General features: G+C 41.2%; 2 protein-coding genes across 3 annotated transcripts; one reads left to right on the forward strand and one right to left on the reverse strand.

The window, feature by feature from the left end:
- Positions 1 to 22,759: 22,759 nt before the first annotated feature.
- On the forward strand, positions 22,760 to 26,065 carry GPR12 (G protein-coupled receptor 12). The gene has a single exon (XM_032208115.1). It carries the CDS (start codon positions 22,760 to 22,762, stop codon positions 23,762 to 23,764), a length of 1,005 nt encoding a protein of 334 aa, XP_032064006.1. The 3' UTR covers positions 23,765 to 26,065.
- A 29,175-nt stretch (positions 26,066 to 55,240) lies between these two features.
- Positions 55,241 to 118,961, reverse strand: WASF3 (WASP family member 3). 2 transcript variants are annotated; one of them, XM_032195839.1, is made up of 10 exons: positions 118,898 to 118,961; positions 99,022 to 99,114; positions 78,340 to 78,480; positions 72,994 to 73,128; positions 70,341 to 70,494; positions 68,464 to 68,581; positions 60,541 to 60,707; positions 59,429 to 59,692; positions 57,411 to 57,781; positions 55,241 to 56,675 (listed from the first exon to the last, which is right to left on the reverse strand). In XM_032195839.1, the coding sequence occupies exons 3-10, from the start codon at positions 78,470 to 78,472 to the stop codon at positions 56,518 to 56,520; spliced, it is 1,500 nt and encodes a 499-aa protein (XP_032051730.1). In that variant the 5' UTR covers positions 78,473 to 78,480; positions 99,022 to 99,114; positions 118,898 to 118,961; the 3' UTR covers positions 55,241 to 56,517. The 2 variants fall into 2 exon arrangements, with proteins under 2 accessions (XP_032051730.1, XP_032051722.1); XM_032195831.1 differs by lacking the exon at positions 60,541 to 60,707 and adding an exon at positions 62,547 to 62,722.
- Positions 118,962 to 121,896: the final 2,935 nt, after the last annotated feature.

A 121,896-nucleotide genomic window follows, 5' to 3' on the forward strand; every position in this document is an offset into this window, starting at 1 on the left:
GCTGGGCTAGGAGGGGAGCTGCACAGCAGGGATTTCCCCGGAGCCTGCAGCGCTGTATCTATCGCTCCCTCATTCCTGCTCCCTCCCCGAGGTCGGGCATGCCCACACTCCCTGCACAGCCGTGATCAGCATAGCTGCTGCTGCAGCACAGCACGCCCCGAAATGGCTTTATATCCCTGCTCGCCTACCTGCTCCCTGGTTTCCTGCACCAGGATGGATTCCCCCTGCATATGCTCCTCTTGCAACGCATTAATGGGTGGAGAAAACAGGGAATTTATGCCGTTCTCCGAGAGACTGCATTTTCAGGACATGTTTTCAGATTCAAACATCACTCTTCTTCCCTGCCCGTTGGCAAACTTGCATGTAGCTTAGCAACACGGCCAAAAAATGAGAAGCCCCAGGCACACAGACAGGTTACTGCGTGGTGACAAGGCATTGTGTGTTGGCCACCCTGCCATGGCTGTGTGCACCCATGTCGTTAAACACGTGCAGCGAAGGACACACGATTCTGTGATTTGCTTTTGCTGTTAAGAAGATGTGCACTGTTGCTGTACTCAGCTGAGAGGAGGTCATGTCCACTTTCACCCTGCCTGGGCTTTTTTTTGTTGGTTGATTTGACAGGCACTGTGTAGACACAGCCTGTGGATGACTGGAAGCGTGTTTCTATAATTTTTCCACTTCCCTCACATCTGAAGGACAGCCTGGCAGTGTTTATGTAGACGTGGAGCTGGCGAATGCTGGCTGGCAGAGAGCCTAGGGAAGCACCCATGGAGTGGGAAGGAAATGTTGGCTGTGATTTAGGGGCTGGGGAGGGGCAGAAGAGGGGGGAGACAGAAGAATGGAGAGAAAAATTACACAGGTGCTTCTCAGTTCAGTGGGGACTGTGAGGATTCACAGAGGCTAGAAGACAATGGCTGATGGTGTGGTTGCATTTCTGAGGGCACTGACTCAATACAAGAGGAAAAGCTGTCAGACAGGACCCTTGGCTCACTCCCAATAAACGCATAAAGATGTTTATGGGGACAACATGACAAACCCTGCTTGTCCTCTTTTTTTTTTTTTTTTGGTTATTGTTTATTTTTCTTTGAAGGCTGGTACAGCAAAATAGGAAATCTAGGAATACACTAAAAGGAAATTTAGGTGATCTTTAAGATCCCTTCCAACCTGAGCCATTCAAGTTTCAGTGACGTATATTTGAGAACAAACTGAATTAACTTTAAGATTAAATATGTTTAATTTTATGTTACTGCTATCTTTCTACACCAAAGGCTTTCTACAACTACTCAGTTCAAATCAGTTTATTTCAAAGCTTACAGTATTATCTAGTTAAATCTTCCATATATTCAGAGCTTGTGCACCATATATATCTATGTAATGCTTTCAGTAATATGAAAATAAATTGTTTGAGCATGAAAATAACTATTGCAGATATTTGCATGCATTATAAAAATGCTTGGGTCAGGGGAGAGCTCTCCCGTTAGCAAAAATAGACAGATCCAAACAAAAACAAACAGAAATATGCATTACATCTGTATTTATCCTGGTAACCAGCACAAGAGAGTTCAGCAACTCTGCACTGAGTGACATCCAGCTCAGGGTTCAGCATTTTGCATTTATTACTTAGCTGTTTGGATGAAAGCGTTGGATTATTATTTTTTTTTCCTTCTGTAATGTTTTAAGTGATTCAGACATGCCTTTCACAGCATAAACAGTCCTGCTTTCTTAAAACTGCTGTTCCTGGACCTTGCGGGCTGGCAGGTCACATGGATTTCAGCAGAAGGTCAAGCTGACTTACGTACAATAGCAGAAACCAAACCAAGCAAAGCCCCATGAGGACGAGGGATGGGGAAACACACACCAGAATTTGGTAGATTATTTATAAAATGTGATCACTGTAAATAGGTTGTTTCTATAGCAGCTCACAAATCTTTTGTATTTCTGAGATTTAGTCTGGTGGGAGCTGGTTGGTTTTGTTGGTGTTTTGTTTTGTTTTGTTTTGTTTTTTTCCTGTCTCCTGGGTTTCTCTCAATGTAAGTTGGAGTTTTCTGTTTGTTTGCCTTCCCCTAACACCAACAAAATCTCTGGAATTGGCAATGGCACTCTGGATGCCTGAAGAAGCAATTTTTCAAATTGAGCCATACACAATTTAATTTCTCTTGGGGTCTTAATAATCACAATATCTTTCAAGCATAAGGTACAAAGCTGCTTCTCAAAAGGAACGCTTCAATTCTTACAAGTCTGCCTTACTCCCCTGCTAAAGAGAAGATCCCCAATTCTCAAAGCAACAAAGGCAGAGACAGCTACTTAGTTATCTGAATTTGTATATCATCTTTGTTTACTATTTATATACCAGAGGCATTGTGTATACAGTACAACGTGCAATATAGATGAAATCAGTCCTCTTTGCAACATAGAGCTTATAGTCATACCTATAGCCTGCAATGAAAAAAAAGGGAGGATGCTCTTGATCTCTCCACCTCAGTTTATCACCTTTAAAACAGTGATTTGGGGGCTCAGAATACTTGGACATGTATTTACCATAGAAAATAGTGAGAGCTACAGACTTAAATAGCTTCTGATTTTAAAAGACTTCTCCAGAGACACAGCTTCAATGCTGTACACAGAAGCCCTAACAAGTAACTTATAAACACGAGCTGTGTGTTGCTGTGAATCCTAAGGGCTCAAAGACACACAAGGTGAATAAAAAAATAAGAAACAACAAAACAATTACAACAACAAACAATTTATTACAAAACAAAACAAACATACAAAGTAAACAAACAAAAACTTGTAGCATGCAGGCCATTCTCATTAGTTTATATGCGTGAGTCATGGTTTTGAACATTTGGAGCCGCAGACTTTGCCCTTGTATTTTGTTACTGCTGCCTTTGAGTGGGGCAGCAGTCCCATTGCTGACAGCCTTCTTTATCTTATTTTGCAGTGTGTAAAGAACTGCAATCCTTAAAATCTGTACATTTAAAAGTATGAATCTGCAAAATTCTTACATGGATTTTTTTTTTTTTTCTGTTAGAGAATGGCTGAACAATCTACCAATTTAACCTGAAATAATAGGTGACGAACTCTAGACGAACATTGAACTAGTTGGTTTCTTGTTTACAGGTTCTTGCACTGGGCTCCCACCAGCTGGAGGCTCAGATGTGCCAAGCATAATTAAAAATTTTATTTGCAAATGTAATTCATTTAGGGTGGGAATTACTAGCTTCTTACCTCTCAGGAATTTTTGCTTACTTGGCTGAACAGAGGAGGATTTTTCTTCACTTTAGGATTTGAATACAGGAAAAGAATTCTAATGTATTTTCTTCACAATCCCCTTGTTCTCCTCACTTTTCTCTTTTTATTTTTGGTACATAACACTGCATCTCATCAACTGCTGCTTTGATAACAGAATATAGGTGCACTTTGCTCCAGAACACAGCGGTGCCAGAAGAAGCCACATCGGCACCAGCTGTGTGGAAAAAGGAATTCCAACTTCAGAGTCAAGTTGTGTAGTGAACCTCCATCTGAAATGCCTGCAGAATTAATTAAACACTGAAACAAAAGACTGAAAGCTGCCACTCACGTCCTCAGGTAACAAAAGATCCAAAAGCCCTCCAGCAAGTAAGAGTGACCTTCCTGATCACCTAAACCTGAGGCTCCTTCACTGCCTCCTCGCTGTTCTTACACACCTCAAGGACCAGCACTATCTCTGGTTTTGCCCTTCACATGTGGCAAAAGTTCTCCTTCACCAAGCCACTACAGCCTTAAACTCCTTGAGTTTGAGCTCGGTTGTGAGATCTGGCTGAGCACATCTCATATAGCGCGATGTGTGCCCAGCTAACCAGCAGGCATAGAAAAATATGCTACCATGTCATCTCATCCCTCCTCACACTCACTGCCTGTTTGCTGGCTCATCTGTGTGTTGTGTTTTGTTTTGTTTTTTTTGTTTGTTTTTTCCCTTCCATCTGTTGTGCCTTCCACTGCCTTCACTGGTACAATGTACTACATGTTTGTATAGTAATTAGCACAAAACGACACGTGCCAGTGCTGAGGCATTAACAAAGTTAGCAGTAGAGTGATGATAACAAGACCCTGGAACAGTAACATTTTCATCTGAATCGGGTAAATTCACTCACCGAAAGGAAACAAACTTGATACCACAGCTTTTTATTTATTCAGGATTTTTATTCCTGGCTCATTTATCCATTTCTACCATTACTGAGAGTGCTAAACCTTTCCGTTTGCACAGCAACACATCTCTGCTGCACTGCTCAGTACAGCACTGACCTCTTGGTAGGTAACAACAGACGGGCCTGCTTTTGCTCTGTGGTGGTAATCAGCACACTGTGACAACCAGCAATGAGACCAGCCAGAAGACAATCTGAAAAACATGACAGTGATGTTGAACTGAACGAAACATTTAACCCTGTAATCAATCTATGGAGAACGTAGTACTGAACACACTTCCAGTTGCTTGCTGCAAGCACTATATGTCAGGAAGGGAACAGTTTGTGAAGTCTGGAGGTTTTGGTTCCTTCTCTAGAGACCAAAGGTGTGTCTCTTGTACACCCCACATCTACACAGATGTAGTTATATATGTCCACACAGGTAGATATCTCAGTATAAAGCAACTGGGGAACCACCTGCAATTCTTCCATCTGTCCCAGCCACATCATAAGGCCAAGGTGAATAAGCAAGCTGAATATTTGTAACCCTCTCCTTTTAGAAAAAGGAGCTTAAGCCATAGGAATTGTTTTGTTATTTTATACTTCTATGTAACATTGAAATAAGGAATTTCTCCTCCTGTGTGTGGAAGTCTTTGATTCCCAGAAGAAATAACTAATTCTCTTAACTTTTACATCAATTCTAAAGTAACCCAACTGTTTGGACAAAGACTGAAGACTGTTGAGAAGAGCACAGCAGCTTCCTAGAACCTGTGTCCAGCCCAGTGTTTCACTCAGCATTGGCTGCTGGCACAGCCAAAAAAATCCCAGTTACTTACTCCCTTACCAGCTCAGCAATGTATCCTACAAAAGCTGCATAATTGGGAACATAATCATGACTGTTATGCTTAACTTCCCCATCCTCTACAAGCCCATCCAAGGCACAGAATACCAACAAATAAAAAATAATGCTCAAATTTTGCATGTCAGTAGTTTCTTTCTCACTTATTACATCTTGTTTGTATCACAAGTTTCCATGACTTTTCATGTGAACCATGGCTCTAACTTATTTTTTTTCTGAACTTCTTTTGTTCTAACTGTGAAGACAAAAGAGCAGATTGCTCCTTAACAAAATGCACACGAAATAAAATGTGTTTTCCCTGCGTCACACAGCTTGTTCCATAGAAAAAGAAACTAAATGCTTCTGACATTGTCAATAGGTAATACAAAAGTAAGGAAGCCAACGAGAAGTAACCTGGGTTACAAACTGCTGGCACAGACACAAGTACTACTCCGTGCAAGTGTCCAAAATCCAACAGTAGGGTCAAATCCATATTTGTCTGTGGCTTTGCTGAAGTTGCTACAGGAGTGCTTTTGTCTCCTCTGCTTTCTTTAATTAGTGTCACAGCCATTACTGAGCTGCAGCAGTACTGACGTTCCAGGAAACAATGTCTGGCTCTCGCTAATGGGAAAAACAGCTGTAAATCTTGCACGGAGTGAGGTTGGTTTTAATTTGTGCCTATGGGATTCTGATATTGAAACACTGGTCTTAAATATCTGCTCCACAGGGAGATACTGCTGCACATTAACTCTAAAGTTATCAGTTGGTGAGCTGCAGTAAGACAAAGAGAGCAAGAAATTATATAATACAAAGCGACACAGCACTGTGAATGCCGTACCATATGCAGGAGTACCTGTTAAGCACTCTGCACCAATATTAAACCCCTGTTTATAAACATTTTCAAAGCCTGTACCATTCACTTTGAGGAAGAACCAGCTTCAGACAGCCCAGATTTATCACAGATCCGCTCCCCCACACACAGAGAGAAAGTTATATGGAACAGCAACACAGCCCACTGGACGGACTTGTGAGGTTACCATCAGTTTTGCCGCTACATGAATTATTTTCCTTGGCTGCAGTGATTCATACTGAGACATTTGATTGACTCATCTTCCATGAGTCAATACTCTTAAATTCTCTTATTAAAAAAAAAAAAAAAAAAAGAGAGAGAGATCAAATAAACTTAGGAAAAAGTTTTCTGTGATACTTAGCTACTTTTCTTCAGCTTAACATACTGTCTGATTACGCACCATCCCATCTTTGTTGCAAGTTGACATGAGGTCTTCAAGCTGCCTGCATTTTAGTACATTCACCGACTGCTGCTGGAAATGGCAAAGCAGAACACAAATGCCCATGGAAATCTGCAGTCTAGATCAAAACCTCCATAGTGTCATTTAGCAAGTCTCAAAATCCTCCTTGCAGTGGCTCCTTGGACTGGCAGTGGCTCCTTGTACTCCTTGTACTTTTCACAGAGATGGCAGTTGGGTTGCTATTTCTTTTTTTAAGGTGCAGTAAGAAAGTTTAAGGGCCTGAGCTTTTTTTAAAAGGTTTGGTAAAGTAGATGCCATAAAATTTGTTGGTTTTTTGTTTGTTTGTTTGTTTTTGTTTTTTTGTTTTTTAATAAGTCTCTAAAAATCTTTCCTATATCAATATGTAAAAATGAGTATTTTTCATATTCTATGTGTAAAAATCTTTCTTACATTAAATTGTAGCAAACATATCTTTAATAAAATGCAAAACAACATACAAGAAAAGCAAGGAAATCTCAAATGGACTCTCAAATGGAGAATCCATTCTCCATTTGGAGAAATTGAGAGTTCTGTCTCTCCTAAGGAGAGAGAGAAATTCTTCTTTTTCCATGAGCTAAATCCTTATCTTCATATAACTTCTACTGTACTTTATTTACAATTACTAACATTCTCGTGGTGGCTTCCTGAGGCATGGTGATGCTGCTATGTTCATTTTACAAGGAGGAGCCAAAAGACTGTGGTTCATCTCACTAGACTTTAAGCATTGAGAAGTTAGACACTTTGTCTTAAACAGTAACCTAAGCTCTCTCCATCATGAACAGAAAGAGAAGTAAGCACTTTCAAAGGGTGACTGGTCCTTCCTAAGATAAATAATTTAAAATTACCCTTGCTGATCATCTATGCCTAAGCTGGCTACAGAAGGAAACTTATTTGCTACAGAAGATGACACATTAATTTGTTTAGATAATTCCCACACATGTAGATTTACTGGGATTGAAAAGGAATCGTAAAAAAAAAAAAACAAAAAACAAAAAACAAAAAACAAACAAACAAAAAAAAAAAAAAAACCACGATTTTGCACTCATCTCAAGAGCTGAGCCCAAATCTTAACTGCTGAGGCACAAAAAACTCTGTCCAAACGCTCAAAACTGGACAAGATAGTAAAATACACGTTTGCTAAAAATCTCCTTGGATGGACTTGATGCAATATATATGGAAATTATGAAATAGGTTTAATCTATCATTAAATCTACAACACATCTATTAGAGATGCAGACTGAAGTAGCTTGTCTGAAATGGATAGGTATAGCAATGCATGAAAAGATTATTATACATAAAAATGGTAAAAACAGTGACAAGAATACAAAAAAAATGTTCCAAAAATTAATTCAGTAAGTCATGAAACCCACCAATGGTTCATGCAACTGTTTTTTCTTTTGCATCCACTGGGACAGCAAATGAAAATTTAAGGTCAAAAAACAGCCTGGATTTTTGGACTAAAATGTACCCATCAAGTCGTTTCACATATTTAAGAACATATTGGGTTTGTTAGTTAAACATAGCTTTACTCGCTTTTCCATTTATATTCCTTCTATTTCCTTAAAATAATCCTCTATCACAGATCTTTCCTAGAGCTACTGCATGAAATGTGGCAGCTTTAAAGTAACACAAGGGCAGGAGAAAATGAGCTAGCATCTGAAGAGATGGGAGGGAATGAATCCACAAGAGCATGGTTGGGTTTTTCAGTGTTACAGGCATCTTGTAAAATTCCCATCAGTTTGGCTAGTTGCACTGTGGTTTTTCCATAACCATTCTTTTCCAGAAGCAATGAAGTGTGATACTATGGATTGTGTTCAAAATCAGCTGGTATTGCTGATTTCAGTGGAGTTGTTTGGAGCAAAAAGTTAGTGCAGAATTTTGTCCATCTCATACAGTTAAATGAAAGCAGGTGTTTAGAACAGACAGAAGAGGGGTGGCCAAACTGTAAGTCTATTTAAGCTAGTATTAAAATGTATTCCACATTTTGGAAATCAAGTTGCAGCCAAAGTGCTTTGGGTTTAACACAGTGATCTTATTTATTTCATTTTTGTAATGGTTTGACAACATACAAGGCAATCAATCATGAAATTCAGATAAAGATCTGGTTTCTGCTGGGCTTGTCTTTGTATGCTGTGAAAGCATGCAGCTGAGAAATCTAGGAAGAGGAATCTTTTATTTTCTTTTACAAAACTGGATTTTTTTTCAATATTTCTATCCATTCTCAAATCCTTCTAGTTAGCCAGCTCATATATCTACTAATTTAAAGAGGAACTGAAATGCTTTAAAATAAATTTATGCCAAACACTGTTTAACTCTGGCAATCACAGTTTACACACTGCACAGGCAATGAAATGTCAAAGCACTGAAGAAACAGACCAAAGAAATCAGTCTGAGGAATCGATACACAACAACACGACAGCAGCTACAGAGGCAAAAAAAAAAAAAAAAAAAAAAAAACAGAATAGCAGAGAATAGCAGAGTGCTCCTACTGTCTAGATGAGTAGTTCCGGGCAACTTGTCAATACACCGGCCATACAATCTCTTGTGCTTGTTTTTACAAGATGGGAAGTCATACAAGAATATTTAGGTCAAATAAATAATATATATCTCATAAATAGTACAAGTCAGTCAGTGGGCTAGTCCTTGGAGGTTTCTCTTTAGTGGGCAAAATTTGTTTCCTGAAAAGGGATGCAAGTGTGTTTTAACCACTTATATCAAGAGTCTATTATGTTGCTCCTTTTTCTTACAAATACCAAGAAAAATATACTTAGAGAAAAAATAAATATCAAGGAAACACATTCCAGGCATAAATGAAAATATATGGGGTCATCTACTGATTATTAAAGCTCTTTCTCCTGTAAGTAAGGGCTCTTACCAAGTTCTACCTAGCTACTGAGTAGTCCAAAATTTTCCTCTTTCACCAGTCACAGATCTGAACTCATCTGGAAACAAAGACTGAATTTACATTGAGACAAAACATGGCAAGTTAGGAAGCAAAATGAACACAAAGAGGTTGAACTGTCCAGCAGCTTGAGTCCAATGACTGCTGTGCATCCCAGCTGTAATTGTATACGCATTTATTTTTTCTTATTGTACCATACATTTTCGTATTCATCATCAGCCACCTACAATCAGTAGCAAGGCTTATGCTCTCTACCTCATTGCTTTGCTTAATAACACATTTCCTATATTTCTTGTCTCACTACACCTGTCATATTTCCAAGTGCCCAATTTAAGTAGCAAATAACAGTCATAATTGGGGTGCATTTCAGACCAACACATGACTACTGTTTGGTAGATCCAGAACTCCCTGTCCTATGTGTACCCTGCAAACAGAAAAAGCCACACCCAAGCCATTTTTCAAACCCATTTAAATTAAATTTCTATCACTGTGCCACTGAGAACTAGCCTGGCCTATGTCAAAAGAAGCTAATATTCCTCAGCATATTTTGACTCAAATTCCCCCAAGAGGATACTAGAAGACTTCAGACAACCCTCAAAATGTCTTCTCCTGCAACTTGTCTATCTGAATTTGACTAGCGCTACAACAAGCAGTGGCAGTAACAACATCAAGGTCCTTCCACTGGATTCACCACTCAGATATTTCCTGGATATGGATCTAAGCCATGCCTGTCGCTCAGAGCTGTCCCAGCTTCTATACTCACTTCTGTACTGCTTAGCACACAAGGTAATAAAAGCAAAACAGGCTGGTCTCAAGCTGACAACAAATATCCACAGAATTACTCAAAAACATCTTAGAGGAAGAAATACTTGTGCGAGAATGTCTGCAGTTCATGGCTTGGAGCATTTCTACTACAGGAACATTTCAGTTGCAAAGACATAAACAAAGGTACATTTACTTTTTTCATACAACAGCCACCATGCTGGAATTCAGAAACTTCTCATGTTGCAGTTAGTCAGCACTGTACTTCTTCATCTGGCCACTTAGCTATCTTCTGTCCTGTTTCATTTGCCACAAACCATCACTGTGCCACACAGGTTTCGAAAGAAAAAGATGGAAAGAAGAAATGTATCGGTCATTGCATCCATAAATGAGGACAGAGAATTATTATAGCTTCTTTTCAGGCCACTGCTAGGGTGGTTATTGGCATGTATAGCAGTTCTCCTGGGATCAGCTGAAACCTAATGGGTTATAGCAGCCTTTGTAGCAAGATTGTTAAAAAGAGAGCTCAGGACCTGCCAGGAAAGATACACACCAACCCCACATCAAAGGAAGAGACAAAGATAGAAAAAAATGAGGCGAGATTCTTCAGCTCCGTGAATGAGTTTGTTACAGAGTGTTAAGCTATCAGTATGGACTAATTTTACACAAAGGCACTGGAACAGCATTGCTGTAGATTCAGAAGTGGTGCTCTCCCCAAGGAAGGCTCCCAGGAGAAGCACTTCCAATTGCTTTTGTCCCGCTCATCCCCCCTCCTCTTCAGCCCTGGAAAGAAGTGCTATATTTCAGCTCTTGCCAGAGAGAGACAAATGAGAGAAAAATCCTTCTACCAGGCTTGAAATCCCCAAATGCTTTTAGTGGTTGTGATTTCCCCAGTGAGCAATTTTTAACAGAATGAGCAGATAAAATTACACTGCAAACCATCAGGCTGAAGGATAGAGCCTTCATCATAATCAAGCATCGCTCTCACAACTGTTTCATCTCAGGAATTTCTTGAATATTCATTCCCCTTAACGGCAAGGGACAGAGAGCACTGAAGTATTCTAAATACACACTGTAAGGAAGAGCTGTCTGTGCTTTATTGGAATAGAAACACTGGCTGTATTTACTGGGCATGTATTTACTGTCCAATTAGGGCAAGCCAGTGCAGCCCCATGTTCTCAGGCAGATGATATACAGTCGTACATGTGTACAGCAGCTGTACAGTTGCACTATTTATACTGTGGCTGTATCAGCCCCAGGTTCCCTACCAGAACTGCTGGATGATTAAATATCAGGCACTGATCTCAGATATGTAAAAGTGACACCAAGAAGCTACAGATTTATAGTCATGTAAATGAGATCATGATGAACTACTAGCTCTGCTCATCACCCTTTTCCTGCTGATCCTAAAATCTTCTTTTATATCCTCTTTATTCATATGACTGCTGTGAATAATGATTGCTCGTATAAATCTTCACAGGTTCAGATACTTAATCACACACCTACTGCATCTATGACCAGGGTAGCATTCCTGTAGACCTGACTTATTAAGGCCAGCTTTCAATTATCAGCTTTGTGGTCGTACGTTTTGCCATTCCTCTTTCCTTCACAATTTCGAAATGTCAGCTGTATAAAGCGCTTGACATTTAGGGAAACACCAGCATTATAACAACTCCCCAAAGTTATGACCATGCACTAATTTTCAGACAACAGCTGCTAATAAGCATGTAATTTTCAAGCCTTAATTTCAACCCTAATATACATAATTTAAAATCACCAATTTAAAGCATTTTAAAATTTAAATGAGAACTGTTGCTAGTATAAAAAAATGACATATCAGCATGATCACTGAACCAAAAATATGCATAAATGCACAATTAGCATGTGTGCATATAAATTCCACAGTATGAACTGACACTGGTTACAAATAATTGATTTTTGAGAAGATGTATTCTCTGTGAAGTTCAGAAATCTGTTACTTAAAATCATTCTCATTACAGAGACTGGTTATCTTAGCTGAAAATATTCCTATGGATGAATGAGCCATGAAAATTAATCACTTTTATGACTACAGAAAGAGGTTGTTCTGGGTCACTGTCCAGATAGTAAAATATTAGAAGCCTATGATCTAGTTTATAATTCATCATAGGTTATAGTTAGCCCTCTAGATATTAAAAATCATTTTCTTGCACATCCTGAAACTGAAATTGCTCAAGAGACTTCTGCAGCTTAAAGTTTAAATGTCAAGCCCAATCATTTGATTAATATTTGCCTGTAAGTTAGAAAATACTCGAATAAATTGTTGATTAGTTGAGATGCACATCCCAAAAGAAAATGCATCAATGAAGCTAGCTCTTAAAATTTCAGTATTTCTGCAAACACATGGAAACTCGGCATGAGATAATCATTATCAGTATGACTAACAATACAATTACAGTGAAATACTTGAGCCCAGCAGTGTATTCCATGGGTATACAGTTCTTCAGGAAACATCAATGGATGTTTTGATAGCGCAGGAAGGCCAAAAATTAATGTCTAGATGAGGCAGAAATTAGCATGTAAACCAAAAACAAATCACAGGACTTACATGCTTGCTGCCCATAACTGCTTTGCTCCCAAGGACATAAAAAGAAAAATGAATGGCAATATATCCAATCATTTCCTCATAAAAATTAAAATTTCAGTCATGTTGAACATATAAAAATACCTAACTAGGCAAATAAAATTTTATTGTCTTTACGTCTTATGTACATGACATAGACTAAACAAACATCACTATGAATATATCCATAGTCATTGCATTGAGAGTCCTGTGCTAAGGGTATTACTATGAAGACTTTTCCATGATTCTAAATGAAAAACAAATTATTTCTTTCTCAAGCCCAAAAAGATATTAGCAATATCTTAGATTTCTTTTTTTTTTTTTGAACTGCTAGGAAAAAATAAAAAGCATATTTGCAAAAAATAAAAGAAAACTAGCAACATTTATTACTTTATTATGCTAAAAAGCAATGCAATATTGCCCATTATCAAGTCTTACAGATTTCTATTACATTTTTTCAATATTTAGTGAAACTCCAGCTCATATGTTTGTTGCCCAGAGGGCCAGGGGAATCTCCATCTCTGGAGATATTTAAACTGGACATAGCCTTGGGTGACTGGTTGTATAACCAGACCTGCTTTGAGCAGAGGTTTGGTCTAGAGACCTACATGGGGCCCTTCTTGCAAATCTGATTCCAGAATTTCTAACCTATTGATTTTCTGACAAGTTGCTGCCATTACAAGCAAGAGGAGATAGGAGTCTTGGCTCGGTCCCAGAGCTACAACATCACATTGGCATAAGTGAAACTTGGTGGGAAGAGTTCTTGGACTGGTGTGGAGGGGCTGGACTGTACAGAGCTTGTAGTTGGTGATGACACAGTTGAGAGCCTCTTTGTAAGGCTTAAGGGACAAGCAAATAAAGGGGATGTCACTATGGGAGTCTCCTATAGACCACCCAGACAGGATGATGACACTGACAAATTGTTCTTTAAGGATCTAAGAGATACCTCTACATCAGCTGCCCTTGTCCTTATGGGGGATTCCAGCTTGCCAGACGTTGACTGAGAATATCACACAGCTGATACAAACAGATCCAGGAGATTCTTAAAACACCTTGATAACTTCTCGGTGCAGGTACTAAGGGAGCTGACTGGAAAAAGGTACCCTCCTAGACATGTTGTTTGTGAACAGAGAAGGCTCAAGGGTGAAGTGGCAATTGATGGCTGTCTTGGCCACAGTGATGGTGAAGAAGTTGAGTTTAAAATCTTTGCTAATAGAAGGAAAACTGCCACCAAAACTTCAACCCTTTATGTGGGGAGAGCAGACTTCAAGCTGCTCAGGGAAACTGTTTTGAAGATATAGGGGTCCATTAGTGCCAGTCACTTTTTAAGTACCACCTCCTTAAAGCACAGGAACAGGCAATTCCAAAATGTAAGAATTCAAATTAGGTGGGGAAGAAAGTCAGCTTGGCTGAGCAGAGATCGTCTTCAGTTTTAGTGGACAAAGAAAGGGTATGGTTGCTGGAAGTGTGGTAAGGCAACATGAGAGAATTACAGGGTTGCTGTTGGTCTTTGCAAGGAAAAACTTTCATGCATCCAAAGCTCAAATAGAGTTGAAGTTGGCCAGTACTGTGGGGTACAATAAAAAGTTTTGGTGGTGGTGGCTTTTTTTGTGTGTGTGTTTTTTTGTTTGTTTGGTTGGTTGGTTGGTTTTGTTTTGTTTTTTTTTTTTAATGTCTTAACAGCAAAAGGAAGACCAGAGAAAACATTGATCCATTGCTTGATGAGGATGCATGAGGATGAATGAGGAAATTCTGAAAAATACCTGAAGGACAATGCTGGAGAGCAGCCCTTCAGAAAGGGATCTTGGGGTTTTGGTCAACAGCAAGTTTAATTTTAGACAAAAGTGTGCCCTGGCAGCCAAAACTGGCCAACCATACCCTGGGGCGCATCAGGCACAGCACTGCCAGCTGGGCGAAGGGAGGGATTGTTCTCTGCACTGTGTGGCTTCTGGGTGCAGTTTTGGGTGCCACAATATAAGAAGGACATAAAATTATTAGAGAGCACCCAAAGGAGGGCAACAAAGATGGTGAAGGATCTAGAGGGGAAGATGTATGAGGAACGGCTGAGGTCCCTTGGTTTGCTCAGCCCCGAGCAGAGCAGGCTGAGGGGAGGCCTCATGGCGGCCTGCAGCTCCCTCACGAGGGGAGCGGAGGGGCAGGCGCTGAGCTCTGCTCTCTGGGGACAGCGACAGGACCCGAGGGAACGGCATGGAGCTGGGACAGGGGAGGGTCAGGCTGGGGGTTAGGGAAAGGGTCTGCACCCAGAGCAGTGATCAGGGCACTGAAATTTCTGGAGTTCAATACGTATTTGGACAATGCTCTCAGACAAATGGTTGGGTTCGGTCTGGACCTGTGTGGTGCCAGGAGTTGGACTCAATGATCCTTACAGAATCCTTATGAGTCCTTATGGGACTCATGATATTCTATGATTCTATGATCTTTGTGGGTCCCTTCCAACTTGGGATATTCTACGATTCTATGATTAACAAGTCACCAAATATCTCTGGAGTTGCCTGTGCCATCAGTCTTGGACCATGAAAAATGAAAGATGATTCCATTTAATTATTCTTGGTCATAAACTACATTAAGTCATATAACTACTTAGTTGGGTCTAAGAACAAGGAAATGGGCAGTTAGTACATACAGGAACTTGATAAACTACTGTCTCTTGATCATGTTCCTCGGCTCTCATAGACCATTCAGAACAAGGACTACAGCACAGAAGTAACACTGGTTATGAAGAGGCAAACAAGACAAAAGAATAATTAATGTAGAGGAAGAGCATTATTTTTCAGATTAACAAAACGTTTGTCCCCAGCTGAATCCTAAAGAGGTATTTCAGGAAAGGGAAAGGTGTGAAAAATGGAATAAGGCCAGAATCATGGCCATTAGTGGAATTAGAGCTTTGTAGGCTAGGAGGAGTTAATTGCATTTTAAAAGGAAGAATAACAGCATTTAGTCCAGGATTCAAACAGGATGGAGCTATGGTCAGAGCATCAATGAAAAGTATATTAATAGCTTTATTAATTTTTGTTTAACTGCAGAGTGGAAATGAATATAAGATCAGCTAATAGGAAATACAGATTTTCCTTGTCACTGCACCTTTATCTTTGAAAGGGAATTCTTGAAGTAATTAAAAAGTTAAAAGCCCATGTGTTTGATTATTTGTCACTGGGATCAAGCTCTTCTGTCTAATGTACAGCGCCATCAATAACAGTTTTGTTTGTGTATCAGTTTGGTCTGTATTAGACAAATGTAGTAAAGTAAAGGCAGACAGAAGAGCAGGAAGGATTCTGAAGAAGCTGGTTTATTAGATGTCATATTAACTATGTGAAGAGTACAGAAAAGGCTCACTAACTACCTCAATTTTATAGAAAATAAGAACACTTCTGGAAACACGATATACAAAAGTAAAGCATAACAAACATTTCCAGCCACTTACATGACAGATATTGAAAAAAGTAGCACTCAGCACAAACAAATAAAACTCAGAAATCTTGGAGATTCATGGTATTTTAAGACAAAGATGTATCTTTGGATCAACAAGTCCGATTAATATAAGACTTCTTCTAATACTCTTTAGATTTTAATAAATCAATTAACATACTTAACAAGTCACTGGAAAAGGAATGCAGAGATAGTGGCAGAGATGTTTATAGAAGGCTGCTGCTGAGTGCCAAAGGGAGCACAAGAAAAAGTGCAAAGTGAGTTGCTCAACTATACCTAATAAATAGACAGTGGAGGCTGGCTCCCGAAGCCAATCAAAAATGATGAACACTTCTCAATATCAAATGAAATACTCCCTGAGGAGCTTTGGAAGAGACAATAAGCACCTTATGTTTGAAGCTTGAGAGGCAGCAATTCAGAAGGGTGCTTCCATTCAGAGTGTATCTCAGAGTATAGCTGCAACCTTTTTCTTTCGAGTGGATTCCTCCCAGACTAAATTCTAACTTCATTTGATTACATGGATTAAATTTGAGCATCCCTTTCATAAAGGTATTATTTCTGTGAAAGACATGTTGGATCTGTCAATAATTTCTGAGATAGTTTCCTCTGATACAAAAGAGGAAGTCCAACTTTTCCATTTACTTTATTTGGCTACCTACCAAGCTCACAGTTAAAGCTCTTTCACCGAACATCACATGTCATAAAAAGCAGTCAGCAGGCAAGAACACTAATGTTTCTGCATAAAGAGTGCATCTTGTTGGACAATGCCTCCATCCAACATCCTAACAGCTAACTTTTGCTGTTATGCACTGCAATACATTTCACTTGGACATTTTTTTAATTACATTTGTGGGTTTACTAACAGTTTCAGTTGTACCATGTTCAGACTATGAACATGCTTAGCTGCCATTTATTTCTTTTGCATCATATAGGTTATACAGCTTGTTAAGACACTGTGACTACATTGCCTCCAACAATTGCCAGTTCCAACATTCAGATGTGATAAGATAATCTTTAAGCATTGTCACCACAATTTCTACCAATGTACAAGCTTGAACATTTAAATCATCATCTACATTTTGCAGGAATATAGGCACTAGCCCTTCTGTCGGAGAAGTTGGTCGTCTCATCTATTATAACTGAACATACTTTTCAGAAATGTTCTCAGAAATATTGCCCATGCTTTTAAGAGTCAGGATGCCCATTATCTCATTTTAAATAACTAAAATTATCAATGTGCCTTGAATCATTTTCAGCTGTGGGACATTACTTTGCCAGCAAACAGAGGAACCAAATATAGCTGCAAGCCAACCTTTCCACTTAAGCATGTTCAAGCCAATGGTTTGTAGTACAAACTTCTGCCATAATAGCATACACCTTTTAGTATTTTTATTACGCTTGCCTTGTTTTCTGTTTTAGAAACCCTGAGAAGTTAGCATGCCAGCAATGTTCTCTGTGGTGCTTTGAAGAACTCCAGGTACTTTATGGTGGCCTGAAGAAGCTCAGTGCATCTCATGCTCATCTCAAGATTTATTCCCAATTAGCAAATGGAGACTGGCATGAAAGCACTTTTTGCAGATGTAACCAAAAATAGCTGAAAGCTGCACAAAAGCAGAAACAAAGTACACTGTCCCCAGTTCCAGAATAATCCAGCCACAATAAATCATCAAAAAAAGAGGAGAAATAAGTTATTTAATGTATACCATATGCAGAAGAAGTAAAAGAAAATCAGTGAGTTTTGTTAAAGGAAGTAGAAAAGAGCTAGGAAAAAAACAGGCAATGTATATGCAGGGAAACATGTCCCCAAGTCAGACAATTTGTGAAGACTGAATACTGAGCTATTTACCAGACAGGAAAGAGCAGTGCCCTCTGGCAGAGGACTCCTCAGACTAGCCATAGCTATAGAGAGCAGTTGGCACCCAAGGAAAAGGGGTTTCAAACATCTAAATCCATCAGAGTATCATGTTTGTTTACCTGAAGAGAACAAACTGTGAGTTAGAGGAATTTTTTCCTTGCTAAAGTTAGCTGTAAAAAATAAAATAAAATAAATTACTATTACTTTCAGGTAACTTTTTTATTCTGTCTTGTGCCTATGTAGAACTTGTATTTGATGAAGGCATCCTCTTAAAAAAAAAAGTAAAGAGGAAATGGATCCATTATTGTGCTGGATGCGTTGTTCCAGTGCATAATTATCATGCTATTAAATGTGCTTAATTTTGAATCTGAACTTCTCTGACTTTGGGTTCCAGGAATTTTCTGGAAGATATGCTATCCTGTTAGATTCTAGAGCCATCCGAAGTGTGGTGAAGGTATGCTGTAACCCAGTCATTTCTCAATCTTCTTTCAGAGAAACTGAAAACGGTAAATTCTGTAAGTCCTTAATCTGAGACAATTTCTCAGGTCTTCAATGTCATACCTGTGACTCTTTCCTGAATTCTCATTTGTTTCTCAGTACCTTTTAAAAATACGTTAGTCTGGACTGTATCCAGCTTTCCAATACTGATCTCATCAATGCCCTGTCCAGAGTTAATATCACCTCCCTGTAGAAACAGGGTCATGGTTCTCCCTAGGTCACAGCAGCCGTCTTTGTTACAGCCCTGCATGGGGAACTCTCATATACAGCAAACTAGTGTTTTAAGAGATTTTATTGAACTAGGTATTTCCCATCTATTTTAATTAAAATTGGCATTTTTATTATGGTGCCATACAGGAAGACAAATGCCTTTCAAAATCTGTTGCACCTATGGAGGAATAAAATATATCTTCCCCTTGTAATAACATCAGGTCTGTTTGACAAGATTTATTTTCCATTAAATTGACATATGTTGGCAAGTATTCTTTTATCCTCCATTTTCTTTCTTTCCTTCAAAAATTGCCAAAGGACTGATTTGGGCTAAAGGAGTGTACCCAAAGCATCCTCTGTATAATCCTTACTTTAGTTATGCTCCTACTGCTTTCAGCTTGTCTAAGTAGTTGAGATAAAATGAGTGAAGACTTCACCACTTGGTCCACCAAAAGGAGAAATAAAATGTAGCAAAACAAAAGCTCAAAGATTTTGAAAGGTCAGTGATAACTGGACAGTTTTGTTGCAGGGGCAGTGTTTGGCTCTTTAGGTTGTCGGAGCATCTAAATGACACTCATGTGACACTGAAGATTAAATCAACGTAAAGCCAGCTCCCTGTCAAAATACAAAGTGAATTGGCAATGAGCAAGGAATTAAAAAGAAGTGACAAACTCATTTGTGGAACCTCAAGTCACTTCTCACTCTGCAGGAGGGAATCTCTAAAGTAATTAAGAGACAGGCCAAAGCTAGGTGGAGAAGATGGATACACGGTTAAAAATAAAACTTATCCTTCTTTTTATTGCTATCTAAAATTGTTAATGTTCCATACTAGAGAAGTTATAGAGGTAAGTTCAGGGATAAGGTAGCAGTATGTACTTTAACACTATGTATAGCTCAGTGTGACACGATGTTTTTTATAACTCTTTGTACAGTAGTATATAGAATTCTAAGTTATTTCTCTGCTTTACCAAATATTTGTGTTTCAATGAATTTTACACTCAATAAGTTCACTGTGGATACTTAAGAAGATTCTAAACATTTTTAAAGAAAATTTTAACAAAAGACATTTCTAAAATACACACGGGCTATTGTCCTATACTTGGGTTCTTCACGCTTCCTTTATTCAACTACCCATTACTATCTGCATGATTTTTCACTAGAATATGAACTTTTAAAATATTTTGGTTTAGGTTACTATGAAACTACGCATAGGGAAAAATCTGAAGTAAAGAGTTCCAGACTGTCGATTGACCTGGTGGTTTTGGCTATGCAGGTGAGAGTCTAGGAACCTATAATGGAACCTATAAAAAGGTATTAAAAAGACAGAGTGCTTAGGAAAAAGCAAGACAAAGGCATGGGACCCTGCTGGATTTTCTGAAGGAAGGTCTGCAAAGCGGTAAGGCTTCAGGTGAGGAATATCTTATGTTAGTTAAGGATCACTTTTTCCTCTTTGAAAGGGGTTGTTTGGCTGCTATGGTCAGCTTTGTACTTACACACTGGGTAAATCAGGATGCATCCCAAAGCCTGATGCTCCCTCTACTCAGACCATGAGGTCACAGGACTGGGTGGCCAAAATCACACAGATGTCCTGGAGACAGCAGGCCAGAGACTGCCTGAAGAGTAAATAACTTCTAAACCATGCCCTGAGATAGATAAAAGCACTAGACTTCCCATGCCTCTGGGTACACCCATATTATGAAAGCCATTTTGTGTTACCTGAGACAGGCCAGAGCATCTTTGTACATCACCATGGCAGTCAGAGCGTCAGACAGGGATCCTACCTCATAGCCACAGCCAGCACAGCCCGACCTTGGTCTCCTGATCCAGGACCAGGCTGTTCTGTGCTAGCACGAGGGTCAGCAAACGTCATCTGTAGGAGCATGCTCATGAGAGAGAGACCGAAATCAGGATTAAGACAGTGGTACAAGAGCTCTTTAGCTATGACCCATCGCTAATTTTTGCATCTGTTAATCTTTAGGATACAAAAAAAGAGAGATCCTCCTCTAAATTAGAACTGCTCTGTTGTGCTGCAGATTGAAATCTGTGCCAATGCCATCTGCCCTAATGACTAAGACAGTCCACTGTCTCTCTAAAAAGTGACAACCTGGCAATACAGGATACAAACATTAGCTTGTTTATAATGTGTCCTAATTGGAATGGAAATCATTCTCAAATTAACTAAGTGAATAAACACAGCTCTCTAAAGTCCTAAATTAAAATATTTAATTGAAATGCTGGTTTTCCCCATTTGTGAAACAAATGTTGAAGCTGGATGAAGAAAAGCTTTTGCCGTTTTTTAATGCGACTGCTCTAAATGAAAGAGTGACGGATGCTGAAACACAACAGACATACTCAGTCTAGATGAAGGGAAAACATTTGTTACACTGTCACATAAGAAATCAACAGATAAATCACAAAGACCGCAATCAGCAGCAAGGTGAAATCCATCTTTAATCCTCGTTACAAAGCAGGAGGGTCACCAGAAGTAAGGTTAAATCATCGTGAATCACCCAGCAGAGCCTCACAAGCCTTAGCACCGTGGCGGGGGTAGGTCTGAGCCCATTACTCAACAAGGGAGGAGGAAATTCTTCTCTGCCGACTCCAGGTCCAGGCTTTCCAACGTGCTGCAGGTACATGCCAGTGCAAATGAGGACAAAGCACGCTTTCTTAAAATTGCTCAAGCCTCTTCTAGAGATTTCAGCCTCCCAGCTGACCCCACTATTTTGGCATGCCCCGGAGGAGATGCCTCTGTCCATTGGTAATATAGGGGACGGTGGGAAGCCAGCCTCTGGAGGCAAACATCTGTGCGTGGCGTGGTGTCGACAAATGGGTGGTGTGGTTCCTCATCCCTGTGGCCTCAGGGGAATTGCAATTTCCAGCTCAACAAAAACCCCGAACAGTGCTGACCTGCACTATTAAATATGTGACGTCCCTAATGTCCTAGGAGGGTGGCAGCTGGCTTCCCTGACCTCCCTGTATGCTCTCTGAGGGGTGCTACCTGCTCCTGCCCAGATGCTTTGTGCAGTCCCTGTGTATTTTACACAATATTTTCATTTTCATACTGTTGCAAGACCACAGAACTTCAGGGCGGTGGTGGAGTCACCGTCCCTGGGGGTGCTCAAGGAGAGGTTGGACGTGGTGCTTGGGGACACGCGGGTGACATTGGTGATCGGGGGGTGATTGGAACTGATCATTTTTGAGGTCTTGTCCAATCTTAATATTAAACAACCGGGCGGGGGCCGCTGTGGCACCGCCACCACCGCCCCTCCAGCAGCGCCCGCCCCCCCCCTCCCCTCCCTTCCCTTCCATCCCCTCACAGGCGCGCGCGCACGCGGCGGGGCGCACCTGCGCAGGCGCGCGCGCACGAGGCCAGCTCCCCCCTCCCCTCCGAAAACCGTTGCGCGCTCGCGCAAGGCTTCAGTTGGGGGGGGGGGGGGGGGGGGGGGGGGGGCGCGCGCGCACCTGCGCCCTCCCTCGGCCCCCTGCGCCTGAGCCGGGCGAGCGCGGCCGGGCGCCGCTGGCGACCCTCGGCTTCTCCTCCTCCTCCTCCTCCTCCTCCTCCTCCGGGATAACGCAGGTGACCGCCGCCGGGCTGTGTGGGGAGGGGGGGCCGTGGTGGTGTCAGAGCCGTGCCCCTTCGGTACCTGCGCGGAGTTTTTTTGGGGAGTTTTCTGAGGAAAAATACCTCCCCCCCCCCCCCCCCCCCCCATCCCTATCCCCGTCCCCGGGCGGGGTTCTCCTCACAGGGGGTCGGTGAAGGAGCCCCCCCCCCCCTCTCCCCTTTGGGCTGCGGAATAACGGGTTTACACCCTCAAATTGGGGTGTGATTGTATGTTTTTTTTTTTCCTTAAATCTGTGTGTTTGTTGTTTTTTTTTTAACCCCTTTTATGGGCTCTCAGCTTGCTGTCCTGTGCCTGTTCCCCTCTGCAGGTGAAGGGAATTGCCCTGAGGATCCCTCAGCGGATAATCTCGGGCGGTTTTCAGGGTTTTCTCCCTCTTTTTTTTTTTTTTTTTCCCTCGTTTATTTTTTAATTGCCACATTTACGTAACAAGTGCCTGCCCCGCACGTTAGGTTGGTGTCGCCCCGTCTCTGGGGCGTTGCATGCTCTCGGGGTGCTGTCTCCAGTGCTGTGTGTCTGAACGTTAAAAAAAAAAAAAAAAATGTCTTTCTGTTGAAGAAGACAGGGGTTAAAATGAATGAAGATCTGAAGGTTAATTTGAGCTGGCTGCCTCAGGACCATGTAGAAGCCAGCTCCCCCGAGAATGCCTCAGCTGCAGGCTCCTCCCTGGTTCCTGTCGTAGACCCAGAGCCAGAGCTCTTGGTAAACCCCTGGGACATTGTCTTGTGCACTTCAGGGACCCTCATCTCCTGCGAAAATGCCGTTGTGGTCCTTATCATTTTCCATAACCCCAGTCTCCGCGCCCCCATGTTCCTCCTGATAGGCAGCCTGGCGCTGGCAGATCTCTTAGCGGGAATTGGACTGATCATCAATTTCGTTTTCGCGTACCTGCTGCAATCAGAAGCTACGAAACTGGTTACGATTGGACTGATTGTTGCCTCTTTCTCAGCATCTGTCGGCAGCTTGCTGGCCATTACTGTCGATCGTTACCTCTCCCTGTATTACGCTTTGACTTACAATTCGGAGAGGACTGTCACTTTTACCTATGTCATGCTTATATTGCTCTGGGGAGCATCTATCTGTATTGGACTGCTGCCTGTAATGGGCTGGAACTGCCTCAGAGATGAATCCACCTGCAGTGTTATCAGACCGCTCACTAAAAATAACGCGGCTGTCCTTTCGGTCTCTTTCTTGCTTATGTTTGCCCTCATGCTGCAGCTCTACATTCAGATCTGTAAAATCGTGATGCGCCATGCCCATCAGATTGCCTTGCAACACCATTTCCTGGCCACTTCCCACTATGTGACCACCCGAAAAGGAGTGTCTACTTTGGCCATTATTTTGGGGACTTTTGCTGCTTGCTGGATGCCTTTTACACTCTATTCTCTAATAGCAGATTACACCTATCCTTCTATATACACCTATGCCACCCTCCTGCCAGCTACCTACAATTCCATCATCAATCCTGTAATATATGCTTTTAGAAACCAGGAGATCCAGAAAGCGCTTTGGCTCATCTGTTGTGGCTGTATTCCTTCCAACCTGTCCCAGAGAGCAAGATCGCCCAGTGATGTCTGACTGGCAGCCAGGAGCACGCTGCTTAACACGTTACTTCCCAGACATTCTTGCGACACTGTCTTTGGTTTAGATGCATTCATTAACTGGTGTGTGATGGGCTCGTACAAAAACCACAGAATGTGCTGACCTCTGTGTAAACAGCAAACCCCAGAGACCAAAATGAATCAAGCGGTTTAAGAGAGATCTCCAAAATCAAAATAATCAGTGTTCTTACAGATTTATAATGTTGCTCAGGGTCTTTTGTTATGAATATATAACCCAGACTTTGCCACGTTTGCCATAATTTTACGTTAAGTTTGCTAATTAAATATAGATTGAAACAGCATACCTCATCTGAAATTGTTTATGTGATTGAGTTCAGCCATACTGCACGTTACAGTCTGTTGTCAGGGTATTTTTTCCCTCATTTTTTCTTACTAAAGCAGGAGACAAAAAAAAAAAGAAAACACATGTCCTGTTAACACAAACCCAAACGTATATCATCAGAATACTCTTCAAAATAATGGCCAATTGTACTGGTTTATATGGTATGTGTTGTAATAATCTCAGTGCAGCAAATTTGCTCTAAGTGAGGAAGTACTTGTATGGCTTTCACTCTATGTCTCAGCATGAATTAGCTCTATCGTTATTTTTAAAGAGTTACCTGCCCTCTACTGAGTTCTGGCTGGATGTTGAAACAGAAGATATGCTTTGTCTCCCTGTTCAAAAGCCAGGCTTCTGTTTTCACTTAGATGTGGGGCATCAGAGCTCATTATATTATTAATTTTAAAAGAATTCAGTGGGGAGTTTCAAAATTGATGAAACAATATGGCCTCTTTCGGCTGTGCATTTGTAATAGAGGCAACACTTCCAAGTTTCTCGGACAAGTTTGCCTTTTAATAAGGAAATATCAAATAAAATAACTTACAAATTACTTGCAACATGTATTTAGTTCATTTCTGCATGAAATGGTTCCCCTGAAGTTTATCAAAACTATTCGCACTTACTACACTTGTTTTTTGCTCTTCTGCTATAATTTGAAATACAGAAGTTGATAAATTCTCAGAGCATATCTGGTCCGTAATTGTATGCAACCAGAACTGCAACATGAAACGACGTTTTCTCCTTCTCTGGCAGTTTCATCCATTACAGATTGTGATTCTGTGCACTGTATGCATGGCAGTTCACTTCGTTATAGGATGATAGTTCTGGTCTCAAAGCTTCCTCTCATGGTTAAATTTAAAACTGCTTCTAACCTTTTACTGAAGCCACATTAGAATGCAACAGGAATAAAACGTTTTTTTCTAATCCGAAGACCTGATTGTCAGAGAGAAAACCTTCCTGGGTGATTTCTTCATGAAATTTAAGGCGTACGCTACCGGCAGTGCATGGGAGCCCATGGCACCGCTTCCACTGGCGTTCATGGGAGCTCGCTGTGGCCATGCCCTGGCATCAGCAGGAGGTTACACTCCCTTGAATGTCAAAGTCAGTGTACTGTGGTGTTGCTTCAGTATCTTCCATTACGGTTTAAAAAAAAAAAATCTCAAGTGTAAAAATAGCAATATTTACAGTTCAATGAAAAAAAAAAAATGCCTGTATAGTATAGATTGTAGAGACAACTGTGTTGCTGGTCTGGATTTTTCCAAATGGAATCTGTCCTTTTCACATGGATGTTTGGGTGACTGTAGCTTTTTGTGGCAGAGTTTCTGTGATGTTAGGAATCATATGCTATACACAAAGCTGAATCTCAAATGTGAATGAATTGTCTGTAAACGAGGCTCTGTAGAGGTCTTATGAGCAATAACTAATTTAAGTTGCAATGCTGGGTTCAAATTCCATTATCTACTTGATTCAACCTTCCTGATATTTGGCTCTTACTTTGTAATCTGATTAGTTCAATAATTGCATGGCATGGTCTAGTAGAGCTGTGAGCGTGCAGCTCCCTTGGCTTCGCTGCAATTTACAGATGCTCAGCACAGTTAGACTGTGGCCCCTACTCTGCGTAGGATATTGGTGTTCTTTATCTACTTCCGAATGCTAATGAAACTCTAGTCATTGCCAAGTCCCTATTTTGCTACGGATTTTTGTATAAGAAATAATCACTTCATAAATATCCATGCTCTGTATGCGTGCAGTTTTGCAAGTATGCAAAGTACTGGGAATAAATGGCAGCAAAAGTCATGAACTGAATAATGTAGAGAGGCAGAATAATGTAGAGTGGCACTTTTTAAAATAACAAATGAGGTGTACTGAAGTCGTACAAGGTCTAGCCCCCTCTTTTTTCTTTTTTTTTTTTTCCCTCTTTCTTTTTGTAATTATTCACCTTTATCAAATTGCCAAGCAGTGTTATGAGGATGAGCAGCTACAACTGTGACCATAATTCAGTCCCGAGGGCAACTGTTCAGCTGCTTATGAAGACCTGTTCTCATCTTGGATCACCTCGCAGGCACTAGTGTTCTTCTCTCTTCTACCTGGGTGGTAGGCAAACCAGAAAAAGCATGGAGGGAATAATGTTGTCCCCTCTTTCATGCTGGTTCACCTAATGTCCTTGTCATCAGGCTGCCCAACTCCACGGAGGCTCTCCAGAGTGCCGGGGCAGCCGACCTTATCCGTGTGCTAGAGCAGAGAGGTTTGTAATTGGAAGCTCCTCTCCTGAGGAGCAGTCAGAGTCAAACAGAGGAGAGCAGGATTAATTATAGAAGTCACACACGACTGGCTCATAGGGATGGGATTTGCCCTCATTTGATGAGTAGCGCGCGTTTTGCCTTTCATTGCAAACAGGTGAGAATCACGGTTTTGCCTCCTGAGCTACTGCTGTGACCACTGAGGATGTTGGCTCTTCAGAGTTAAACATCTCAGTGCTCTTACCTCAGAGCGCGTAGGCCTCACCTCTTTATGGTGAGGCGCCAGTGTCCACCCACAATCCTTCTGAAGCTGGCAGAAATCTGGGCAGCGTGCAGGAATCTGTCATTTTATGGCCCCACTGAACAGCACCTGTGCGTAAGGCCATTGTAGAACTCGCAATGCTATGTGCAGTGAAGTATCTTAATCATAGTGACAAAAGATTTTTTTAATGAATGAGTAACTCGGTTTAAAGATTTAAAGTTCATTTTAATTTATTGGCATACTTGACCTTAAGTTAAATAACAGGTTTGTATCTTGATGGGCAAAATTTACTGCAGTCATTTTTTGTCGCCCGTTCAACCTCAAAGCTTAGGGAAAGGTTTATTTTAATTGTCTTTTTTTAATCATTTCTCCTAACAGTAAGAATTTCAGCAATAAGGGAAGAATGTTTTTAATATAACAGCAATAAAATCCTCCATGTTGCAGGTAGTATAAACTGCTGAGTAAACTCAGAGCAATAGAAAGGAAGCAATACATTCTTTAGGCAAAAAAAAATAGTAATTTTAATAAGGACTTTAAGCAGAAGTCTTCCTTTGTTAAGCAGTTGCTATAGGACTGATGTGGGACATTATTTCTGGTTGGCTTGTGCCACAGAGTTACTGGATAGGATTACTCAGCAATAACTGTTTACCTTAGGTTTTGGATGCTGAATTCATGCTGTTTGCTAGGGAAAGCAATGTACTGCAGTGGGGATTTGTACTCTTTCAGCATCGGCCATTTGGTTCTACAGCAGTCTCTCAATAAATTAATTATGTTCAGGATTTCTGGTTGGTACTAATACTGAGAATACCCAAATCCAAGATGCCCATCGAGATGGATGTTATAACTGGTGCTAGCCCGTTCTGAAGCCAGCTTGGTTTTTAAAAGAACAAGGTTATGGTACCATTGCAGAAACCCCCTACCAATACCTGGGATGTTTGGAAGTGAGCTGAAAGGCCTGCTGTAGCCGCTGGGTCTTCCTAGCATGGGTGCTCCACGATACAAGCAATTGTATCCATCCTTTGCATTCCTTGGCCAGCCTCGAAATATCCTGGAGTCTCTGAAGCCCCTCCATCGTCATCAGTGAGCCTTGGCTTAGGCCAGCTGCTGGTTCATCCCCAAAGAGTTTCTGTTCTGTTGCCTCATTTTCTTAGGGGTCACATAGCTTTTAAAAAGAAGATAGCTGTGGATTCATTTCCCAAAAGCTCTGAGCAACCTGCAGTGTGAGTGAGGGTTGGGATAAAACAGCGTCACTAAAAATGAGGCCCCTGACACATAACTGCACACTCGGTATTTTTAAATTCAGTGTTCTGCAACGCTCAGAGCCTTATTTTCAAAACGCTGGCCCTGACTTTGATGCAGAGAAAATATGGTCTGCTTCTCTATGTACAATAAAGAAAGAAATCTAGAGCTGGGCAGAGTGGTCACTATTTAAGAAACACCAGCTCTTCAGCCACCTCTGGGGTACTGAATGGTTCTCTGTCCTTCAAACAGAAACTAACTCGGGCAAATGTCTTGAAAATCCCGAGTGCCCACGAGGCAGCGTACAAGCTTTTGCAGCAAAAGTCGAGGGACTGCCGTGGTTCCAGTACAAAGCAGTTTGACACAACAGCTCTGCTGTGAGAGGGCACAGGGACAGGGTATCTGCACACCAGCTGAGACAGATCGAGCCCTAGGTGTATAGGGACAGCACCAGAAAGAGGTGAACAGCATTTCCTTGAAGAAGACTGTATTGGGTGCATTCCCACTGAATACAGATCCTGTAGGGCAGGAATTAAAGAACATTTAAAAAGAGTGCTGCTGGCCAGCTGTCATGGAGGTGGTGTCAGTGGTGTACTTCTGGGGGCAGGATGGGGAGTTCAGCCAGACTTGTAAAAGGATTAATTAGGGTTAATGTTAAATATCTACATGCAGTTTTATCACATCTGTTTGGGAGAAGGTCTGAGCATTATCTTGATGTTTTAGCTGGCTGCCTTTTGGAGCGGCCCATTCTAGAACACGTGGCTGCTCCGATGCGTACATTAAATGCAGGAAGGAATCTGGCCTTTATGCATTTACCTAAAGCAGCAAACAGCTACTTGCAGTCAGGACTGTTTGCAACTACAAAGCATCTGTTTCATGATACACAGGAAGCCACCTTAAGAAAAGAGCTTGATAACTTCAGTGATAAGCTTTGAAAAACAGAATTTTGAGATAACTTATTGCACGCTGTAAATTAAGTCCTAATAGAGTGGGTCCTTGCATGCTAGGGAGAAGCCCTGTAACTTGACTGATGTTAGGCAGCAGGGTTTCCCAAAATCACGTGAAATTTGGTGCTTAGAACTAAGAGCCTGCTGCAGATAAATGTGTTACTGTAATTGGGAGGCACAGTTTTAAATAATATTTGAATGTTCTGATTTTTTTACATTTTTTGAATGCTATTACATAAAACAGTGGTTTATCCTCTCTTTCAGTGCCACATTTAGTTTGGCTTAGTGGAAGTCCAGAGATGTGCAATGCAGTGACAGTAAGACCTCTCAATCTCTGCTTATGAAGAGGAAACCAAAAGGAAGGGTCGTGCTTTGTACGTACCAAGTTAAAAATAGTGTGGGGAAGATAACTGAGGCATGCTCATGTCCCCCTGTCGCTCGGTAAAAGAGTGATGGGATGCCCAGCAAACTTGAAAGGCTGCTTGCGACCAGGAATTTGCAGATCCTTTTAGTGGGCATGGATCTGGGTGTACCTCAAGGATATCTGCTTTCACGTTAAGTAGATAATGACAGACGAGGGGAAGCAAGCCTTTATGGCTAGGGGACTCGGCCAAGAGCTTGGTGCTTGAGCTTGGATAGGAAGGATGCTTGAATGAAGGCATCCCCTGTGAGAGGGTTGTTTGGAGCTGTGCATTTTGTCATGGCACACACGGAGCACCTGGACGATGCCCTGGAGCTGCCGCTGTTGCGGGGCACAGGGCAGCAGTCCCCGTGTCCTTGAGGCCGGTGCTGGTGCTGTTGTTGTTGGATGGCGTCCAGAGAACAGAAAGAAGGAAATGCAATCACAAGTGAGCTGCTCCTCCCTTGAAAACAACAACCTCCTGTGTTTTATGTGGATTATTATAGTCTGTCATGGCCCTGCTCGAAATCAGAGGATTTTTGTGGATAAATATTGAAAATATTAAAGAAGAGCTGAGAGCTGATTATCTTGCAGTAAGTCATTGTCTATTCCTTTTCTTCCGAGGACCAGCTGGGCCCATAACTTCACAGTCCCTGTTTCTTTGCAAACAATGTGCCTTTGCACTAAAAATGCCTGCGCTGAGGTTTAGTCACGAAGTTATTGTGGGTCTTGCAAGCCAGACAAAAAGCAGAAACAGTTGTGTATTTCACTGCTATACAGACCTCTTCTGGAAGAGTTCTGAATGTAGGTTAGACGAAACCGTGTTACGGTTAGCTAGTGCCTCGCTGCTGTGATGCTGAGTAATTCCGTGCCATCGGAAGGATACGGGGAGAGTTTCCAGGGGAGGTTTTGCAAATGGGTAGAGAGTAAATTTCGTATTTTGAAATCAGAGGTCGGTTAAACCTGCCATCCCAAATGCCTTGAGTTGCCTTTTGAGGGAATTTTCCTCACCTCCTCAGACCTTTTATTTTGCATTCTGCATATATGAAGGCATTTACAAACCCTTGCTGAAGAGCTGAGTATTTAACTGGATGAGACAGTATTAGGGGTTTCACCCCAGGTTGGGAGGAGACTTTTCTGTGCCTGGAGTACTTAGGGACATTTACTGCACATTTAAGGGCTTCCTCAAATTGGTAGTGTAGAGTAATCCAACTGATGGCCACAGGGTTACTCTTTTTTTTCTTTTTTTTTTTTTTTTCCCCCAGCAGTAAGATGTCTGGCACAGTCCTTTTTGTTTCAAGAACCTGCCTCTTATTTTCTCCCATAAACATGGTGCTGCATTCTTAGGTAAAGTCTTATATGGGAAAGTTCTAATAGATTTCTATTCAGAAGACCCTTTAAAAAACAAACAAACAAAGCTTTAAAATAAATTCTTAGCTCTGTGCAAGCTTCACAAATAGATTTCTTAACTAAGAACACTTAGAGAATGTTTGTTAACCCCATAATTTTACAGTTTGCTGTAACTCTCTCAAATATATCATCAGGACTTTATCTCACTGAATACCTTTGAGCGTTTGCTTTACCCTGGAAATATACCTGATTCACTTTCAGGGGAAAAAAGTGACTAAACTGTTACTGTTTTCTTTATAATGGTGATTTTTTTTTTCCCTCAAACCATTTGATCCCAAACATACGATGTCCTGTGATGTCTGAGCCCAGACCTGGTCCTGGTTTCTCAAGACAAAAACAAGTCAGTACTAACTACGCATGCTGAAGGCTCTGTGCTACAAAGATTTACCTTAGAAAATGGAGGGGCCTTCCACTTTTAAGGAACAGACTCCAACAAACTAGGCTTTTGGTGGTTGTGGTGTTTGTTTGTTGAATAACACCAGGCAGCACTGCTGTGCTGGGCGGGTGACGGAGCCCTGGCACAGGCTGCCCAGAGAGGCTGTGGGGTCTCCTCCTTGGGGAGCTCCAAAAGCCGCCTGGACGTGGGCCTGGGCAGCCTGCTCTGGGTGTCCCTGCTTGGGCAGGGGGGCACCAGGGGCCTCCAGGGGCCCTGCCAGCCTCAGCCCTTTTGTATGTTTGTGTGTGAATTCCTGTGTCTTTAATTTGGATGTGTCCTACTGCAATTGTGATTGCAGGTATGTTCTGTGTGGCCACATCTGGGACAGAGTACAAGAGGGATATTTATCACTAAAACAAGCCTGTAGAGCACTTAGATGTTCCTACTTACCCCTGTTTCCTGTTTTCTTTCCCTCTGTCTTTCACAGATGCTTTGGAAACAGGACTGCACAGATCACGAGTCTAATGTGCCACACAGTGACATGGCACAGGTGTGCATTTTGCACAGACTGATGCTAACCTGCAGGATATTGCAGTAACTAAAACTTCTTACACCTTTATTTTTAAAGGATACAGCAAACGAACATTTTTCATAGGGGCATTCCAGGAAAGGCACTACAGAGCCACAGAAGGGCTGAGGCTGGCAGGGCCCCTGGAGGCCCCTGGTGCCCCCCTGCCCAAGCAGGGACCCCCAGAGCAGGCTGCCCAGGCCCACGTCCAGGCGGCTTTTGGAGCTCCCCAAGGAGGAGACCCCACAGCCTCTCTGGGCAGCCTGTGCCAGGGCTCCGTCACCCGCCCAGCACAGCAGTGCTGCCTGGTGCTCAGAGGGAGCCTCCTGGGTGCCCGGCTGTGCCCATGGCCTCCTGTCCTGGCACTGGGCACCACTGAGCAGAGCCTGGCTCCGGCCTCTCTGCACCCTGCCTTCAGGGGTTTAGGGACATGGAGGAGATCCCCCTGAGCCTCCCCTTCTCCAGACTGGGCAGCCCCAGCTCTCCCAGCCTCTGCTCATAGCATCCATAAGAGTTGGATCCAAGGTGTGGAGCTCTTAATGCATTGGTTACTTTTGGTCCTCAAAGAAGTTTCCTCTTACTGCAGCATTTGCTAAGATGAAACCCAGCAAAATAACAGGGAATTCAGCCTCCTCTGCTTTCAGGGAAGAGGTATTTCATAGTATACAAGTGAAAGCAGCGTGAGTTGGCCCTCTGAAAACAAGAGATACCCGTGTCCCTTTGTGTCCTGTGGAGCTCAGGGAGTTGTGCTCCATCCGTGGGCTTTTGCTTTGCTGCTCCTTGGTTTCTCTCTGACAGCATCCTCCCTCCATACACGAGCAGCGCTCAGTCCACCTCGTGGTGCCTCTGCCCCAGGGAGCCCACAAGAAAAGAGCATGGGGTGAGGATTTCTAGCAGTGCTAATCACAGGCTGGTGTTGGAAGTAAGCTCCGTTCTCAGCAGAGACCTTTCTGAGGATGAGATATAAAATAGCCTTCTTCAATGACATTTCAACCAAATTTCATCTCTTTTGCATTGGAAGCAGAGGCTGCCCTTACTCAGGAGGAGGGGAGGAGCTCGCTGTTGGGAATTAGCATGCTCCAGCAGCTGTCCCAGGGCAGAGGGGCTGACCGTGTGTTAGTCTGCTCCTGAACTCAGGCTGCTCCCACCAGTATAGGAGTGTACAGGAGCAAGATGTGGTTTTCCAGGATTTGGAAACAGCTTCAAAAATGCGGAATGGGTATTGCAGCTGAAGAAGCAGGTAAATGGGTTACATACACAGCAAAGTATTCCTGCAGTCCCTAGGGCTACTTGCCTGTGCTGAAATGTGTTTTCCATCGGAGCTGATAGGAGCTCCATGCATGTATAGAGGAGGAGAATATGGGCTCTTCTAGGAGATGGGCACCCTTCTTTTGTCATTATTTCTAGAAGTAGCCACATCAGCCATCTATCCAATTTCCATGCCTACATCTTTTTACTCTGAGGCTAAAATCTACAGTCACGTTGTACTTTGGTCTCAGCTTCGTTGTCACAGCCAAAACCTACAAAAGTTGATTGTAAATGTGTTTACAAATAAAAAGAAATCTCGTAGAGTAAAATGTTATAACTGTGCCTCTGGTAAAAAAAAAAAAAAAAAAAAAAAAAAAAGCTTTAAAACTCAGTATTTAACTCCAGGCCATGAAATTTAGAATACCCTGGCTGGTGGAAGCACTCATAATTTCCTAGACATACTAACTAGACCCCTACTTTCTTTCTGTTGCCAAATGCAATTAAAAATAACCTCTGGTTTACCATGCTCATCTATGAATTTTTCAGAGAGAGCTGTTCCTAGGAAACATTGTGCAATGCACGTGAACTCCTGATACTACTGACTGCAGTGTGGTTCCATCTGGAATTCCGCAAGCTTTAGCAAAAGCAGCTGCACGGTGCTAGTTTGCACTCCCCACGTCCCATTAGGAGCCAGGCGGCTTTAAACCAGTGAGTTGAATTCTGCATGTTGTGCTTTTCATATGAGAACCAATTACTGGTTTAGTAAATAGGGGCCTGTGGTTATTTCTTATACTGTTTAGGTTTTTCCATTTAACTGTGGTTGAAGTTTGAACCATAGCTTGCCAGTGTATCAAGTGATTTTAAAGGGAAGCAAAACATCTTCGCCTCAGTTTCCCTTAGGATTAAAGCTTTGGATTGCAACTACAGAGCTTCTTGTTGTATACAAGATAGTCATTTAATGCACTTTATTTAAAAAAGGCACAAATTATTTTGTTTATAAAATGTTACAATTGCACTATGCTGTAAGAATCGGTTAATAAACTGTACAGTTTTGTAGTCAACATTGTAAGTGTTTAGTCATAAATGATTGAAACGATTACATGTTTCAATTAAATGTTAATTTTATATGTGGTATATGTAACTATAAATAAATTTTCCTTTATAAAAAAAAAAAAAAAGAATGGTTGTCCATTTCATTGAATTTCACATTCTATTTCAAATAAAAAAACAGTATTCTCGCTAAAAATATAAAAATTACATATGTTCTAGAGCAAAAGATGGCAGTAGCTACTAACTAAACTTGGGGGATTAAATTCAGATGTGCAAATATCAGCTGAACTTTTGTAATTCCACTAACACCGCAGAAGGAAATACCAGGCGCTATGGCTTTCTACAAAAAGTCTGAAAGAATAGCTAACAGGAATTCTTGAATGTAGACTTGTAAATGAAAGCCAGAGTGTCTAAGTCTACCTTTATTTATCCAAATTAATTTACTTCTACTGCACTTCTTTTCTGACCCACTGCCATCTATTTTCATTGCATATGCTCAATTTTGTGGAAAAAAATCAGCTGCCATGTGCAAGAGGATCTGCAGTGGATCTTGCTAAAGATTCCTTCTTTTTTTTTTTTTAGTTAAATTTAGTCCTGATCTTCCTGTTAAGTAACTGCAAATCAGATACGTGATCGGAGTTCTGTGTTTCCAGTCTGACTCTTACAGGCAGGCCAAAAGAAAAGGGTGAAGTGTCTCATTTTTCAAACTAAATTTATATGTACAAGTGATCTTGTGTACAAGTGATTTTCTTGAATACCTAACTTGTTTTCCAGGCACATAAATTGATGGAAGGAGCTACATCTCTAACTTTAAAGCTGACTAGTCCTTATTGTAGTCACTGAAAATGTGGCTTCTGAACCTGCATAGAGGTTGGCAGATAACCAGGTAAGTGATGGAGCAAGGCTGCTTCCCGTGTACGAGGCAGGGCTGCAGTGATGCAGCTCAGCGCTCTCCTCTGCCTCCACATCTGGAGAAGACCTTGGTGATGTTCACTTCCACCAGACACAGCTGGCCTCTCCACCTCACATCACACACAGGCACGAACAGCTTTCTCTAGAGAGGAAGAAATCAGTATGATGGAGCGGAGCAGGGGACAAACAGGGGCATGCCCAAGTTGTCTTTCTGCAGCTAAGCTACAGCCAAAAGTACTGCAGCACGATGGCAATCAGGAGGTATTTAACAAATGTTTTTAAGTTAACACGAACCACAACTACACAATGTAGACCCTTAGGATCTACCAGCCATTCGATCTGCTAACCTGGAAAATGAATAAAAATCAATGGGAAAAAAAACAAGAGGGAGGAGAAAGAAATGTTTCACCTAACAGAAAAGCCACAACATGTCATAAAACATGTTACAATAGACACAAAAATCAATAGACAGTGGAGTGGAGGTACCACACCCACTGTTGTCAAATGTATTCTGTAAAGGTAAAGGCTCAGTTCATGAAAATTTTGTTCTGCTTTGCACATTTTTTCTCTCGTTGCTGACAGAAACAACAGGAAGAAGAAAAAGGCAGAGATTTCAACATGCAAGTATCAAACAAATGCTCTGCAATAATGACTGTTTATTCAAACCCAGCACCCTTGGAAGAGAAGAGAAGCCATAATATTTCAATGAGTTTTAGCATCAGGTGAGGTAGTGCTGTAAAGATGAATTCTACTTCCAATTAAAGGAGCAGCTAAAATGTTGAATTGGTGGCAGGCAGCTCAGAGGTTCTTCCTAGATCCCCAATAAGGTACACAAAATAAATGTATTCTTCCTCTCAAAAAGAGACTCTCAAAAAGAGTGTGAGATTAGACAAGAGGTTATGAAGGCTGTTAGAAACAAAATATGCAAAGTGAAGACCTCTGACTAGTTAAATGGATAGCCATAATAAGGCAAATCCTGAAAGACTTCGAAGAGCAGCCTGCCAAAGCATAAAGAAACCTCTGATAAAAACTGTCACAAGCAGGAAGCTTGCCCAGACAATCTGTGGATATGGTAAAGGCTTTACAAAAAATAGGCGGTCACAAAAAAAAGCTGTGGAGGAAAGTAAAATGAATTATTTGCATTGGTGTTGTGTTTTTTTTTTTTTGAAAAGGGATTTAGGAATCCACATGCTGGATACTTCCTTTGCAGAGGGAAGAGGCTGAGGAGTTGTCTGCTGGGGTGGAGAATGAGGTGGGACAAACAAGTGGTGGAAAAGATGGCGAAGCAGGAAAATGGACAAAAAACATTCACATCACATCACCAGGGCCATCTGAGGGTCTTTATCAGTATCTTAAAGCAGGACAACAAACCCAACCTGTCCTGACCACACCACGTGTGTTTAACTTCTTTCTTGTCAGGAGGGGCAGGAACGAGCGGGGTGTTTGCCCTGGCTGGCAGGGGAGCGGCAGGGATGGATGGATCGAGTGCCTTGGCATCAGTGCGTCGGTGCCTCTTCCAAACCTGACAGCACTGGCATCGTCCTAGCGGCTTCCTAGCAGGCTCAAATGGAAATACCATTAGGAGGGCAAAGTGGCTGACCAAATCAATAAATCAAACCAAATACAGCTGCCAAATCTTAATGGTACTCAGCCAGACCTGTAAAGGGATCCCTATTAAATTGGTGGAAGTATTCATGGTGTTACAGAACTGGTGGATATCCTGGCTGTGTTTTTACAGATAACGTCCTCCTCCTCACAGAGTGATCCAGCAGCATCACAGGCTAAGGAAACAGAGCGTTATTAAGAGGGGTTTGGATTAACTGGGAATTGAAAACGTTGGCAATGCGTAGACCACCCAGTAGCCACGACTCTGTGCCCCCTTTCCAAACAGATAGCATTTTGTGCACTCCGGTCGGATAGCAGATAACTTTGTCAGCTGTGTCTGCAATTAAGCAGAGGGAAACAGATGAACTTTTAATAATGGATATGCAACAGAAAACTTTTGTGGCCAGTAGTAAACAGCACATTTACAGGGATAAAATAATTGAGAGCTATCTGTCAGGCACATGAAGTAATTGCCCTGCTGTAGTGAGCAAAATAAAGTTTCATTGGGTTCAGTAGGGGAGATGAAAGCCCAGCGTTAGAGTTTGGTTCAAGGGGACTCAGCTGCAGCAGTGCAGGTGCCTGTGCCTGTGCTTGCATTCTTCTCTGAAGTGCCTGTAGGTCACATCGGAGACAAGCCACTGGGTTAGGTGAACATTTGGGCTAAGTAGAGCCTATCTCCCCTTCTTACCAAACTCAATTATCTTACTAAATCATCTCACTAAATTGTAATGAATGGCAGGAGACCAGAGAGCATCTACAACCTCACCTGCATCACATAGCCAGAATCCTTGGTGTCTATCCAAAGTGCAAGGCCCATGTAGTTCATGGGTATTTTACCCTCATCACTGAAAATTGCATAGAAGCAGCACTGATCTGGTATAAATGACAAAAACAATTCCATTTGCAGATACTCAGGCTTTCAAAAAAACCCCAAATCATTTATACCTTTTAAAGTTATTTTGAAAGGATCCAGGATTATATAATATGGATCGAAATAAATTTCTTTCTAGAATTGCTTGTAAAAACAAGCCAATTCCCTTCCCCCTGCCCCCTTTTTTTTTTTAATTGAAAATACGGTCATTATAAATGCTTCCTGATTTGTTACTTTTTGCATTCCTCTGACCTGGGATGCAAGTGGAGCAAACCCAGTGCTGTAGGGCACGTAACAGCCAACACTTGGTTGTTAGACACAGGTCACCTCTGACCTGAGCATCTTCAGCTTGCTGACTTTACCGGGCTTTTATTTCATGCCTGCTAAAGTGTTTCATTCCTTTATTTTGTGCTAATTGTAAAGATTGCCTTCCAACTCAGGGGATCCTTTACCTGGCAACAAAAGCGATTTTACTGTACCAGGACACTGACTTCCACATCAGAGTCATGGTGGAACTGGTTTCATCCGTATTTTTTTATCATGATGTATGAGGTCTAAATGATGCTTGTCAGAGCCCAAATAAGTACGTTTTTAAGACACAGTAAGTTTACCATCATCATTTTGAGCTGTCAAGCTCAAAAACATCCTCTTACGATTTCCAGGACAAGGCTCATCACACTCCTAATCATTCAGCTCACAGCGGGGGGATGCAGAAAGATGCAGAGGGTGGCGAGTTAGGGTAGGAGAGCCCTGCCTGCTCTCCCTGGGCTCTTTGCTCTGGAGAGGAGGAGCAAGGGCGGGTTCCCACCTCGCTCCCACCGACCAAGAGGCAGGGAAGGCTGCTGGAGAGGAGGAGCAGGTCCTGCACACCCTTCTGGCCCACTGCTGCCTCTGTTTCTCTGCAGGTGTGGTTCAGTTTGCTGCTTGGCACGGCAGCATGTGCTGCACCGCGCCAGGGCCACGCAGCAGCAGCTCATCTCTCCCTTGATGCCTTGGCTGCTTCCGCAGCCTGGTTTCTTGCTGAAATGGACTCCAGGATTTATTGTCGGTGCTGGCTTCCCAACCCCTTCAGCCTGCTTTCAGTGAGAAGTAATAAAGCAGATGGTTTTTTGTTGTGGCGGTTGAGGATTGTTTCTTAGTTTTAATTAAGCAGCGTATTTTCAGTCCCCGGGGTGCTGAGGCTGGTTTTGTGGTTTGTTTTTTTGTGTGTTTTTTTCTTTCCTTTTAGGAAGAAGTCACAGAAAAATGTCGTGACTCCTTAGTGCTCAGTCCCTTTCATTCATCAGGCTCTTTCCAGCCACTGTAAGTCCAGCCACAGCTTTACCAAAATGCAGCCACCCTTGCCAACAGCTGCTCCTGGCTAAGGCCACCACCATTTTCACAGGATAGCTCGGGCTGCCCCAGCACCCCTCTGTGCATTCGCTAAATTGGGTCTTTTCTGTGAGATGAGGAGCCTGGAGAGTGGTCCCAGGGTGCTGATTGCTGCTGGCACAGGTCCTGGGCAGAGGGGCTGATCTTTGCCGTGTGATAGCAGCTGGTGAGCAGCTGCAGGAATAGCCACCGGCCTGTCCAGGATATATTCACTGCTCGAGCTCCTCTGGTGCATCTCCTGGAGGGAAAAGCCACCCGGGTAGCTGGGCACATGCCCTAAACCTGGCTTGTCCCATGGACACAGCAGAGCCACAGCAGCTGTTTGATCTCCAGCTCGTGTCAGCCCAGTGTTTTCTTTGCATTTTGCTCCTAATTTCTCTTACCAGGGAATGTTGTACTCCTCTCCAGAGATGAGACAAAGCATTCATCAGACAGTAGTTTCCCCTCTTCTGTTTAGCATTTTTCTGCTTCTGCTTGATTCTGTTATTCTGTTTTAATGAGCATCATTACAGTACACATCTGTCTCCAGAGATCTGAGCGGCGGGATCTCCATCTTTTCCGCTGCTGTGCAAAGCGCTGCGACACTTCATTCTGGTCGAGTTAAAAACAGAACAAAATGCCGCTCCCTTTCCCTTTCAATCATCTCACCTTCAGCAGTGATTTGCAAAATGACTGTTGCTTTTTCCTCCTCTTAGAAGTTATTTTTTACACCATTTAAATGACAGCTTAATCGTGTGATAAAGGACTTCCCCAAGCGCAGGTCTTTTCCGTGTGTCAAAATATCTGTGGATTTCATATTTAACAGCAGACAGAGCTGTGCTGCGGCAGTAGGTGAAGCTTCCCTGATATCATATCACTGCGGAGAGCACTTCCTTCTGGAAAGCTGTTCCGAGATAAAAGTCAGCAGGGCGCTGATGCCCACGGTGGGAACCAGCAGGAAAAACCCTGAACAGCAGCAAAGTGCCTCGAAGGATGTCAGCACACACGGAAAGGTAAGGCCATACGCGGAATAATTCGGGCCATTTATGATAAAGTGTTGTTTTCAGAGATAAAAAAAGCTTTGGCAAACACACGTAAAGCACTTCACAGCAGATGGCAACATGAACAGAAAGAGGTCGTGTCAAGCACGTAGGAAATACAAACACCTGCTGCTCTTCCTGCTCCTGCCCCAGTGCTTGCTGTGAGAAGGTGGCAGGTAAGACTAGCTCTGTTTGTGGGATAAATGCCTAAGAGAAATTAGCACAGTGAGTCTAAAATCTTTTTAAAAGTGTTGAGCAATTTCCACTCCTGCAAAAGAGAGTTGTGTGGAAACTTGACAACTTAAAGTTACCACGTTGAGCTTGCAGGCTGGTGTCAGCCTTCTGGGGAGGCAGAAGCAAATGTCGGTGTGAAAAAGAGCCAGGAGCACAGAGGGCTTCCAGTGACAGCCCGTGGGGAAGATGCTTTGTGGGTTCTGTGGGGGTCTGGGGTCTGGGCACCACCTTCTGTCCGGTGCTGTGGATGTGCCTGCAGACACAACCAGTGAAAATCCACCAGGAGATGCAGCAACTGTTAGCTGGTGCATCAGGTTACAGCCTGTGAGAAGCATGTGGCTTACCTGACCCCTTAACTTACAGAAAGCTACAGAAAGGCTCATCTCCACTAGGGTTTTGCCAGGTGCTTGCTAACACAGAAGAAGGACGGCTTCATTTTGCTCCCAGTGAAGACAGCCCAAGAGGCATTTTGCAACCAGCATCGATTGGTTCAACTGCAGCAGAGCTGATGTTTCCAGCAGAAAGGCCACAGGCCATTTACAGTTTTCTGAGTGAAAACCAAACCTCAAAACTCCACCTGAAAACCACCTAGCAGCTGTGCAGAGCCCTGCGACTGCCCCTGGGTTGCAGCAGCCAACTGTGTGAATCCAAACTAGGAACAAAATCCTGCCCAGGAGAGCGTACGGGTTTGCTGCTGATGGTAAAACCAGAAGCCTGATCTCAGGCTGGTTGTGGCTCTGAGCGATTTTGCTGCTGTTCACAGAGCAAGTAAGTAGGAGAGCAGGACTGTACCCAGGCATGCACATCATCATGGCCAGGCTTTTAGGATGTGGTGTTTCAGAAATAAAGGGAGTAATGAGCCACGTATAATCTGAGAGCCTGTCCTCTCTTTGGTGAACGCTGTAAAAGGCTTCAGGAAACAACCTCCAGCTCTGCTTTCCCTCTGGTTCTCCATCGGGAGCAGCCCCAGACAACATCTTCCCAGTGTACAACATCAAATTTAGCAGCAGAGAGGAGCTGAGGGGAAGCTTTTGCATTTCCATGAAAGGTATAGATCTCTGTGCTTTGTCCTACAAAGTTTTTTTGACACCTGAATTCTGATCAGGCTGATTAAATCAACACATTGTGCTGCCTCTTTATGTTAAGCGTTCATTTTACAAACAGGGGAGGTTTAGATTGAGCATCAGAAAGAATTTCTTCATGTAGAGGCCAGTCAAGCATTAGAATGGGCTGCCAGGGATGTGGTGGAGTCCCCACCCCTGGAGGTATTTAAGAGGTGTGTGCATATGGCACCAAGGGACGTGGTTTAGTGGTGGGACTTAGTAAATCACATTGATGGTTCGGCTTGATGATCTTGAAGGTCTTTTCCAACTGATTTTAAAAGAAAGAAATAAAATCCCTGTGAACAGCAGCCCTGCCCTCCAGTGTACCCCCTCCTCCTCCCAACTTGGTGTCATCTGCGAGCTTACGTGGATCCTGTCCCACCATTCAGGTCTGATGAAAAGTCCTGGAATGAGAGGTGCCACGAGTGAGAGCTGGGAGGTGGCTCCATTGGTCTGTTCTCCCAGGTGCCTGGTGACAGGACGAGGGGGAATGGGCTAAAGTTGCACCGGGGGAGGTTTAGGTTGGATGTTAGGAAGAACTTCTATACCAAAAGGGTTGTGAGGCATTGGAACAGGCTGCCCAGGGAAGTGGTGGAGTCACCATCCCTGGAGGTCTTTAAAAGACATTTGGATGTAGAGCTCAGTGACATGGTTTAGTGGAGGACTGGTTAGTGTTAGGTCAGAGGTTGGACTTGGTGATCTCAGAGGTCTCTTCCAACCTAGACAGTTCTGTGATTTTGCCTTTTTTTTCCCCCTTCAGCTGAGGTGACAATGAGCACTGAACATCATCACCCAGTCTGTTCTCGTGCTTGTGAAAGTAAGTTTTTACATCAGGAGTCTGAAGAAGAATGCTTATGGACACTGGGAAGATTAAGAACGCAAATTATTTTTCTTATTCAAGGAAAGCTAAAAAGTGATACGAGTATAGCATATCAGAAATACCATTTGGAGAAAATTGGAGGTGTGAGAAGCCCGTGAGTCAATCAGAAAATGATGTAAGGTGAGCTCATGGATGGAAGCAGAAGCATGGTAGGTCCACTGCAACACACAGGTAGGTGAGCATGGGGTGACAGTCCCCAGGCAGTGGGGGTTCCCGTAGCTGCTGATGGGATGGCTTGAGCCATGGGACTCAGTAGAGCAATAAATGGGCATAAAATAAAACGAGCCTATAAAATGGTCTCCGCAGGTGATCAAAAAAAAAAAAAAAAAAAAAAAAAAAAAGTTAACACTGGAGTGTCTCCCCAGCAGATGGACCAGAACAGGTAGAAAGATACCATTAGAAGTGTATCCTTTGAGAAACCAAATGGCTCGCAGCCGTTCAGCTCCAGCCCCACCTGCAGGCATACTTGCAGTCCTCAGGGCCAGATCATCTAAATCAGTCAAGGCAAGGTGCTGTGTCTGCAGGATGCTTGGCACAACGTACCCTGGTCCTCACCTTAGAATTGTAGATAACCTGTACTTAATGCAAATTTTAAAATTATCCATTAACCATGATTTACTAGTCCACTTGAAATCATTCAGGGGTCTCAGTCTATTTGTTTGGGACTGACCCATAACAGATTTAACATCTGGCTCTTTTATGCACAGTGCCAGACTGGAAAATGTCACAGTATATCTAATTTAGTTAAAGCTGTCCTGTCCTTCTGCAACAGGCACAGGGAGAAGCGTGTACAATTTCTGGATGAAGTGTGGCTTTCCAGCTCCAGCACTACCAAAATGGCATCCTCAGAAACACTGAGGGCACAGGGGAATAAAAGACAAAAACAAAATCACCACCAACTCAAATCCTGCTACTTCTAGTACTGATGAACAAGTACTGATGTTTATGAAACAAAATTTTTCTGTGGCAGACTGTGTTTTGCTAAAGTATTATATGTTCCCTAATACTATTTTCCATGTGATGTCTAGCACCTCTGGCATTTTATCTTTAAATATAATGCTGAAATAATAAAATAAAATACCATGAGCCCACAGTTTTATAGAAATTCCCCCCTGCTCCAGTCTGACAGTACACAAAACGCCCAAGTAAGTGAGGGAGCAGCCTGCTTTTCAGAGTCCCAGGTGACTGCATAAAACCCTTGCTGGGAGGCTTGTTCACAAACTACTTTTGCATCTGATTTTAGGGTTTTGTCCTGTTGAAAAGCATCTTTGAAAGCTTTGGGCCTGCAACAATTGTTTCTGAGTTACGTTTTACATGAGTTCTTTTACATTTACACACTCAAAAACACCCGATGGAGATCTCCACATAAGCCACCAGGGCTGCTCGCTGCAGGCCCACCACCATCCCACTCAGCCAAGACCTGCTCATGCAAACCTCCTGCCTCCTCATCACGCATACTTTCTTGCCTCCCTGTCATTATACCTAATCAGAAGGCTCCCTTCTTTGCTTGGCTTTCACTCTCCTTCCTGGTAATTTGAGTTTCAGAGGCCTTGAGTCTCAGGCCTTGGCGCACCTCGTCTACCAGAAGTGTCCAACACAGAGAACCAAGCCGACTGATGGCAGCAGCAGCTGTGGCACAGCCAGAGCCAACAACTGAAGGAACACCCAGGAAGTCTACAAGATGGTTAAAAATTAACAAAAAAAGGAAAAATACCAAACACGTCACCTGTAAAGATGCAGGCCTGGGCTGCCAAAGGCCAACAGACCAGCACTGTAACCAGGTGGCACGCAGAGGCTCACCCTCTTGATGAGATACGGCACAGCTGGGGACGTGCAGTGGTTTCTGCCTCCTGCCACCACTCACCAGCAGCAATATTTGCTCTTGCAACACTCAAGCTACGACTTCAGCTTATTAGCTTCTCTGTGTGAGGCTGAGGCCTGGATCTGATGCACTCTGGCTCTCTGGCACGGGCAGATGCTCAGTGCTCAGCTGGCCTCTCCTCTGCTTCACCACCGTGCTCGCTGCTCTGGGCCCAGCCCACGCACCTTGAGCAAACCAAATTGCTGAACCCCTCCCAGACTAAAGCCATAAGAAGTTGATAGCAGTTGTGCCAGCTGCCTCTTTTGCTCACGGTGTGTGAAACAACACTTGCCAGAGGATGCAGCTCTTAAATAATCATCTCCTCTTCACTCAGTGCAACAGTTCCGTTTCCACACTCTTTTCTTATCAGATTTTGCCAGTAGAAAAAAGAAGTTAAGAAAAAAAATTTTTATTAAAAAATCAAATGTTACTACATGTGTGTAAGGATCCATCCTACAAACTCCAGCCATTAAGGCAGAAAAACTCCTTTGACCATAACAATCCTTTAGGGCAACGTCAACTGCAGTCTTATTCACAAACCTTGCAACATCAAATAGCCTGTCGCCTTTTTTATAAGCTTTGTTGAGTATTTGCATAAGCAATATCATAACAAATCATCTGCATTTAGAGACTGCTCTGCAATGCCATGCCCCTTACCTCCACGTTATTAATGCAGCAACTGCTGGTTTCTCAAGTGAAGATGATTACCAGCACTTCCATCATATATGGAGCAAACCAGATTTTTCAGAAATATTTCACTTTTTGGTTGATGGTAAGAGCATTTCAGGTCTTTACCGTCATAGTACAGACTACATTGTACCGTTTCAGGTTACTGCTGAATTCACTTCTGTTCATTTCTGTTCTTACGCCATGTTTTCATGACCCAAACTTCATGTTTCTGTGGTTATAAATGAAGAAACAGTTGTAGGAAAAGGGGACACTACTGAAAACCAATATGCATGGGAAAAAAAAAAAAATTCACTAGAAGCTAATGAAAATGCAGCAAAGCGAGTGCACTCCTGACAGCGTCAGATCCTAAGAAAGATTTCTTTGCTGGGAAGATAATGGGAAGAGAATGATGAAAAGAAGGCTGTTTGCTGCATTTTTGCCACCTGTTCACAGGAGGGGTTTTTTGTGTGTTTTTTTTTTTTTTTCTTTTTTGGTTTAGTTCACTTCAAAAAACTGCAGTCATCTGGCAGAGCTGAAATGCAAACACAAATTAAAATGTCAGCCCCAGAATTTGTTTTGGCTGGATATCTGCAGAGATGGGCTGATACGATAATTGTACAATTCAGACTCCGGGCACTTCAATAGAATTATCTGCGGGCAAAATGAAATAAATCGCCTTGAAAGAAATCATTCATTGCAGTAACTAATTAAATGGGCTGCATCTTCAAAAAAAAGAAAGAAAGAAAAGAAAAATAAAGGTATCCGAATCCCTCTCCCGTTCTTTAAAACATCAATCTGTTTAGTGGAATTTGCTGTATCAGAAGCTTTCTTTCCTATTTTATTTGCCTAGATAGGGCACAACCGAAGGAATCAAAGGGCTTCCCCACAGCAGCATGAGAAATGGGGAAGGAAGGAATGCCAGGGAGATATGGCCTTTAAATGCTGCAGTGGAGAACAGAAGCAGTAGCCTGCCTGTGCAGGTGTCTGCTGGACGTGCAGAAGCTGTGTTATGGATGGTTATGAACCATGCCTGTCCTTTGGGTCTCTGCATGCTCCAGGTATCTTCCCTTTGGTACCAGCAGGCCTCGTGTCAGCCCTCCAAGCTCCCCAGAGCCATTCCCAGCTGCAGGCCCCTGCCCAACCATCCCCATCCCCTCCCTGCAGCCAGCCCGACCTCTCCCATCACACCATGCACCTTTCCTCCTCCCTCCACCTCCTTCTGCCCTCTGCCCCCTGCTGCTTCTTCTTGCATCTCCCTAAGTCCCTCAGACTTAAGACAGACCCGAGTAGTGCAAAGCTGATTAAAACCAGAGGAAAAAATGATGTCTAGAGCCCAAATAAAGTTCCTCGTGGCACTAATGACTGCATTTATTATACAGAAGCACAGAGAGGGGAGAAAAGAGGTGAAATAGCAAGGCTGAGACTTGCAGCCCAGGGTGCGGGGACCCAGCCAAGGTGCTGGCGTGCCGCGCTCACCGCGCGCTGCTCCCGTGACTCACCACAAGCTGCTCAGCACGCAGCTTTATGTACCTCCCGTGGGTGTGCAGTCAATGCTAATCGTGCTTCGTGTTGTGACAAGCTCCTGGAAAGAGACATTGTTCTGATGGAAATGTTTTCTTTCGTTGTCACCTTTCCCTTCTATTCAAGATCAAAGCAGATCGCGGAGGAACAGAGCCGGGGGAAGCAGGTTGTTACGGGGCTCCCGCCAGCCCCAAGGAATGAACACCACAACCAAGACAGAGCGATTCCCTTCCCAGACACGGCGCAGACTGGTGCTGAGGTTACTCCCGGGACAGATCCAGAGCAGGAGGAGGCTGCACGGGGCACCACGCCGCACGCATGCACTGACAGCACGGAGCGTGCCGAGATGACTTGTTGCAGTCCAAACCCACTCCCTGCCTTGTGTCCTTGCAGCACAAAAATTAACATAGCAAATCTCTCTGCTCATGGGTGGGCTTTTAAATAAGAAATTGCCCGAACTGCTGTTCAGGTAACAAAGCTGCCTGCCAATTATCCCTCAAATTCAGGCTAGACTGCAGCGTTCATCTTTTTTTTTTTTTTTTCTGTGGTTATACGGCTCTTGGCATCGCAAGCTTCTGGCCATAACCTCAAATGCTAATAAAATGGAAATGTCTGCAACCCATTTATTGTTCTGAAAGAACAAAAACCCCATCTGGAAACTGCAGATCTATCAAGTTTATTAAGAAAGGCAAAACTGATCCTTTTTATGTTATTAGCACTATTGGCTTGTAATCTCCTGATGCAGTTTAGACATTACAGAGTTTCAGATTTAATATTCTGCCCAGAGGATGATATAAAAGCCACTATTGATTTTCATTCCCCATAAACAGGCTTCATCTCTATGTAAATTAAAGATTCTATAACATATTTCACGTTATAGATTAGTTGTCACTCAAGCACTGATCTATTCTTACAGCAGCAGGCTGACAGCTTCCAGACAATAACACGCCTCATGAAAGCTGGTTCCACCTTCGAGTATTAACACCTGTGGGTTTGGATACATCGTCAGGTTTCCTGAGGAAAATCGTGGGTGGACTTTATTTTATTTTATTATGAAAGAATGAGTGGTGTACTTAGCGGTGCTGCAAAATGCATCAGTCGCCTTCCTTTTTTAAAGGAAATGATCCCCCTTTTTCACTGGAGGGGGACAGCAGAAGGTGCCAACATCTTCCAGCTACCAACTTCTCACATCCTCCCAGCATTTGGAGAAGTTCCAGAGTAGCAAGAGCAAGAGAAGCAGCACTATAAATGCGCTAGGATCCTTCACACGAAGCAAATCCCAAATCCCAGCTGGCTTCTCCCCTACCAGCGTGCGGTCAGGAACACGGGTGAGGGTGCTTCCTACAGGCTCTTCCCATGGAAACCAGGAACCCTTTGCTTTGTCCTCCTCATAATGGTGGTGGAGACGGTGACAGGACCCACAGCTGGCATTAGGAGCTCTGTGAGCATGGCAAAATCCTCAGCGCTTCTCCCAAACCAGGCTGGGGAGGGACCACCAAGGCCGTCTGTGTTGGGCATTTTAGGCTCTGGAATGGACATCAGAAGTCTGATGGTGAAATCTGCTGCACAAATGCAGTCTGCACAACTAATTTGTGGAAAAAAAAAAAAAAAAAAAAGTAAAACTGAAACCTTACCAAGTTACACGGGAACATTTACTCTGTGACTGTGCAGTAGAATTAAATACCAGCTTTAAGAGTTTGGGGAGCAGTGAGCTGCGTGAATCTCCATTCCTCCATCTCTTGGCTGGGTTCTCATGCAGCTAAATCTTAATTAGAAGCGACTCCTCGGCTTGCCCCTTTTGTCCACTGGAGGTCAGCATCTTTCTACAGAAATACCGCTCCTCTGCTCTGGTGTCAAGGTTTGCAGGGGACAGAAACATCACAGCAGCACCCAGTTCTGACACCAGATTTTAAGGCTCCTGGTACAATGCGATGAAGGCAGAAGCCTGGTGCGGGTCCATCACCCTCAAGGGAAGATCTCACCTCGCACTTCCCTGCTCCATCAAGCTAAGGATTGAATATCCTCAGGCAAAGAAGTGAATGAAGCCCACATTCACCATTTTCCCAGGTGCTGGGCAGGCTCCAGCAGGGCAGGGGCTGCCAGGGCCCTCTCCCAGCTGCAGTGGGAGCCAAACCCTCCTCCCCTCCCAGCTCTGACAGTGCCTCACCGAGCGGGGAGCTCCTAGCTGGTGACACCGTGCTCAGATATTTCCAGGCTTACTTCATTATCTGGCCTCGTATTTGTATCAAACTCAAAAACGTAATGGCCATACGATAAGTTTTCACTATCTCGTTAATCCTACTTGGCTCGTTTTCTGGCATTAGCACCAGGGAAGCCGCCTGCTCAGGCAGCCACGCTGTGCCCCGGAGAGCTCTGCTGCACCACATCGCCCTCAGAAGCACGACAGCAACGCTGCTTCACCTTACGAGGCACCGGGGGCGAAGATGCAGGTTTCTGCCTCTCCCAGACTTAGAGATATAAGGTGTCGAGGACTGACAGCGTTAGTGAACAAGAGTGAACGTGTACTGCAAGTGTGGACAGCTGCAAAACTGTTTGGCAGTCAGGCACTTATCACAGCCACTCTTGGGCACTGTCCATACCAATATTTTGGACCACCAGTGCTTCTGAAGCAAATCTGCTTGTTCCCACTCGCCACCCCTTAATTCACGTGGTGGAGCAGTGCATGAGTTCAGCTCCTTCCAGGTGAGGCTAAGCCTAAGACATTGCCCTCTCCGGGTTTTTTTCACCGAACCAGACTAAAACCAGGATGAAGCAGAACTCCTGAAATGTCCGTAGTGCCGAGCAGTGCTCACTGCTCGGATTTACAGACACGCTCTGTGAGGTTCACTGAACACAGACACGGTCTGACCTGCTCGTTAATGTTATCAAGGACTCTTTTTACCCATCCGTCTAAATTAGGCGCCAACAAGAAAACGCGAGGCATTAAGCATGGTTAGGTGTGACCGTCCCCAGTGCCACATATCCGAAGAGATGGAACCCCCAAAATCCACATCCCTGTCTTTAACTTCTGTTCTAAGAAACGAACGGTGCCCTGACACCTTCGGTTCTGTCCCACCAAGAAGTCAGGTGTCCTACGGGGTCAGCTTTGCTCTTACCTTCCAATACTTCTCCATTTCCATTGCATTTACTCTTCTCGAGCCTACAGTTTTTTGCACTCCCTATCTCCTGAGCAGCATTGGAGGATCCCTGGATTTAGCAAACAGATAGGTTGCAGCCCAACAAAACAAGCGATACCCACAGCAGGCTGGTAATTACAGCAATTGTGCAAAGCTCACACCTGGAAGCCTTAAAATTGAGCTGTGCTTTGGAAGTACATTTTACCCACACATTCCTTAAACATCCACCCTGATTTTCCGTGCTTTACTTTGTGAGCAGAAAACACTCCTGGTTGACTGCACTCCTTTTAATAATTCCTGCATTCATGAATTTTAGAAAAGATCTATTTACTATTTAAATGCCATCTTAATCTATTCGCCCTAATCGGGTAGCAAGGCCAGCAGCGTGTCAGTGCTGTTTGTACTCCCACGCCTCGTATGATCAATGAAAGAAATGAAAGCTGAAGCACACAGATGGCTGGATTGAAAGGAAAGGTCATTACATACGGGAACTGATGAGGTGAAGAGAATAAAATATGTAAGGTGACCTTCGGGGAGAAGGTTAAAACTTCGCCTCGCCATCCAGAGGGCATTTTGGTGTGGAGATGAAACAAAACAACGTGGCATCAATTATTCATTGAGATATCTTCACCTCTTCTTTAGCACAGGAAAGCTCTTGGCCTTTCTCTTCTTCCCCATCTCGGTCCTAAAATCTCTATTTTCCCATCTGCCATTTAAGAGAGGAAAGAACACCCTGAATTTACGGTGTTATTGTCCCCATTTAACTGAGGCATCCTGCACTTCAATGTAGTTTCTTAGATGCTACAGGAAGAGAAAAGCCAGACAAGCCTCCGTGTCTCATCGCAAACAACCGTAGCTGTTAGCAGCTGCCTCCCAATTTGGTGTATTTTAACAAGATTTAGAAATCCCCAAAGTGAGGATTTATTATCTCTTTCAGCAAAGAATGAAGTAAATCTATCACGCCGTATAAATAATTCATACAAACTCTAGAAACGTATCGAGGAATATAGGTCAGGAGGGGCAGCAGAGGAGAGGGGTGGAATGCCCTTCACTTGGAGCATGTGGTAGACCTAAATTCAGTTTTCTAGACAGATTATGTCAACTTAAAGAATGGAGATGGCTCTTAAATCATTTTAAAAGCAAAGGGTGACTTGACAGCCGCTAGGGGTTTTGAAGAGAATATGGAGGATGAGATAAAATACAATGATATTTTTCAGATAAGAATTTGTCTTATGTAAGTTAGGTGGGTACAAAGAAGGTGATCTTGAGTATCTTTGTAAAAAAAGGTTTGTGATATGTCACAGTGGTGATTTTCAACAGTGGAAGGAAGCCAGCGATCCATCACTGAGAGAAGCGATGAGGCAACCAGCAGGAGCCATAGATTTTGAGTAAACTCCAAATGCTCCCAGGAACCACTGACATTTGTAAATAATGGAAAGCTGAGTATATGTCAGTATTTCAAATTAGAAACCGAAGCATAGCACTTCACACGCGTATTGGGTTTATGTGGCGAGGTTGTGGTAGTGGGGGCTGCAGGGGTGGCCTCTGTGAGAAGAGTCCAGAAACTGCCCCACGTCGGAGCCGAGCCATGAGCAATGTTTGTACCTCTGGGAGATCAGATTGAGAAAGGGGGGAAAAATCTGCTGAGATACAGCAGCTGGGAGAGAGGGGTGAGAGCTGAGAGAGCAGCAGCCCTGCAGACCCCAGGGTCAGTGCAGCAGGAGGGCAGGAGGTGCTCCAGGCAGGCAGCAGCAGTTCCCCTGCGGCCCCTGGAGAGGCCCCTGGTGGAGCAGGCTGTCCCCCTGCAGCCCATGGGTCCCACGTGGAGCAGATCTCCACGCTGCAGCTCCTTTATGCTGAGTGTTTTGCCCATGACAGTAATTGGTGAGCAATCTCCTTGTCCTTATCTCAGCCCTTGAGCCCTTTTCAAATATATTTTCTCTTCCTCTTCTTTTGAGGGCGAAGGAGAGAGGGGCTGTGGTGGGGTTCTGCTGCCCATTGGTGTGCAACCACCTCCCTGTGGCAGCCATTTGAAGAACATGAAACACACAAAAGAAATATCTTCTTGCCCAAATGCAGAAGTAAGATCCACGCCATAATGGAAATCAGAAGCAGTTTAGGCTGCTGCTTGACACCAACCTAAGAAAAAGTCTTAGGAAGTACACTAAATTGGGGAGGAAAACCAAACACCAGAAGGAAGAAAATAGAAGGGAGCAGAGGGACAGGCTGCTGGCAAAAATCAGCAGTGGGCAAATAACTTCAGAAAAGCAAAGGAAATTCTGCAAGGGTTGGTGACTGCATCCAAGTTAAGGGTGAAAAGCAAGAGGTGCAGGCAACTCAAGTCAGAGAAAGGTAACTGGTAAGGGACTAGGAAGTTTTTACTAGAAGATTTACTAGAGAAACAAAACATTAGCAGCAGAATTACTCTGAAAAATGAATGAAGAATGAATCAGCTGTCTGGCATTGCAAGGCATCACAGCTTCTATGAAAACTGGAGGAAAGCTAGCGAGGTGAGCTCTGCCACATCCCTCAGCACACGCTGTGGGACTCCTGCTGCTCTCACAGACAATCGGGACAGACAGCCCAGGATTATTGCTTTAGGGTAGGTTCGCCAGATTCCCAACCCTCATTTCCCTCCCTTAACCTGCAAAACGTTGGTGTGAGCAAGCGCTGAGCGGGACGGCAGCTGTGTGTCCCTCCGAGGCACTCAGCAGCACACTCACACCACACAGAGGACACCAAGCTGCAAAACCTCTGAGGAGCAGCTGCCCTCAGCCCTAATCCCCAGAGTACTTTGCATGTGGCCTCCTCCCCAGGGGCACAGCGCACAAGTCCCTCCTGCTCCAGCTAATCAGATAAGAACTTCTTTATTTATCCACGACATTAAGGATTAATCTCCACAGAGACTACTATATTTAGCTAAGAGTCTTAAAGGCTACTTGTTTTCTTACGGCACCGAAAAAAAAAGCCCAGCCCGGCACAAACATCTGAGGCTGCTTCCCCCACGTACGAGCACGCACCTGCGTCACCCGGACAAGAACTCACGGCTCCAGAGAGATGTGAAGATACTGGACAGCACATGAGCAATCACTGCCCCCAGCTAGAGCAGGCAAATACAAAATTCCTTCTCCCTGTTCTGCACTTAACATTTTTCTTTCCAGTGTTCCCCTTCTTTCTATTCCCCTCTTGAAAGAAAGATGATGTTTGATTGGAAACCTACAGCAAGTCCTTCCAAGTCCCCACACTTCCTTTAAAGTCCTCATTGAGCAACCTGCCCAAAGCTCTCCTCGTTCTTTTGTGGCTGATGCCAGGGCCTGAGGGCTTCCAGCAGGGATCATCATTTCTTTCCATCCCCGTACATCGCCAAGCACATTGATAACGCTTCAGTACCTGAACACAAAGCTGCATCAAGATGCTGCTGAAGCTCCTTGTACACGTGTGTGTGTGTGCACATCCCTAAGTACTGGTAGCAGAAACCCCTCAAACTTGCTCAGAATTAACCAGGCAGCCTGGCTGCCCTCCAGAGGGCAATAAACTTTCCCCAGAGTTGACCCCACCAGGTTGGAGCTGTTTGTGTAGTTTTCATAGGAATCTTTGCATGGCTCTCAGCCACAAGACTGGCACTGAATTTCCATTATCATCAGGTTTATACCCCCTTCAGCATGCATCAATGTGTTAAAGTAACACATTCGCTGCACTCTTTAGGTGTGTTGTGTCAAGTGGAAGGGAACACCTCTTTCATCTTAAAAACAATGCCCAGCACATGATGAGGCAGCACCTGAAAAATACATCCCAAAAACAGATTTTCCAACAAGGACTCTCTTCCTTCCCTTCTGAATCAATTTGCACACCGCAAACTTGGATCAGATTTGAGCTTGTTCTGAAACTGCATGCACCTCTCTTACAATAAAGATCTTCTCCATTCAGTTCGTCTTGGTTCTGAGAAATCTGAAATACCAACAATCCAACTGTCTGTCAGGTTAGCTGCAGAGAAATACTCTTTAACATTCAAAATATTATTTAATAGTTAATATCCAAAAAGAGCCATAAAAGCTGTAGAGAACAGTGTGCTGAGTGATGCCAATCATCAGTCCAACTGATGAACGAGTATTTACCATGTTTAAATAATGGTATCAGCTGGCTTTACTAAAACAGCCTTTGAACCAGAACTGCAAGTCCGTATATTCAGTTTGTATTTAGAATTGGTGTCTCTGCTCTCAATTACCTGAATTAAGTTCAAATCAGAGAAAAAATGTGCGCTAGAAGGACGGAATTTTCAGTTCTGAGTAAAAATTAATTCATTTTTCCAGGGAACAACTAAGTTTAAAATGCACAAATAAATCTGTTTAACATGCAGTTAGGCTACTAGGTTACTCAATAGTTCTATGCGAGTTCTTCCCATCATGATGGAAAAGCTTATCCTGTTACCATGTGAGGTTTTAACTCGATTAAAAAATTTAATTACAAATGCTCTGTAGGAGGCAAACATGGCCTTGCATTTTACAGTAGTGTGCTTGGTATCATTAATCTACAAAGACTCTTCCTTATAAAAATGGTGGGGGGAAAGGGGCTTATTAATACCATTGATACGTTCTGCCCTGTTCTCTCTCAGAGCCAAGGTGCTGCTTAATGTTTCCCTAAAAAAATTAACCTATCTGTAGGGAAATTAATACCTGTATACACCAGCCGAGCACTGTAACTCAGAGTTTGAATCCAGGTTGAAAAAAAAGAAAAGAAAAAGAAAAAAAAAGTGAATTAGGAAAAAACATTAGTTAGGCACAGCAGTGCTTTAATGAAGTCTGTGTTTGCAGACTCTGGCCTATGTCCCAATAAAACTGTGGCTCCTGGGATCACAGACAGCATTTAGAAGTGTTCTATTTTCATTTTCTGTTATTCAAGAAAAGGGATAATGATTAATAATAAAATCTTAGTAATCTAAGGAAAGAAAGACAGGCTCAAAAGTGAGATTTTATTCATATCTGTTACTTATTCACAACCCAAAGTATGATAAAACTGATAAAAACAGCCTAGAATGTTAGTTTACATCACTAAATTCACATTTTTATTAATTAATACTGAAAGGAAAATGACAACATAGCAGGTTCAGAAAAACAGGTTGGCTACTAAGACTGAAAAATCTACACCACCTTACCCGGTCACAACTGGTTGCTTGTTTAATGTTTATTATTTAAAAACAACAAATTACAAAATTTCAGATACACCCAGCCTCTGTGCTCATAAAATAAATCTTCTGTCATATCAAATTTCAGGAGAATGGAAAGAATTTTCTGCTGATACATTTCAACGCGTAGTAAAAGAATACTGAGTGCTCTCCCCACCTGTGCAGCAGCGTAACACTGCAGTCTGAGCCGCGCCTCGATCCGACTCATCTGGAGAACCATTTTGCAAGCCACCATGCAAGTGCGTCATTATGATCAGGACGAACCATCCCTCGTGCATTAATGAAACCATCATCAAGCTACGGCCTCTGTGGACAGGCAGACCTCAGACTCCAGTGCACAAAATAAAGCAAAAAGTCAGCTTTGTATTTAAGGCAAAGACGAGAACGGATCTAGCAAACTGAGATGAGTACCTTCAGCTGCCACTGATTAACAGGAACTGTAGTTGCAGATTGCATTATGCAGAGATTGGTTGTACTTTATAAGATAAATCTTTAACACCGACATTGAGGCAGCACGTTGCCACCCTACCAGATAAACGACCACCACAAATTGAAAAAAATATATGCAGGTTAAACAGCAATGAAATAGCCAGCAGCTCGCATGCAAACATCATGTTAGGCTGTTACATTCTCAGGACTAAAAACTGTTAATTGTGTAAACAGAGGTTAGATAATCTAAAAACTGTTAATTGTGTAAACAGAGGTTAGATAATCATCTTCCATTTCATTTTGTTTTCATTTCATATACTTCTTTTCTTTGTAATTTTTAAGAACAGACAGGGCCTTGCAGAACAAAGGTGTTTTACCAAATGTTTAGACCTGGAATTACGCTGACTTCTGTAACAAAGATTAAAATTAATCTGTTAATGAAAGAACTTTCTCCTCTTATTAATACATTTTAAAAGCCTCATTAGGCAAAGCAGCAGCCCTACTCCCAGTCCAAATGAAAAAATAACATTTTAATACTGCATTGTACTGAGAAAAAAACAACAAAAAAAAAAAAATTACTTTTAAAGAAAACAGCTGAAGCAGACTATGTCAGCAACTGTTCCAAGGGAAAGAGAAAAAGAATGCACACAGACAGCACAGTACCTAAACAGCCATTAAAACTGCTTTATCTGCCAATAACTGTTACATAAATGCGATGTACTAGGAAAGAAATACATTCAAATTAATGGTAGTTTTGAGTAAATGTGCTACAGGAAACCAAAAACAATCTGTCATGACTATACATACACAAATCAACCAACAAAACTTATTTACAAATATTTGTACCTACAAGCATAAGGACCGAGTTTAATACTTGTGAAATGTATCTGATTGCTAGATGTAGACTGGCAGAGCTCCATTCTTCAGCAATAACAGCACAACATTTCTACACTGCAACCACCACGTGGCTTCACTCAGGTCTATCCTGAAATTTTTGTGTCCAGTTGATCTGTATCATAGAACTGAAAAGCTGTCCAGGTGTTTTAACCCTCTTTTGTAATACCAACACACATTCACTACCCACCGGAGGCTTCCCAGCATTCTACCCAACAAGCAGACAGCAACCTAGGGCTATTACTGTTACAAATTTGTCCAGTTTGCTCATAATGTGTTAATTTTGGATCACGTGGAGTCATTTTTCAAAGCACACGTTTCATCATCTGCTACATTTTTAATATTAAAAAAGGTTGAGTTATATAAAATTAAATCCGTATGCAAAATACTAAGCCCAGATGTGCTTAAAAATAGACTAAGTAGGTATTTAGTTACTGTCTGCTGCATTTTAACATGGGCATAATTAGCATCTAATAAAGAGCTAAAAGTTGTGTGTTTATGGAACTCAGCACTTCACCCAGTCATACGGTTAACTGGCCTCAAAGACTAACAAGCAGACCAATTCACAAGTACCCAAGTTGTTTACATAATTAAAAGAGTAAGATGCAAAGTCAAAAAAATATATTTTATCCCTTAAGATCAGGAAAGTAAAATAAAATGCTGGTTCTGTAACAGTGCAACAACTGCAGCGTATTTTGCACGCAGCACATGATTTGCTACATTTAGTGGCACTTAAGTATTATGCGGTAAATACTGAAAGTAAGACAAGTTTCTGATCTGCATAAGCATAATCACATTATTACCAGAGTTGCTAAGCTACAGCATTCTGAATAATACCAACTCAATTTTAGCACTTCAATCACTAGCCTTAATACATGTCAACATCCTGCTTTACGTCGTGCTAAGAAAGCAACCACTGAAGCCAAGTATTTCACAAACTTGCCAGTGTGCTTAGAGCAGGTTCAATCTGACCAATCGTTCTCATCAAATTCTGAATCGTCGTCAGAATCGCTGTATTCCACGGCGATGCGTCTTGAAAGGATGGTTGCCACATCATTGCCCACGGGCTCTCGCTTTGCTTCTTGCTCACGTTGTTCTTGCACCTTTTTCAGCTGAATTCCTGTGGAGACAAATATGACGAATTTAAGCTTTCAGACTTTTCATTTCACATCATTATTGATGAGTTTTGTATGCTAGCAGTATGTTCAGGAAGAAAAACAAAAGAACTGCTGAATTAGAGGGTTTTCCCAAGCAAAGAAGAGACAAAAGACCAAAAACAAGGCAGACTGGGATCCATTCTCAGAGCCTAAGTGCTTCTAGACTTCAAAAATTGCGAACAGTATGTTAAAATTAAATATTCAAGACTGAATGTCCTTTATATCCAGTACATATCCTTTTGATCTGAAGAGGACACTTTTCACAAGTGTTTGGAAATACCATTAAGAAGTACAGCTCTGTAGCATAACCCACCAACTGGGGAACAGCCATTAGTCATGGATTAAAAATCATGAGGCTGAAAGCTGGTGTTGGATAACTCAGTTCTGAACAGATCCATGTGCTTCTAACAGAAGTTCTACCTGATAAACATAAATACCATTTTTGTTTTATTACATCCACACAAATATGAGAAGGTTTTTAACCAAGCTGAAGATCTTGGAAAATTAGGTTTTAGAAACGGATCAAAGTTGACAAATGTCAGAATGTGTGTGGGGTACCTGTTGTGGTTAACTCACTCTCTTGACGAAATTCAGCCTAACTAAGAACAGAAACCTTGAATTCAGATCACTGGAAAATAGTGAAAATTTTTGAAAAAAAAAAAAAAAAAAAAGAAAAAAAAGAAATAGCTAAGACTCACCCATCCGGATGGCAGCAAGAAGATCACTTCGCGCATCACTTATTGGTGGCTGTGCAGCGTCATGGCGCTTCGCCTCAGCAGCGGGAGGAGCATGCATGGGGGAGGAAGAGAGGGATGAAGCTGCAGCAGGAGGGCCTGGAGGGGGGGGAGGTGGGCCAGGAGGAGGAGGAGCAGTGACAACAAGCCCACTAGGAGGAGGAGGATGAGTAGCTGCGTATGTAGAGCCCGTCACCAGTCCGGAATGGGAAGGTGGCCCAGGAAGCTGAAGGGGACTCACAAACGCGGTTTGTGCTGAAGGGATCATTGGGGGGGGAGGAGGAGGGGGAGGCCCCGTAGGATTGTAATAATCCACGACCTGAGCTGGAACCATCCTGTATCAAACAAAATAAAAATCTTGAATGCATCAGAAGTTAGGATTTACAGAATCATCACCCCTTAAACTGCTCGCACCTAGCCTTACCTCAAACCAAAAATTTGAAAGGAATTTCAACTGGTGCGTTAAATATGTAAATGACCACAGGCACGTAAATTATCAAATCTTGACAATATCAAAATTTAAAGCAGAAGTAGTAGTAAAGGGCAGCCTCCTTTCAGAAGTCCACAAAAAAATTAGAATTATCTTATTACTGCTGCCTAGCTATCTATACAGCTATGTTTGTTACTCAACGTCTGCTCCATAAAAATATTACGTACAGTGTCTATGATTAACAAGGGACCAAGAAAACTGCATACTGTGCATACCACTTCCATAAAACACAACCTTGGAACAAATATTAAGAGAAAATAAGAGATGGGCATGGAGGGAAATGGAAAGTAGGAATGGCAACATTTACCCGAGAGTCTATCATGCATCTCATGTGCTTCTTTAGTCAAGTTTATCAATATAAGTATCATTCAATTAAATTGGTAAATTTAATTGATAATTTAAAGAAGCAGGGAAGAGAACAGGGAAGAGCTAAGTTATTTGTTAAAATGTCATTAACAAAGTTAAACAGAAAAAATGGGGAATTAGTATAAGTGTTATAAAGTAGGTAAAGAACTAGATACGGGAGATGAAGTAAAGTCAATGACATTCAGCAACAGATGTCAATGTCTGACAGCAGTGACACACCACCAGTGGTCATGTACCTGGGGACTAACCACAAGTATTTTTGCTAAAACTGGAAATAACAGAGAGAAAATGCAGGTTGGAGCAGTCACTCATAGCATAACTGAGTCATCTACAGCATGATATTGTCATTAATCAGGCAAATGCTATTCCGGGATGCATCAAGTGAGGTTGAAAAAGCTTGGCTGGCTTAGCTCAAACTGACACAGACGAGAACAAATACAACTTTACTGGGGTTGTGACCTGAAACTGTAAGTTACTTGAGCAAAAGGACAAAAGAAAAAATAGGTACAGACTTGTTAGAAAATAGATGGTTTCTTGCCATCAGAGAACCAGTAGCCTGGAGCAAGCCTTTCTTCAAAATGTTTTCAGGCTAAATATTTACGAAGGAGTTTGATAAATGCATAAACAGAATTACAAAGACGTCTGTGGCAGTAGGGAACTTGATTCTGTGTCTGAAGGGATCCCTGCCAGTTCTAGCATAAGCTCCTTTAAAAATCATTTCAGTGATGCAGCATAAAAATGGTCACATTAATCACATTCAGCAGTACCTTTTCCTATACTTTTCCTGGAGTTTAAAATATCCTAATTATGTTGTAACTACTTTTTACTACAAAGGAAAATTATGCCCTTTTTAAATTATACTAGGGACCTCTAACGTGTTACAAATATATTGATTTCACCACATTCAATATACAGCTAATTATTTCTGCTTTCACCCTTTCCTGACTCAATTTCAACTCATATATAAAAATTGTATCAAACTGGTTCTGTTCTCCTCAACGAAAGGTGCTCGATATTGAAGTACTTTTTTTTTTTTTTGTGCATGCCATTTGGTGTTGATGGTTATGAAAAACATGCATCCCTCTAGCTTTGTCAAGAATTCACTGGAGTAAATCAGGAGTTTTACCCATATTCTGCTGGTACCACAGGTACTGAGCTATGCTGGCCATCTGAAGGCTGGGGTGGAGGTGGAGGTGGTTGCTGAGGTCTGTTTAAAGTAGCATGTCGGGCTGTGGTAGAAGGTGGTCTGTATTCATGCTCATGGCTTTGGGATACTCCCATGTACTGTGGACCATCTCCTGTTCCATATGAAGGCATTGCTATCTGCTGATGGAGGGAATGATTCGGAGTGGCAGGATAAGAATAATCTGTAACATCAGATGCATGGGACCTAAAATTAAAGTAAATGGATGTAGAAGAACAGATTATGTAAGTGTAATGGCATTATCTGAACAGCTCACAAGAAAACCTAAAAATATAATCAGAATTATTTTTTCTTGCAGCAGGACTCCCTGATTGTCAAGCACCATTCCCATCTAAGTCCGTTGGAAAGCACAAGAACAAATGCAACGAAAAATCATGGTTCAGCTTAACAGGACTTGAAAATAAATTTAGTCTGACAAGTCAGCATAAAAGGACTAAATCTCTAAATATTTCAGCACACTAACCGCATGCACAATGCTCCCTTATAGGGGAAGACTTTAAAAATGCAAGAAAAGAAGTTATCCAGGTATTACAATTGTTTAGTAGCCACGATGAAGCACGTTGTTTTGGTCGATGACTTTGACAGTCCATTGTTTGAAGTAATGATGCTTATCAGGTTGGCTTCACATTAACAGCAGCAGCAGAAAAAGGAAAGCAATATTGCAAGCACTCACAATTATGCAGAAGAATATACTTTACCAAAGCAGAGACACCTGATTTCAAAAGTTAGAAAATGCTTTTGGTTTGCACAAATGATTTTGTTGCAAAGGCTTAGAGAAACTGGGAAACGTAAATATTAGTTGAGCAGAGAGTTCATAAAGATACAAAGTCTAGGATGCTCTGTCAAATAAGCCCAAGAGAGGGAGCAAAAGGATCTCTTCGTCCCATTACTGCACAGAGCTGTATTGTATTAGTAACAAGCAATCGTGCAGCCTGGCTTTTAGTGAACACAGTAAACTGATGCACTTATCTGTAAGACTGGAAGCAAGGTAAGCAACAAAAAGCCAGGGCTTTGAGTAAAACAAAATGACAAACCCTTTGGGCATTTTGTCCTCTTTCATGCTTCCTGCCTGCTCCATTTTCTTTGCGTCACTCATGAACTCAATGCCCATTTTCCTTCTCTCCCACTCTTCTTTTCTTGTTCTTACTTTTCTCACATTAATTTGCTGGTTTCTGTTTGGATTCAGCTTGTGTTTCTCTCTCTAAAGTACAATAAGTATAACAAATACGTTGTAAATTGCCACAGTCTGGACACTTGGACATCAACCTTTAACATGCACGTTTTACAGTCAGCAAACTAGGAGAAATAAGCCTTTTTTAACATTAAAAAACAACACAGGTAAATACAAATAAGGTTCTAAAGAAGTGTTACACACTGCTCACGCAGTAGCTGTCAGCATGAACACCTCTCTGAAATCAGTATTTCTGTATGCATCATGCCTTCCAGAGCTTAGTTCCCACAACTGAGACTATCCCAACATACAACAGGAAACCTTCTCTCCACGTTGGTACTAGTCACAAAACCTTTCATGCCCATGAAATAGATTTCAGGATTTAACCACTGATACTTGATTCACTGAAACTTAAAGTTCTTCACTTTATAAGCCCTTGAAGTTTTATAATATGCACCAATATCCAACCACACCATGAAATTTATACCCAACATGATCTTTAGAACTGTTGCTGTTAAAATCCTACAGATGGCAACTATTAGGGGTATCTGCAAATAGTCAAATACACTTTGACATTGCTGGGAGATTAGAAAAACAAATAACTCCAATGCACCTATTTAAACTCGGGAACCCCGGAAGCAAAGTGTTAAGCCCAAAAAGAGCCTTGAAACGAGTGAAAGGCAGAGCTCAGAGATAATAAAAATCCACATCTTGCATTTCACAGGGGAACATCAATGTCATCTTATCAGATCAACCTATGGAAAACACAGTCTTAATGAAATACCACAGACCAACAACCAGGAGACAACATTTTGCATTAGAAACTTCAAAAAAAAAAAAAAAAGATGGTTACATGATTTTAGAGAGAGTGGAATCTGAACACATTGAAACAGCAGAAGAAATTGTCTTTTCAATGTTTGTTTTGGTTGGAATATTATTTGTCTTCACAAAGATGGAAACATGAGGTTTACAGAGATCTAAGAAGGTTTGTTTTTGTTTGGGTTTTTATATTCTTTAGCTCAGCTGGACAGCAGATTTAAGGTATTAGTGCATAGTTTTGCAGTTGCAGCTGTTTCCTCATCCTAGCATTCAACAATTTAAACATAAATTGCCCAAGTTTTCCACTAGGTTCGGTTCATTCCTAACACTGCTGCTAGCAATTAACCTTGACAAACAGAGAAATAAAATGAGAGAATCCTTTAGTGAGAGCAGCTCAGTGAACAAACTCAGACTTCTGTACACGCCAGAAGGTAACTCCCACCGAGCTCAAAGGGAAACTCGCACAATGCAGATGAATTCTGCTGCTTCTCTCTAAGCAGAGATTTTTCTTCAGAGAAATATCACAAGCAGCAATGTTGCATCTGATTTTGCAGTTTGTCTTATAGACACACAGAACATGGATAAAGCTGAGCAGCCTATTCCCCTGTTAAAGCTTATTATTAAAGGTAAGAGTGTGCCTGATTGGGCTGATCACAGAAAAATATTCATTAAGCTATCAGCAGCGTAACCTGTGACAAGTAGCCATGAAGAAAGAGGCATTAACGTTATCTGGTTGAAGCCAATTTAAATGCTTTTGCAACTACAGCTAGTCAAGATCGAATATAAAACGTAAAGCAAACACTTATTTCATTCCAGTGCACAGCAAATTATGACAACAAAATGCTCATCTGATGCTGAGGAAGAAAAAAAATCATTAGTTACAGAGTTTATGTTAGTTATGCTTTAAAATAATTCTTGAGAAGAGCTTTAAGAAGCAGAATGTACATTTTGTCTCTTCTAACTACTCCCAGCCTGTAAAAACACCTAAATCTACTCAGTGCTTCTGAACATACAACTGTGGCATAACAAGCAGCTTTGTTGTAAACAGACCTAGTATCTGGGGACAGGGATCCCTCGGAAGATGCTCCATGGTACACACTTTGAGACAACCTGTTGTCAGGTCTAAGCTCTTTGTCATACGCCATCATATTCCACTCCTGGCGTCTGTTTCTGGCTTTTCTAACCTTTTTCACCTCACGGGTGGTGCCATCTATACGCTTTTGCTCCTGATGTTCAAACAAAAGAAATAAAGCATGCAAAGAGAGAAAAAAAGGAAAGGAAAAAAGCAGGTTAAAATGCAGTTAGAGCGCATGAAAATAAGACCAGATTTACAGATGAAGCCAAGTCTTCATAAAATGACTGAAAACGAGATTATCTCCTTAAACTATGAACCTCGTTACTAGTAAGACTGCTCTGCTTTGCCCTTCTTCTGTAGGATGCACATGCCAGTGTGATGCTGACCTACTGTTTTTCTCAGTATAGACAGGAATGTGACTTGTTTTAAAAGCCAGAGGTTTAACTTCTTCTGACATCATATGACAACTGTTTATTTAGACTGTCCTGAAGCACCTACAATTTCCTTCTGCAAGTAACTCATGTTACGTATGCTCAGGGATATTTTTGTTATTTGTTAGGGTCACAAACACCTGAGGCCCTGCATAAGTAAAGAAAAAGTAGAAACACGTTCTTCTGTCACATGCTAAGATTCTACAGGAAATGATTTCATTTTATTTTAACATGCCTTCCCTTCATGCATCTGGTAAACTACCAAAATTTCTCCTAGTTTTTCCTCATCCTTGTTTCTGATTATCATAAATAAAAATGAATTGCAGTTATCCTCTCTGTAATGTGTCAGTAAGATTCAGGCCAGTGGTATACTACAGCTTGATAGCTTCATGACAAATCAGTCAGTTTAGTTTTTGGACTTTTTCTATATCATTTCAAGCCCAGTCATCGTCAGTGGTCATCTATCAGCTCTCCTAACAGCAGGACTCAGTGGTTTCACACCTCTGCAATGTCCCCTTCACCTACCTCTAAGCTTCTCAGTTTGAATATAAGATCATACTGGTGCTTCAGCTGGAAAATAAGGAAGTTGGAACAATCCAAACAGGAACATATTTATGTGCTACTTCTTCTCTCAACATTAAAAAAAGAAACAACCCAGTGCCATTGTAAACCAGCTCTAGATCCCACATCTTAAAATAGTAGTTCATAAATAGGTTAAAGATTCTTCATCTATTTCTAATTTGGCATTAACCTTTCAGGTGCTAAAAGAAGATTTTTATGAAATCATTATGTTGGTATTTTGATAATGCACTCATACTCAATTTCATTTAGACAGGAGTTCAGAAACACACTGATATGAAAGCGTACGCTGAGTCTCTACCTCCAAAGTAAGGGACGATGGCTGGAAAGCCAAACAGTCCCACAAAAAAAAAAAAAAAAAAAAAAAAAGGAAAAATGATAGCTCACAGATGCACACTGATACTTCTCCAGCTGTCAAACAGCACCAATTAAAAGATTCTGAAATAGTTTATTTGGCATTATGCAATTAATAAATTACCAAATAAATGCTTGTCATTGTTTTGGACCTCTGGATTTTTTGTGCATGTCTATGTCCTGGGCCTGTTGATCCATGTTTGCTAGCATTAAGAATGACAGAAAAAAAACTTCTAAAGTTCAACATCTAAATGTTCCTGACAACACTTGCTCCTTCCTATACCCTGGAGGGAGTAGATTTTTTACCTGATTAATATCAGTAAAGATCAGTACCTCAGTTGTTGGTTTTTTTTGTTTGTTTGTTTGTTTATATACCTATTAACTCTTTTTCCTTCCCAAACTTTTTAGCATCAATCCATTATTTATTCAGGTTACACATCATCATCTTCTCCTTTAATACCATTTCTTCATATTGAAATTTCCCAATACAGGAATCAGAGCACAAGGGAGATAGAATCAGTCATGCTTTATTTTAAATATATGAAGTTTTTTCTAATCCCCATGTCTGAATATATGCTTACAAAATGCTTTACATCTGTCTTTTTCATTTGATCACTGCAAAATTTAATTTGCAATCTTTTATCCTGGTTCATTTATTTAGAATTTGTTACCAATTCATAACACTGGAGAAGTAAAAGCAAACCTCTAGGTTAATTGAAAACTTCCTTTAGTTATTTCTCCTCACAGAACTGTAACTCCATCCTCTGAGGGTCGCTACTATGCATTTCTTTTAAGTTTCTGGTATAAGTATCAGCCTTTTCAACCATCTACAATGCTCCTTGGAAGATAATCATTTTGATACAAATCAGGAATGCTTACATGACTGCTTACACATGATTACCCTTTTTAAAAAAGGAGCAAACTTTTAATAGATCACTATGTATGTATTTACCTTTTTCATAAAATTGTGTGCATAAGTAAATAAATACTTAGTCTTGTAAATACGGAATAGTTTAATTTTACTGGCTCATACTTCAGTTGGATAGGTTGTTCCAAATGTAGGTATGCTAATGAATGAATATGCTGGAACCCTTTTTACTCAAACAGTAGTAGACCCTACTTGTATTGATTTTTAGAGTACTGTATAAAGACATTTATTTTCATTAAAACATTTAATTTCTTCCCAAATGGTGGGGCAGGCCAATTATTTGCAGCAGACAAAACCAAATACACCTCTAGTAGAGCAGCTTTCTGTTGTTCCAGGAAAAGAAATATATACGTTCTTATATTTTGGACTAGAACAATGGTGACAGCTCTAGTTTTAACACACAGAGCAAGGACAGAGTTCTAGGGGAGCTGAAGCCTTTAAAATAACTATAATTAGAAACATTTTTTTTAGGAAAGTTAAGCATTGTTAAGAGTTACTCCCTTTTAATTGAATGTAGTAGAAGCTTTGGTAGACAAATGGATGCTGCAGGTTAAACCAGAAAGGAGGTACAAGATTTATCTGTTGGCAGGAAGTGATTTCAGCCACACAACAAGTGTGTTAGTGCCCTCAAAGTAACTTTAAGTTTCATATTTGCATCAAGTGTTAGCAAATGGTATTTCAAGCATTGTTATAAAGAATAACCACTGATAACTAAAAGGAGCTTCATCAAGTATTTTCATTACTTTCAAAACAAAAAAAGAATGGAAGCATGAGCCCAGTGTATTTTCCTGACTTCGGAAATTTAGAGGATTCTACACCAAACTCAAGTCATCAAGAATTTTCAAATTGCAAGCATATAAACCCTCAAATTTAAAGATTTTTAATTATTTAAATAACTAACCACTCCTTGTGAAAATATGGGGAACAATAAAAAGCAAGGTAGAACAACTCACATTTAGTTAACCAGCAATTAATAACCGGTCTGCAGACATTTGGTTCTGAATATTACTGCTAGCCATAAGTCAAAACTAACCTCATTGAACTCTCCTACACACTGACCTACTGAAAGCTTGGAAGTTAAAAAATGGGCAGTATACCACAGATTTTCAACTTAAAAAGAATTAATCACAGTTTCCTTTGGAGAAAACATTTATGTGAAAGAGTCAAAGCAAAGAAAGTCTGTTAGAATTCTCCACAGTTAAACAAGAAATGTGATATTTCAAGGCAGGAAAATGAAATGCCTCATAAACCTGCCACAGCAACTCAAGCATTTAAGACAAATTACCACAATAATATTGGAAAACAAATCCTCTGGTGTGATGCCTATTCTTCACTGACCCCACGAAAAGTTGAGGTTAAAAACCAGCTATATTTGGTCATCTGAAAAGGACAGCATTTGGATGCTTAGTTTATAATATCCTAACCTATACATATCTATTTCTTTTGCACACAGTTTATCAACAGCTTTTATATTTTGTGCTTCTGTAAAATGCACATTGTTTGCGGAAGTGTCAGTTCATAGATTCAAAACACAACTTTAGCCGCAAAATGTCAGTAGATACCCTGGATTCATTCCCACTCACTGCTATTGTAGGGCCAAGAACAAAAGAAAAGGCCAGTCTTAATCAACCTGTGAAGCTGACACTGTCTGAGGGACATCTCACCCAAACCCTGCAGCTCCACAAAGATTCAGATAATGATATGCTTATTTGCACACCAACTTTTGGAAAGCTGGTTTCTACCTGTTAAAGTCACACCTATTTATGCAGGTCTAAATCTGTGTGTTGCTTTCTTCTTAGCTGTCTTGTTATACGTGTAAAAAAAATCCAAACAGCACTTCAGGTAGAACTTATAGCCATATATCACAAAAACACCTTGATAATCCTATAACTGAACACATTTTGCATCTTGGTTGTAGACTGTGATACAGCAATTAAAATCTACCAAAAACATACCATGGGTGGAAGCAAGTGAGATGTATTACGCAAAGTAGTCTGGAAGCAAGTCTCTAAAGGGTTCTGTAAAAATGTCTCTAAAGCTATCAAAGTGTTTTCAAATGAAATTAGTTAAAGCTTAAAAAACACTATTGTAATTTTCCCCTTTTTAGTTTCAAATCAGAATGAAAAATTTAGCAGTTAATAGTTTCTTTTTATCCCCTTCTCTAGTGACAAGCTCTAAATTTGAAGGGGAAAAAAGGCTGGGAGGAAAAAAAAAAAAATCAAAGATTCAAATTACCCCTATGTATTTTTTTCTACACAGAAATACTGAATTAAATTTAAAGACAGCTGAACTGGAAAACAGAAGCTGCTGTAATTGTTTCCCATCTTTCTATCAACTCTACAGCTTATCATGCTAAGGATAGAGTAGGATTATAACCCTGCATATACAGTTGTTTACAATTATACACACAACCAAGTGAAAATTTTCCAATACTACACTTCAGACAGTATCTCGTACTGAAAATGTTTTCTTAGCTTTTTCAACTATATTTAATACTTTGATCCTGAGATACCTGTCAAAACAGTAAACATTTTTTAACTCATTCTCCTAACAGGAAGATCTTTATTTTTTTCCCAAAACTTTTAGAATCACAAATTGACCAACTGTTTTAGTTAAAGCAAGTCTTCATCTACAATGTCTGTGTGCGTATATATATGTCCTGAAAACTAAGTAACTTCTCTCTATTTCCTCTGAACAGTCTTTCCACCTTGTTTGGACTCCTCTCAATTCAAATCCCTTATCTCTCACTGAACCCATCTAGAAGGGCACCTGCTGCTGGATAAGATAGGCAGTCATTGCCTCATCAAACTTCCCTTCTTCACTTTTTTTTTTTTTTTTTTTAGAATTATCTTCAAAAGTCTTATTATGGTTCTCAGATTTGATCAAAAAATTGACAGCAAAGAAGCTGCAGCAGTAGCAACTTCTTCATTCAAAACTAAAAACCATTAAAAGAAGAAATCTTGATTGCTTCAAACTGCACATTTTGGATCAAACTGCTGAAAAGAGTCCAGGACTGAAGACATCTGTCTATGAAAAAGCCTTTTTGTTGTTTTCAAATTTTTCGGAAGTGAACAACATTATGAGTGAGTCTTCTCTTGTTGCTAAACCAGAGATTTTTGCTGTGTATTAACATCTTGCTGACTTGTTATGCACAGAAAAGTGAAGAGTCACTATAATGGAATTAAAAATGAATATGCACTTCTGAATAAGCCCATGTTTTGCTAGAGCAGTTGCTGCTGCTGGATAAAGAACTAAGAAAAATGAAACTGTAATTCTAATTCCTTCCCCCCACCACCTAAATCACAGGGTCTTTTTTTGTGAAGCACAACAGGGCTACTTCACTGAGTATTAATAAGCAGATACTGGCAAAGGATTAAAGGAAGTATGTTGGAAGATAACTATAGTTCTCCTAGCATTCAATTTGCCAACTTAAAACAGACATGAGCTATAAAAACTGAACCAACTCAGAGTCCACAGCCACGTATTACAGTGGAACAGTCTTTCCACACACACAAACTATGCCCTATCAACTTTTATGCCTGGACAAGTGTACACAGAATTTTAATAGGTGATTTTTTTCTATTTTGTTTCTGCTGTTACCTTTTGTCTCCTCTTTTCTTTTCGCTTATCTTCTGTATCTTGTAACATTTTTTCTTTCCAAAGATCGAAAAAATAGGAAGGATCTGTATAGAACTTCAATCCATCTTTCTTATCATCCCTGAAAATACAGTAGAATAAAAGCTAAGAAAATATCAAGCAGCATTTTTAAACTAGCAAAACGTACCTTCAAAGATCATCCAAACTGATTTTTTTTTCCATCATAAAAATGACAGCATGCCAAGTGCACAAAGTGCCACTCTTTGTAATTACAGCTTGCAATTGGCTTAATTCATGCCAAGAATTTCAAGGAAAAGGGCTGGAATGAACAGCGTTTCAGGAGGCATGCTCCCAGGCAGGAGCTGACTGCTGGAGTGAACTACCCTGGCGCTACAAGAATATCCGTGCCAAAACAGGATGCACAGGGGACAGAGGAGCATATGTTATGAATGGAAATCAACTGACTCAAAAGAAACAGAAAAGAGGAATTTGGCTCAAAATCCAGACAGGCTTTCGGATCCAAATTTAGGAACAAGGTAAGTCTGAGTACCTTCACCCTTATGACAGGAAGCACTCATTTTCGCTACTCTGAATTTGGAAAAGGGCTAGGAGAGGGGTGACAACTGAAGTTCTGCCACAGTTCTACCAAACTGTTCCAGGAGGATTTGAGACAGAGCTGATTTGGGCTTGGTAGCTCCAAACGGCAGCAGAAGCCATGGTCACACAGACTAAGAGGTCACAGAAAGGGTATGCTATCAAATCCTAATTTGAGGTGGCCTGGAAATACGGAAACTTCTGACATCCTACATGCTTGAGAAGGAATAGGTGTGTGTGTGTGGGGGGGTCAACATGACGGAGCAACTGGCACGGCCTAAACAGCATGTAACAGTGATGCCAGTCTAGCTTCCTAAACTGGTGCACTGCAGAGTCTGTAAACTCTGGCTGAGGCAAATAAAAATAATTTAAATTCAGTAGGTGTAAGACTTACTAAGAAATAAAAGTCAAGTAAGTTTCACTAACACATCCCTAATATAAAAGGAATAACACAATAAAGCTCACTGACAGTATCATCCAGATACATATTGGACCATAACTGTACCAAACACTTGATGGATAAACAACTCACTGGGTGACTGTAAATAACAGAACAATTGTCCACAGCAGTGGAAAAAACTGTACTTCAGCTGTAAGTCTAACAATTTTACCTCCCAAGCAAAAGCTGTAAAAAAAAAATAAAATAAAAAAAATACACTGCAAGTGTTCTACAACATTCCTAAAAAAAATCCAGTAAGTTAACTGCAGACTGAGTAGCTGCTTTATTACAGATAAACTCACCAATCTGGTGATCCAGTACTTTTCAAATGTTAAAGGACACAGTAAAAGCATGGTGCCTACAACCCTTCAGACAGATGATACTGACTTCATGAGCAGCTATAAACTTAAAGGAAACGGGAAGTGAAATAAATCCTGCTTGCTGATTTCTTCACTAGTCTGTAAACAGGAGAAAGGTAGAGACGGTGCACATGCACATATGTCTATGTTGGGAGGGAAGAGAAAGCAAAAGCTGAAAATCCTGATTTCTAGATAAATAAACCAAAGAAATCATTATTCATTGTATTATTATTTTCTTTTAACTTTTTAAGTGATGAATGGCACTTGCTCTCTGATCCCATGATGCCATGTAACACTGCTATGCTGAAATACGATGATTTTTGTCAGGTACAGCCTATGACTTTCAGTGTGGTAACAGCAATTTTTTGTTTTCATGAACATGGAAGTCCTCAACAACATATCTCAATAACCAACAAAGATTTTCTCTTTGGCTGTCATTGTTCTCTATATAAAAAGCAGAAGAACGGAAGCACTGAATGTTTGCATACCTATAAGGCGAAAGAATATTCAGAGGAGGCGGTTTGTCACTCTGATTATAAATATCAGCCACTGGGTTAGGAATGCTGTTCTTTGAAACTACCTGCTGATCTTGAATTGTTGAACTTTTGAAAGCTTTTTTCATGTTGATATCCTGTAAAGATACTGTTACAAACAGAAATACATTTATCATGTCTGAAATTAAGTGAAAATTAATTTTAAATATCCATAAAAATAATAATAATATAATAATAATATCTATTTAAAATATCTGTAGCAAACTGTAGAAGGAAAACAAAGTTTTGTTTTTACTTTCAAGGATAATCATGATATTTAAGTACAAGGGCACATAAGAATTGTCATCCCTCTTGGTCCAGAATTTCACTTAAAATAACAGGAACACAAACTGTTTGTCTTGGAAGTTGTGACAGGAATCCTGTCTCGTGCAGCTGCGCAATTATTTCCCCTTTTAACAAGTTTAACCTGGGTTTCTAGTAGTAGAAAGACTGGCTTCAACCATGGAACAAAGTTTGATATTCTTCTTTCACAGCATGTTTTATAGTTACATCTGGTATCCATCCATATTCAATCCCGTTCTATGGTTACTAAATTACAGCCTCTGCAATTCCTGTGAGAGAGCTCCGTATCTTTTACGATCTTTCAATTCCCAATCTTTCCATATAATTGATCATCCTTCAATCTAAAGTCTTCTTCATCTCTCTACAGAAAGGAATAGATATCTTCTTCATACAGACCAATAATATACTTTTATTCCATCTTTTCTGGCACACAATTCTGGGGAAAATAATACTAGCCTTTTCCTTGATTTGTTGAATGAAAGATATAAGTTGCTGTCACTTTTGGATAGACTTTCATTCTTACTATGTATTTCTTTCTTTCTCTTTTCTTACTATGTATTTCTTGTTCTTTCATTCTTACTGCATATTTCATTTACTAGATATTTCCCTGAGATGGAATGTCCAACACCAGAAAGATCCAGATAATGCCAATCACGATTTAACAGCGATAGTACACTCTCCGTGTTATCTTCTATTCTTAGGCAACACAAAATACTGATGGATTGGTGGTTTGTTTTTGTTTTGACTACAGTCAAACAGAGAACTGAAGTCTTCACTGGCTTGCCTACAATGACACTAACCATTTTTTGAATGGATTGTATATAATACATACAAGCATATGTATGTATATATAGCTTATTAACATAAAAGATGATTAGCATTAAATATAAACTGATGGCAGTTTCATGTAAAATCCGATTACAATCTCAGTCCATTCACTAGTTTCCCCTTCCAACAGACTCTTAATAACTTCAAACTCTGGAAACTAATGAGAAGATGCTACAGAAAGTAAACAAAGGTGCTCAAACAAGAAAAAAAAAAACAACACCTCCAACAAGGACAGTGTTCCCAAAAATCATGTACTTGAAAGTCATGAAAACAGACAACATCCATCTCAGCATGGAATAAGTTCCCTCTATGAATATCATCTACTTTGCTCGTATTACCACAACATGCCTCAAAATCTAAGCTGAAAAGTGACTCTGTAAGCTTAGCTTATGTTCCACGTAGCTCATGACCTCTCTAGACAAAGAGAGGTGCCAGCATGAACTGTGATACTCTGCCAGTTAACAATTTTTATAACAGAAAAAAACGTACATCTTGTAAGAGTTTCTACTCACCAGCTAGCTAGAAATGGAGGGCTAAATATACTGTTAAATACCAATAGTACCATTTAATATTGGCATAAATAGCAATACTAAATATATAAGCTGTATAAATAGTAGTATTAAATATATTAGAAGTAGTATTTGCTACCAAGTAAGAATTAAACTATTGTCCTGATGTAACATAAATGTCAAGATTTTTTATTTTTCTGGAAGACAGAAGAAATTACTTGAACAGGACACACATGCAATGGCTGGCTCAGACAGGTAAACTAAGCATGTCAGGAAACATGCACATTACAGCTTTTAGGCCTAGACAGAGAAATATGTTCTACTTACCTCAGTGAAGTAAGTGCTTTCAAACAATGAAATGGCATTACCTAAATTCTTCATTTTTGCTCTATTTATGATGTAAGTGACCAAACACATAAGCAAGTGAGGACACAACAGCAGAAACTACTGTTTCTAGTGACTAGAACCCCCTAGAGAATTTCAGCTGGTCAGGGCAAACATGTAATGACCCATTTTAGAAAGGAGTGTTATTAAGATCTTAGGTAACTAATCAGCGATCCTGAACAGACAATAGTAATTAGTTTGTCACAGCTCTATCTTGAAACAAATAGGTCTTACTGTCTCAAACTTCTCCCAATTTACCGATTTGTTTCCAGTATGATTATTCACTTATGATTTATTATATTCACAGGCTAAAAGTCCTCCCTGAGAAAAAGGCAGGCTAATGGCTCCATTACTACAGGGGCTCTTCAAGTAATGCTAAGTCAAAAATGAAGACAGCTATACAGCTGAAGAATTCCCTCCCCCTTCCACCTCCCTGCTAACATGATTTTTCCCAGCTTGTCTTACTAAGAAAAGATGAAATATCAGTTCAGGATTACTTTGAAAAGAGAGAGATTGTTGTGTAATTAAATACCGTGGACTTGTCAACATCACTTCTGGCTCAACGCTTTCATGCAATTACCTACCCTCTTCTACTGTTGAATCCAGCTGGGTAACTTTGACAGCAAGGCGATCAATTCTGTCTTGAAGGGAATTTGCTCTGATGTAGAAGCTGTTAGCCTCATTAAACAATTCACCAAATATGTCTTCAGCATGTTTGCCTGTGTGTAAGAAAAGAGACAGGAAAACCCCTTTGCTAGAGACTTATAAAACGTAAGACAAATGGCTTTAATATCCTGCAGTTATAATAAAACAGTATGTGTAGAATTATGACAGCACAGTTCTTTAGTTCAGCAAAGTTTGGGACAATAGATTTGAACAAAATCTCAAAATATACCCCAATTGCTACCTGAAGTCTGTTCTCCTGGACGCCCTGGTTGGTTATCTGAAAGAATGAAACAAACGTACAACCCCCACACACAGGGGGGCTGCCACATTCATACAACTGATAATTAAGACCTACCTCCAGAATGAAAAGGAAGAGCCTAAGTTTGTAAAAGCTGAAGAAAATTTGGAGAACTAAGATCTAGTAATCCACAGTTATTGAGATTTATTTCATTATATGCATGAGCACAAGCCAACATCAAAATGAAGGCAAAGTGCCATATGTAACACCAACCACTTCTTGGTCCAGAGGTCCTTGTGCTTGCCCATTCCTTCCCTACTCCTACCTCCTCCCAAAGAATGTATTCATCATGATGGTTAAAAAAAACACTTCCTATTCTAAAATAAGTGAATATTTGCTCTTGTCAGTTAAAAACAAAAAACAAAAACAAACAACCAGCAACATGGTAAATTAATATTGGAACATGCTGGTCAGATTAACATGATCCTCTAACTTAAGAAGAAAACAATACTTCGTTAGGGTTTTCCATACTACCAGCTTTTTAATCAGACTTTTAACAATACAAACGAGCAGAAAAACTACCCTAAGTTACAAGTATACGTCTTGCAACTTAAGAGCTGGTTTTGGTACTGTAAGATTTCATTTAAAAACCATCAAGTGCATCTCAATGTACAGGCAACCTAAATAACTAAAAAAACACCACCAAAGGACTACGTAGTCTGTCCTTTTAAGGCTTCCTCCACCCACAGAAATAGTTGAGTTGAAATGTAGTCACGAAGTTGCCTCACCAAATCCCTGCTCTCAAAAGGTTTTAACATCAACTAACAGAAGTGCCTCTCTCTAGCACTTCCACTGATAATCACCATACAGCCACATGTTCGATTGCTCACAAAAATAAATTTCCAAGCATTGTGAGATATGTCTGGAGGTCACGATTTCCAAAATAATTGAAACCATAATACCTCTAGTCAAGTTCTGCAGTGATTACATGGAATGTCATCTTGCCACACCACCTTATAAAATCTCTAGTGGAGACATGACACCATCTAAATTGATTACAATTGATTTTCACACACACTGCACAAAAAGGTGGGCACTAACACTTTGAACGTGCTGCCCCAAAGCTATCTTTTGTCTGCAATCAAAACACGCAGTGCTGTACCAGAAGAAGAAATCAAACAATGATGCTGGCTTGTCTGAGGTCCAGAAACCCAGCTGTGTTTATTACTTTGGCTACCTCCATTTCACAGATTCGAATCCTGAAAGTGCAGCATTCCTTTCCATTCCTTGCTCCACAGCACACGGACACTGAAGAACACATTCCAGTTAAGATTTACAGATTTAAAGGCCTATGATTTTTCTTACCATGAACGTACGCGAGCAACGACAGAAGGTGAGCCATCTCATCACCTGGCATTCAGGTGTCAGTTATAAAGGACACCAGAAGAGAGATGACACCAGAAGAGAGATGACATCAGCACTGCCCCAGGTGAGCTGGTGCTGCCCTAATGCTCTCCTTGGGTCCTAGAGAAGGACCAGAGTCCCACAGAGCTAGCTGGCACTTTGTAAGCTGGAATTCACCCAGGATGCGTCCACTTCATCATAACAGGGAGCAGAAAACAGTGATTCCATCCACCCATTTGTAACCAGGTTAATTAACATTAGCAGAGCACTCTCCATTTTTCTGTCTTTTTGGTGTGTAAATAAGCTGAAGTAGTAGGCTGTTACTGACCAGGCCTTGATAATCACCCAACTCCTCACAGGACCTAGATCAGCGTAAGCAATGCCAAAATAACCAGCTTCATAACTCCATCCAGCTTAGCAGTGAAGAACAGTCACACAAAGCAGGACACGATGTACTCGGGCCTGTGTGCAAAACAGCCAAATTCTGAGCCAACAACCTGAAGAAAATACTAGGAAACAACTGGGTGGGCACTGCTCCTTCCACGGAAGAAAATGTTTTTCAACTCCCCACAGATGACACGTTGTACAATCATATGTTATGTTTTTTATATGTTGTACAATCAGCCTTGCACGTGGCTCAAAGAAAGGAGCTCTGTACTGGCTATGGTTTTTGTCCATCTAGAAACAAGACTTCAGCCTCAGAGGTAGTATGCGTATCAGTAGAGAAGCCAAAGATAAAAACAAGAAATATTTAAAGACTCACGGAAAGGAAAGAAGCCAGGAAGTGATAACGTAACTTGGAAGAAGTATGTTAATGTACAGGCTGAAATCTAATTTTAAAATGCTCGATACAGGGTAATATTCACTCTTCAAAGTTAATCAGATGTAATTATTTCTTCCCCATATATCCACATAAGCTCAAGTCGGTAACAAAACCATGGTGCAACAGACCCTGTTGCAGAGTCCAGCTTTTTCATTGACTAGAGTCCTGCTGCCTCCAGATCTATCTCCACTGCCAAAAGTTCGGGACTATTTGCATAGGCAGTTTCTTCAAAGCCTTCACTCTGTGCACTTACCAGGTAAAGCAAACATAATGCTTAAAAGTACAGGCTGCAAATGCTCCCAGTCCTCCCACACAGCAGATTCTCTCCCCCAAGAGGAGGTGACTCCCCTAGGCAAGCTTTTGCCTTACATAAAAGTGCAGAGTTTCATGCAGAACTCTGCTCACTCTGCCTGTGCTCCAAGCCAGCTGGCTGCAAACAAACCCAAATCTGAAGAAAAAAAAAAAAAAAAAAAAAAAAAAAAAAAAAAGCTCCACTGAGAGCACATTCCCTTTGGATGGGAACTTATTCATGTCTCCTGAAAAGAGCAGAAGCAAGCCAAATTTGTACACAACAGCACAGATCTGCCAGCTTTTACAATCCACAGCGGACTCAGTACAACACTAAAACGCAGCACGGCTGCGAGATGGACCTGTACTCACTCTCTTCCTGTTCTTCAAGCTGTGGGAACACCAACAAGCTCTGATACCATCAGTGGCACATACTACCTTAGCTCAAGCACAACGTTTTTCTGCAATTGTTTTCTTGTTCCCAGTTGGCTTGAAACAGGCAAAACAAGTGCAGTCTGCTAAAAGACCTCTGCAAACATGATGGATTTTACTGTTAGACCATGGATAAGCCTGGTTGTAGACCTCACTCGTTAAAAAAAAATAATTCATCTGTTAAAACAAACAACGCATCATTATCTGCATAGATCTTTAACTTGACACGAATAAAGTACATTAGGGTTGTCTGAAGAGACTTCTGATAACCTGAGAAATCTCCTAAATGAAAACAGCATGGCATGAATTGTTCCTCAGCAGTAGTCATAAGAGGATCTGAAAACAGAAATTAACATTAACTAATTAATATTAGCCCCGAGACCAAATCTGGAGAAGTGAAAACTAGACATTTCTAGCAAGATTTAACAAGCCGGAGAAGTGGAAGGTACTACCCACACTCTGGCCATCATTGTGTAGCACCAAAACAAGGTCAGATATCCTTGAATGTCACCAGGAGGCATCAGCCTTTCTTCTCAATCTTCTGAAACTAAAGGATGTTGATACTGAGAAACTGCCTAATAAAATGGTAAGTGAAACTCAGTGGCAGTAAATGCAAATGCGCTTTAACTATAAATAACTTTAGACTCTAAATCAGCAGCTACTGCTCAAAAAAGATCTGACAATTACTTAGAGACTTTTCTAAAAGCATCAGCTCAAAGTTTAGCAGGGAAAAAAAAAATTAAAAACTTCTAGGGAACTTATGAGAAAAGGTCACTGTGACACTCTTTGGAATATGATGGGGCTCCTCATTTAAAAAAAAATCTAACTTTGATATACAAGGCAGAAATAACCACCATCAAAATTACAAAAAAAGGTTTCTAATCCAAAAAAAAAAAGTGTTAACAGATCAGGACATTCCAACTTCTAAAAGATATCACTAGTAGGACGCGATAATGATTTATAAAATCACAGCTAATACAGAAGTATGTGGGAGGTAATCACTTTCCATTATTTTTTGTAGGTATCAAAAAGAAATGGAACAATTTCTATTGTGGGACATTTTGCCATAGGTCACCGTGCGTGAAAGAAGAACAATCCTATTTGAGCACATCTAAACAATTCCACAGATGACAGGTTTACAAATGCTTGTTACGTAGGATGATTCAGATAGACCTCCAGCTTAGAAAAATCCCTCATCACTGACTACTGGGAAGTGGAACATGATGTGTTTCTTGTACTCTTTCCCTAATCATAGGCTATTTGCTATCATCGCAAATTGAACACCGGGCTAGTGGGACCCACAGTCTAACCACGGGGACTTTCTAATGCTCTTAAACGGTTTACATTTACAAAGTAAAAAACTGATGAAGTGATCATTTCTTTTCTAGGACCAGAATTATCGACACAAACAACAGCTGCTGACTGTTAAACACTCTCTGAAGAAGTCTGTCTTCTCATTAAGAAGTATTATTCTTCTGGCACGCACTCCAGACATGCTTCTAGAATTGCTAGCTGTAGGGTCAACTGATGGGTGCACAGTGCAGGCTCTTCTCTGTGGAGATAATGCTAAGGGTAGTCTGCAGGTTTGTTATGGCGAATTCTATTCTTCTGATGCATGTTTTTTATTCTGTTCATATTAATCCTTCACACACAAAGAGAAGTCTTAAGAAAGAACACTTTAAACTGAAAGTTCAGTCAAATGTCATTTAATGACAAGAAGCAGAAGACTTGGCTGCCTTCATCTCATACAACTGAAGGCCAAGAACAACTCAAGTGCTAGCTTTGTTTCCTGCATCAAATGCTTACACTTTAAAAACAGATCACTAGTTTACTATCCATAGTTGTTGTTGTTTTTTTTTTTTTTCCCTTAAAAAAAAATTAAAAAACCTAGAGAGGGTCTGCTTGTACAAAACTGAAAATTCATGAGAGCATAAAAGCAATGAAGTAGCATTTTATTATTGTAAGTAACAGTGTCCTGTATCGTAGTTTTGCTATTTAAAACAAGCTATCTTACAGACTTCCATTTATTCAGTTTTTCCATCAGCAATCAAAAGCTTGCAGGAAGATACAGATACTTACTTAAGCTGCTTAGCTGGCGGATGATAGCAGCGAGGGTACTATTCGTTACACATTCCAGTTCGCTAGTTATTCCCTCTGGCAGAGCTCCTCGGCAGAGATGCCTTGGTTCAATATTCCTTTTCACCAAAGGCATGGCTCAACCTGGAATTTACACACACAAAAAAAAGATAGTGTATTTACAACAATGGAAATATGAGCTAGGAATTTACATAGCACGCATCCAGTGTTCTTCTGCAAAACTTAATCTTTCTTTTAAAGCACTTACTTCAGTCTTAAGATATTGCCGTAAGATACTGTGCCATTCCTACAGAGACACGGGAGTCACGTACTCGAGCCAGAACATGATGAGAGGTGTGCAGGTACACACAGAGGATGCAGTCAACAGAGATAACCTGCACAAAACCTAACGCCAGCATCCTGTTTATTGCACACAGAGACCTGTGTCACAGCGTACAAATGCTTCGTGGAATCACTGGACTTCAGAGCACATTTGCATTTATTAAAAAGGGGCAGTTCCCCCAGGACTCACAGGAATGGATGCTGTCTGCAGCGAGCCGGGTCACTGCCTTGGCACAGAGCACTTGCCCAGCAGGCCCCAGGCTGACCATCCACGCTTTACAGCCCCGTAACTGCGTCAGATGCTGACCAAACCTTGCTCCGACAGGTTTTCAATCAAAATGATAAACTCATCTGACAGATAAGGACGTTGCACCTACGCAGAAATGCACCGGGTGAGATTAAGAAAGAAGTTGCAATGTGATGAGAAAAGTAGTTCTCAATCGGTGTTGTTGAACAACAGTCTCAGGTAAGAGCCTGTATTTACCAGATTTTGGACACAAGCCAGATGAGGGCTTTTATCTGAGATGAGACATTTACCTGAGACATTTATCTGAGAAAATAAAGGCTGTTAGAACTGGTCTTCTTGGAAAACCAGAAAAAAAAACTAGGATAGAGAAAATAGAATAGAAAAGCTCAGTTGGAAGTGATCTGCAAAGATCATCAAGGCCAACTGCCTGACCTCTTCAGGGCTAACCAAAGGTAAAACATACTGCAGAGGGCATTGCCCAAATGTCTCTTCAACACTGACAACAAGAATGCCCAACTGGGACAGAATTCCTCCAAAGGTAAAAGGTGAGCACGCTAAAAAAAATTAAAATGTAGTGCCATTTTAAACAAAACCGCTTAAAACAATTAGGAGTCGACTTGATTAGCCTGCTCCAGTACTAACAACTCGATGCCCATGAAAATATGAATAACATCCCATTTAAAGACCATGAAGCACTAAAATATTCTGGAGTGACAAATTCACAGTACTGTCAAGGGCACAAGTTCATGTGGAAGAGACTTAACTAACATTTCTTTTTTATTACACTAAAGCAATTAAAACGGGCTTCCAATTTCTATAATTACAATCATATTAGTAAATTAAAAAAGACCTTTTTGCTTTTCAGATGTGGCACAGCAATTTTAGTAATGACTTTTTCCCCCCAAAGGTTTAAAATATTTTCTTCTCAAGGACACTTGTAAAAAACTGACAAATCTTAATTAGTAAAAAGCAAATTATTTGAACTATAGGATGACTTCATAACAGCCCAGAGAGAAACAGGCTCATGACTTCCAAGCAGCAGTCTTGAATTACATTTTAAATTTAATATAAAATGGTTTATTTGAATATGGCATAATTTAAAGCCAATTGAGCCTGCTAATTTTGAAGCAATATAACAAAGGCAACAGAGGAATGATTTTTATTCTATTAGACAATCAAAATGCTTGTTTCTGGTTTCTATTTTTGGATTCCTCTACACAGATATTTAGAAGTATTACTTAATGTCCAACAATCAGTTTGCTGAACTTGAGCAAAATAGGTATAAATTGGAAATTCATAATTAAGGAGTATCTTAGGAATGCAGCATTGTGGCTACGGGGGAAATACAAGCCCTTTCTGAAATACTGATGGGTGACTTACCTTCACGAAGTGTTTTTTCCTTGGAAAAAGTTTTCATGTGCAACTCATCACTAAAACACACTGGTGAGGAAGGCAACCATGATACTGTAGGGTTGTGGGTTTGTTTTGTTTTTCAAGTTACTGAAAATGTGTTTTGCTGTATTTGCTATACACGCTCATTCTCTCTTTTTTATTTTTTAAACTTCTCTCATTTTTTTAAAACTAGTTTTACTTATATTATATAAAAAAAGACCCAAAACCAGCAGAATAAAACCTGGTTTCCTGTGGTTTTCTGTCTGGCCCCGAGCCAGCCCCCTCTCACCTTCTGCAGTTACCAGGCTTCTTCCCACCACCCACGCCAGGTGCTGGGGCCAGCCAGAAGCTGGGTGCACGCTGCCCCTCTGAGGAGCACGCTTTTAGCTTTAGTTCTGCAGAACCATCCCCAAACAACAACCACCTGCAGAGAGGTTGGATGGACTTTCAGAGATCAGACATTTGCTTTCAATGTATAATCTACAGTGGATTCTGTCCTAGAATAAAGCTTGCCTGTAACTCCTGGTACAGGTAACTAAATTAAGTCTCTGTATCCAAAACAAACATCAGCAAGATTATTCTCTCCCAATTTAAGCATTAGGAGTCATTAGGCAGGCTAAGATGCTTTATTTTCCAAGGAAATCTCAGGGAATTAAAAGCAGCCTCCCCGGGTTTGTGGCATGCAGTGAATATGGTGATGGTAACGGTGGCTCACTGAGTTCCATGTTCTTCTCTATGCTTTTTCAGGACGATCTTCAGCCTCAGCTTATCACTAGCAGTGATACAGGGGAGGAAGAAAAAGAGGGGTGGGCATCACTTAACAACTCCCTACATCCACGGATGCTTTCTGTGTGCTGGCATGTTGGATGCAGACCAGAGACATCTCTCTGGACCCAACTCCGACTCGCAAACAGACGCCGCTCTCCAAACCCTACAGACATCAAGAAGAGCACAGTTAACTCAATTTCCACACACAATAACTGAGGAATCGGTGCTTTTCTTCCTGTGCTTTTCCTGCTCCTCCGAAGCATCGCCCCAGGTCACCTCAGACCGACTCCCCGCGGCCAGCAGCTGTTAAACTGCGTGCAAGGAGCTTGACGCTGCCTTGGCGAGGCAGATTTAAAAAATCGAGTCGGAAGCAGATGTACAGTAACAAAGATGAAAGAAGACAAACACAACGTGCAATCTTTCTAAACAACAGCAGAGCAGCGCTATTATAAGAGGCAGGCTGGGTTTTTCAAGTACTTGACCTGGCAAAAACTCAAACCAACAGCTGCTCCTACAACCTGCCTTTGCCCTTCCACGTCCCCCACAGGCACTGCCATTTACACTAAAAACATCCCACCAACATCTGAAGTAGGCGACTGGGTTTCATGATTCTTACAATATTAAAGTTCTTTATATAATCACTAACTCTGTGAAATGAACACCAATTTATTATACAGTCCCTCTCCATGTGAATGTCCCCTTATTTCATTTTCCTCAAAGACATTGTTCGATTCCTTTTTTTAAAGCTCTTGAGAGGAGATTACTTCTTCTACTCTCCAGCAGAATACAACAAAGCTGAACCTATTTGCCACAAAAAAAAGAGCTTCCCGTATATTCATCCCAATTTTTCTCTGAATACATTCTATTATTGTCAGGAAGCATTAGAGCTTTTCACTGATGAATCTCACAGCCCTCTATAAAAAAAAGGAGAAACTACCACAATTCACTTTCTGTGGCAAAGAAAGAGATGGCTGATTATGCAGCTCATTGGAAGCGATGGAGTGGATGGGATCCCATTCAAAATTAAACACCTACGTTTGTATTACACACACAGCAGCTCCGTGCCTGTGTCTCTCATGAGAGTTCAGAAGCCCAGAGAGCCACATTACTGCATCTACTGATGGGTAGCTACAAGCACAATAGGGAGAGCCTGCATTCCTCATGCATATACTCTGCTATGCAGCCACCTGAATTTAGGTGGCTGAATGGAAAACTGAATGAATTCCACCTCTCAAGACAGAAATGCCAGAGTTTTCCCTGCCTCTAGCCCCACAATCTAATCACACTGCCTCCTACTTAAATCCCATTGCCTCTATGCGTAGGGTGCTGTCACTTTTCAGATGTCTGCAGGCAGCTACGTGTTACAATACCCGCTGTCCTGACACCCAACCGAGAACCCTACATTTCCATCTGTGCATTGCACCCAATTTGGTAGTACTGTCCGTTTTCCTGGTCATGTTTATAACTCTTGATGCTTTGCATATGTTAAATGAGAGAAGGGGGGAAAGCAGGAAGATGAATGAACCCAGAGCGCTGTTTTTGCTCTCCTTCTCCATGCTAACAGAGCTCTTACTGTAATAGTTGTTGCAGTAAACTATTTCTGAAGTTTTATAAACTTAGAGGGTGTTGTTTTGTTGATTTTTTTTTTTTTTTTTAAATTTGGCTGGGGTTTTGTCTGCACTGAGCTCTTCAGAGCATATCGTATGGTTCAGTGATATTATGAAGGAAAAAGATATTAAGTAACGACAAGAGAAAGGACAGAGAAGGAGAGAGTTTGGTTTTGTTTATTTACAACCTATTTTATGGGCCTGTGTTTCTCTAGGCAACCCTCTGCATACCCAAAAATCCTATGGAAAGCGTAACAAAATTGTTGAGTCAGTAGTTACCTGTGCTAACACCATGGGCCAGCAACACAAAGTTTACTCAGTCATTAAAAGGTGAAGACACTAATTCAGAAGTTTCCTCTAATTAAAGCATTGGGAGTGGGAAAAAAAATGTAAATAGATCTCCACAGCACTGAACATTTCAGTTTGCAATTACCTGGATTTTACACTAACATTAACTCTAAACAAACATACACAAGACAACATTCATTAATGTAGAGGAAAAGTTGTGAGAATGGGTTAACCTGAAATTGAATAGTTATTTTTTCCATTAAATGACGGATTATAACATAAAAGTTGTTTTAAACTATTAAAAACAACTTTGAAAACAAGTTAGAAATCTGCCATATATTCTCTCAAGTGTGACAGTGATTTTTTCTTTTCTTAGTTTTCTAAGACCCCATCTTCGCATTACCTGTTGATTGCAGTTCAAGAAGATATTTATCTCCCAAGATGTAATAGCATCAAAGATCTCAAACAACTTCCACTTAAGTACTTGGTTTGCTCAGCCCCGAGCAGAGCAGGCTGAGGGGAGGCCTCATGGCGGCCTGCAGCTCCCTCACGAGGGGAGCGGAGGGGCAGGCGCTGAGCTCTGCTCTCTGGGGACAGTGACAGGACCCGAGGGAACAGCATGGAGCTGGGACAGGGGAGGGTCAGGCTGGGGGTTAGGGAAAGGGTCTGCACCCAGAGGGTGGTTGGTCACAGGAACTGACTCCCCAGGGAAGTGGTCACGGCACTGAGCCTGCCAGAGGTCAAAGAATGTTTGGACAGCGCTCTCAGACACATGGTTTGACTTTTGGGTGGTCCTCTGTGAAGACAAGAGTTAGACTCGATGATCCTTGTGGGCCCCTTCCAGCTCAGGATATTCCATGATTTCGTGATTGTGTCTACAGTCCACCACCTACAAAGCATGCCACAAGGAACAAGAACGAGGGACATTACTGCTTTACATTCTTTCTTCCCAACAGAAATAAATCATTTCGGAGACACAACCCTAACGCTAACTTTTCTCCAAATCATTTTTCCCCAGCAGTCTCCAAGGAGATAAAAATTGTGACAATACGAAGTACAGATGTTTCATCTTTTGCTCCAAAATAAAGGATCACATTCATCTCATACAATTAAGTGGCTTTGCCATTATAAGAGGAAGAAATAAGAGATACTTCATGCTCTGCTAATGAAGCAAGCATACAGACAATCAGCAGTGTAAGTGAGGTTACTGCTTTTATCTTCATTTCTGGAGAACAGCACTATTTTTCTTTTTAGGTCTAACTAGAGCATTATCCGTGGAATAACATTTTTTCCTGTACTAAAGTTTTCTCATCATCCAAATCAACAGATTTTACAATATTCCCCAGACAATTTTATCCTTCCCCCAACCCCTATCTTTATCTTTCCTCCGAAAGCCACCTGAGATATTTGTTTGGTAGTCAACTTCTGATTCACCTTCTCACTCAAAGTAGTTTATTGTACTACATTAGTAGTAGTTTCAGGCTTTAAACATTTCATTTTTGAGTAGCCTTCTTGAAACAAATGTCAGATTCTTTTTATGGAAAATATTTTAAAGAATGTGAAACATGAAACAATGGAAGAAACAACAACGTCCCACTGAAATTCTTATATTTTTAAGTAAGATTTCTCAGCCATTAACATAATTCAGTCTTCCTTGTAACCTTCCTTTTTACTGAGATATCTCTTTAGGAAAAGATTTGCACCCCTGAAATTCAGTAAAGGTTCACAGATTGCACAATACAAGTGCTCACTGTACTGAATTCAATCACTCTCCTTTACAAGTTGCATTTACTCCTTTCTACTCATCCTGTATAAGGAAACAGATGATCCAGGACACCTTCACACATGACCAGTCTCTCATTTCTAAGATCCTAAGCTGTCCCTTCTCTAACCAAAATCTGTTTCATTAAGCCAAAACACTGATCAAGCTTTCTCTCAAATTAAGGAAGGCTACAGGATACTAAAGAAATCAAAGTAAACTGGGAGGCATCCACCACTGGTATACTTGTTGCTGGAAAATAGTTAAAAAATAGAACAGGATACTAAAAGCATGGAATAAAGCACTGGAAAAACATACAAAAGTTTTACTGAATGCTAATGATGGGTAAATTTAAATCTGTTTTAACTGGTCACTGTGTTTAAGGGTAAAAGGTGGCCTGCTGCAACACTGTAGCACAGTGAACAGTGGAAAAAAAAAGGTTGAATTGTGCCTGCATGAGTGCAAATCCAGACTGACCACCATGAAGTGTATTTCATTGTTCAGTCTAAACAAAAATTTCTCATCTTCTTTCCATATCCGGGTGGATAATTAACAACAACTCACATTGTTGCTCTCCCCTGAATACACGGTGACCAGTGTAAAGCACCAACAAAAGATGCTGACACGGTGGTGGTGTGCTTAGGGTGATGGCTGCTCATCCTGCACAGTCCTCTCCAGATGGCTCGGGGTGATAGGGATGGTGGGCTGGGGAAGAAGGAATATCCCATACTGTTCTGCACATCTGTTCAGCTTCCTTTACACATAAAAAAAAAAAAGAAAACCTTACTGCCTCCATCAATTTTACTCTTCCAACTTAATACTACTACACTAACACCAACTACAGTGTAAATGTTACAAGTGGGCAGAAGAAAAAATGGCTTTTCAAGTCACACAAGAGCATTTGCTTGGGTTTTGCTATCTTAAAAATGGACTTGTTTCAATAAAGCAAGTACTTAGGCTGCACTGAAAACATTTTTCTTTCATATGACCTTTCTTGAAATCTGTATCATACTCCAAGAATTTATCATCCCTTCTCCTATTCAAACAAACAGAACTGAACTGAGTCACCATTTGTTTTTCTTTATTTCTGTTTGACTTTACTGAAAATATACACAGCGTGCATTTGTTGAAGCTTGTTTAAATTTTATTCAATAGTTTTGTACAGCAACTCAAAAATATTTTCCTTGTGCGTCTTCAGAAATAGTGGCAGCTCTTCATTTTTTAAGCAGAGGTGAAAGAACTAAACACAAAGATACTTCATTGCATGCACTAGAGTGTGCCTCTCAAGCAAGCCTTTAAACATACCATCTCTTGAAAAGAAGCACTCAGCCAGAACAAGGAGAAGGAACTCAGCGCTGAGTTAAGAAAGCAAAAACGCTTTGTCCTAGGGCACAACAAAGACTTGGATTGAAAATCTCCTCCCTCCCCCCCAGCTTCTGTATCATCTCAGCATATGCAAACCATACGTCGGGTAGATTTATTCAGCTCTTGCTACTTTGAAAACCCAATGATTACACACATGAAAATGTGCAAGTACTGAAAGAGCACTGATTGGAAAAACGGCATCTTGTAAAATCTAATTTTCTTTTCACCTTTATGACATGCAGTGAGGAGTAAGAGCTGCATGAGGTCAGAAGTAGCACAATCACAAAGCAGTGGAGAGCTAGTTATACAGCCAAGCTAATTAGGTCAGGAACCGACATCCAATACCAGGTCAAAATTCTTTCCAGATGTCATCTCTACGGATCTCATCAAGTTTGAGTACAGAGTTAATTGTGTAGATAAAGTCACAGAGTTCACCCTCACCATGGGGAAACTCGGCAGCCCTGGTATCCGGAAAAGTATCCACGTGTCATATCACCCAGCAGCAGCACTCCCGTGAAATAGCTAAGATAAATCTAGCCTTAAAGGAAATCATGGCTCAAACACTCTGCAATACACTTAAAACACTGATTCCTACCTACACGGTAGCTGTTAATTTTTCTAGTATATACTGCTACTCTTTTCTCTTCTCTTCACTGCTTCTTTTACTCTTCTCTTTACAAGGCAGTAAAATCTAACGCCAACGAGAAGAAAATCATTATTTCACAAATAATGCTATTCAGCTAACGGTCAAGCATACCAGGACATTTCCTTCCCACCTAGACGAGGTTTGTCTTGTTCACCACCTGCTCATTTCAGGATCTGACAGGACTTCAGACCAAAAGCATCATTAAAAACACAGATTCCCTCTTCATCCATCTGATGATTAAAAAAAAAAAAAAAAAGGCAGAGCGGCTTACCACTTTCCAATTTACTATAAACTACCAGGAGTTTATAGTAATTGCAATTCTGTAACTAACTGCAATTCTTTCAATAAGGTCTCCTGAATAATGACCATTTATATCTCAGGCAACCAATTATGTCTTGTATCTTTTATATCTTAGGCAACCAAACCAGAGTTCAGGCAAGCATTTCAATACATAGTCTTCTAACAGTTTATTTTGAATTATGGAAAGTCACCTTTTTTGCGTATTACAAAAATGTAATAGTTTGGTAATATGAGGACATCAGCATCATTACTGTAAGGTATTGCAGGCTACTTTAGGCAGTTGGATGCTGGAACAACTTCTCTAAGAGAATACTAACAAACTGCACTGCTAAACATGCCTTTTCTTCACAATTAAACTACAAAAATGCAGAAATCGCTCCTGGAGCCTGTTTAGAACACACTTGTACCAACCTTCCTCCTTCACAACCACTACCTGTTATCAGAAGCTAATTCCTTGATTAAAGAAAATGTAAATTGCAGATAGGCCTTGCTGACTTACCCTGATCCCATTTAACAGAGCCTTACTGGATTTGAAGTGCTTGAAATACCTGTCTGGGTCACAGCCCATGTGACAAACGCATAACATTAAGACCTTTGGGATCCAGCCCGCAGTGAGAACACGGAGTCCAAATCCTCAAATCACCTTAAGCTAAACCAGAAGCGAATTCAGTAATTTGCTTCTCAGGACTCCAATTAACCCTAAATTGCAGGGGAAAGTACAAAAGCGATGAAGGATCACCTCCATGTCCAATAACACCCATTTCACAGCAATACAGTGTTCCCTATTTCCTTTATAATCCAATATTTATTTACCATTGGAATCCTTTCAGAACAGCATTTTTCAGAAAAAAAAAAGTATGTTGTTCTCAAACTTTTCCCTCTGCAGTTATTCTAAAATATCATGGGGAAGTGCTAAGTTCTCATAGCTATTTCTCAAAAAAGACCAAAAATCTAACATATATGTATACATACGCATTTATTTGTTGTATATATACAGTGTACACAAATATATTTGATATATTTATGTATAGATGTACACAGATATATGTTTATTATACACATGACACTCTGGGATGATGGAAGAGTGCAATAACATAGGTCAAACTGGAAAGAAAACCCATTTTGTACCCTGACAATTCAGCATTAATCTTCCCCTCAGCTCCTAGTGTGCCTCCCGTTGTCCCAGATCTCACCAGGCAGGACAGACTTTCCCGCTGGGAAACATCTCTAACAGTGTTCAGGCCACCACCGTACATCACAATGCCTAAAACTCCTCGCAGTCAAGCAACCACAGGGCCCACCTGAACAGCCAAGGCCTTTGAGACAGCAGCATGAACTTCCTGGCATGTCCACAGCATAAGACAACCCACGAAGATTTACGTTAACATAACATAAACCAGCAAGCCTAAAATTCCTCAAGGCAGAGCTTCCCACCCACTCCCATCAAGGGTTTCCAGCACTGAACTCTGGGATTTCCCTAATTCTCCCACTTATGACACTACTACCAATATTCCTCTTTCCCTACGTAAGTGCCCCTTCCAAATCTCTGATAAGTCTACGTGGGGAAAAAAGAAGTTTATTTTGGGTTCATTTTAAGGGAGAAAAATGGGGAAAATGTTATGTGATTATATCCTGTGATTAACAGCTGAGTCTAAGTGAAGCAACATAAAAACTCCCAACTATTTCCATCCCAAGCCAAGTACGCCATCTGTTCCCACACAGCACGGCAGTCACCAGAAGATGGACTGCAGCACATCACAAAGCCTTGGGTGATCGAGGTCTGGTGTGTAAGTCAAGAAAGATGCCATGAGTGTCAGAAGTACATCAAAAGACAGTGGGGAAAACAAGCACACAACCCATGAAACACGAAGCAGTCTTAACTAAGCTCCAGCATTAATGCAGCCGGGTGTTTTCCAGCTCTGCATGGTTATTTTGCTTCCATGCCTAAGGAGGGCTGAGCTCTGAGTAGGTTTGCCCAGAGAAGGGGTACACTTCACATCTCTCGTACTCGTTATCTGCCACAGTTTGGTAACTCGAGCACTCACGATGCAATTCCTCTCTGAGGTAACCTTCTTCTGTGCTTTCCACATGGTTACCATCTTCGAGCTAACCACAAAAACCATTCATCTTTGAAACAAGAAAATAGCAACTCGTAATTTTCCAGTTCATAAATTAAAATAATAATGCATACAGATGGCACAGCACACAGTTATGAGAACCACACAAAATCCATATACATCTATAACTGAATTATAATCAAATAACAGGCAGGGTCCAGCAGAGATCAGAAGGGATCATACCCCTTTCCTGCCTCATCACTACCGAAGACATTTTTCAAAAATTGAGTTACCTGGACAGATACCAATTCACATCTTCCACCAGGAACAGTATACTAAGAGAAAAATCTGCAGTGTAGCACAAAAAAACCTGAATTATGTGATACATCGACTTAACTACTACATGAAGCACATTAATATACAAAGATCAAAAGCAGCTGCATCTCCCCAGATATAAAACATTACTTCCCCTTGGTGTCTCTGCTTCTTTTGTCACACATTTTCCCTTTTACTAGCATCCAAAATATGTATGTCAACATTCTGCTCTGCTTTAGCTTCCTAATAATTCAATCTATAATCTTTGTCTTTTTTTTATTGTTGCTGTTTGGTTGTTTTTTTGTTTGTTTGTTTTTTAAATAAAGCCTAAAATGAACATCAGGCATTAGAAAATAGAAAAAGTAACGCGTTTCAATACAGCAATACTGGCTTACAAAATCTGATTTGCAGCACTTAAGAGATTTCCTCACTACGCATACAGTAACTCCCATTGTGAGACAAATAAGCTACTATAAAACCATCATGAGTCTCAGACCAAATACAGCAGTTAGCCTTCTGTAAGAATGCCTTTTCAAGGCTGGGAAGGCTGAAAAGCTGTGTTCCGTGAAATCTGGCAGTGGATCAACACATCTCCATGGTGCTGGTAGGGTAGAAGTGCCCCAGAAACCAGCTTCAAGGAATAAAAAAGTCTTGGCATATATAACCTATCACTTAGAAGAAGCTTAAGTGACTTTTTCCAGTTAGTTACTGGGGATAGGGATGACCAATAACACTAATAGATTTTTTTAAAGTCATTTTTGGGTTTCAAATGGGTGCATTCAAATATATTTTGTGGAACTTATTTTAAATACATGGGTACAATCTTCTTTGTTTATCATTATCACACCCACATCCTCCCACCCCTCACACACTCCCACTCCTCACAGTTTTGAAGATGCAAACTTCGGATTTTATGAGTCTACAGAATTTCAGCGCCTAACACCGAGCATGTGGAAGCATCGTACTGACTGACAGCCCTCTAACTGTTCCCAACTAGCTCTCAAAGTACCACGGCCCATTAGATTCTCATGTCCTAGAGAGAACCTTACAGTTTGAGACTCACCAAGAATAATTGATACACTCCACAGCTGCATCAACAAATACCAGACTATGGTGCTAAAATTATTAAAATTTGAGAGGTGTGATTAAGAAGTTTATACTTACTAAAAGAACTTTCCTTTTGACTAAAAGCTCACAGTCTGTGGTTGTTTCCAACCCCCGACTTCTGAGCTCAGATAATAATGGGTGTGTGTCTCTCCATATTCACTGTTTGATCCTGTCCTGGATTTGTGGCAGTTAGCAAGCTCCTTCAGGAGTACACCTCTCCCAGAGATGGGTATCTGACCTTGCTAACAATGCAATGACTGCTTTTCCTCACCTCCTCCTTTTTCTGAAACAGCATACAGGTTGGGTCTCTGCTCCCTTCTCCTCTCCCAAGTGACTGCAGAAGGGGAAATGCTGTCCCAATGTTCTCTCACTAGAGTCAAAGCTTCTTTCTGAAATGTAAATTCAACTTGCAGTGTTACACACTTGGAGTCCCCAGATCTCCAACATGATCCAAACTAAGGGGATAGAGTAATGCACCCTAAAAGTCTATTCACTACATAAAGGTCAAAAAAGAACTTTCATTTGTTTTTGCTTTTCTGGGGACAAGATAAATAGGAAGGGAAAATACTGGTTGAAATGATAAAATCCCATCATCTGAAGGCTGAAAACCTGCCACACAATAACTTTGAAATATGTCTCCCTCCAATTTTTGTGAATAAAGGTTCCACGGGAAAGAAAGGAATAAAGGCATTCCATGCTAAGCAAAATTCATGGCTTTATCTACCCTCTCTTTTCCTACAACTTATTCAGCCACCAAACATTGGGGGAAGGACCTCACCTCACTCATCTTGCCAGCAGCAAGCCACACACCAAAGCCGTGGAAATAAGGCCAACTAAAACACAGCAAAGAAAAAGAAATGGACTGCCTAAAAAACAGCTTCAGAAAGCCTGTTACAGTAAGGTTACATGGTACCCCTGTTACTACACAATCTGTACACCTAGACATTAAACTTTCTCTCCAAATTTGACACAGGCAGACAGCGTCTCAGCTACACAGCTGGGAGACAAAGCTATTTGATGATGCTCAGAAGCACACAAAGCCTGTGTAAGGATTGTAAATTGGACCTAGATCACACCAATCCTTAGCATTGCAGCTTTAACCACAAGATGAGTTGTGTTTCCTTCTCAGAAGCAAAATCCAGCTATTGCCTTAGGACCCACTCCACTTACAGCTGTGCTTTTTAAGACAGCTGTAAGCCAACCACTCCTTGCTTTAATTAAACGGATTCCTCTTCCCATTCCATTTCAACATTTCTCCCACTGAAGCTGCTGCTCCTGGCTGAGCTGCTTTCAGGGCTGGAATCAGTCACATGTGAGCAGAAACATAATCCGGGGGAAAGAAGTCAAAGCAGTTTATGGAGTTACTGTCCTTATGGCTGAGACACGTAAGTGACAGTGAGAGCACTCAATCTGCTTCAGAACGAAGGGGAAAACAACAGTGAATCAAGTTAACCTCATTTCATACTGAAACAGAAGGGAGACACTCAAAAGATCAGTTACATTTAGCTGCACAGGTGAATAGAAAGCTAAATGAGTGGGATTACTTAAAATATTGTAACTAGACCTGCAAGATGTATTGGTCTGGGAGATTAGTAACTGCTTTCCACAAGAAAGTAACTCTTCATATTGTCATAGAAAGAGGATTCAAGTGTGGTCCACCTTACTGGTAGGAAAACAGAACTATAATAAAGAGCTCAGAGTTGTTGCAATTTTCTGTCACCCCCTGCTTACCAAAATCACCTAGGAGTCCCAGTAAACTCTGAGGCCAATAAAATCTTATCAGACATATGAAAATAGGCATTTTGTGTACACTTATTCTTCAGAGTCACAGAGACATCTGTCATGTTGTAAGGACTGTATTTGGATGGGACATTTCTCCTGCATGCATTACAAATGCTATGTCTTTTGTTAGCCAAATGAGAAATTCAGACCTGCATCACTTCCATCTTTTTCATAGAAAGGTGCTTTTGGTAAACGTTAATGTGGTATATATTGGTTTCAACTGTTTATTTGCAAGAAAAAAAAAAAAAAAAAAAAAAAAAAAGCATGTATCTGTAAAAATTTAAGAACAAATTAATTTAAAAAGATTCGTTTTCTTGTTGTTTTTTTCCCCCCTAATAAACAGACGGTACTCTGAAAGAGAAGGGTGGGTAGAAACTCAGCAGAAACTGCTGCCTTCTTTTCAGGAACAGCATGTCTCCAGTCAGATGAAAGGCAGCATTACATCTTGAGAAAAGCAGTTGCCCTTCACTCCTGCTCAAGTCTGATGGCCTTCTTTTTTTAAATTAAAAAAAAAAAAAAAAAATTCAAATGTGTGGGGTTGAATCAACAGCAAACCATTCCACTAAATAAATAAATAAATGGAGCCCACTCACTGTATGTTTTGAAATACCAGTCTAGAAAGCCTCAATTCCTCCAAGTCACAGCAAATGCAACGTTTCTTAATATAATTTGTGTCCCATTACTTAGCCACCAAGGATCTTAAAATAGTATATGTATGTTAAACTGATTACATCATATTTCATTCTTTGAGAGAACTTCCATCTATCAAAATTCAGCAAACACCTGATGAAAAGCCAATCATTTTTGCACTACTGGCTAATAAGGCGCCTTGCCCACATTTTAGGGCACTAGCCCAACTTTTTCCTCCTTAACAGGAACCCTACTGACAGGCCTCTCTTCTCCTTCACTTCTAGGACCGCTGCCTTTTGTATACCCTCCACTCCAGCTTCCAACACAGCAAGGAAGGCTGCTGTGCCCTTCATGTACCCCACAGCCCCTGGGCTCTACCTAGCAGAGTTTACTAGCTTGGCCTCTGCTCTGTGCTCCGTGCTTTTGGCAGTGCCACATCTCACTGCTCCTTCAGCAGTTGCCATCTGGTCCAACAGGAGCTGGAGCCACCGGGATCTAACAGGAGAGGTATGAACTAATGCTTCCTACGAGCAATGTTAAATTGTTTGTTTAAAGTATAAACATTAACACGGATTTTTTTTTAAACCATTCTAACGCATAGCTGAGGCAGCTACATGAAAATGCTGTGTAGCTGCGATCGGATGAACACAGTTTAAGGGTAGTTCTGTAAAAACCTAACAAGCTGCACAGTAAAAAAGTCTTCCAAGCTTGTTTTATTCACAAGAAAAGGCAGATGACTGCAACAAGCATGGATAAAACATGCTTTAATTTTATTCCTGAAGTTAAAGAGGAAATAGCAACTATCTAGATTCCCGACAATCACTGCAGGCTCTTGTGAAAAGCAGATGGAAATTACTCTTAAATGGCTGTTTCCAAGAAAGTTTTGATTACTTTTCACCACTCCCACACCACAATGTTTAGTCCTAAAGCTGCCATGAGTTGCTTCAACATATTTTGCATATTGGACAAAAACACTTTTAATATTCATCTATCATGAAAATGTTTTGAAGAAAAGAGGTCTCCTACAACCAGATGTCCATTCTTAACACCAGTAAGTACATTTTGAACCCAAACACACTGAAGTGAAACAACAAAAATGAAATTTTGCAGTTGTAATGTCTGTGACATTGTGTTATTTTAACAACCACACCCTGAAGTAACAGAAAGCAAGACGTAGAACTCTACAGCTTACTACAAGCTTGTCCTTTCAAATTTTTTCCTTTCCAATAGCTCATTACTCCATTTTACTCACTTAAAATACTTAATCGTTTCCATTAAAATTGCAACACCAAAGTAAGTTTCTGATTGTTTTATATTTATCAGCTGATACAGATTTCAGGCTTGGGCGCTACACTACAGATTGCCTCTATCCACCCATACAAAAAAAGTTTTAAAAAAAAATGCATTCATTGTAGTGCCTAACTAGTTCTACCCTTCATATCTCAAAACATCTGAAAATTAGGTATGGCTTCATTACTCAATACCGTAAGCAGTGAAACAAAATAATTAAATCCTTTTAAACATACATTAAGATTTCATACTACATTAATTTTTCATTGAACAAATCATTAGCACTTGACTGGCAATCCAAGCCTTATGAAAAAAGATAGAGTTGAACATATAAATGTTACTGCCTAAGCTTTATACAGTTTTCATCTCAGTTTGGGAATGTTTAACCTCCACACATACGATACATCCCAGCTTTCCTTTTCTCAGCTGACCTAGACAAAGGGTCTCCAGTGGATTCAAAGATACTCAAAGGCTCTCCTCCTGTGTGACCTTTGGTCACTACATAAATCTTGTCACAAGACTTGTTCTGATATTTTCCCTTTAGTGAAACGCATGCCTTTTAAAAACAAAAAAAATCCTTAAGATGATGCAACACAACAATCTTTTTTTTGTACACCAGGTCAGAGATAATCATCATCAGTTCCCAACATCATCATGCATCATTGCTCACTTCCCCCAACGTAAGCTCTCATCTGAAAACATCTTGTCCATATTTCAAACCTCTACGCAGACTTTCTTTTTCCCCTCCAGGGCTACATTTTTATCCAAACATATTATTTAAAAGAAGGACATGTAAACAGTTCTAGGAGCAAAAGTCAGATGCGAGGACGCCCCTCATCAGACAGCAGAGTCAGGTCCTCTTCCTTCCCTTCAAACAACGCATTCCCAACCTCACAGCCTCAAAAGCTAAGAAGACGTTTCCATCCCAGTGCTGCTGTTACTGTTAGCCTGGTGAGTACGATATTCTCTTGGAAAATGCAATTAGTATAAATCCCACTAAGCCGGTGAGACCCCACAATCCAAGAAGCGGGGACTTCTTGATGATAGCCCTAAGCAGCTGGCTGCTGAGCACGATGAGTACTCCTCTCACCACCTCTCTGATGAGGCACCATGAGGCAGAGTCATGACTGCCAGCAGCCAGCCTAAGGCTGCTTAAGAATAACACCAAACCGAGCAGAACTTGTGCAAACGCATTGCAGACCAGAGTTTTTGTGGACTGGTAGGTTAATGCTAGCTAGGCACAAAGGCTTTGACACCCTTTTGATTCAGAAAGTGTCATTTAAGTCATTTAAGATCACATGGACCCTCCACACCCCCACCACCAAGTTACATAATGCACCAATCAATACTCACATTGCTATTCAACTGCTCTTTAAATAGTCAATGCAATCTACAGAAACTACAAGCTGCATGTATGTTAAAGAAAAATAAAAAGCCACTAGAGACTAATCTACACGCAGTTGAAGAAGCAATTTAGCTGCATCAGTTAAATTTAGAAACTGATTTAGTTAATCACTGCACAGACAACCAAGATTTAAACCTCATCTTCAAGCAGATCCCTAAACACTGGCTGTATAATTCAGAAGGGAAATTACGATAATGCCAATCACACAGAAAGTTCAAAGACGAGGTCTGTGACTGCATTTATTTGCCCTACAGAAGTGGCGTTGAACTGCCCACATACAGTCATAACGCAGAATGTGTTCAAACCACTATCTTGAGAAGTATGGGCTTACTCACTGCGCAGATGCCAGCTTTAGCAAATTATTCCTCGTGTACTACCATCAAATCCATTTTGACAGGCTGCAGTTTAAAAATATAAAGCTCCTCAACTCCAAGCATCAGTCAAGTCTAAAGCAAGTAAGCGAGCACTGAATAGAACTCTAACCCAATTTTGACGACAGTTAAGCCCAACTACTGAGTCTCTTAAAATCAAAATCAGCAGCAAAGCTCACAGACAACGCATGCACCTCTCAATTAAGATAGAATCTGTGATCAGACTTCTCTAATGTTTTAGGTCATTTCTACCCAAAAAGAGTTCCACCTCATTTTGGCTTTACCACTTGGAATACAAGGATTCTGGGATACGTGATCCTCTCTCAAACAGCTTTTTTTTCCCCCTCCCTGCTCCACAGGACACCATCTGGGAAACATGGTCCTACCTCTCCCTCCATACACTGCTACATTATTAGAGGCCTTCAGCTTTTTGCTGGCTGAGTTGCCCTTGCCCAAAACCCCCCTCCTACTTCCCAGAAGCCTATTTCTCTCCTCTACACAACCTACCTCACACTCATTCTCTACTGTGCTGAAAAGCTTCATCCTTCTGGGAGTATGCTAACTGTAGTCTTCTGAAAATCTGGAGGTAGCTTTGCTTAATAGCTTGTTTTAAATCAAGAACACAAGTTACTAAATCATTCTATAATTTGCCAGCCATGAAGAACACAGGTCATGTGATTGAGAAGTCCACGAGTAGAGGCAGAAGTCTTCGCAAATAAATTTGGTTTAACCTTGGCAAAAAATCTAATGTGCCCTCACAATAAAAGCATTTCTAAAGACTGGAACAGTCTTATCCACATGGCAATATATGCAAAATTTTAACATCTGGCTTCATAAAATTTAATTAAATACAAAACATTTGTATTTGCCATACTAACTATAAACACTTATTTCTTAGAATTACTTGTATGCAATGACAAAGGAGTTCTTCAGCTGGTCTACTGAACTGACATTTGGGGCTGGTAAGCACCACAATCCTTTTTCCAAGCCCTACATTTTATATTTCCTTCCTGGCTACATGCTCTTTAAGCGGCTCCCTTTTGTAGTGTAGCATTGTAGGATTACAATGGAAGTTTAAAAAAAGTGTGCAGTACTTACATAGGATGGCATGTTAAGGAATCGGTACCTTTTTCAAACATTTAACAGTTGTATTTCATTTTGAATAATTTGACAACTGTTGGGGGTGTTTATATTACCCAAGCACACTAGAAAATCCAGAAAAGCAAGAAGAGACAAGGCACAATTGCAATCCAATTGACAATAAGAATGACTTGATTTAAAATGAAAACACCTTACTATATATGCAAAATAGGCCAATTAAGACGCTTTAAAAATTATGAATTAAAAGGGAAATCCCTGGAAGCTGAAAATAACCACATTTGTTTAGAAATCAGTCATTAATTTGACTACAGGCCTGTCATTTATTGACCAGGAGGAGTTGCCAAATGCATGTTCTATTAGAACATTTGTGATGCATGAACAATCAGTGTTCAAAGAATTAGAATTTATGTTTACTATAATTAGCTTTTAGTATTCTTCTGTTCCTTTCTGTTTAAACCATCTCCTTCAAAGTGATGTTTAATTGCTAAAAAAACATTTATTTGTTGTTAAAAGGCTGATTATTTTCAAGTGTGTTCAGCATTGTCTTTAAATACCCTTCAGCTATATTAAACACCAGACTATTGAACTCTGGATACATTTCATTTAAACTCCACATGAAAATCATGCTTAACCTGCACGAGATATTTTGTAATACTACACTGAGTATGAACAGCAAATCTCAAAATAATTCATAAAGTTTTATGAATAAACATGACTTAAATAGAAAAAAAAAAATCCTAAAACTGGGTTCTTATTCCTGTAACAACCATCTCTAATCTCCCATGAATAAAAACAAGCAAAGGATGAAATACATCTGAAGTGAATTTTGTTACAATTTAAGGTTATAGTAGTAAAAAAAAAATCCTAAATATTGAAAGTTAATGTGACAGTCATCTTTAATTCCATACACAGTAGAAGTCTGTAAAATCAGCTACTAGAGAGTCTGGGGGCCAGATCCTGGAGAGACCAGGGGCCTTAAAGACAGCTACTGGAGTGCCCATGTGTAAGGACTAACTACAGGGAAGACCTGTGCTCACACAAATTGGTGCAGGACTCGAGGAAAGCATTCTCTCCTACAAAGTAGTTAATACTATCTTTAACCTCCCCTTCCCTGCAGAAGGGCACTAAACCTGCCTTCCACATCATCCCCCTGCTTAAAAGGTTTCTCTACCTCCCACTGCAGAAGTGGTCAGAGCTGCAGTCCCTTAAAAGAAAAAAAATCAGCTTTACTTATGCTAAAAAAAAAAAAATTCCTGAACTTTGGTGCTAAACGTAGGACTTCTGCCAATCAGCATGCATCATCTTGCATCACACAATGAAGAAAGTGCTCCACAGCTGTTTCCATACTCTCTCACCAACACAAAAGGTATTCCCCATCTATAACTCTGTGGGATATGTACATCCCAGCCAAGATAGTTGGAGGATGAAGGGTTTTTCCACAGAAAGCTAGTTTAATATCAATAAATTTAAGTAATTTATTATGTGCTAACGCTTTTTGAGGCAAGGAGTCAAACATAACTTCATCATAACTTTGGGTTAAATCCCTATGATGACACATCAGCAAAGCACAGAATATATAGGGCAAAAGTAATTAGCAGATGCAAATTTTAAATCTGATATTTCATTAATATCCACAAACACAAACGTATTTCTGTTTTTTACACAATAAGATTAGCATTTAGATTATACCAGTCTCCTGGGCTAGCAGTGTTTGACGTTTGTTTCTCGGCCTAATACAGCATATTTTCAACATGAGAGAAATAAGCTTCCTTTCCAATCTTGATTCAAAACCTTCTGGACAGTTTCCAGACTTCCTCGTTGGTCTTCAGCTTAAGGACTTATCACAGTTCCAAAGTTTGTGTAACAGATTCGTACATGACAATGTTCAGTAAGAGCTCAGTTGAGCGACTTACCATTTAAAAAAGGAAGTAGAGAATATCCTTTCTGTTTATACGTTGGAAAAGACAGCTGTTCCGCACCTTGGTAGCGCACTCAGGTGGCTTTATCTGCAAAAGAGAAAGACAAAATCAAAGTAATTTTAACTTCGTTTTTCAATATCAGAATGACAATCTAAAGATATGCATTAAAAAAAAAAAAACACACACACAGGATCATTGATCCATTAAAATATTAAAAACCATGCATGAGTTTCTACACATGCTTTTAACTATTTTGAGCTAAGCACTAACACCATGCTAGAGCCTAATTATATTTTTTAAAGGTCAAAAGATTGCTTGTGTTAGTTTATAATCAATGCCTCTGTTTTTAACTGGAAGTATCTACAGAGAAAACGTGATGTGCCCATTTAAAGACTACGGGCATAGGAGAATGGAAGATAATGGCCTACAGTCAAGCATAATAAAAACACCAGGCTTAAGTCCCACTGAGATACTTCACCCTAGATTAAATATTACTAAACACATGCTCACTAAAACAAACCACCTAAAAACATAATGAGACCCTGTTACAAAAATTAAGCATTGTTTCCATGGAAGTATTGCAGACCCCAGCTCCAAGAGAATAATTCACCACCCTCCCTAAGCTTCCTTCATCCTCAAAATACCAGAGCTTTTACACAATGGTGCCCCCACTTCAGTTCCAGAAAGTGGTGGTGCAGTGGACACCTATTCCAGACAACGTTGCCCCCTTGTTAACTTGCTACAAACATCTGCCAGGTGGCCAAGATTTTGGTCCTCATGAAGCTCCCATGGGGAGGATGCCAAGAATCACCACATCAACAGTGATGATGGGAATTTTGTTCATTTTTCATGGGGAAGTGAGGTTAACTATCCTTACATATATATATTTCAGGGGTAGGTATAAATCTTTGCACAGTTAAATCAAGACATGGCCAATACCAGTAAGTTTTGTTTGCTCAATGGGCACTTTTCTGATTTTTATTTATTAAAAAGGTAAAATATTAAACTAAAAACGCAGAACAAGGCAGAGAACACAGGAGGGGAATAAGAGAAGACTTTATAAGAACAAGACTTTCTCATTGTCTTCTATATTTAAGACACAACTATGACTACAAATATATTGCAGGTGCACGCAGTGTGAGATAAAGACATCTCAGTACACCCTTAACAGCCCAGCAATGTCCATCTACTGGCACAACTGAACGTACACACTCCCTTACGAATGGATTATTTCTTTCCCATAAAATCTTCAAGAAGAAAGAAACCCCAACAAAAGCATTTAAAAAAAAAAAAAAAAAAAAAACATGCTTATTATGTAGTATATCGGTGACTCCCCTGCCAATGTGTCCCATTTGATTTATTGTCACTAACTAAATTACAGAAAGTACTGAATAATTTCAACAGGGTAAGACTTTAGAGGTACAGAATGTGCGACACGCTGAGTTTTGATTACAAATGTGTAGATAGCTGAATGTTGTTTAAAACCAATGCTTTAAAACTTTTTAAACAGGACTCCTAGTATGTAAGCACTTTAAAGAACAAGCTATATGCCATACAGGGGATTACCTCTGAAATCCATGGGAAAAAAAAAAAAGGATTTAATGCAAGACATAACTTTTATACAGATTGAGGATTAAAAGTATCCAAACAGTGGGTCATCATCAAAATGGTAAAACAAGGATTTTATGTTCAAGTCTGCTTTGTAGGATGGGGGGGAAGGTTTTTAAAACATGGTTTCATATACAGACATCCAAAGCTCGAGTTTAAATTCAAACAGCAGCTGCTTTCCTATCACACCACGGAAGCATTTAAGATCTTCAGTACTGATTTGCCTTGGTAGCTTCCTGCATGCATTCCATCTTAAAGCATGCAACTAAAATCCTACGAACTACTGAACCTCTACAGCAGTCATCTGGCAAACCCAGAGAGTTTCTGGGGCCTTTGAAGAGCAGAACCATACATCAATGAGTGAGTAGGTCCCATTTGGTCTGAAGTACTTCCACTGTGGGATTTTTTGTTTGCTTTTGTTTTCTTTCCTGCAAAAGAGCTATTGAAAGTCATTACTTCAAACCAGGGGGTTTCCTGGTGGTCCATCCTCAGCGGTTTGCTTGAGATTGATAAAGATAACTAGAAAGTGTCGTATGTTTAGACTAGGTCTAAAGATCCCAGTCTCAAACTCAGGCATATCGGAGGTGAAGCACAAAGGAAGACACAGCAGTGTTTGCTGAGTGGTCTTCAACTTATGATTCACCTGCTGTTGTTTAGTCTGAACTCCAAACCTCCGAAGACATCCAGAGATGCACTCAGTTGAGAAATACGCTGTCCTTGGACTGCGGAGAGTGATCTGCCCTCTGAGCTCTCCACGGACAACTTTGTTCTCTGTATCTTTCTGAGAAATGCCTTGGTGGCAGTGGGAGCACTGGACGCTGTGACAAATTCCTTCCAAATGAGTTTAGGCTCTTGGAGCTTGTCTTTAAAGCAGGCAACCAAACTAAAACATTCAGCCTGTTCTGGAACAACCAGTGTCTCTTTCATCCCTTGTCAATCACTGGATTATGGTGAAAAAATATTCCCTACCTGACCATCATTGACAGAGGAGATCTGTCTGAACCTGAAGCTATCAAAATCTTAAACACCAAGTGTTTAATGGCAGATAAATTCCACCAGATCTTCAGAGACTGCACCACCTGCAGAGGACAGCCAGTATCAGCACTGGTTTGTCAGACATCCTGAGCAGGTCAGGAGCATCCTAGCACTGAGCAGCTCCCAGATCTCACCTCCTTGGCACCTCAGTGACGAGAGCTTGCCCAAGACAGCGCTCTTCCTTAGCAGTCAGCACCGATCCTCTGCTGCAAACAAAGCCAAGTCCAAGGAGAGTCCACAAATATGACTGCCTTCTAGGTCTCTTGCTAGACCAGTACCAAACCCCAACAGCCAGTTGCAACTCTTGCACTCTCTCATCTTCGATCTGAAAAGATTCCCCAAACACCAACAAAGATATACGCCTAATATCTCTGAGAAGGAGAAAAAAAAAGTCAACTGGGATGTCAAGATGATGTCAAACACCTAAAAGTGCTTTCTGGCAGCATTTACAGTCTCTAGACCTTCATCAGGAACAATCCCAACCTCATGGCACTCTTCCATCTTATTAGCCTGCTCCTTCTCTCAGCACAGCCAGCACTCTTCTTCAGAGACGTGCAGGATGTACCTTCACAGAAAGGGCAGGAGCTCCCTCCTAGCTCCAGCCCCAGTGCCCAGAGATGCCCCCTAGTACTCTGTTCAAGAGCGCTGCTGGCTTTATATCAAACTGGAGATCCACTTCAGTAACACTGCTGCTTCTAATGGACCTTCCCCAGAGGACAGAGGCTCCGTGTTTTTAGTTGTTGCCTGCCCACCCAACAGGGGCTTTATATAGCATAGTTCTGTCAGTTAAGACTTAAGAACATGCTTCTTAAAATAAAACAACCCATTAAATTCTGCTTTCTGGAGCAAGCTCATTTCTTGCAGTTAGCAGATACTGCAAAGCATGAACATCCAGGCAGGTGCTATGTATATTTAAGCACCCTAGAGAGAAAGAAAACCTGTGGGATCATAAAAGAGATTAGCCCAAGGCTAGGTGAGAAAGATGGAGATACGAGCCTTCAAGTTAAATGCTCCACTAAGAAAGAGCAGTGGATGTGGCAAAGGGGATAAGTGAAGTTTGGAAGGCTTCAGAATGCCAAAGAAAAAAGGCAAACAGAACTGATGTGATTTTTTTTTTTTTTTTAAAGGAAAAACATTAGATCTATGAAGCAGCACAACAGGGAAGGAGGCAGCAGTGAGACTGCCCTTATTGGTATCGTAGTGCTGCCACAGGACACAGCCAGCTTCATGCCGTGGAACCAGAGCTACGCAAATGGTCACGGGCTGGACCAGGAAAGGGGCTGCTCTCCCTGGCACGCCCCATGCAGGAACAAGACATTTGCACTTCTGGATTTAGCTGAAAGTAACCACTCACATCACTCCATAGTTAATTCCCTGTAGTGGGGAAGTGTATAAGAAATAGAAGAGCACTCTAGTTCAACAATGGTCGGAGAACAGGAGGCACACCCCTCACCCTAGCAGAAAAGATGCTTTGTGGCACAGACCTGGGATCATGGAAATATTTCCCCTTCACTCTGATGCTGTTCTCAGAGGCCACATCCTTTATTTGAACACCTGGCTGAGATAAGAAACCTATTTGTAAACTGATTTATCATCTCTTATCGACAGTCTTCTCTCATATGTACATACTTTGGTATGCACGAGATATATGTATCACTGCAGTTTAGTTCTAACCATTTATCATGGCTTTAGGTATCTACAGATATATCTACAGATATCTATAAAAATCACTGTACACACATCTTTTATACACAAGGCCTTTACAGTGAGAAGTAAACTGCAATAATCAGCGACAAGAGTCATTTCCCAGTTTCTTCATCTACTCACTTCATATGCTAATGAAAATGACTTACAACAGCGGGCTGCTGTAGCGTCAGTGACTCTGCTCAGGTTTGAAGCAAGCACCGGGCTGTCTGCTGTGCACTCCCTTCCCCCATTTCATTCAAGACATAGCATCTAGTAACCTACTTCTAGGTGAAAACTGAGGTTTACTTTCAGAAGACATATTGAAACTTCTGATAGCTAAGTCCCAAGCAGCCTAAGAACATCTAAACAGCAACTAAAACCTATTCTATCTGCTCAACATCTCCCAACTACTCCAAACACTTAGTTTTTATGCAGGAACATGGAATGAAAAAGCAGACTACAGCAAACGCCAGAATTAGCTAAACAGACTTTTTAGTCCAGTGCCCCGCTTTCAGTCAGAGGGGTCAGACCTACAGAATAAACTGAAAGAGACTCCAGGTAGGTGCTGTAGTCTTCTCTCCTAAATTAAATGGCATAATTTAAGAGAAATGGCTTACATTTACAAGAAGGAAAATAAAACATTTCTGAAACTCAAAAAGTACAAGACGAACATTAAGCTATCTTGATTTTTTTTCCTTCAGTGATGCAAAGATTTGAGGGCTAGATATGTACCAGATAAAAATCCAATATACAGACAAGAGTTACTTTAAGAAAAAAGGCATTGACTGCAGTGGATTAATTTCATATCCAAAATAAAATTCTAGTTGCCTGACAACACAGCAAACACTCAAAAGGTGCCACAGAATAGCCTGTAGCTTTTTATTTTAGAGCACAGTAATCCAGCATATCTTGATATAAAACTTACCATCAAAAGACACCACGGTAATCATTTTGCTTTATTCCCATTCCCATACAGTTCTTATAATTCCTTTAAAAGCGTTAGCATATAAACACAAAAACTATTCAGTGGCTGAAGTATCTACACATATTTTAATGATAAATGCATGTATAAAGTATATCACTGAAAAAAAATCAGGAAAGTCAGCATGCTTTCTAAAAAGAAGGAAATTCTACAGTCTGCAGGTGCTTGAAAACACTTTGTGAACAAAGTAACCTCTTCAAATTCCCTCATTCTACAATTACAGTAATTATTTACATTATTTAGAACCAATGTCAGCAGGACATAGTAGAAGACATCTGTGAAGAGAAATTGGAAAAAAATGAAACCCACCTTAGTTTCAAAAGGTGTTTTGAATTGGTTTTAGACAGGCCTAGCTATCGTACTTGCAAATCACTGAAGAACCACCACTTATAAAGTTATAACTCAATGGAATTAAATAGTTAGTGACACAGTGACCTACGAGGTTCAATTAAGAGCACTACTGTGTAAAAAATGAGGGTGAGAAGGAAGAAAGAAAAATGACAGCATTCTTAACAGCTGAAGTTTCTAATTAAAATAAAGGGAATAATTTAATTATTCCTTCTACGCCCCAGCTAGGGAGCTGCTCTTGAAAGAGATTACCATACCTTAGTATTAACTACATGGTTCAAGCTCATCCCTATTTCTCAAGGGGTTTTGTTTTTATTTTTTTTTTTTAAACCTTTCTGTTTTAAGAAGGCCAGATGCACCATTTGTTTGTTTTGGTCCTTTTTTACTACTAATATTTCTACTTACAGGCCAGTCACTCGAGCGTTTCTGCATGGATCTATGACCTTCTTAGTCTCATTCAATGTAGAGAAGCAGTTCAGGAAGATTGAACAAATCACAGAGAAGCACTTGAAATAGAACCCACTTCTTTTGAAAAAAAGAGTTTAAGTAGCTTAACACCATCATGTCTTCTGTTAGGAGATTTTTATGGTTTTAATTAAAGTCTCTTTTAATGAAAAGGAGTTTTAAAACCACTTCTGCTTTACAATGTTTAAGGAAGGAAAAGCAGTTCACGAACTTCATTATCCTAACCATTTAACCCATTTAGGGTCTCTACTGCTTTACCATCAGCCTCAACACCAACCAAGCAAGAGATTAAGTTGGCTGGTTCCCCATTTCACCAGTCCAGTAAGTTTTACTGTTCAGATTGTTTCAGTATTATTTTCATAGATATGGTCAATATTTTCTATTTGGAAGGCATTTCTGCTTGGGAGAAGCAACCAGCTGCTCCAAATGCAGCACCTTACAAACACAATATCCATGAAGACAGTCGGAAACAATGAAAAACACTTTGTCTAATAACCAAATTTATTATTCCAAAAGAACACCTGAATTTCTTAGTATGTACAATATTGTATGTGTACTCTAGATCTCCCCTAGCAGTTCATATTAATATAACTGCAGGTATGCCACATTATTCTCACTCAGTCTCTTGCCTATGTCCCCCCTTCAGTCTTCCATAAAAATCATAAAAACAGCCATTCCAGTGATGGTTGCAATTATCCCATTGCCTTCCTCTGTTCAAGATTTTGAAAATGACAAATAATGTAGATTGTAAATCTGCATTTAACTTGTGAAGGCAGATGTAAGATGCAAAATACCTTGACTTCAGGAAAAAAAAAATAGATTTTAAGGGACAACTGCTTGCTGAAAGGCAGTGACCTTCTGGAAATCCACGTTAATTGGTTCAGGCAAAGAGCAAAAGCTGCTCTGTACCACTCAGCAGATGGGAAAGGAAGGGAACCACGTGCCCAGGCCGATGCCATGCCCAGCCAGGCAGCAGCAGACAGGTCCGAAGCAGGCGTGTGGCTCATGCTCGAAAACGGAAGCTATCAAGCCTTTTGGTTACACTGACTGTCCTGCTCCAGGAAGGGAAAAAAGGGAAAGGACTGCAGGGAATGTGGCACAGCTTCAAATCCACATCTTCCCATAGGAACACACAGTGCTCTGGGGCTGCAGCTCTACATCCCAGAGGACAGGGACGGAGCAGCACAGCTGTGACACACATGGCTTCCTCCTTCCCTTCCTGCTTAACAGCTGCCGGGGCTGGCGCAAGAGCTGGAGAGGAACGAACTGCTAGAGAAAAGGGAGAGTCAGTTGAAAGTTTGAGAAGTGCTGGTATTAAAGTGCATTGAGCTTTTGCTCAGAAACACAGGCACGTGCATGCTGGATGTGGGGAAGCCAGCACGTACAGGCACAGCAGATTGAGAACTCGGTGCTTCATCAGGTCTTTGCTCTTCCACCACGTGTCATCTGGATGTGAAATGTAGCGAGGTGGGGGTTGGTCTGTTCTCCCACGTGCCTGGTGACAGGACGAGGGGGAATGGGCTTAAGTCGAGCCAGGGGAGTTTTAGGTTAGATGTTAGGAAGAACTTCTTCACTGAAAGGGTTGTGAGGCATTGGAACAGGCTGCCCAGGGAAGTGGTGGAGTCACCATCCCTGGAAGTCTTCAAAAGACGTTTAGATGTAGAGCTTAGGGAAATGGTTTAGTGGGGACTGTTAGCGTTAGGTCAGAGGTTGGACTCGATGACCTTGAGGTCTCTTCCAACCTAGAAAATTCTGTGATTCTGTGATTCTGTGATGTAGCTCTTCATAGCTAAAGTCTGTGAGCAAAATTCAGTGTGGTGCTATAAGCATCACCATCACCTGAGCTGACCACTCGTGTTATCACAGGTTACAAAATTCCTGGCAAACTCTGCATCAAGTACCATGGATGGACCAGGTCATCCCAGAAAGTGCAGAATCCTTTTCTTAATTATCTTTTGCAGGAACAAAGTGTTCCCTGATTTCACAGGACACGTTTGTTGTTTGTTTTTTTTTGTCTTTTTTTTTTTTTCCTCTTCTTTTAACAGTATAGATGCATACCGGCTTTTTTATTCTAGGTGTTTTGTTACAGATTTTCCATAGGAACCCCACTCAAAAAGAAATGACACAAGGAACACCCAAGTCAAGCAGGTACTAAATAGTCAGTGCTAACTTTGTCTGGGACATCCAGACCAATGCAAACTTAAGATTGGCCTCTACATACACCTGCGCTTTACTAGCCAGCCAGCTATATCCATGGTGTCTTTTGATCAAAAGACTTCCAGGAAGAGATTTAATCATGCTGCTGGCATGCATGGGAGAAAACCCAAGGCAGCAAACCTCCCACCCAGCTCACTTTCAGGAAGAGCAATAGCACAGAGATGCCCTGCCCTCCAGAATGGCTTCTGTTTAGGAGTAGGTATTATCAGGTTCACGTGTAAGTACCTAAAAGGTCTGCACCAGGATTGCTACTTTAAAAGGACACCTTGCCACTTCCCAGTAGACAAGGTATTGTTAGGACAGCCAACAGCCCCATGTTTAAGTCCTTCAAAACAAGGCCAAAATAAAGAAACCAGAACCAAGTAGGCAGCCATGGAGGGGGGGAACCTTCCCAGCAGCCAGAGCAACAACCACCAGAACCCACAGAGCAATCCTCGCCCCGCTGGGCTCCCCACGAGATTGAGGTTTAACACCTTTCAGCTTGGATTAAGATAACTTTCCAGATATCACCTTGCTGCTGCAGAACCAGTGATGTCCTCCCCTAAAGCATAAAACAAAAACCACAAGTAAAATAAAATGCCCACCACCCACGATCCACCACTGGTAATCTCGTACCAGCTGCACTTCTGAAGAAGTAAGAAGCCAAATAAAAGGGATTAAGCAAAATTCAAACAGAAGTATGCAAGACCACACAAAAGGCGTGGTTTTGGATTTCATGTCCCTTTGCAACTTGGCTGCTTCCTCCTGCACAAGATGAGGACACTGATTTAATGGCTGGAAGTGATGATATGCTCTCAGCCCCAAGCACAAACAGCTCCAGCACGATTTATTTGTCCATTAGGAACAAAAGCTATTAAAAATAGATAAAGAGTGGGTGAAAACTATTACTAGAGCAGTTGATTGATATATGAACGCTCTTCTTGGCTACAAAAAAAATCTCTTTGGCAAAGACTGCGCATTAATAAGGGAGAGAGCTTCACTTTCTCCTAACCCTTTATGGTATCAGTAGCCATCCCTGGAGAGAGCTGCTGTTACTCCCAATCTTACACAAAACGATTAACTAACACACTTTGGGTGGGGGAGATAAGGTACCTGAAACTACTTCACCCTTGTGGACCAGCTGTTCAATTAGTCACTTTTTTTTTCCCTTAATCAAAAATCACCAGAAGTCGTTTCAAGCGTACAGAAAAAAATAACACTCAAGCTTCCCACTTGGGCTAAGTTTATTCTCCTTTCAACACCCTGTAAAATTAGATTTAGATCGGTAAGTTCTGCGTGCTTTGAACAAGGGAAGATCAACACTTCATTGCTTTTTTGCTCACTTCAGCAAGTGTACGAAGTTGTATTTTATAGAATGCTAGTAGTATCATGCAAATTAATTAATCCACAATAGAATTCAATTATTTCTACAGCCTTATCTTTCCTACAATAACATTTATTAATGCTTTGTTCAAAGTGGATTTAGAAGACTCAAAAACGCGTTTCTAACAAAAGAAGGCTTGTCCTTCAAGGTCTGCATTTCAATCAAGCTTTAGTGTCAAGGTTTTCTACATATATATCTCAGTTCTAAAATATCAGGAGGTTGAACGTCATAAAGGGAATATAATCACTTTCAGTAAGCCTCAATTAACATCACTGCTTTTCTTCCTGCAGGTTCAACACCCCTATTTCCTACCCTCACAGTTAAATCTCCTCAATGTTTCCCTGTACTAAAACATTATGTTTCTCCATTCTTATCCTATCCCTGACATTTAATGAATGTCAGCTAACTTCTTTGGGTATCCGGGACTGCTGTCTGCTGTATTTATTCACCTGTAAAACAGAATAAAGTTATCTTTGACCAACAAATCCAAGCTGTTCATTGTTTAGGCTGTCACCCCTTAGGCACACAAAGCTTACTTCAGTGTATTTCCTGATGCTTCTTATTTAAAGGCTTTAAGTGCCATAGCTCTAACCAAGACAACAGAGAGTAGGGATGCTCAAGCTACAGATTTATAGATGTAGGTTTTTAAAGTAACTTTAAAATTACAACAACTGTAAATGGACAGCTTCTTTGTTTGTATCCGAACTTCAGCATTAAATTCTAGCTTTGACAAATTACAAGAAGTTGACTTTCTGTAAAAGGCTGACTCTGGGCTTCCCGAGAACCCAGTAACTCAGCTGAGGAGAACCGCTGCCAGGCTGTGATTAACACTCAGCAGCTTAAGGTCTAACTGTGCTCCCTGCTCCAACCCCGACAGGCAGCTGTAATGACGCGCCATTACGCTTAAGCTTCCAAAAACCATTTAACATCCGATTCTGCTGAGAACACGGTTTTACTACATTTTGAAAATAGAGTCGCTTTTTCCTCTTTTAGAAACCCCTGATGATGCCAGACATATGCTTGTTTTCCAAACAACAACTGTTTAAAAGAGAGAATACTCCTACTGATGTTCCTGCCAAAAACAACATTCTGTGGTTGGAAGAAATGTGATAGTAGGCAGCTCGCTCGGCAGAGGAAAGAAGGGCTTACGTTTGGCAAGGCATTTGAAGTCTTGCATCTACATTCCCCCATCTTAAGTTTCTTTTGGGATGACTGCAGCAGGGGTAGGGAGGACTTTGTTTGTTTGGGTTTTTTTGCGTGCTTCCTTCTTTGTTTGTTTTTTAAACACATCTCCAAGCATTTCACTCTTTAAAAAAAAAGCATCTGTGGGTTGTGGCTTTTTACCAGAAATGGCATAAAGCAGAAGTTTACCACAACACATTTCGTCCTTGCAGGGAATAGTAGGATATAAGAGAAAGTCTGAAAGGGAAGTAAAAGAATTCCGAAGAAACACATAGGAGTGAATCTGCAGCATGAGGAAGCAGAACAGAAAATCCAGATGAGGAAGTACCACACAACCCAGAGTGGTAACGGCTTTATCTTACGATGTAGGGCAGGGAGAGGAAATGATTGTATTTGGGGTTTTCTGCTGCCACTACCACAAAAGGCAAAATAAAATAAAAACCAATACCACCTCACTATCTGCCTTTCAAAAGCATTTTCACCACTGCTGCTGCAACAGTTGCTAATGAAGAGACAGCAAAGGTAACACAAGTGTGCAACTTGAACCAGGTACTTCAGAGAGACACTTCTGAGCATTTCAGAAAGCCACGATATTAAGACAACATTTCAAGCTGCTGCAGTATTGTATTTCATCCTTCATTAATGCTCTAGAAGTTAATTACTCACAGAAATGGTAACTGGACCAATTCACTAGGCAACGTAAGAAAATCTTTCTGAAGCATCTTCTAAGACAAATGAAGTTTTGAAACTCTCCCCAGTGATGGAATTTTAATTAATATTTCCCAGCAGCTTTTGCAAATAGAGACGTAGATCCCCTCATAGAGGACCTTGCCATCACTCTGTAAGGTACAGAGACTCCTGAAGGCTGCTGACCCGGTCCCAGCACCCAGCCAGGCAGCCAGCAGTTCAGCCACACAGCTACACGTGATCACGAGAACTACCACCTTCTACACAACACGAGCAGAAGCCTCAGGAGCTTATAAAGACCATCAGAGTTCTTAGGATAGCAATCAGAACAACACTACTGCAAAACGTGTACCTTCTTCAGGAGTCTGAAGTGCAGCATACAGCTGTATGGCAAATCAAATTCCAACAATCTTCCAGTAATATTTCAGATGCAGCTATTTCAGCCTACTAAAAATCCTGCAGATAAAAATACCCAACTGCTTATTGGTTTGCCAACATGGAAGTTTTTCCTGTCATTAGCAGGGCAAATCCAGCAGAGAAATTCAGCAGCGAGGCACAAGGGTCTGTCTTCACAGCATCAGTAGCTTGAGATGTAACCCAGTATTCTCCTAATCTTATCTACAAACTTGTGGAGTTGCCCAGCCCAAATCACAGAACGATTTAATTTTCAAGACAGATTTTCTACAAGAGCATGAGCAATGTTTGATGACAGAGGCAAAGGTTGTAATAGCTACATTTCTGCTCAGGGCTGGACAGCTATACCCTAGTGCACTCTCAGACTCTACTCTTGAAGGCATTTGTACCTCCTCGCTTCAACATTGTGGTATTTCATGCTTGCCACACAGCAGCTCTCCAGCTTGCTATAAATATGATGCAACGCTGCAATGGGGATGTGCAAGACCTTTAGGATCTGCAGAATGGAGAGCTTCGAGAGAAACAAGCTGGCTGAGCTGAAGGAGACAGGATCCCCACCATCAAGAACAAAATGAAGCTGCTGAGAGAAATGTTATTCCCTGCTGCTTGCTGTAAAAAGAAGGGCAGACAGAAAGGACGAGACTTTCCACATACCTGCAGGTCTGTTTGGCTAGCAAAGCCTGGCAAATGACTGAACTCCTATGACAAAGTTGGATAACCTGGAACTGATGCTAAACCACTTAGTACATTTGTAGCAAGAAAACCTGTTAAAATGTAAGTTAGGATTAATTGCAGCCCCATTCCAGCCCTTAAATTGGCACACATTGACTAGAAGGGATTTAAATATTCAAGCTGTGTGCAAACAAAGCAATACACGAGTGCCTTCAAATTCGGCACAGAAGTTAAAACAATCAAGTGTAGGCTTCATTCGAAGTGGTGTTATCTCCTCCACGTTTGCATCTGTTCAAGCATTCAGAGCAGCAGCCAACCTTTAAATGAACAGCACTGCTTTCCCAGGAAATCATTCTGCAATAAACCCATGCTGCTAGGAGTTCCAGAGAATTTCAGCATTTGCTAGGAAGCTCAACAGTAAGCTCGAACTACTAGAAGAAAGAACTAAGAAGCCAAATTTTCACTAAAGCCCCTGATTTAATTCAGAAGTTCCAACTCTTCATTCACATGTAATGATGCAGAAGAACTTCCCAATCTGTTTGGAAACAGATTGAACAAACAGTCTGTTTGAAGTTTCAGAAGAAAACAAGCTTCCAGGCCTCCACCACTGCCTACTGCTCTGGTAGGAAAACATCAAGTCCGTGGCAAATGAACAGTTTTGCTTGGCACCATGAAACAGTGACCTTTTCCACTACAGGTTTTTAAAACAACCACACACAAAAAAAAAATCCAACATTTGCTGGAATATTGTTAATATTTTGGTATTTTATGTCCGTCATCAATGAAATCTACAAATCCTCCAGCCATTACCTGTTATGAATACAGAGGTTATATACTGCTCACTTGCTTAACCAGTGCTGCTGCTCTCTGCTCAGCTGCACAACAGCAATGCAAACTGTCCTTACGTTACAGGACATAAGAAGCACGAGACAGAAAAGAAGGTTTGCCCTTTTCTGACCTCCAAAGGAAGGCGTTGCAACAGGAACAGCAGTTCTGGGCTGCAAGAAAAAGCTACTGGACAAGGAGGAGTGAGCAACGGCTGCATGCAGCACCTCTGACTGCAGGCATTAAACTACAGACACTCATGAGGGGGTACTCAGACTCTCTGCATTAGCAACTAGACTTGCATAAAACATTTTCATGAGGTTATACAAGGTTTTCAGTCTTCACTGATGTGGTGCTTCGTTCCACTTCAGTCTCTATGAATATATCACCAACAAAAGGAAATATTTTTGCACTTCTATACTACAAACAGATAGTTTTATCAGCACACAGTTGTGCTTTGATGACCTCATCAGCCCAAGGATGTGGACACACAAGCATCCACTAGCTCTTCAGTTTGCCATGACATACAGAAAATAACATGACTACCTTTAAATAAATACAACCTTCTCTTTGTATATAGCACATAAAAGACAGTAGGAATGACAGTGTTTAAGAAAACACGATTTTCTTCCGTTGGCCAAGTACATCCTGTACAGCCAGTGCCTAGGGCAGGACTCCTGTCAAGTGCAATCACACCACAACACCCAGTGCCACCTCTGAGGCCAGGCAGCCACAACGCCGGGGCTGCTCCTGAAGACAAGCACGCCGCTAACATTGCCAATGTCAAAGAGAAATTTCTAACATCCCAGCTCAAAAACGTGTGACTTTCAAGCTCCTATCATCACACACACTGCACACGCTATCTCATAAACAGCCTCTGAAACTCAAGTCCTCTGCAGCCTCCAGAACGTTATTACATCCTACCTGTCATGTTAGATATCCACTGGGGGCATACTTATGCCATCAGTGACCTCTGCCTTCATAATCTACCGGCACAAGAAGATCATTAAACATGCTTCACAAACCATGAAGAAAACATGACAGTTTAATCCATAATATTACTGGATGTTAACAGCCAATTAATTACCCAGCAACCCAAAGGACAGGATGCTAAAGCAGCACGTAGAAAGGTATGAACACAAGAAAGAAGTTACAGCACTCCAAGAAAACAGCATCACTCCATTTCCCAACACACAGAAGCATTCCCACAAGCCACCTCTAACACATTAACAGCGGGGCAGTACTGTGTTAGGTATTAAGAAGCGTGCCCCAGAAAGATTAAGGCTTTGGCAAACCCAACAGGAAGAGCACATGCAGCACCCTCTGGAGCACAGTCACCCAAACAGACCACCTCAAGCCAACACAATGCAGAAGCCCCCGCATCTTGCTAGCAGAGCCCCGATCCAAATAGCACCCTGCTTTAATATGTAACTGTTCAGCAAGCAGCATTAGGATATATATATATATATATATAGTTACATGTGCTTGTAGACAAGAACCCGAAAGCTGGACAATGCCTTCGAAAGAATAGAGGAATGACTTTGAAGAAAAAAGTTGAAGAAAAAAAGACAAAAGGCCAGATGACAGCAGAAGAGTTTTCAGCTTTCTTCACCTACCAGAAAATATCATATAATAGGCTCATGTAAAATTTCAAATGTCTGAAGAATTATAATCACTAGTAACACTTGCGATGAAGTTAAAGACTTTATCTATCGATTTCATTTAGCTCATGCATTAAACAGCATTCTCACTACTTACACCAGAAATTTTCCTGCCTGATTTTGAAGTTCTATCAGCAAGCAGCATAAGGTTTACAGAGAACTTGAAAAGTCACCATAATACACATAGAACTCTACACCAAACGCATATTCAGACACCCAAAAAGCTCCCCAAAAGCATATTAACACTAGTTACACCAGTCAAACCAACTTTAAATATGCTTTTGCAACAGCATGGGAAGAAACAACTACTGTGTATGCCTCCAAGAAAATTTGTCTCGTTTGAGCTTCATGGGGATAAATATTTTCATCAACGTGAATTTATCTGTGCGTACTGCTGTGTAAATAAACAACATTTGATAGAGTTTTACCACAACTATACAAATTCTATAGTTTTCACATTGGGATAACCTCAACAACAGGGATGTGAAATAAAAGGTCATGCCAAAGAAACAGTGAAATAGCATTTTCATTTTTGGAACCAGAGAGAAAACTCAGGCACACATATGAAACCCTGTTTGTTTGTTTTTACCAGGACAAGAAAAAAATGATTTTGATTCAGCCTAAAATGCAGTTTCTGACAGATTAATGGAGGTTAGCCTTAGCATAGATTACTCCTCTTTGTAACAATTAGGATGACTGTAAAATATGAACTCAGGATAGATTCAAATTACCATTGATATCTACACGTACTTTATGTCATTTGCCAGCATTTTAAAGGCTGCAACATATTCTGAAAACTATTATAAAACCTAACTATCTACAGAATGCAAGATTAATTCAAAAAACTGAGGCCAAAATATTTGTATGCTGGCCATGTCCAAGACATTTATTTTAGTTATGTTACTGTGTTCACTAATTCCTAGCCAATTCTGTAACTCAGCACTCAACAGTTCTTGTGCCAGTTCTTTGCAGCACTTCCAACAACAACAACAACCAAAACACTCTTGCAAGGAGATTCGAAACTATGAATGATTAGGAGAAAAACAACACGCTTTAAATATAACACATTTGTTAGCATGCACATGATGGGAAAACATGTCACTCCTTTTTTGTTTTAAACACAAAAGTCAGTCAAAAATAACACAAACATTAATCAAGTTCATCCTAAGTAACACTCAGCTTTTCTGCTGTTCAGATATATTCTTTGAACTACAAAAGATAATTAACTCAGAGTTAAAGCATGCCTTCTCAAGGGGCATGAGTAATGACAACTCAAAAATAAACTACATTTAGCATAAAGATGTTCCACACTTAATACTGAACACCTACTGCCCCCCATCTTAACCGCTCTGGCCATGTTTGGCTATCAAAACCCTAAGAGAACAAATTGATGACATCTGTAATCAACCGGCAGGAAGTCGCTCCAAAATCTTGAAGACAAGTAACTAATATTCTGCTTAAAAAATAAATACAACAATTGACTCTGGACACAGAAAATACCACTTGTTTAATGGCAGAAAATTTAATCGGAAAACTGATTTGCTGAGTGTTTGAGAGTCCCTTTAAAACCCTAACACTAAAACCCCTAAAACTAGATTTGTTTTCAGAAGCATAAACACATCTAATACATGCTCATCATATTAACAAGCCTTCAAGAGAAGTTCTCCGGTGCTGTCACCTGACAAAAATAAAGAAATCAAGCAAGACAAGCTCCTATTTCACTGCTTAAGTGGACACAAGGTCTTCCATTTTAATCTTCAGCTGTTTCTACACACAAATTTCTTAATTTCTTCCCAAATGTTTTGTTCCCCTTTTGGCAGAGGAAAAAGAAATGACATCTATCAGCAGCTAAAAATATTTCAGCAACTTGAGTTTCTAAGAGAAGGATGAAAAAAACACACTGCTTCTCCAGTTAAAAAAAAAAAACCACTCCCGATGCAACATTTCAATAGCTTTTACAACAGGCTGGCTTCTGAACAGCTGGATCTAAAATAAGTGTGAAGGAAAGCGCTCACAGGTTAAAGTTGAGCAAATAAATATGGTGTAACTTCACGTTATTTTCATCATTATCTCTAAACACAGGGTAGGTTCTCAGGAGAAAATGTGTGGCGTAGCAGTTCTGCAACAAAGCGAAGGTTCAAGGTGCTTTTATTTGATTCTTAGCTAAGCCACTGATTTTCCTACATGACAAATTCTGTTTATGAGACTTCCATATGGAGAAGAAATTAATACCCTCTCCCTCTTTCCATTTCTGCTCTTTTAAGAGACTAAGTTGTTACTTTCAAGCAGTTGCTACCTGTGACCCCTGGCACCCCTTGCATAAGGAAGCCTCTGAACACAGAGTGCAGCTGCAGATAAGGCTGGAAGGCACCTAGCTGCAGTCTGGTCCTGTCAACATCTCCACATACTGGATGGCTTCAAAACTGGAGAACTAAGACAGGAGCCAGATGAAGACAATGTCTCCCTGTCAATATTGTAAACCAAGTCTTAGCAATGAAGTCCATGAAGTCCAAAACTTTTAACTGGTGCCACATATCAATTAGTTGAGATATGAACAGAACTTTGAGTGGGAAAAAAAAAAGACAAACAGTGCTGTGTTATCCACTCTGTTTCAGATTTGGGTTCAGTACCAAGACCACACCATGCAAACTGAACTCCCACCAGCAACTAGAGACAGTCTGCAAGGACAGCCTTAGCTGAAACAAATTTCTTGCTCATTCCTCACTAAAAGTAGTCAGGAGAGATTTAGAAGGTGGTGCTAAGGGAGGTCTCAAAAGAACAAAGATCTAACTGCATACATTTATCTTTTTACAAGATGAGCAGTTCTTCAAGGCTTGTAACTATTCCATTCACTTCAATTTACACCAAGACTGAAGGGTCCATGCAGGACATTTAATCTAGAAATTAAGACTTTCAGAGGCATTCAAGCTACCCACTGCCCAGGTAACACAAACAACGACTTAACTACCATTAGCTCTTCATTCTGCTCTGAAATATCTGCTCTGGTTTGCTTGTTAGAAATCCTGTCCTGCTAGTCACTGTATACAAGTACTATTAGCTCAAAGTTCCTATCATGTCACATGATGACTTTCTTCCACTTTCCTTCACTGAGGAGTACTGCCCACAGACACTTATTTCATATAAATACGTGGTGTGCACCTTCCCATCTGTATATACCTGAGCTAAAGTAGTCACAAAGAGCAACCAGTCTACAAGAAGTTTGTATCAGTGCTCCGAAAACGAGGTACGGTGTACAGACAGCATACACTGAGAAACAAAGCAGGTTTATGCTGCTATTGAGAGTAGGACATGCTGAACCATATAAACCAAACACGCAGCCTCAATACCATACTCCTGATATGAAAGCATGCTTTTTAAAAGCACAAGTAATTCTATGTCTAACATATAAAGTCATTTTATTACTTCCATGGACAAACCAAAAAATTAGCAAAGACCATGTAATTTCATTAACTATTGAGTATAACCAAGACTATTGTTTCCATATCTGTTTAAAAAGTGTTTTCTATTTGTTCTCTATTTGTATAAAGTAGCTGTGGAAAAGAAGAAAAAGGACTCGTTCAGTTATTACTTCATGTACAACAAAATCTCTCCATTCACTGCTTAGTAACTACATTCATATTTCCACTAGCCATAAAAACACCATAAAAGCCCTTCAGCAAGCAGTAAGAAGAGCTTGCTTTGCACAACTTGTCCCCAGAATTCTGCTGGAAATAAATCCAGCTTCCACACTGCTTAAGGAGAAGACTGTCTGGTCCTGGTGTCGAACTGAAGAGATGCAGACTGAACACCCTTCCTTCAGGACCTGATGAAAGCTACATTCACCGAGCAGAAATGACTTATTGCCTTCACCGTAGTGCACACAGGTCCTTCCACATATACATGAGTATTTATTTCGAATGGGAACTTAAATACAGAAGTAAGCTATAACTGAACATAACACCTAAAAAAGCTCGTTTCCACAGCTCAAATAGAGGGTTGAATCCTTTGAATCTTGAAGTTTGCAAGCACTGTAACTTGTGACTTTATATTTACAGGTTAATAACTCGGGTATTAGTCTATATAGTTATTGTATGTTATGTTGATCTCCATGTATCAGAAGATGGACATCTCTGCATCTGAACTACAGACCGTAGCACGGGAGAGCATGCTGGAGGATGAGGACTGCAACGTTATTCCATTACTTCATTCCCTTCTTCAAGCACACACTATTTGCTACTACGGCAAATACTGTATTGGGCAGTCACAACAACAGTCTGCCTCACATAAACATAATACTTTCTGGTTCCCCACGTAAAGCTTTAAAAATAAAATACAAAAGGCCAGCCTGGCGTGACAGGCGAAGCAAAACAACGTCCTCCTCCTTAATTTAAAGTCTCTGGGAAGTTCCTGGCTGCTTCCACAATTCGCTCCCGTCTTTTTCTAACAGGCAGGCTTCCCCTCTGGCTGCCTCCAGCCCACAAGAGCAGCACAAAGAACCGCAGCGAGGCCGCTTTCCTCTGCCCCTGCACATACAGGGGCAAAAACTGAACCGTTTGTGAGGTGTTTTCTGTCAGGGAACTCACAGCCGAGCCCAGCGCCCATCACTCGGGCACCGGCCCCGCTTCACGGGCTGGTGAGGAGAATGAAAGCGGGTCCCAAGCTGTTAGATACCCGCAGGAATTAGTAAACTGTGTGGGAAATGTGAAAAAAAACACGTTTTCTGACCTTTTTCCAGCCAGCTTCAGGCACTCGGCAGCGACGATCCGCGCTCCTCAGGCTGCTGCAGCCGCTCCTCCTCAGCGGCGCTCGGGGCAAACACCTCACGGGAATTCATCTGCGCGAGCGGAGAAGGGGGGAGGAAAAAAAAATAAAAATAAAATAAAAACAAAGCGCTTTGTAAAACTTCTCACTCACCGAGGGCTCCCGGGGGTTATCCCTAAGGACTCTGAGGACCCCCGGGGGCAGAGCAGCCCCCACCCGCTCGGTTTTGGTGCTCAAACCGGAGCCCCCCCCCCATGAAGCCGGGACCCCCTCAGCGCCCCTCAGGGGGTAGCGGCCGGGGGGGGGGGGGAGGGGGCCCCGCACCCACCTGGCGCCGCCGCCGCCGCGCGAGCCCCTGCGCGGGCCGAGCCGCCGCTGCCTCGCCCCCCCAAGCCCCGCCCCTTTCGCCCGCTGGCCCCGCCCCCTCGCCACCCTCCTTCGCCCCCCCTCGTGAGTGGCGTGCGCGCCGCCCAATGGGAAGGCCGGGAGGGAGGGGCTGGAGCTGTCAATCATGGTTCGGAGTGAGGTGGGGGGGGTGATGGCGCTGAGGGGCTTCCCGCCTCCCCCCTCAGCCTCCCCTCAGGGGGGGGGCTGAGGGACGGGGTGAGGCAGCGCTGCCGCCGCCGCTCCCCGCCGCCCTGCCCGCCCCGCTGACCCAGTTCCCAGCGAATCCCGATCCCAAATGGCCCCGTGCAGAGCTGGGGGGGGGTTTTGGGGCCTGCCCGGTGCCAGCGGGGCTTTGTGCGAGGCGCAGCTGCCCCCGCGCAGCGTCCCCCCTCGGCCGGGTCTCGGCCTTTGTGGCTGGGACAACGGCTTTTGTTGCTCGTCGTGGAGCCTGCGGGGGGGAACGAGCCCGGTTTTATCATCTCAATGACATTTCGGGCGCCGAACAATCGCCAGGCGAACTTTAAGGGCCCGGGGCGCTGTGGAAAAGAGTCAGGGCTGCGAGGGGAGGTGATGGGGGCGGACATTTGGGGGGGCTGGAAGTTTGCTCAACTCCGGCTTCAGCAAGGACGGGCTCACAGGCAGCTCCTCGCCAAAAAGAAACAGCATTCGGTAATGCCGCTAATTAATTAAATGGTTTGTGTTCAAGGCACTGACACCCCTCGTGGCAGGAGGCAGCCGCTGGTGTAGGCACAGGAGGTTATACAGCAAAAAATGCATGAGGCTGAGGGGTTCCTCCTGCTTTAAGTGCAGATGGCGAGTGCTCTAAGGAAAAAAAAAAAAAAAAAAAAAAAAAAAAAAAACAGAAAAGGAATCACCGAATAACACAGTCCTACAAGAAGGAAGTGGCAGTCTTTTCATCCAGCGTCACGGCTCGCCAGGACAAAAATTGTAAGGGGATAACAGCCCCCAACTTTTCAGAGAGCTCCTGTTGAAAAGGAGGCTGTTTGCCCTAAAACACACGCAACAAGAAAGAGGAAACTTCAGAGACTGTGAAATAAAACATGCTAAATGACCTTGCCTAGTTAAAACACCATACTCATTCAGTGATGCTTTTTTTTTCATACAGAAAATGGGATCTTGAGGCTGGAAAAAGTATTAATTTCACAGACCTGTCGCTACCGTGATTTTTTTCTGCTCCATCAATAGAAGCAAGCATCCTGTGTGGTGCAAGATATTAACGAACATTTATTTTGTTCCACCTGCTTTCCAGTCTCCTGGATTCCTTCTCAGCTTTCATTTTTCTCCTCTGTATTCATGACATTTCAGCACCAATAGCTATTTTTAATATCTAAATCTTGTAAAAATGGAACTCAGGCAGAGCTTTGTTACTGCAATTTTGACCTTGCCTTAGAATTTGCATATAAGGCAAATCTGCCAAACCATTTGCATTTCATCTGTACTAAGTTTTCATTAAGACACACACACACACACAAAGAAAGTGGTTAAATTATCTGCAAGTAATAATTTAATAAGCTTTTGTCCTAACCATTAATATTTTCAAGTAAAATTATGCTTCAGAAAAGCGCTCTGAAGCCAGAACCTTCAGGTTTGGATTGACACACCAAGAGATGTTCAGGATTGATCTTTCTGCTATTAATTTCACTTGAAGGTAGAAGCAGGCTTCAGAGGGTAATGAAAAGGCAGGGTTATTGGAGACTGAAGTCAAGATGAGTTAGTGGAAGCGAGCATGAAATATTCTTAATATTTGCTTACACTGACTTAGATAAAATTTAAAAGGACCTCCTTTTCTTGAATAGTCTATTTCACACAATATATCATAGAATTACAGAATGGTTTGGGTTGGAAGGGACCTTAAAGACCACCTAATTCCAACCCCCTGCCATGGACAGGGACACGTCCTACTAGACCAGGTTGCTCAAAGTCCCATCCAGACTGGACTTGAAAGTGTAAGACAGAACAATCTTTTGAAAGTCTGTTCTATTGCTTGTTGCTTCCTTCTGAAGAGCATGTTTCATGGTTTGGAAATCTTTTTGTCTTTCAGGAAACACAGAATTGCTGAGTAATGTTAAAATAAATACTGTTACGCAAATGATTTACAACACCACAGATAATCATTACAGCATCTCTGATTAATAATGGAACATTGATGGGTCCCTGAAGAGTTTCTTGCTGAATCAGCTTTTGCAATAAATTGCTTTCCCTCCAGCCACAGCCTCACCCTGTAGAAAGGGCCTCCAATTCCTGAATGAGGTAATTGATTTAGGACAGCTAGAGGATGCATGCAATGCACAACAGAAGATGCTTCATGAATTACTGCATCTCTGTTAATGGAATTTGTTTTCCATTAACACAAACTGTTTAGCCTTGATAAATCTGTGTAAGTATTTCTCGTGGTATTGCATATTCAAATTTAATTACTGATATTTTCATACTATTCATATTTTTCAGGAATATTTTCCTGAGACTATTAACTATTTTACTTTTTGTTTTGTTTTGATTTTTTTTTTCCTTTTAATACACCAAGAATGCTGGAATAATGAATAACAAAGTCTATG

Source organism: Aythya fuligula, chromosome 1, assembly GCF_009819795.1.
Source record: "Aythya fuligula isolate bAytFul2 chromosome 1, bAytFul2.pri, whole genome shotgun sequence".
Classification (NCBI taxonomy): domain Eukaryota; kingdom Metazoa; phylum Chordata; class Aves; order Anseriformes; family Anatidae; genus Aythya; species Aythya fuligula.

Bases quoted from the DNA above. Each gene is read 5' to 3' on its own strand.
- GPR12 (XM_032208115.1), top strand. From the start codon at position 22,760: ATGAATGAAGATCTGAAGGTTAATTTGAGCTGGCTGCCTCAGGACCAT.
- WASF3 (XM_032195831.1), bottom strand. From the start codon at position 78,472: ATGCCTTTGGTGAAAAGGAATATTGAACCAAGGCATCTCTGCCGAGGA. The intron at 62,723-68,463 runs GTAACAGCAGAA...TTTGAACATCAG, and splicing joins AAGAAAAGAGGAGACAAAAG to GAGCAAAAGCGTATAGATGG. The intron at 59,693-62,546 runs GTCTGTTTACAA...CTTTAATTTTAG, and splicing joins TCCCTGTCCCCAGATACTAG to GTCCCATGCATCTGATGTTA.